The following is a 122,106-nucleotide window of genomic DNA, read 5'->3' on the forward strand; positions in this document are numbered from 1 at the left end:
TCAGTCATATTGAAAATTATATCACATTATTTATCTGATTGTAAAGATTACAAAAAAGGTATAGTTTCGACTATCTATGACTGAATTCTATAGAGTTATGGGGTAAAAACATCAAGAATGGTGACAAAGTTCAGTTTCAGTTTGTACAGGGGTCAAAAGATAGAGTTGCTCCAATTTTGTTCAAAGGTGATGCAAATTATTGGTTGAGTTAATAGGGTTTCAAAAAGGAATAGTTTGTACCATGTATCATGCTTAGTTATCACATTACGGGGTAACATATGACACGTCATAGAATTCAATGGACGTCAACATTATTTGACCTTTACTTTGGTTTTTACCCCATAACATTCAGTCATAGATAGTCCAAACTATACCTTTTTGGAATCTTCATGATCAGAGAAATAATGTGGTATAGTTTTCAATATGATTTGAGCATTTTTATATTTAAACCCCTGTGTAATTCTTCAACTGACCCCTAAGTGGCCGCCTATTGAAAATTCAAGTGGCCCGTTGTTTTTTCAAAAGAACAATGTCTAAGGAGAATTTGTGCTGGATTTGGTGCTTGTATCACCATGTGATTTGATTTTATTTGATTTGGCAATAAAATTACATAAGAATACATAAAAATACTGCCAAGGATAACACAAGAAAGCTTCCAATATGGATGCTTATACATTGTGGTCCTCGGGAAAAAAAGCCATACACAAAAATAAAATACAACAATAGAAAAACTCTACGAAATATGTTATGAAAATACACGAACCAAACAATAATACAGTAAAATAACAATCAATAAAAGTGATAAAAGGGTATTCTTCAGACCAAACAGATAAAAAGACTTAAGAAGAGGACGTTAATAATATAAAAAGATTCTTTGACTAGAATTTACAATACTAGTTAATAAGAACTGCTTAACTCGATGTTTAAACACATGCCTAGAAGCAGTTTCAGTTATTTGCTGCACTTATGGAAACCAATACGGTATCAGCAGCCCAAGCGGATATGTATCTATCCCATTCTATTCCATTCCAATAGGTGGCGATAATGTACCAAATCGTTTTTGAGAGAGTTTTGTTTTTTGCTAGTCAGCTTACGAACAAGAGGTCGCTAATCTCATATCACTACTGGAGTTAGACGCAGTTATTCAGCCGGTAGACAGCCGTCTTTGCTTATAAATATCAATTTTAACGCTGTTGAGTTATATTTCCTCTTGTAGCTCGAGGGGTTACGTTAATTTAATTTGACGAGGCGTTAAACAGCCTCATTTTATTTCCTACACCGTGGAGTTAACGTTAACAATTGCTAGGTCGCATTAGCTAACGCTTCTGCTGCGTATCACTTGAAGGTAAGCTGTCTTTATGATTAAATAACTTGAGGTATTTATTGGTCATTTTCGACAGTCGTGTTTTGCTACTGATTGCATTGGCCACAGCCTTAATCACGAGAGGTTGCTTGATGTCTAAACAGTAAGCGAAAACATCCCGTTAATCGTTGGTGTCAAGTGCTAGTCAGGCGAACGGTAAACGAGCCGCATACAGTCATTGCTGCGCTTCATTGTTAGAAAACAGAAATGACTCGTTATTTTGACATTCCTGTTTTGTCAGTGCGAGGTGCAAGCAGCTGCGGGCTGAACTTTCCTTTCTAGCCCACGGCCGTGTAGCAAACGTGATCATATGTTACGAATGATGAATTCAACAAGTTGACAGAATTTTTTTTTTCGGTGAATTGAGAACTGTTTGTGTTGATACGCTATTGCTGGAGGAAAATTAGACAACAACTAACATCTGTTTTGATGGATTTAATTGCCTCTCGGAAGACAATAGAAAGGAAAGTACTGAATTTTGTGTAGCGAAGACTGTCATCTTTTAATTACAGGGCAGTTGCATCCTGCAAATAGCGATAGAAGCACCAAATTCGTCACATTACCCTTTTGAGAAACCAATTTTCAAATGGCAGGCAAGTAGGGGTCAGTTGAACAATTACACAGGGGTAAAAATTAAAATATGCTCCAATCGTATTGAAAACGGTACCACGTTATTTGTCTGATCACAAAGATTCCAATAAGGTGTAGTTTGGACTATATGTGACTGAATGCTACTGATTTATGGGGTAACATCTGCAAAAATGGTGACAGGTCAATTTCAGTTTGTACAGGGGTCAAAAATTAAAGTTGCTGTAATTTTGGTAAAAAGTGATGCGAATTTGTAGTTAAGTTAATATGGTTTTAAAAAGGAATAGTTTGCTCCATGAGTCATGCTTAATTATCACGTTACGGGGTAACATGTCATAGAATACAATGGATGTCGACATTGTTTGGTCTTTACTCTACAGACGCATACACAGTCAAAACCATTACGTTTATTAATCCTTTTAGCTCAATCAATAATTTGCAGCATCATTTACCAAAATTGGAGCACCTTTAACTTTTGACCCCGTACAAACTAAACTTGACCTTTGCCACAATTGTTGATGTTTTTGCCCCATAACTCCATAACATTCAGTCATAGATTGTCCAAACTATACCTTTTTGGAATATTTATGATCAGACAAATAAAGTGCTACAGTTTTCAATGTTGTAGCATGTTCACTGTTTCAAGTACAAGTGGAGGCCATTTTCTGGCGACTTCAGCCTTCAATCTTCTCTAAATGTACAACTTAACAGACATAAGAAAATCTCCAACACCAAGTTCTTATGATGGAATGTTATTTATTGTACTATACATAACAGTGTATACTTTAAATATACCAAATAGCTCTGAAATTAACTTAGACCATGATATTTTTTACCTTTTTACATACCATGTTTCCAAAATATTGGACAATCAGGTACTCACAATAACACCAAAATCAAGAGCTCACAACATTTACATTCAATTCTATTCAAGTTTATTTATATAGCACCTTTTAAAAGCAACTGCAGTTGACCAAAGTACTTCACAATAGCAGCATTACAACTGTAAAATATTTACAAGAGGAAAGGAATAACATTCTAAAAATACAGTACAAAATAGCAAACCAAAGCATACACCACTTAGCTAGTGTTGAAAGCCAGGGAGTAGTGAGTTTTCAGTCTAGACATAAACTGTCCTACAGACTCTGAGGACCTGGCAGACCAAGGAAGACTGTTCCAGAGTCGGGGCATTGCCACAGAGAAGGCTTTCCCACCTCTGGATTTAAGCCTGGCTTTAGTGACACCGAGGAGGAGCTGGCCAGCTGACCTCGGAGCTCTAGATGGAGTGTACGGCTGCAAGAGCTCACTCAGATATGTTGGACCTATACAGTGGAAGCACTTAAAAACAATCAGCAGAACTTTATATTTACCCCGAAAACCAACAGGGAGCCAGTGTAAGGTGCAGAGCACAGGGATGTGCTCATGCCTCTTTGTTTTAATCAAAAGATGGGCTGCAGCATTTTGTACACTCTGCAGGCGCTGCAGGGAGCCCTGGTCCAGCCCAACATACAGAGCATTACAGTAATCCAAATATGACATTGCAGATGCATGGATAACTCTTTCAAAATAAGCTTGAGTAAGATAAGATTTAATGTTGGAAAGAGTCCTCAGCTGAAAGAAGCTGGCCCTGATGACAGAGGTGATGTGCTTATCAAATTTGAACAATGGGTCAACCATCACCCCTAGGTGGACAGAGGACCAATAACACTGTCTTGTCATTGTAAGGGCTTACTTTGCCCAAACACTAAGATCTCAGTTTTGTTTTTGTTAAGGTTCAGAAAGTTAGCTCTCATCCAGACATGTACATCATCCAGACAGTCCTGTAGTGTTTTTACAGCAGCCTGGGTGTAACAGGAAGTTACAGGTAGGTAAATCTGAATGTCCATTGATACATGTACGTTGATATCATAGATTTGGTTAAAGAATGCTCAGGCAGTAATGTCAATTCTTCTTTTATTCATCTTGGCCCAGCTGTTGTAAGTGGACTCAAAGCTGAATGTTCCTGCCTCATCTCCTTCAATAGAAATCATAATGGACCACAATGGAAATAAATGTTTTCACTTTTTTTTTGCCTTCCATGTATTTTTATTGTATTTTCAATTATATTATGTACTTATATTGAACTTGCGTAATAAAATCAATCAGTCAATCAAGGAGGTTGTCGAGGGCAAGATGTGCTTGTCATGGCAACAGCAGCACCATTTTTGCATTGATGAATGTGTGTGTTTCACACATGCTTTCACATGTGTGGGGATTTAGCAAATTTCAACAGAAATGGAGAGTTTTCATTTGTAAAATGAGCTACTTGTACCCGGGTAATTTTGTTGGTGAGGAGTTGGCAAATGGCATATCATAACTGTAGCTAAACCCTGGCCAGACACTGGTGAAGTGTACTGATGTTTCCAGAAGCCTTTAATTATTTTTACCTTTCAGTATTATTTGAACATAATTTACTTTTCTGTTGGTTCTTCAGAAACACCGTAAGAACTAAAAAGAGAGAAAATGCATAAAAATAACTACCAACACAAAAAACAACATAATTTACAAACATCCATTCGGCTGCATTAAACCTTTGCCTAAGTCACATGTAGCCCTTAATAACCACGTCTGCTAAAGCTAGGAAGGCTAACATGACTAAAACTTGGAGAGGCTAATTTCAGCTTAACCTTTACCTTCACATATTTAAACACATTCCTGCAGTAATATCACCAAAACACATCTAGATTGATGTAGAATAATTTAAACCAAAAGATACCTTGTTCCCATTCTAGCCAGGTGCTTAATTTCCACAACAGAAGCCTTACACGTAACAAAACCACCATTAAACTTTACTTTGTTCCGTGAAGATGTCAAGTTGCAGTTAGATGCACAAAGGCCCCTATCACTGGAAGTACTTCAAAATAAAAACATCAAACAATGAACTGCCTTTAACACAGTGAAAACAAAGAAGTGTTTTTATGTAAAAAACAGACCTTCATAGGAGTCATTTACGAGGTCTGTCCAAAAAGTATCGTACCTTTTAATTTTTTTCAAAAACTATATGGATTTGAATCACGTGTGATTATATCAGCCAAGCTTGAACCTTCGTGCGCATGCGTGAGTTTTTCCACGCCTGTCGGTTGTGTCATTCGCCTGTGGGCAGGCTTTGAGTGAGCACTGGTCCACCCCTCCCGTCGGATTTCTTTTGTCTGAGAACTTGCTGAGAGACTGCCGCTTTGCTCCATGAAATTTTTTTCAGAAACTGTTAGAGACAGGCAGTTGGAAACCATTCGATAGATTCAGTTGGATATTGGTGAAGTTTCTGTCGGCGTCACGCGGATTATGGACTGTTAAAACCTTTTTAAAGACGGCCCACAGCGGCGGAGGGCGTGCGGCGCGCCGAGCGGCCATTCGACAGGCTAGATCGACCAGATCATTTCTAAACTGAATGCTGTGTTGATCCAGGACATCATGTGACTACCACAGAAATGGCAACAGAGCTGGACATAGCACTTTTGTGGCACATTCCACTGTTACAGGAGATTTTGTAATGAAAGACGTGCGGAGGATTTCGCGCGTCGGCACGAAGTAACTCAGGACGCGCAGCAAAAAAAAACACCTCTGTCTTGGAAGTCTCACAGGACATGTTGGGGCATGTCCAGCTGTTAGACAATTTCTCGGATACTCACTCGACTGAAAGCCATCGAAAGCCGTCTGAATCTTCTGAATGGTTTCCAACACGGAGGTTTTTTTTTTTTTTTTTTTTTTTTTTTTTAAGCCTGCCAGAGGAAAGGGCAAGTGTGGACCTTAGGATGCTTCTCACTGTCCTAATCTGTCTTTCCCACACCCCTCCAACGTGGCTTGAATATGGTGCATTCATGCTAAATTAACATTGCTTCTCAGCCAGAAATTAGTCAGTCTGTCTGCATCAAGTTCCTTTAAAGCCTCTTTAAGCTCATTTCTTGCTCAAATGAAGTTGGTGCCTTGATCAGACTTGATTTGGCAAACAGTTCCACGAATGGCAATGAAACATCGAAGACCATTGATGAGAGAGTCTGTGGACATGTCGGTGAGCATCTCAATATGAATGGCACGTGAGCTAAAGCAGGTGAAAAGAAGGTCGTAACGCTTGTTCTTCTTTCTTCCTTGTTTGGTAACGAATGGACCGAAGCAGTCCATACCACAGAATGTAAAGGGAGGTGAAAGTTCAACACGTTCATGAGGTAGATCAGCCATCCTTTGCTCCTGTGTTGGATTCCTGTGCAGCCTGCAGATGATGCATTGGTGAGTGTATGATGCTACTGCGCGGTTAAGTCCTGGAATCCAATAGCCATTGGACCGGATTTCATTGATGGTTATGCCTTTACCTTGATGCTTCATCCTTTCGTGGAAATGAGTAATCACCATCTTTGTGATGGGATGATTGCTGGGTGCTTGATGCCATCGGGAAGAGAAGAGTGGCACAGTCTTCCTCCCACCCTGAGAACCCCATCTTCATCAAGAAAGGTATCGAAAGAATATTGCTGATTGTGAGATGGTAGTGGAAGTCCTTTGCTCAACAAACTCAGCTCTTCTTGATATACAATTTTCTGTAGATCTTTGATTATGCATTGTTCTGCCCTTTCACGTTCTGCAACAGTGGTGAGGCTGTTTGACTTGTTTTTGCTGACGTGCCTCAGAAGATGTCCCACAGCTCGAGTAGCCTGTGACCAAGATGAGAATTTGGACAGGTGATCAATGAGGCTTGCTTGTTCCTTTGAGCTGCTGTTGAGCACTACAACACTTCTGACCTCTGGATCTCCAACTGATAACTCTGGAACTTCATCTGCTGGAAGTTTGATTTCCTTGCGCCATAAGAATGTGGGTCCAGTCAGCCAGGTGGATGAAAGAAGCTCACTGGACGTCAAGCTTCGAGAAGCATGGTCAGCAGGATTCTCATTGGTGGGGACATATCGCCATTGGTGTGGGGCTGAGCTAAGATGAGTCTTCTGGACATGGTTGGCTACAAAGGTATAAAATCGCCGTGCATCATTACTAAGGCAACCTAAGACCACTTTAGAATCAGTCCAGAAGAACTTCTCAGCAACAAAACATCCAAGCTCCTCTTTGAGCATGCTGCTCATCTTTGCTGAGACAATTGCAGCCATTAATTCCAATCTTGGAATAGTTGTAACTTTAGTGGGTGACACGTGATTTTTCCAATAACTAGGGCGCAGTGAATATCTCCATCTTCATTTTGGAGTCTCAGGTATGAACATTGACCATAACCCTTCAAGCATGCGTCTGAAAAATGATGCAGATCAGACTTTATGATCCTTCCAAATCCAGCAGGCGAGTAAGTGCGGCATATGGTGACATTCTCCAAGTGAGCTAAATCAGTTTTCCACTGCTCCCATTTTGGACAAAGCTCATCTGGTAGAGGGTCATCCCAGTCTGTGCCACGCCTACACATCTCCTGGAGGATGATCTTCCCTTTAAGTAGAACTGGGGCCACAAATCCAAGAGGATCATACTGGGAGGCCATTGTGGACAAAATACCACGGCGTGTCATAGATTGATCCTTAAGACTGACATTTATCCAGAAACGGTCATGTTCTTGGGATCCACTGGATCCCAAGAGCTCTCTCAAGTGGCAGATTGTCAAATGAGAGGTCCATGTTATTTACATTAGTTGCTCGTTCAGAGGGTGGTATGCTCGCCAGGACATTTCTGTCATTTGAGACAAATTTGTGGAGTCAGAGACCACCCATTGCACAGAGTTCACGTGCTTTTTTGGCAAGCTGAATAGCATCTTCAGTACTTTCAACACTTATGATGCCATCATCAACATAAAAGTCCCTCACAATAAATTGTGACCCATTGGGGTACAGGTAACTATTCTCCTTAGCTAGATGCTTAAGTCCATAATTTGCACGTCCCGGAGAAGAGGCTGCGCCAAAAAGATGTACCTTCATACGAAACTCACTAGGCTGAGAGTCGAGCTCTCCTTTCCTCCACCAAAGGAAGTGCAAGTAGTTGCGGTCACCTTCATTCACATGGAACTGATGGAACATTTTTTCAATGTCACACATCAGGGCAACAGGATGCTGTCTAAAGCGGATGAGGACTCCACTCAAGTTGTTCAGCATGTCAGGGCCAGTGAGAAGATGGTCATTTAGGCTAGTTCCTTTGTATCTGGCAGAGCAATCAAACACCACTCGAAGTTTATCTGTGTTTTTTTTTAGGATGATGAACACTGTGATGTGGAATGTACCATCTTTCCCCTTCACTCCCACCATCTTCATCTTGCTCCGCATCTCCTTTTCCAATGCCCTCTTCCATGAATGTTACATACTGCTCCTTGTATTTTTCGTCCCTTTGCAGCTTCCTCTTGAGGTGACTGAGCCGTATCATGGCTGACCCTTTGTTGTCAGGCAAATTGGGTCTGACCTTGAATGGTAGAGGCATTTGATAGTGACTGTGTATATTCTTATGTATGCCCTCATTTAAAATGATATATGAAAATGTGATATCATCTTGGGACACTGTTCTGCTGTCATCGCCGCCATCCTTGAAGTCTTATTCGAGAATGCGAATAGCATCGGCAGGAGTTACTGGAGGGAGTTCTCGAACAGAGGTTCTGTAACACACGTGACCTGTACTCAGTGAGTCATGGCATTGTGATGAGCGACCCACAATGCACCATCCTAAATCTGTCCGTACTGCGTAGGGTTCCTCATCTCCTCCTAGTATGACCTGCTTTGGTGCCATGGCTCTAGCGCAGTTGTAGCCAATGAGAAGACCTGCTTCACAGTCTTTCAGTGGTTGAATGTCATCTGCTATCTCCATAAGATGACTCCATTGCTTTGCAGTCTCACAAGTCAATCAATCAATCAATCAATTTTTTTTATATAGCGCCAAATCACAACAAACAGTTGCCCCAAGGCGCTTTATATTGTAAGGCAAGGCCATACAATAATTATGTAAAACCCCAACGGTCAAAACGACCCCCTGTGAGCAAGCACTTGGCTACAGTGGGAAGGAAAAACTCCCTTTTAACAGGAAGAAACCTCCAGCAGAACCAGGCTCAGGGAGGGGCAGTCTTCTGCTGGGACTGGTTGGGGCTGAGGGAGAGAACCAGGAAAAAGACATGCTGTGGAGGGGAGCAGAGATCGATCACTAATGATTAAATGCAGAGTGGTGCATACAGAGCAAAAAGAGAAAGAAACAGTGCAAAGTAGGGATAAGTAGTCAAAGTAGTCACAAGTAGGGATATGTGCTCGGTTTACAGGAATACAGTCCTTTGTGTAGGCAACCGGAAGATCAGTTAGAAGAGCAGAATTATATCCTCTTACACAAAGCCCGGAAACTCTTTCACTCATGACAGTGCCTTTTCCACTTATGGTTGTCAACTGAAGCTTCACAGGGTATTTATTTGCAGTTAAACTGTTACTAACGTCTTGATCGATGAATGTAGTGTCACTCTGACTATCAAGAAGAGCGTAGACAAGTTGCTCAGCAGCTGGATAATTGTTAGATAATACCCATACTGGCAAAATCATTGATGTATAGGAGGAGCCTTTGCCTGCTATACTGAGTGAAGTTGCAGCAGCATCTTGGTTGATCCCCATTTCCAGGGAAGCCCTCGCCTTCTTATAGTTCTCATCATGGAGAGATGTTGGATGCTTTCCTTTGCAAGTGTCACAGAAATGACAATAACTACAGTCTTTAGCACTATGGCCAGGTTTTAGGCATCCATAACAGAGTTTCTTATCCTTCACATAGTTCTGTCGCTCGATCAGTGCCATCTCTGTAAACTTGGGACACAAATGAAGTTGGTGTCTATTATCTAGACAAAGAATGCATGGAGTCGTCACTTTTCTGGTATCTAAACTTCAGTTATCTTTATTGCTCGTTGTTTGAGTTGTAAGAACACTGGCCTTGCTCCTCTTTGTATCTGTGCAATTTTTGTTCTCGGTGCTAAGACTCTTGGAATGAAGAGCATGAAAGGATGTAATCGGATTGCAAGCAGTTTCTGCTTCAGCTGACATGAATATAGCAGAATTGTTGAGACTCATTTAGGCTTTGTGTGACTTGTCTGTTCAGCGTGAAGCTACCCAATCCGGTAGTTTGTGAACCAACTTCTGATTTTCCTCACAGTCATTTAGTATGTCAAGACCCTTGACGTAAGGCGTGGCGTCTTGATAGGCACTGAGAAAATCTGAGAAGTTCCTGAGACCTTCAGCATCCGATTTAATTTTTGGCCAGTTGGAGAGCTTCTCCCTGAATGCTCTCTGAATGGTGAAGGGCTGGCCAAAGCGACGATTCAGCTTGTTCCAGGCGTCTTGATAGGCAACGTCATCATTTCGGTAAAACGTACCATCTAGAATTTGACGTGCTGAGCCTCCAACATACTTTCTCAGATAAGAGTTTTTCAGATGGATTTATGGCCCTTTGGTCAATGAGTGAGGTAAATGCAGCACGCCATTCAAAGAACCGCATGGGATCACCACTGAAGATAAATGGCTCTGGAGCTGGGAGCCTGTTTAATGCTATCTTGAAGGACCTTAGCAAGAGAGGAAACATCTGCATGAGGTGTCACTACAGGCAACTGGTGGACTACAGCTTCAGGCTCACTTTTGACTTCCTTGTTATCACTGTTAACATAGTCAAAAACTTCACGCTCCATTTCCTTATCATAGACCTTTAACTTGGCGTAAGCTGCCCTTACTTCCTTTTCTGCCTGCAATCGTTCCAACTTTTGCTTTTGCACTTCTAGAGCCTTCCGTTGCTGTTCCTCTAACTCCCGTATTGAATCCTTTTGTCTTTCTTCCTCAAGCAGCATCTGATAATTTGCTTCCCTCTCTGCTAGGTCAGCCGCTGCTTCTGCACGCTTGGCTGCTATCGATGAAGCCATGGAGCGGTGATCAGACCTGCTTTGACTTATGAAAGAAGCTGCAGATCCATAAACTTTGCATGCTCATGATTAAGCAGTTCATGAAGGCGGTGTTTTTCCTCCTCCTCATTAAACTCCCAGATCTATAGTTCGGCTATGAGCAATGCTGATTATTTCCTTGGTCACTGATTCACAAGTATCTGCTTGTCTCCTTATGTCAGTAGAGGGAGTGACAAGGTCTCGAATTTCATAGTACATGTTCATTATATCTTCCATAACCTTTTTAAGGTCTTCAATGAGAGTCCAGAGCTGACTCTCAGGCATGTACGTCTTCACCTGATCTCTTGTTTTGCATACTTGGAGCTTCCATTTGTCATACATAAAAAGCAATCGTTTCTCCCTTTTTGTGGCTTCTTCACATTGGAGTGTACGCATCTTCTCAGTGGGAATACGCACACGTTCGGACCGTCTGGGACCGACAGGTAAATTGATGTCCTTTTGAAGTTTGCCTTGAACATCAGACACCTCTTTTTCCTTTTGTTGGGGCTCACTTTGGAGATCATGACCATCATGCTGGACAGAAGCTGCCCACTCCTCCACACTGCTTGATTTTGACATTATCACAGTCTGTATCAGGCCTGCTGCTTGAACTGCCACAGTCAATCATGCGATGAGGTGCTCAAACAGGTACTGCTTAATGAAACTCCCTGGACAGCACGTGGCAACGCAGCAGTGGGAACAGCACCTTCCACATCATGAAGACTCTCTATCCTGGCCCGTCTAGCTGTCAAATCGATGATGGCCAAGTTCTTACTGTAGCTAAACTGTGGCCAGACACTGATGTTTCCAGATGCCTTTAATTATGTTCACCTTTCAACATTATTTGAACATAATTTACTTTGCTGTTGGTTCTTCAGAAACACCGTAAGAACTAAAAAGAGAAAAAATACATAAAAATAAGTATCAACACAAAAAACATAATTTACAAACATCCATTCGGCTGCATTAAACCTTTGCCTAAGTCGCGTGTAGCCCTTAATAACCACGTCTGCTAAAGCTAGGAAGGCTAACATGACTAAAGCTTGGAGAGGCTAATTTCAGCTTAACTATTTAAACACATTCCTGCAGTAATATCACCAAAACACATCTAGATTGATGTAGAAGAATTTAAACCAAAAGATACCTTATTCTAGCCAGGTGCTTAATTTCCACAACAGAAGCCTTACACGTAACAAAACCACCATTAAACTTTACTTTGTTCCGTGAAGATGTCAAGTTGCAGTTAGATGTGCAAAGGCCCCTGTCACTGGAAGTCCTTCAAAATAAAAGCATCAAACAATGAACTGCCTTTAACACAGTAAAAACAGTGTTTTTACGTAAAAAAACAGACCTTCATAGGAGTCATTTACAATCACCATCATGTGACTGTTGTTTTCTCATAGTAAGAATGTTTGTATTTGTTATTGAGTTTCTAGGGCATCTGGGCTTCAAACATGCTCCAGCAGACAGCCCGATGCAAACGAACACCTGGGGCCTCATGTACAGACTAGTGTCAATTTCCTACTAAAACATGGCGCTAATTATTTGACAGTCCCTGAGCATCAGTCTCACAGGTGGCTGCACGTCAAGATCAGTGTAATGCATAAAGAAAGGAGGATGCCTCATTTTGGGGGAACTGGTTTTGGCCAGTTGAAGTTTGTCTATGTTACAATGTTTGGAAAGAGGTGTCATTTCATTTAAAGCGGCGATTCACGTTGAAGTTATTGATTCCAGAGTGATATAGCTTTCCAACTTCGGCAGAGAGCCACAGCATATCCCACAACACACACGAAGCGGAGAATAATAATATTATTATTATTATTATTATTATTATTATTATTTTCCTTTACACGATGGACAGTAACTTCAGATTGATGAAACGCCGAACTGGTCTAGTCCATGCCAAAGAACTGCATTGTGCGCTGCCCCACAAAAAAAGGCACATTAATGATGAATGAATAAAAGCTGTCCGGTGTGAAATGGTGAATGATTTCTCTCTTCAGCTTACAACAGTAGAAAAGTCTCGTTTAGCAGCTTTAATTGCTAGGAGGTGATGGTCTTGTGGTTAGCGTTGGGCTTGAGACCAGAAGCTCTTCTGTTCAAAACCCAGCCTGACTGGAAAATCACTATGGGCCCTTGGGCAAGGTCCTTAATCCCAAGTTACTCCCGGTGTGTAGTGGGTGCCTTGCATGGCAGCACCCTGATATCGGTGTGTGAGTGTGTTTGTGTGAATGGGTGAATGTGAGGCATAATTGTAAAGAGGCTTTAAGCATCTGATGCAGATGGAAAAGTGCTATATAAATGCAGTCCATTTACCATTTAGTCAGCAGAAAGTTGAGTCACGATTGACATCTTTAAATGGCTTTCACAGAGGTTGAAGAATAAATTGTGCTTCTGAACCTGCTGGACCCAGAAGCAGTGGGTCCACAATCAATGTAAAGAAATTTCCCACTACACACCCTCAAAGAATGTAACGGCCCAATTGCAGCGTAATTTGTAATGTAGGCTAACGTTATAATGCTAGTGAGAACCCTGGGCTTTGACAAAGGTTGATGAAGAAATTGTCAAAAAAAAAAAAAAAAAGTCGCAAGATGACACTACAGTATAATAGTGCTATGATGAGAGTATAACGGTATGGCACCATTATTCCATTGTCTGGGGAGAACCCTGCCCGGTCACCAGGTGCTCACCTTTAAGATCCCAGGCCTGCCCTCCAGGATTATGATTGAATGAATTTACCATGCTGTGATCTGCAGCTAAAATAACTCTTGAAATGTCAGTTTTTAAGGACCTAATTGTATATCTCTGATGATAAAGGATTCTCTTGGCATTAAAATATTTCATTTAGCTGGATTCACACAGGTTTCATAATGGAATAATGATGAATCATTGCCCGTGTGGAAAAACTTTGTCAAACTAATCTGTAATGCCCAGAAGTGGAAAAACATGAACAGATTCAGGTTTGTGAGTCATGGTATGAATGATACTGGTTTATCTTTGAGTACCTTTATAGGAAAATGGTCACTAATATACAGTTGCAGACTTAAATTTACATATACCTTGGCTAAAAATAGTCACGCAATTTAGCCCAACTGCACATACTCCATTTTACCAAACAATGTATGATAAATGTATAATATCTGCTTTATGTCATAAAACACATTGAAAATTAATTAAATATTTATTTCAGTTTTTATTCACTATGCCAGGTTTTCAGTGTCAGTGGTCACACAAAGATGAGTGCCTCTTTTAAACTACAGCGATGATTTAAAAATTGATGGAATGACATTTCAAAGCTTCTGAATTGCTATCTGAAATATTTTGGGTTAATTTGGGAACCTTTGGTTGTATTTAAGCCAGCCAATCTGTAGAGCCACTACCTTCTTGTATTTAAGAGCAGCAGAAAAAGAACACTTCAACCAAGGCTTCCAGAGCACAATTTTGGATCTCCACAAATCAGGTTTCTCTTGAAGAACCATCTTGAAAAGCTTCATGGTACCATGAGCAACTGTGCAGTATCTTATTTTTTAACAAAAATATGAGAAGCTAGGACCACATAGACAGGACCACAGGATCAACAAAAGAATTGATTGTGTTGGATCCATCTGATAAAGAATGTGACATTGTCTATCTTTTTAGAGAGCATTTCGTCACCATGCACTGAAAGGCTGTTTGAGCACGGACAAAGCCATTAGTCCAAGATTGACTCTTTTTTTTTTTTAGGACTGATCTTTGTCCTGGTAATCAACAGTAAAACTTTGTCTAGCTTATGTTAAAAATAGACAGAATTGTCTGAACACACACACACATTATTAATGCACTATTTGATGAAATGAAAAGTGTGCAGTTGCATAACATTTAGTTTAAATGGCTTAGCCAGGGTAAATATTTGTTCACAGTTGTACTTCTGGTACAGTCATCAATTTTGACCTAATCGGTACCACTTAAGGTGACGAAACGACACTGACAATGCCAGGGTGGCAGCTGTAGCCAAGCAGGGGTCAGTGAAGGGTTACACAGAGGTCAAAAATGTTAAAATGCTCCAATCATGTTGAAAACTATACTACATTATTTGTCTGATCATAATTATTCCAAAAAGGTGTAGTTTGGGCTCTGTGTGATTGAATGTTATGGGGTAAAAACAGCAAAAATTGTGACAAAGGTCATTTTCTGTTTGTACAAGTGTCAAAAGTTGCTCCAATTTCAGTAGAAAATGGTGCAAATTATTGGTTGACATAAGGATTAATACATGGAATAGGTTTGACTGTGTTAGATGTTTAGTCTCCAAAGTAAAGGTCAAACAAGGTCGATGTCTATTGGATTCAGTGACATATGTTACTTTTTAACATAAGTAAGCATGACAGATGGTTCAAACTATTTTTTTTAGAAGCCTGTTAACCCAAACAATTTGCATCACTTCTCAACAAAATTGGACCAACTTTAACTTTTGACTGTTCCAGTACAAACTGGAACTGATCACTGTCACCATTTTTGCTGTTTTACCCCTTAACTCCAGAGCATTCCATAATAGTCCAAACTATAGCTTTTTGGAATCGTTATGATCAGATATGTGGTATAGTTTTCAGTATGATTGGAGCATTTTAAAATTTTGACTCTGTGTAACCCTTTATTGAGCCCCTACCTGGTTACAGCTGCCACCCTTATATTGCTGTATTACATTTTTGTGTAGGTCATGGTACACTAAGGCTGGATTCTAAGTGTTGTTTCATTTACCTTAAGTGGTACAGAAAACCTGCTTGGCCCATGGACTATAAAAACAGTTTCATCGGTGATGACACCTGGCTTTAACTTGACCAACCCCTTTCCTTTTGTAATTGCTTTACTTGTTAGTTTAGGTTTGATGAATTGTTTTATTACAAATAATGACCTTTTTGATTTGATTCATTTTGAAGCATAATTCAGTTATTGAATCATTGCTTTTTTAACACTTGGGCATGTAAGTTGCCCAACACATGACTATCTGACATGAAAATAAAACCTTTTCACTCCAATGATTAAGTTGAGATTGTTCTGAACATTTTGATCTGCAAAACCCTTTATATTCTATAATATGCAAGTATCATAAAAGTGTAATTTCTTAAAATATGGTAAAATACCCTTAAGGCTCTAATGGTTAATGCTTAAGTTTAAGAAATTAAATTAGAGCATTTTGTCTTTGACCAAGTTGTGACTAGTGCCCCCCCCCCCTCTGCTGTTGAGTTTTGATGGTGGATTTCAGGATTTGTGCAAGTGTTGGTTATATTTGAATGTTGTGTCTTTCTGGTGTTGAGTGGACCATTTCAATCCTCTGGGCTCTATCAGTGAATTGTTAGCTCTCACTGCATTGCTTTCCACTGATGTCACAGCATTCCTACAAGCACATAAATGAGTTAGTGTTGGAGCAGATGAACATCTTAAATGCTGCAAAAGTGTGTCAAAGGTCATACGTAGAGTACAGCAGTTGTGCACCTATCACAATACCAGTTCCTTCCAGACTGCTGTTCTTCACTAGGCCTTTGAATTGTGTTAAATAATATTAAAGTTAAAAGTGGCCGCTATTTCTTATAAACCTGCTGCAACTCTAGCACACTTAGTTTACACCACTTCTTTATGGGGGGGGGGGGATCAGGAAAACGAAGTGAAAGAATAACATATCAAAGAAGTCGCACATCTGGAAAATATTCTGTTCACTGCCTATGTTTCTCTTCCTTGTATTCAGATAGAACTACCATGAGAACATAGTGTTGGTTCTAAGCAGCAATAAAATTCTCTTCTATATACCTCCCTCACCATTTCTGTATGGGGTGATGTGCTCAATAACAATATCCAGAAACTGTTTAGTGGTTTAATAAAGGTTGGTGTCTGTCATTTCTGCTTGAAAGTTTGAGAACCCCTTGAGCCAAAAAGGTTGAATTTTGGCTGTTGAATTTTTTTAGGACCTCAAAAATTCAGGCTTTTTATATTCAAATTTCAAAAATTATGATCTTCAGACTCGTAGTGAAAAGTAATCTGTATGAGTTTAAAGAAAAATGTAAAAGCCAAAATAATTGTGTAATAAATAAGTGGGCCCTTTAGTATTACAGATATAGACCATCACTTTTACATCCAGTTTTCTTCAGGCAAGTCAGGTGATGGATGCATGAACATTTCCAAGTCCCTGATTATGTCTTAGACTTTATTTACATCAGTTATGAAGAAATACAAACAGTATGGTCCTCTATGGTCAATCTGTGTGGAGCAGACAGTTCTCAAAATGTAAGGGACTGTGCAAGCAGGAGATGAGTGAGGAAAGCCACCAAGACACCCAAACAACCTTGAAGAAATTATTGGTTTCTGTCACTGCGACTGGAGAAATTGTGCACAGTATAAGTTTTTGAATTTTACACTACCACCCATAGCTTCATAGTGGAGTGAAGCAGAGAAGAGTTTGTTTTCAGCAAAACAGATAAGATCTATGCTAGCAAACATGTAAAAGTTCAAGAGGTTCACAAACTTTCAAGCAGCACTGTATATATGTTTTTTTTCTTGAGCATGCAACTATGAAAAATACATGGTTATCCACTTTAGTAGGAAGACTATTGTTACTTTGGTTGGTGGTGTTGTCATGACTTTTTTTTTTTTTAGTATAACCTTCATGGGAATGTTGTACTTGAGTTGGTTCATATTGACAGAATGCAATGGCAGTGATCAAATATGGTTCATAAATTAAACACTTCTTTCTTCTGCAGGTTCTCAGTATGCTTCAGTGAACAAGGCACAGAGTGCTGATATTAATAATGACCACAACGCTTCCACCCAGTAACTCCAGCATGGAGTACTGCTTCTCAGCCCGAATTCGAAGTACAGTTCTCCAGGGTTTGCCGTTTGGAGGGGTGCCTACTGTTCTTGCCCTTGACTTTATGTGCTTTTTGGTGAGTCATTGTACTATTTGTTAGCCATTATTCTCTGAAGCTGAGAAAGCATGCCTGTTTTTAGAGAAGTCCCATTGTCCATCCCAGAATTGGTTTTTGAGGCTGTTTCTGGTGTTGTAGAAAAAAAAAAAACAGTCAGTATTGGCTTTGTATGCCTGATCCATCCCTGTCAGTTCAGGGATATGAAATTTCTGTAGATTTCCACAGTTTGGTGTTCCAAAGGATCACAGTTGATTCCTTCAGGGGTTTGGCATGCATGTGAACCGTGCATTAATTGCAAAGTTTACATTAGTGTGATTTTGTGTCATACGACTTGATTATTAAAGTGATGACTGCGCTAATTTTGATGCAGTTGTGGTAAAAATCACCGTTTGAGTGGAAGAAATGACACAGCTCACGCAGCCTACATATACGCACATGCAGGCAGTGCTGTCTCGTCCTCCACACAGACAATCAGGCTCAAGCACTTCTGAATCCAACCACTTTTTTAAAAATTTTTTTTTTTATGTTTATTCAATTTTCTCTTAATACAACAAATTCAACACAAAACAAAACACACATCTGCTCAGCAACACACCAACAACTGCACATATAGCCATATGCAGACAGCAACATCATCGGTACCAAACAGCACAGCACTGGCCCATGGGATGTTGAGATGGCATCTCAAACCCATCAACCATCAATACATAAAACATTAGACAAGAGCGCGGGACAAAATAGAAGAGACATTTCCCTCAAAATAATCTAAAAGGGGTTTCCATATGAGATAAAATGTCAGTCTTGGCATGGCTCAAAGCTGTCAGAAAAACAAGTGGAATATGCTCCAGAATTAACTTTTTCCACCCAGAAATAGTGGGAAGCTGTGGAGATATCCATTGAAGGAGAATATTTTTCCTGGCGCAATAAGTTAAAATATTATACAATTTACTTTGTGTTTATTTTTGATGCATTTATTAGGTAGACCAAGGAGAAGAGATAAAGGATCAAGTTCCAAATTAATTTTAATAATCTTTTGAATTTCAGTATTAATATCTTTCCAATATTTCAGGATTCTAGGGCACGACCAGAAACAGTGTGTGAGAGTTCCTTCTCGCAATTCACATTTTGGACATAGTGAAGAGGAGCTTGTTTTGAATTTGGACAGCCTGTTCGGGGCCATGTGTGATCTATGCAACACTTTTAACTGAAGAGCCCAATTACGATTACGAATAGTAATTTGTTTGACTGCATTCCAAATAATGCCCCAGTTTTCTTCGGTTATGTCAATCTCTAAATCTCTTCCCCATGTTTGAGCTACGACAGGAGCAGCAGTCTGACAGTCTTAATGTTTTGTAGTACATGCTGTGACACATCTTTTGATCCAAAGAACAGCCTTTCTACATCTGAAACCCTAGTGTCCCTCAAAAGAGAGGTGCCTTTTTTTAATAAAGTCCCTTATTTGGAAGAATCTAAAAAGGTTGTTCCTCCCGATATTAAACTCCTCCATAACTTGTGTGAAGGACATAAGTGTTCCTTCTTTGAATAAACAACCAAGGGTAGAGATTCCCGCAGATTCCCAGTCCCTGAAACCCAGATCCATCATGCCAGGAGGAAAGTCTGGGTTATTAACAATAGGTGAAAACGATGATGTAATTCCAGCTCTCCCTTCAACATATCATACGGCTCTCCGTGCCCGCACTGTATTTATAATAACTGGGTTATTGCAGTATTTAGTAACTGTTTTCATACTTCTTAAAAAGAGTAAGCTTTTAAGTGGGCATTCACACAGGGAGGCCTCCACATCTAACCAAATGGCTGAAGAGCTCCTACAGATCCACTCTCGTGCATACATTAGGAGAGAACTCAATTGATACTTTTTCAAATCTGGGAGATCCAAACCTCCGCTGTGGGTAGGGAGCTGCAGAGTAGACATTTTAATGAGCGCCCTTCTTTTGCTCCATATAAATGAACTAAACCACCCTTTTATTTTTTGGATTAATTTGTGTGAAAATAAAACAGGGATCATTCTCATCGGATAGAGTAAGCGAGGAAGAATATTCATTTTAAGAAGGGAAATCCTACCAATCCATGATATAGAGGCATCGCCTCAGACTTTGAGAAATTAATTTTATAACCAGAAAATAAACTAAAATTGTTAATGGTTATGACCCTGTGAAATAATAAAACATCGTCTGCATATAACAAAATTTTGTGAACTGCATTTTTAACTAAAATGCCACACACTGCATAATCACATCTAACTGCTTCAGCCAAGGGTTCGATGGTGAGGGTAAACAGAAGGGGCGAAAGGGGACAGCCTTGTCTGTTGCCCCTCCCCACCAAAAATGTTTTGGATCTGAGTCTGTTTGTAATAACTGCTGCTCTGGGATCCTGATACAAAACTTCAATCCATTTGATAAATTTAGGACCTAGCCCAAACTTCTGCAGAGAATAAAATAAATATGACCACTCAACACGGTCGAACGCCTTCTCCGCATCAAGGGAGACTACCATGCCATCAACTACACGTTGCTGACACAATTGGACTACATTAAGAAGACGCCTAACATTATTACCCGAGTTGCGACACTTTATAAAACCGGTTTGATCATTCTTTATTAACTGAGGTAAGACACCTTCGAGACGTACCGAGAGAATTTTAGACAATATTTTAAGATCTACATTAAGTAATGAAATAGGCCTATAAGAGCCACAATTTTCTGGAGCTTTGCCCTTTTTGAGAATTAAGGATATATTTGCTTCCCTAAGAGAAGGGAGGAGGACACCTGCCCCAAACGAGTCATTGAGCATTTCCATATATGGTTTGGTTAATAAATCCTTGAATTCTTTATAAAATTCGGATGTTAAACCATCTGTACCCGGTGCCTTCCCACTCCGAAGGGACTTAATAGCTCTGTGTATCTCCAACTCTGAAATACCTGCATTTAGTATTGTTTTTTGTCTTTTGAAACAGTGGGAAGATTAATTTTAGAAAAGAAAGCTTCCATCTTAGATTGGGAATTTTCGCATTGCTCAGACTTGTATAAGTTGCTATAAAATTCAGAAAATGTTGCATTAATGACCCCAGGGTCAGTGGAGTAGGAGCCATTCCTATCAGTGATAGAGGCTATTGTTCGGGAAGCAATTCGGGATTTAGTAAGGTACGCAAGGTATCCTCCTGGTTTATCTCCATGTTCAAATAATTTTTGTTTGGCAAATTTTATTTTATCTGTTGCATTTTGGGTTAATAAAGTATTGAGTGAACATCGAATGGCATTAAGTTCCTTCAATTTAGATGGTGTGGGTCTTTTAATATACTCTTTTTCCCCAAAACTAAGTCTTCTTTCTAAAATGTTTTGCTGCTCTGATTTTACGATTCTTACTAGCCGTGTAAGACAGAATCAGTCCCCTACTGTAGGCTTTAATAGTCTCCCAGAGAAGAGGACTACTAGCCGTGGGTGAATTAATAGTTAGAAAGTGCTTAAATTCTGTTGAAAAATATTCCACGAACTTAGAATCTTTCAAAATAGTAGGATTCATTTTCCAGTAGTTGGAAGTTTTGTCTGCATTTTTGGGGGCAAAATTCAGATAAACAGCTGCATGATCAGATATAACTATATGTCCAATTGTGCAAGAAATCACTTGCTTTAAGATAGTTTTAGGAAGAAAGAAGTAATCTATACGTGTGTGGCATTTATGTGGGTTAGAATAAAAGGTGTACTCCTTTCCAGCAGGGTGGAGTCTCCTCCACACATCCACAAAACCTACTTCTTCCAGGTTTGATACTTGTTTTGCTTGTTTTGGGATAGAGGGAGAGCCAACGGGGAGCCGGTCAGTCAACGGATTCATAAGACAGTTAAAATCACCAGCAATAATGGTGTTCTCAATTGGAAAACCTGAAAGTTTTGTGACGATTTCAGTCAGAAATGTAATAGGGTGGCCAGGTGGGAGATGAACATTAAGTATAGCAAATTCTTCACCATGTATAACTGCTTTAATTAGTACATATCTTCCATTGGAATCTTTATGGCATTCTAAGAGCTTAAAGGGCAGAGAATTTCTAATAAGGATCACAACCCCTCGACTATTACTTGTAAATGAAGAAAAGAAAACCTAATCAAAACCACACATTTGCAGCTTTAAATGCTCTGTCATTTAAGTGCGTTTCTTGTAATAACGCTATGTCAACCCTTTCCTTCTTTAAAGATAGAAGAACTTTCTTTTTTAATTGGTGAATGACTCCCCTTAATATTCCAAGTACAGAATTTAAAGGTGTTTACAGCCATGACCATACATTCATATACTTATGCTCCAGTGTCGATGATGAGTCTGAATAATAGTGTGCTGAGCTAAAACCATAACAAAAAAACGTTTGCAGGAAACAGCACTGCATAACTAAATGAACATGAACAAAAACAAAAACTTTAGCTTTCCAGATCAGCTTTTCCCAACTAACATTCTATTCATCGCCACTGTGCACCACTATACAGGATGAGCAAATAGAGAGAGCTAATTATATATAATAAGTATACTCACGTCTCTTTAGTCCAAAACAGTAGCTAAAAATATAAAAAGAAAAAAAAAAACCCTACGTCTGTGGTATACAATCCAACTCAAATCAGTTTGTCCCATTGAAGCAAATCTCGGGGTCTTTTCAGACTGTCCACAAACGCTAGTGCCTTTTCCGGAGAGTCAAAAACTGTAATTGACCCTTCATGAGTGACTCTGTCTCGCAGGATAGAGAAGAGAGCATTGGATTTCCGCATCACGCAGCCTCCGCTTCACAGCATCATATCTCCTCCGTTTCCGCGTTGTCAGCCGAGAAATCTTGGAAGAACATGATCCTGGCGACTTTATACGTCTGGTCGGTGGTGCCGCTCCTCCGTGATGCCTCCAGCACTCGTTGTTTGTCTCTGAAGTTATGGAACCGTATGAGCACGGGTCTCGTGGGCTGACGCGTTGATTCGGTCTCGGCCCGCTGTGCCAGTGTACTATGTGCTCGTTCAATCTTTATGCACCCGCCTTTAGCCTCGATTTGCAGGAACTCTGGCAGCCATTTCTCAAAAAAGTGCACAGCGTGTGATCCTTCTGAAGATTCAGGCAGCCCGATCACACGAACATTTTTCCTCCTGCCTCTATCCTCAAAATTGTCAATGCGCTGTGTTATGGAGAGGACCTTGTTCTCCAGAGTTTGGATGCGAGCCGTGGCTTGCTCCAGCTCGTCTTCCTGGGCTGCGATTCTGTCCTCCGCTTCAGTAGTGCGTTTACTCAGCTCCTTGATTTCCCCGGATTGGGTCTTAAACATTTCAGATAGCGCGTCTATTTTTTGGGTGACGACAGCTGTTACACTCAACAAAAATATAAACGCAACACTTTTGGTTTTGCTCCCATTTTGTATGAGATGAACTCAAAGATCTAAAACTTTTTCCACATACACAATATCACCATTTCCCTCAAATATTGTTCACAAACCAGTCTAAATCTGTGATAGTGAGCACTTCTCCTTTGCTGAGATAATCCATCCCACCTCACAGGTGTGTCATATCAAGATGCTGATTAGACACCATGATTAGTGCACAGGTGTGCCTTAGACTTCCCACAATAAAAGGCCACTCTGAAAGGTGCAGTTTTGTTTTATTGGGGGGGGGGGATACCAGTCAGTATCTGGTGTGACCACCATTTGCCTCATGCAGTGCAACACATCTCCTTCGCATAGAGTTGATCAGGTTGTCAATTGTGGCCTGTGGAATGTTGGTCCACTCCTCTTCAATGGCTGTGCAAAGTTGCTGGATATTGGCAGGAACTGGTACACGCTGTCGTATACGCCGGTCCAGAGCATCCCAAACATGCTCAATGGGTGACATGTCCGGTGAGTATGCCGGCCATGCAAGAACTGGGACATTTTCAGCTTCCAAGAATTGTGTACAGATCCTTGCAACATGGGGCCGTGCATTATCCTGCTGCAACATGTGATGTTCTTGGATGTATGGCACAACAATGGGCCTCAGGATCTCGTCACGGTATCTCTGTGCATTCAAAATGCCATCAATAAAATGCACCTGTGTTCTTCGTCCATAACAGATACCTGCCCATACCATAACCCCACCGCCACCATGGGCCACTCAATCCACAACATTGACATCAGAAAACCGCTCACCCACACGGTGCCACACACGCTGTCTGCCATCTGCCCTGAACAGTGTGAACCAGGATTCATCCATGAAGAGAACACCTCTCCAACGTGCCAAACGCCAGCGAATGTGAGCATTTGCCCACTCAAGTCGGTTATGACGACGAACTGGAGTCAGGTCGAGACCCCGATGAGGATGACAAGCATGCAGATGAGCTTCCCTGAGGTGGTTTCTGACAGTTTGTGCAGAAATTCTTTGGTTATGCAAACCGATTGTTCAGCAGCTGTCCGAGTGGCTGGTCTCAGATGATCTTGGAGGTGAACATGCTGGATGTGGAGGTCCTGGGCTGGTGTGGTTACACGTGGTCTGCAGTTGTGAGGCTGGTTGGATGTACTGCCAAATTCTCTGAAACGCCTTTGGAGACGGCTTATGGTAGAGAAATGAACATTCAATACACGAGCAGCGGCTCTGGTTGACATTCCTGCTGTCAGCATGCCAACTGAACGCTCCCTCAAATCTTGTGACATCTGTGGCATTGTGCTGTGATAAAACTGCACCTTTCAGAGTGGCCTTTTATTGTGGGCAGTCTAAGGCACACCTGTGCACTAATCATGGTGTCTAATCAGCATCTTGATATGGCACACCTGTGAGGTGAGATGGATTATCTCAGCAAAGGACATGTGTTCACTATCACAGATTGACTGGTTTGTGAACAATATTTGAGGGAAATGGTGATATTGTGTATGTGGAAAAAGTTTTAGATCTTTGAGTTCATCTCATACAAAATGGGAGAAAACCAAAAGTGTTGCATTTATATTTTTGTTGAGTGTATGTTGTTAGTAACTTCTTCAATAACTTGACGAAGGGCAGGGTCAAGCGTGCCGACCGGGCCAGCCTCAGCTGGTGGCTCTGAAGTTGACTCTGTGTTAGCATCCATGCTAATGGTAGCCACCGTGGTAGCAGCTGTCTCGGCTTCAGTTGTTTTCACATTTTTCTTGGCGCTTTTAGGCGGCATCGTGCTGGGTCGATTAAAAAAAAAAATATCCCTCAATACTCATAGTATCAAGGAAAATCAGAGAGCACCGGGGGAAGCATCAGGTTATGCTCAAATAAAAGAAATGTGGTGCGCAGTGAAGCGATACTGACCACTCCTTATGCCGCCATCTTGGAAAGTCAGAATCCAACCACTTTAATTACTAACATTTCTTCAGCATACCTTGTAACACCCAAAGCAGCAAAAGTTGGGATGTATGGAAAATGGGGGGGGGCTGCAGCAATTCTTATTTTTGACATCTATTTCAAAGTATACAGTAAGACTGTATGAACCAATGATATTTCTTATTTTGTGTGGTCAACTTAATTTCATTTGTTAATATACATCTATTGCTGCATTTCAGGCCTGTGACACATTCCAAAACAAAGTTGGGATGATGGCAATTTAGGACTAATGATGAGTCTTTGAGGTTCAAAGATGGGCAGCGGATCTCAAGTTTGTCAACAAATGCATGATAGAAATATTATATAAAACAATGTTTCTCAAATAAAGATTGTAACCATGCCCACTTTTCTATTTGTCACTTTAAACATCATCTGACTCGATGGAGCTGAAATTTGGTGTGCTTGTTCCTACCCATTAGGACACCAAAGTTTATTTGAGGTGTTATGATCTGATTTCAAATATGGCCACCATGGTGGTCATCTTGACAATCACATATACAGTCATTTGGCTGCCATTTGTGCACCATTTAAGCTGAAATGTGCTTCATGGGTAACAATCAGCAAGCCCAAAAATGAAATCTGATGGTTTTTGTGAATTTTTAGCACTATTTTTGATTTATGTGCCAACAAAAATGTCTTTGAAAGAACGATTTCTCCATAACTGTATTTTCTAAGAATGTAGGACTTTTGATTTATAAATATACATGCATTTCTGATATCCACAGAAGAACGGCTTTCATTTAATATGTTACATGCGAGGTCTATTAGAAAAGTATCCGAACTTATTATTTTTTCAAAAACCATATGGATTTGAATCACGTGTAATTACATCAGACATGCTTGAACCCTCGTGGGCATGCAAGAGTTTTTTCACGCCTGTCGGTTACGTCATTCGCCTGTGGGCAGTCTTTGAGTGAGGAGTCGCCCACCCTCTCGTCGATTTTTTTTTTTTTTTTTTTTTTTTTTTTTTTTTTTTCATTGTTTAGGAATGGCTCAGACTGCTGCTTTGTTTGATCAAAATGTTTTCAAAACTGTAAGGCACAACTGAGTGGACACCATTCGATAAATTCAGCTGGTTTTCGGTAAAAATTTTAACGGCTGAGAGATTTTGGTCTGGTAGTGTCGCTTTAAGGACGGCCCACGGTGCCTGACGGCGATCTGCGCTTCGAGGCAGCAGCGTCTCGCTGTTTCAAGTTGAAAACTTCTACATTTCAGGCCTTGTTGACCCAGTAAGTCATCAGAGAACTGAGAACTTTCAGAAGAAGTCGGCATGAGGAGTTTATTCGGACATTCCATTGTTAACGGACATTTTGTAATGAAAGAACGTGCGGGCAGAGTCGCATGTCGGGCCGGACCCGACCGCGGGGGATCGCGACAGGAAAAACACCTCCGTTGGAAACCTTAACGGGCAAGTTGGAACATGCCCAAGCTGTTAAACAATTTCTCAGTTACTCACTTCAACTCACTTGTTGAAAGCCATCAAAAGCCGCCTGAATTTTACAAATGGTTTTCAACACGGAGGTGTTTTTCCTGTCGCGGCGCACACAGATTCACCGAGTCGTCACGGAAACGACTCGGCGAATTTGCGCGCACGTCTTTCATTAAAAAATGTCCTTAAACAGTGGAATGTCCGCATAAAGTCCTCATGCCGGCCTCTTCTGAATATTCTCTGTTCTCTCACGATGTCCTGGGTGAATTAAGCCTTAAATTAGGATGTTTTCAGGTCGAAACAGGCCGACGACCGCGCCTGGAAGAGCTGCGCGACGTCCCGCTCCATGGGAAGTCCTTACACCGACAGAAACACCCCATAATCTCTCATCAGCCGTTAAACTTTTCACCGAAAACCAGCTAAATTTCTCGAATAGTGTCCACTCGGATATTCCTCACAGGTCCAGAAAAAATTTTGATAAAGCAACGCGCGCCGTCTCGAGCAGCATGTGAAACAAAGGAATTCAGCCGAGAGGGCTGGACCACATCTCACTCAAGGCCTGCCCACAGGGAAATGACGTCACCGACACGCGTGAAAAAACTCACGCATGCGCACGAGGGTTCAAGCATGATTGGTGTAATCACACGTCATTCAAATCCATATAGTTTTAAAAAAAGTGTCGGTTTCTTATCTAATAGACCTCGTATGTGTACTGTAATTTTGATTTTGGAGTCCTCGGCCAAGATCCATATCGGTCGGGCACTAGTTCATACCTTCTGCAATGACTTATGTCATTGAATACAGGAATTTTTTTTTCCAACTTAGCTTTAAATGGATCAAATGTTTTAACAGTTGCTGTTTATTCTGTATCCTCTAGGGGCTGCTGTTAATTTTCTCTGTCTTACGAAAGGTAGCATGGGACTATGGGCGTCTAGCACTGGTGACTGATGCAGACAGGTAATCTACACTCTCACTTCTTACCCCTGAATTCCACCGGGCACAGGTGTATGACATGTCTGTGATGCAGTTTTATTCCATTCTCCCCATGGATTAATACCCCATTGGGAGCATTTCAGAAGTTGAACATTTTGCCAGCCAGATTTTGTTTACATTCTCATTTGGCCCTTTGGCCTTGGGGGTCAAAGTTAAATGCGTGTGTGTGTGTGTGAGCGTGTGCATGCGCATCTTACAACCCCAATTCCAATGAAGTTGGGACGTTGTGTAAAATATAAATTAGAGTACACTGATTTGCAAATCCTCTTCAACCTATAGTATTCAATTGAATACACCACAAAGACAAGATATTTAATGTTCAAACTGATAAACTTTATTGTTTTTGTGCAAATATTTGCTCATTTTGAAATGGATGCCTGCAACACGTTTCAACAAAGCTGGGACAGTGGTATGTTTACCACTGTGTTACATCACCTTTCCTTCTGACAACACTCAATAAGCGTTTGGGAACTGAGGACACTAATTGTTGAAGCTTTCTTGGTGGAATTCTTTCCCATTCTTGCTTGATGTACAAATTCAGTTTGTTCAACAGTCCGGGGTCTCCGTTGTGTTTTGCGCTTCATAATGCACCCCACATTTTCAGTGGGCGACAGGTCTGGACTGCAGACAGGCCAGTCTAGTACCCGCACTCTTTTACTATGAAGCCACGCTGTTGTAATACGTGCAGAATGTGGCTTGGCATTGTCTTGCTGAAATAAGCAGGGACGTCCCTCAAAAAGACGTTGCTTGGATGGCAGCGAGTGTTGCTCAAAAACCTGGATGTACCTTTCAGCATTGATGGTGTCATCACAGATGTGTACGTTGTCCATGCCATGGGCACAAACACACCCCCATACCATCATAGATGCTGGCTTTTGAACTTTGTGTTGTTAACAATCTGGATGGTGTTATTCCTCTTTTGTCTGGAGGACACAACATCCATAGTTTCCAAAAACAGTTTGAAATGTGGACTCATCAGACAACGGCACACTTTTCCACTTTGCATCTGTACATTTCAAATGAGCTCGGGCCCAGAGAAGGCGGCAGCATTTCTGGATGTTGCTGATGTATGGCTTTCGCTTTGCATGGTAGAGTTTTATTTGCACTTGTAGATATAGTGACGAACTGTGTTAACTGACAATGGTTTTCTGAAGTGTTCCTGAGCCCATGTGGTAAGGTCCTCTACACAGTGATGTCGGTTTATAATGCAGTGCCGCCTGAGGGATCGAAGGTTACGGGCATTCATTGTTGGTTTTCGGCCTTGCCGGTTACATGTAGAAAGTTTTCCAGATTCTCTGAATCTTCTGCTTTATATTATGGACTATAGATGATGGATCCCTAAATTCCTTACAATGGAACATTGAGAAACATTGTTAAACTGTTGGACTAATTTTTTTTTTTTCATGCACTTGTTCACAAAGTGGTGATCCTCGCCCATCCATCTTTGCTTGTGATCGGCTGAGCCTTTTGAGGATGCTACTTTTATACCCAATCATGACACTCACAATTAGTGCCCTCAGTTCCCAAACACTTATTGAGTGTTGTTAGAAGGAAAGGTGATGTAACATAGTGGTAAACATACCACTGTCCCAGCTTCTTTGAAACATGTTGCAGGCATCCATTTCAAAATGAGCAATGTATTCTGTGTTTATTTACATTTCACACAATGTCCCAACTTCATTGGAATTGGGGTTGTAGTTGTTTGGTGTTATGTTTTACTTTGTAGCACTGTAGTTGAAAGACAAACTTGATGGCCTGCTTATTTGTAGGAGAACACTTGAATTTGTGCCTGTTCAATCTGCGTCTTCCATCAAAAATGCACATAGTACATATTTTTTTAGCAGACAAGTGCTTCTGGGATGCTTCTAAATCAAGCTGTGACAAATATGGTGAACTCCTGTGTTCTGTCTAGACTGACTCTAGACAGAACACTCAGCAGCCCGCATTGCATTCTAGTTATCATGCACCTGCCCTGGTGGAATTCAGTCAACAATTGGATTATTTAACTGCAGAGTGACCTGTATTTAAACAGGTAGAAACTTTTTTTTAAGCTTCCCTGAGAGCCAGAGTTTTCAGTTTTAATATAAATGCTGTACAGTATGTTTTCCGGTTAGTTTTGTTTTCTTGGCCCTCGTCGGATTTAGTCTGTGGGCTGATGTCATGATGTTCGTATATGTAAAATCGTTTGGACACATCTGAGACACCACAGTGGATATTAAGTCTAACGTTTTCCCATCCTGATTTGAGACTGAAGGATAGACGTTATGTGCTGCCGCTCGTCCACACAGCAGCAAATGAGAGGCGTTGTTACAGATTTTACTATGAACTCGGTGTTGTATTAAAACTACAACACAAATGGATGGAAATATTCTGCTGCAGGGGGACTATTTAAAGTTCATCAGGAATAAATTCAAATCGGACTGGTTCAAGCAAAAAGGACCAAAATGGCAACCTGACTTTTTTTTTTTTTATCATAGTTTACACAGAAAAGCTAACACTCCCAGTAAGTTTTTGATTTTTATAGAGACATGCAGTCCTTCTTCTTTATGAGCTCCAGGTGACACAGCAAAATTGAATGTTCCTAAAGTTGTACTCTGCTTATGGTAGCAGACATTACAAGGGAAGTACTTGAAATAGTACATCACAGTCAGCAGTTTCCTTTTTAATAGCAGTCTGACATTTGTCACACTCTGACATCTCATACATTGTCACTTTAAGAATGAAAAGGCCACTGCTGTTTGAAATAAGAATTGGACACGTCTGGACACTCCCAAGCCATTGCCTGCTAGCTGTCTTGGACCATAGGCCCCTGCTATTCTATGATATGTTGCCAGATAATTTAGGATAATTTGAAACTCAGGGCTACACACCCTTTAATGAGAACAGCTGGAGAAAGGCACAAGAGATATGTATCAAAGTATTGTTTGCTGTATGTGTTTTTAAACATTTTGACAGACGACAGTAGAGGACAGATGTACTTGGGGAGGGAGGGGGCTCAGATAAATCTCTTTGACGGGAAACTCAAGAAACTACACGATTCATTAGTTACAACCCCCTGCTTTGTGTAAGTTTGTAGCTTTACTATTTATGCAGCTGCAGTTGAGCAGACTAAAGGGGTTACAGCATGGCAGGTGGGTGACACTGTGATAAAGTTGGCTATTTTAGTAACAGGAATTGGAAATTCTTGTGGAATTCAAGTACTGAGCCTAGCTTCCATTTATTTAATAAAATAATGCCTTAGCAAGAAGATGCATTGGTTTCCAACCTGGGATCTGGGCCCCTTGAGAGGGTAGGGTGGCTCACAGTGAGTGCTTGAGGTTTTTTCTGCTCCAAGTTTGTCAAAATTAGAAGTGCACCTTCAATAAATTCATAACACGCTTTCTCCACAAAAATGGTTATTAGACCCAGTGTTGCACAAAAGAGGTGCCTAACAGAGCTGTTTTTTTTTTATTATTTGTTAGCTTAATTGTTTTCCAACAGTTGTCCAGCATTTACCACCATGTATATTCTATAAAGCTTGTTGTAATAATTTTTCAACCCCCCCAACCCCCAAGGCATTGTTCTTTTGGGGTAGTTATTTAGTTAATAGTTAATTATTATATTTATTTATTTGTAAATGTCCCACATAGGGCTGCCACAAATGACTATTTTGATAGTCGACTAGTCAACGATTATTTTTGCGATTAGTCGACTAGTCGGATCATATGTAATTTCCTAAATTAAGGCCTGTGGCATTTTCGGGGGATGAAAACATGAACATTTCCAAATCAGTGACTATTTCTTAGACTTCAATTACAGCAAACATTCAGAAATACAAACAGTGTGATACTTTATAGTAAATCTGTGTCAGGTAGGCAGTTCTCAAAAACTACATGTCCATGCTGGAAGGAGACAAGTGAGGGAAGCCACCAAGACACAACTCTGGAAGAATGTTTCTATTCTGTGAAACGGATTAGAAACGGAAACGGAATAGTGCAACATGTTTATTTTCATCTTCATTTTACATATAGTCCCAACTTTTTCTGATTTGTGGTTGTTTCTGTTGCATTTCTGAAATTACAGAACTGCTATAAAGAAAAGTGTGAACATTTTATTGTTTTAAAACTTTGTGGAGCAAATGCAAACACCAAACTCTTATAAAGAAGGAAAAAATACACAGACGTGCATATATAGATATAAACAGAACAGAACAATGCAGGCTGATTTGGCTCCCCATATTTTTTGTAGAAATAAACCAGAATAAAATAAGAGGTAGCTGCATCTTACAATAACTTTAAAAAAAATAACAAAAATCAGCAGCTTGTATTTTTATTCTGACTCCGGTTCATTTAGTGTAATGAAGTCATTTTTAAAAGTCATTTTTCTTTCTCCTCATCGGTCACGTTTTGTGTTTGAACACTACATTAAGCTTAAGATTGAATAAATACATACCTTTGGAAAATAACAGCTGCTAAAGTTCAGCGTTCTCACCTGCATTTTGTGATCTGTGCCTCGGAACATCAGCTTCTCCACATCAGGGTTTTATTTTTAACTTGTGTATGCGTAATTTTTGCTCAGTTAATTTATATATTCTCATTTTTTAAAGATGTTTTAAGGATATTTGACCGTTTATTTCATCTCATGATCTCATAAATTCAGTATACGACGCGCACATGGTGTGAACAGGACTGTCCCATCAGAACTGCGCGGGTAGAGAAAGTGGAAAGAGAAGTAAAGGCAGCTCCATGGTTTGGTTTTGTTTTTTTTTGTTTTTTAACATGTTCTCTTGGGTTAAAATCCTCTCTCTCTGCTCCGCACTCGCTGTCTCAAGTGCACTGATGGTTCCCTTGCTCACAGTCTGGAGCCAGTTGACTCCGCGCGCGCACACACACACACGTCGACAGCTCTGTTGGTAAACTGCGCATTTTAAACGGCTTTGAACAAGACAGCCACTGTTTTAATTAGCTGTCTTTCCCAAAATTTGAACGTCCAAATGACGGCAGGACGGTTCGCTGCCTAAAACTATGAATTGAGAGAAAAACAAAGACCTAAATAAAATAAACGACTTGTAGACTAATAAATTAGCTGTCGACGGTTCCAATAGTCGACGTAGTCGTGACTAGTCAACTAGTTGTGGCAGCTCTAGTCCCACAGTTTGAGTCCATGGACACCAAATTTGTGACATATATGCACCTCTTGAGGGTCTTCATTGAATTTTATATGAGTGACTAAAACGATTAATTCAGGTTTTGAGTATATTTCTTATTGTTACATGGGAAACAAGGTACCAGTAGATTCAGTAGATTCTCACAAATCCAACAAGACCAAACATTCATGATATGCACACTCTTAAGGCTATGAAATTGGGCTATTAGTAAAAAAAAAAGTAGAGAAGGGGGTGTTGAACGATAATAGTAGCATCTGCTGTTGACACTACACATCAAACCTATTATGTTCAAACTGCTTTTTTAGTAATCCTGTGAATCACTAAACTAGTATTTAGTTGTATAACCACAGTTTTTCATGATTTCTTCACATCTGTGAGGCATTAATTTTGTTGTTTGGAACCAAGATTTTGCTCATTTACTAGTGTGCTTGGGGTCATTGTCTTGTTGAAACACCCATTTCAAGGGCATGTCCTCTTCAGCATAAGGCAACATGACCTCTTCAAGTATTTTGACATATCCAAAGTGATCCATGATACCTGGTATGCGATATATAGGCCCAACACCATAGTAGGAGAAACATGCCCATATCATGATGCTTGTACCACCATGCTTCACTGTCTTCGCTGTGAACTGTGGCTTGAATTCAGAGTTTGGGGGTCGTCTCACAAACTGTCTGCGGCCCTTGGACCCAAAAAGAACAATTTTACTCTCATCAGTCCACAAAATATTCCTTCATTTCTCTTTAGGCAAGTTGATGTGTTCTTTGGCAAATTGTAACCTCTTCTGCACGTCTTTTATTTAACAGAGGGACTTTGCGTGGTATTCTTGCAAATAAATTGGCTTCACACAGGCGTCTTCTAACTGTCACAGCACTTACAGGTAACGCCAGACTGTCTTTGATCATCCTGGAGCTGATCAATGGGTGAGCCTTTGCCATTCTGGTTATTCTTCTATCCATTTTGATGGTTGTTTTCCGTTTTCTTCCACGCGTCTTTTTTTTTTTTTTTGTCCATTTTAAAGCATTGGATATCATTGTAGATGAACAGCCTATAATATTTTGCACTTGCTTAAGTTTTCCCCTCTCCAGTCAACTTTTTAATCAAACTACGCTGTTCTTCTGAACGATGTCTTGAACGTCCCATTTTCCTCAGGCTTTCAAAGAGAAAAGCTTGTTCGTCAGGTGCTGGCTTCATCCTTAAATAGGGGCCACCTGATTCACACCTGTTTGTTCTACAAAATTGACAAACTCACTGACTGAATGCCACACTTCTATTATTGTGAACACCCCCTTTTCTACTTTTTTTTTACTAATAGCCCAATTTCATAGCCTTAAGAGTGTGCATACATGAATACTTGTTGTTGTTGGATTTGTGAGAATCTACTGGTACCTTGTTTCCCATGTAACAATAGTAAATATACTCACAACTTGGGTTAATCTTTTTAGTCACATAGCACTACTATTATTCTGAACACTACTGTGCTTTCATAGGTCACAGCAAAAAAAATAAAATAAGAATGGGGCGGGGGGGGGGGGGGTGTCACACAGTACTTGCAATAACTTTCCACAGGCTGAGTGCAGAGGCGCCAAATTTGCAACTCTTATGCATCATATGGAGGTCTTGTTCTTGGAGGAGACATCAACATGCCAGCAGACGACCATTCTGTTACTGCACTTTGTGATAAGCATCACCTCTAGCAGGGTATCACCACGCCAACTCACCATCATGGCAACTTCCTCAACCCTATTTGCCTTGCTGCTCCCCCATATGCAAAGACATCTTTCCTGTGTCTTACACAGTCCACTTTCTCACATGGGTCAGCACCCAATAACACAGGTAAAGTACAGGGCCCGTCCACAAGGAGATGAGTTTAGGTGTATCCGCAAAAGTTTTGTATTGTATTGCCGTTTCGTGCAAATGGAATCGTCATTTTCGGATCTTGAAAATGCTGTATTTTGAAAACTGGTCCTAGAGTAGATCAATCTCAAAACACCGCCTTTGCATTTTTGTGTGAAATAATGTCATAGCCCCACCTGTCTAACCTCAGTCTCAACCCTGGCTGCAAGATGTCACATAACTACAACAATGGCGAAGTATGGATGTGTTTGTGCTACAGAAGCTATTGAGCTTATTGGGACTACTACAGCAAAACCTTCTGCATCTCTTCTACTACAACAAGCGGAAAATGGTCGTGGTCAACAACATATGCTACATGCTCTTAGATGCACCGTGACGGACAACCAGGAAAAAACTTTGGCTGAGACCTGATAGAACCAGCAGTTGGTGGGACAACCTTGTCAGTGGCATTGTCATGGACTGAATAGAGGGAGACCTTCCTCATATGCAGAGCCTCTCTCGTTGCTCTGCTCACTCTACGTCATCTTCTCTATTTTTTGTGGGAGCATTACGGCATCATATACAGGCCTGGCATATATACTGTAGTTAGTGTTTTCAGTGGTATAGTGTGTACACAGATATTTCTTGAAATGGTGCTTTGTTTACAGAACATTTTTTGAAAATGATAAAGAGAGACTTTATAGGGAAAGTTCCATTTAGGCGTGGACAAGGCAATAATGTGCAGTGTTCATTATCATGATGAACTATCGAAACTTGGTCATTCAGTCACATATCCATTGTGGCTATCCATAGGATGTATATGTAGACCTTGTGAAGGAGATCTCAATCACTGAGTGGCAGGAGACAGTCTTTCACACAATATCCAATGTTTTGGATAAAATCGGAGCAATTTGAGACCATTTCTGAAATAAAATTTGGGGGGCACCAGCAGCCACTTTGAGCCACTATCAGCAATAGTAGTCAGGAGGAGGAGTTCACTCTGATGCTGGAACAGAAGTGCAAGGGCTCCATGGGAGAACTGTAAATGATGCAGAATAACTGACTTATGTATGAATGGTTTATGACTTTTATTGTGGTGGTTTGGTAAAGTTATGTTAAGTAATTGTGCTGTAAAAATCCAGAGAAGTAATATTTGGCACATGTGTAAATTTTACCTCACACCCTGACTTTTGCATGTTGTTAGCAGCTTGTTGTTAATAAAAAATGTGTCCAAGAGGGAGACATTTTTTTCAGGGTTTTCAGTCACCACCTACTGTTGTGTATGTGACATATAAAAGTGGAGTCCTCATAAGATGAACCCATAATTTTCAGATGTATTTCCATAAAAACAAAAATACTGTTTGAGCCAAAACTGTACATTGTGTAGCTGTTTAGCCTGTGACAGGGTTTTTGTTTTAAATCAATACTGCAAAGATTAAGAGTTCCCCTTTAATATATAATGAATAATTTTCTTAGTCCTTATTTCCTTTTTGTATTGTCTGTGCGTGTGGATGTGTTTTGCCTCCAAGGGGTGCAACGTTGTCTTGCTGCAGAAATTTAGTTTGTTTTTGCTTTTCTCTTTACCAGAAGAAGGTTTCAGCTGTACAGTCGCCTGGATAACGAAGACTAGTATGTAATCTCACTATTTTGTTGTCTCGCTGCCCTTTTATTCTTTTCCTTTCCTTAGTGTAGTTAATCTAACCTCTAACTCTTGTATGTTTTGCCTAGGCTGTGGGTTTCGGCGTGTTTTTTATTTTTTATTTTTTTTTATTTGGTGGTTTGTTTCTTCTTCCTCCAGGCATTTTCCAGTACCAGGAGTCTAATTAGTGTCCCTCTTGTACATCTGCTGTTGAGTGTCTGTCCTTTCTCATTGTTCTAATCAGATCTGTGTGCTAATCTGTGTTGACCTCTTTACGAAGCATGGACTTCTTCTGTGTGAGTGTACCGCATGAGCTGCACAGGCGAGATGCTTACAGGGAGAGGTAATGCTTCCCTGTTCTATGGTAGTCTGTCAAAGAGCCATAATAATGTTCACCTTCAGTATAGACCTGAAACGAGCTGTTTTGACTTCATCAGTGTGGGAGGGGTGATCTGACGGTCAGTTATAACTGCAGGCTCTCCTCAGTCCTTTCAAGATCCCTATTGAGTTTTTGATGGTGAAAGTGTGAACCACTAAATGTTTTTTGGAGTTCCAGCAGTGCCTTTGTCAGCTTCAGACATTTCAGTGAACTATAACTACACAATGTGTGATGTCTTTTGGGCAGAAAAATCAAAATTGCTTTATGTATAAGGCACTGATACTTTTTTTTAAACTATTTATTTAAATTTTTTTTCCACATTTTCTCATAGCAGAATATGTGGCAATGTTGGGCAGGGGTCTTGTTTGGGCTTTTGTTACTATGCTTTAGTTTCCTCACTTTTTTCCTAGACCTTCCTTCCTTTATCACAAACTTTCCTCTGATGGTGATGTGGTCAACCTGTGTTACATAGGTCCGTTACTTGTAGCGTTGCATGGAATGTGACTACAGAGATTGTTCCTGTGGTCGGCCGGTTTACCGACCGAAATTCTGTGTTCAGCCCACACAGGATTTACAGAGATAAATCTTTTCAGTCCATTTCAGGGCATTTGTGTCTTTGTGTGCAGATATGCTTTTCTGTTTGCAACATGAGTGATGATCCCTGTGTGCAGAGACACTAATAGTTAACATTCACTTTAGGAATATGGTGATACTGGAGTTCATTGACATTTTTGAAAATTTAATGGGGTTTTTTTCTGCTTACAGTATGACGCCTGAGACACCTCAGCGCCTCGCGTCAGTTTCCAGCTCAGTTGACATTGAACAGAGAGACACAGTAAGTGTGGTAATCTTCTTATGCAAAATGATCATTTCTTGTAGGACAGTGGTTCCCAAACTGTTTTCCTTTTCTCCCTACTCTACTTGCATTCCTGTAGTTCACGAGGATAGAGTATAAAATATTTAGATTCAGTGACTTTTTTTCATTGTGAAAACTGCTATATATATATATATATATATATATATATATATATATATATATATATATATATATATATAAAATAAATAAATAAATTCAGTCAGTTCTCTATTCCCTTCTGTTTTAGGGATTCTGCTCCTGGATAACTGCTATCTTCCGTATCAAGTGAGACATCACAGTTTGTGTGCCAGAATGTTGCCTTCAAATTATTGCTTCAAATCTACTTAAGCTCTGTCCAGCTTCAACATGGAATAATAAATGAGAATTATTTAATAACTCATTGTTTCACATCGTTTTGAGGGGTTAACTTTGTTGACCTGTTGTCCTTGTAGGGACGACGAAATAAAGGAGAAGTGTGGTGACGATGCCGTGCATTACTTGTCCTTCCAACGCCATATCATTGGCTTACTAGTAGTTGTGGCTGTGCTTTCTGTGGGCATTATCCTACCTGTTAACTTCTCTGGAAACCGGTTTGGTGAGCTTTATTGTCATGTCATACTTGAAAATGTCGTCAACTTTGTGATTTACTTGTGCTACTTAGGTTAAGTGGCACTTTGTGATCATTTTGGGAGTGGATTTTTATTTATTCATTTAAATTCATCCTGGATTTCTGTTTCCTTTCTTAAATTCCTTTTGTTTGTTTGTTTGTTCTGACTAAAAGTGGCTGAACAAAAATGTGTGAAAGATCAGCACTAGAGTGTGCTTTGTAACTTGTACAAGCATGTGCACACATTTACTGCACAGTGTACAATAAGGGCCTTGTCCTTTAAAAAAAAAATAGACAGGCTACATGATTCTGAATAAAATGCAGGCATGAGAATTTAAAAGGATTTTTCCGTAAAATAGGGATTTTTACGATGGGTCATTCTCATGCCTGTAAAATGAGAATCTTGGATTTTTATGTATTTTTTTTAAGATGAAATTGAAAGTCTACACAACAAGAGCATCTTCTTTCATTTCAACTCCATTGTGGTGGTGTACAGAGGCAAAATTACAGAAATTTTCACTGTCTGAATGCTTTTATCTGACTGTCACTTAACAAGACCATACCTGCAGGGGTGGTGGCCAAGTGATTAATGCACTTGGTTTCGGTGCGGCGGGTTCCCGGTTCAAATCCCACCCCCGCCATATTTCTCCGTGTAATGTGGAGTTGCGCCAGGAAGGGCATCTGGGATAAAACTTGTGCCAATTCAATATGCAGATCCACCTCTGATTTGCTGTGGTGACCTCTGCTGCAAACAAGGGAGCAGCTGAAGGGACTTACTTTACAAGTCCATATTTAACTGCAATTGCAATATTTCTCAGAATAATTACAAAATGTTTTTTCATGAAATCCTGCAACCCTAATGGCAACCTTCAATGGAGGACTGAGGCTATGTCATTTGTTTCCAAATGGCAACCCCCCATCTGCTTTAAACATTTTAGTTGTGTTTCCTTAATATTTCAAGATAATGCTAACATTTATTTATTTAACATTCATAGTTTATAATATGAAACATCTGATACTCCCGTTTTTTTTTTTTGTTTTGTTTTTTGGCCAGTGAAGGAAGTAACGGTGGGCCACCATTTCCCCTGCATAGATATGCACTTTTTAAGTGCCCTTCTAGGTGTTAATTTGAAATTACTGAATAGTTTTTCTAACTGTTCTAACAGTTTGCCAAGCCCCGGTTCACTAATGTTGTTGCTGCTGCTGTTGTTGTTGTAGTACAGTGTGATTTTTTTAAAGTCTGTCGTCCAAAGATGTCATCTTGTTAATTTTGTGTTTGCACAGAAAATGATGCCTACAGTTTTGGGCGAACAACGCTTGCAAATTTAGATGTCAAGTGAGTCACTTTATGCAGTCATATTATTTCATCTCTACTTTGATACATTAATTGGAGTCTTTCACTTTTTTTTTATGCTGTTGCCAACCTTTTGTGGGTTTTCAGGAATACACTACTGTGGCTGCACACAATCTTTGCATTCCTCTACCTGTTACTGACTGTGTACAGCATGAGACGGCACACCTCCAAAATGCACTACAAAGAGGATGACCTGGTGGGTGGCATGGTGTCAGTCAGCAAATTGTCATTTTATTCATCTGCACTCACCTCTATATGTTTTGGTAATTTCTTGCCTTAACGTCTATACAGGTAAACCGCACTTTATTTATCAGTGGAATCTCCAAGTATGCAGAGGGCAAAGACATAAAGCAACACTTTGAGTAAGAAGTTTTCTTCTTTTTTTTTTTTTTTTTTTTTTTTTTTTTTTTTTTACACTGATGTATTTTACTGTCTATGTCATAAGACTAGAAAAATTGAATAACTCTGCAAAGAGACAATTGTGAGAGAAGCTACCTAGATGAAACTCGAGGAGTTATACTTCTGTGGCTGATTAGAGAAAGCGCATCATGCAACTTTGGTCTGTTGCGCCATCAATCACAGCTTCACAGTGGAGTTGTGAAGGAAAGGATTTTTTTGGGGGGGGTCCTCTCTCGGCATCCGTCCGTCTCGAGAGACGATGGTGTAGACCCTAGTTGGTTCGTCTGCACTTTCTGGCGTGGCTGTGAAGTCCGATCCTTGAATGGCAGTCTCTGCCGCACCTGGCGCAGGCGAAGTGAGTGGGTTTCTAGGGCTTGTGTTGGCGCTCTTTCCGCTTTGCTCTCTTGTTGATGGCGACTGATTTCCGTGTTGCTTCCGAGGCTTTTGTGCCCTGTTTGATAGAAAGACGCCAAGCGGGTGGTTGTCTGCACAGCTCTCCCACGTCTGGACATCGATGTTGCAGTTTTTCATGTCTCTCTTGCAGATGTCCTTGTAGCGCAGTTTTTCATCAAAGTTCTCATTCGTGGGGGGTACAAAAAGGGATTATATGTAATCTGTGTCTGAAATTACATGGTATCTCTTTAAGAAAGTTCTTTTGGCTGTAGATACATCTGTGAGGTATGGATGAATTAGCTATCCCCCTGAGTTGTTGTCAACCAAACCCCAGGGCAGTTCATAGTGCAGTGCAATGGCACATGCTTGCAGAGGTGACCTGATGGTCATTAGTTGTTAAACTCCAACATTAAATCCGAAAAGATTAGGATGTTATTGGGGGGGACATGCAGTGATTCTTAACATTTACTATGACATTGCACACAGTATGAACCAAAGATATTTCATGTTTTGTGTGGTTAACTCCATTGACACCAGATCAAATTACTTGTACAACCCCAATTCCAGTGAAGTTGGGACGCTGTGCAAAATGTAAATAAAAATAGAATACAATGATTTGCAAATCCTCTTCAACCTATATTCAATTGAATACACCACAAAGACAAGATATTTAATGTTCAAACTGATAGATTTTGTTTTTTATGCAAATATGACCTGATGGTCATTAGTTGTTAAACTCCAACATTAAATCCGAAAAGATTAGGATGTTATTGGGGGGGACATGCAGTGATTCTTAACATTTACTATGACATTGCACACAGTATGAACCAAAGATATTTCATGTTTTGTGTGGTTAACTCCATTGACACCAGATCAAATTACTTGTACAACCCCAATTCCAGTGAAGTTGGGACGCTGTGCAAAATGTAAATAAAAATAGAATACAATGATTTGCAAATCCTCTTCAACCTATATTCAATTGAATACACCACAAAGACAAGATATTTAATGTTCAAACTGATAGATTTTGTTTTTTATGCAAATATTTGCTAATTTTGAAATGGATGCCTACAACACGTTTCAAAAAAAGCGGGGACAGTGGTATGTTTACCACTGTGTTACATCACCTTTCCTTCTAACAACACTCAATAAGCGTTTGGGAACTGAGAACACAAAATGTTGAAGCTTTGTAGGTGGAATTCTTTCCCATTCTTGCTTGATGTACGACTTCAGTTGTTCAACAGTCCGGGGTCTCTGTTGTCGTATTTTGCGCTTCATAATGCAGCACACATTTTCAATGGGTGACAGGTCTGGACTGCAGACAGGCCAGTCTAGTACCTGGACTCTTTTACTATAAAGCCACGCTGTTGTACCACGTGCAGAATGTGGCTTGGCATTGTCTTGCTGAAATCAGCAGGGACATCCCTGAAAAAGACGTTGCTTGGATGGCAGCATGTGTTGCTCCAAAACCTGGATGTACCTTTCAGCATTGATGGTGCCATCACAGATGTGTAAGTTACCCATGCCATGAGCACTAATACCACCATACCATCACAGATGCTGGCTTTTGAACTTTGCACTGGTAACAATCTGGATGGTCTTTTTCCTCTTTTGTCTAGAGGACGCGACATCCATGATTTCCAAAAACAATTTGAAATGTGGACTCATCAGACCACAGCACACTTGTCCACTTTGCGTTTGTCCATTTCAAATGAGCTCAGGCCCAGAGAAGGCGGTGGCGTTTATGGATGTTGTTGATGTATGGCTTTCGCTTTGCATGGTAGAGTTTTAGCTTGCACTTGTAGCTGTAGCGATGAACTGTGTTAACTGACAATGGTTTTCTGAAGTGTTCCTGAGCCCACGTGGTAAGATCCTTTACACAATGTCAGTGTTTAATCCAGTGCCGCCAGAGGGATCAAAGTTCACGGGCATTCAGTGTTGGTTTTCGGCCTGCCACTTAATGTAGAAAGTTCTCCAGATTCTCTGAATTTTCTGATTACATTATTGACTGTAGATGATGGACTCCCTAAATTCCTTGCAATTGAACATTGAGAAACATTGTTCTTAAACTGTTGGACTATTTTTTTTTTTTTTTTTTAATATGCAGTTGTTCACAAAGTGGTGATCCTCGCCCCATCTTTGCTTGTAAACGACTGAGGCTTTTGGGATGCTCCTTTTATACCCAATCATGAGTGTCCTCAGTTCCCAAACACTTGACTGTTGTTAGAAGGAAAGGTGATGTAACACAGTGGTAAACATACCAATGTTCCAGCTTTTTTTGAAATGTGTTACAGGCATCCATTTTAAAATGAGCAAATATTTGCACAAAAACAATAAAGTTTATCAGTTTGATCATTCAATATCTTGTCTTTGTGGTGTATTCAATTGAATATAGGTTGAAGTGGATTTGCAAATCATTGTATTCTGTTTTTATTTACATTTCAGACAACATCCCAACTTCATTGGAATTGGGGTTGTATGTGAGAACTTACCTGGCAATAAATTTGATTCTGATTCATTTGTTTGTACACATTTTATGCCTTCTACACAACAGAATGTTGGGACATTTACCACTTTGTAATGTTGCCATTCCTTGTCACAGCACTTAAGATGTTTTGGCACTGAGGATACCAAGCAATGAAGTCTTCTTAACTTAAGGGTTGCAACAGTATGGGGTCATTGTCATTGAATTCCTTTATTGTTACTGTACACAGTTAAAGAAGATTCAGTGTGCAGCTTCTCTATATAATAATCACCCTATACAATGAGAAAAATATAATATTAAAAAACAAGTACAATGCACATATAGTGCGAATGTTCATTAAAAACGGCTGAGGTCTGTTGCAATGGGGTGTTTTAATGTGAGTACAAAAAGTTATGCCAGGGCCACTTGATGGACTGGTAAAGTCCATTTATGGCTCTTGGCATAAAACTGTCTCTGAGCCTTTAGGTCCGTGCATGAAATGCTCTGTAGAGTCTGCCAGACGGGAGAAATTCAGATAGACTGTGGCTTGGGTGTATGGAGTCTACGCAAGATCTGGTAGCTTTCCTGAGGCAGTGTGTGCTGTAAATATCCTCCAAGACTGGGAGCTGCTTGTATTTTTCATCTCAAAATTCTCCTTCCAGTCTCCATGGGTAATGGTCAGGACTGCAGGCCAGTCAAAGTCTAGTAACTATATCATCGTCATCGTCTACAGAATCTCCATATAACTCTGTATTGTAGTGCTTATCAAAGCTTTCCCAAAGTAATGCCTTACCCATGTGGTTATATCAGCTATTGATAAATGGCAGTTTTTGATGCAATGCTGTCTGAGCGATCAGAGATCATGGATGCCAAGATTAGTCTTGCCCTTTATGCACTGAAATTCTTCCATGTTCCTTGAATCATTAAAGGTATGCACTGTAGAGGGAGAAATATGCAAACCCCTTCCAATCTTTCTTTGAGGAGCACTGTTATTAAACATTTGAATACATTTCTCACACATTTATTGACAAAATGGAGATTCTCTTCCCAGCTTTGCTCCCCAAATACCCAACCATTTGTGGTTACTGCTTTTGTACCAAATTGTGATTATGACCACCTGTTGACATAACCTCTTTGAAATAACATAATTTTATTTAAAAAAAATTTTTTATCTTATTACTAGTCCTAATGTGCCCTGTCCCTGTTTTTTTTTTTTGTTTGTTTGTTTTTTGGGGTGGGGTGGGGGGGTGTCGTTCAGTGTGTTGCAGGCCTGAAATGTAAGAAATTTGGGTGTACATTCCCAAATGAATTGAAATTGACCCCATCCATCCATCCATACCATGCTTATTCCAATAAGGGTCGCGGGGGACTGGAGTCAATCCCAGCACTCATGGGGCGCGATGTGGGGTACACCCTGGACAAGACACCAGTCTATCACAGGGCAACAGATGGACAACAAAAAACACACACATAGGGGCATTTGAGGGCATTCATGCACACCTACAGCCAATTTTAAGCTTCCAATTCACCTCACCTGCATGTCTTTGGATGTGGAAGGAAGCCAGAGCACTCAGAGAACCCACGCAAACGTGGGGAGCACATGCAAACTCCACACAGAAAGACCCCAGGTAGGAATCAAACCCACAACCTTCTTGCTGTGAAGCAACAGTGCTAACCACTAAGCCACCTTCCTATCGAAATTCACCAAATAACACAGGAAATATCTTTGGCTCATACTGTCTGCAATGAAATAATCAAAATAAATGTACGAATCACTGCAGGTTTTATTTTCATTTTCCATCCATCCCAGATTTTTCTGATTTGAGGTTATAAATTGTATTTCCATACGTAACCAATGTGCAACAATTAGTCATCCATTTTTATCAGTCAGTGTTTGAGTTCAGAAGTGTTTGCATTTCAGTAACTGATTTATGCAGTATTAATTTAAAAATAAAATGTTTTAGAAATTGATTTTCAAGTGCATATCAGAAAACCTAATTACCAAATATCCATCCAGTTTTATCCATTCTTGACAGAGTCTCAGGACAGCTGCCACTAAACAGCACTGCTGAATCATCAGGCAGAGAGCAGCCACAGTCAGCTGACTTGTTTAGCAGGAATTTCCAGCACTGACTGAATCATTCAAAACTTGGTATTTTGGTTTTTGTTTCTGTGTTGATGTCATGCTGCGTCCCTTGTCTAGTTGTAGAGATCCTTGGGATGAGTGCCCACAAACATGTTTTCCCTGTTTTAGTGTGTGTGAAATGGTACAGATAGTACTTATTTCATCTTATATGGTCTTGTGTAACTGTTGGCAATCTTATGTAGTGAATTATCAGTCACTTGATTTGGGGCTTATTGGTATTTGCAATAGATCACTGCTGAACCACTCAAAAGTGGAAATGAGCTATTTTTAAGCAGTATTTATGACTGTTAGTAACCTTGTAGCATGTTGTTTTTAAATACATATGTTCTTTCAAATCAGATGAAAGGTCATATTTACAGCTTCTGATTGTCATTGGATTTTAAGCATTTTTTTGTGGTTGTTGAGCATAATTGAGGAACATCACACATCAGGAAAAGCAGAGTATAATTTGGTATCCTGTTAGTTCCGACTTCATATGAGGCTACCCAGCAGTGGGGAATAAGTTTCATTACACTAGAAGTCTTTCAGAAAGCGCTGTAACTAGGTTTAAGGATATGATTCCTTCTTTATGTTCTCTAATGCCATATACCAGTGTAGAGTAGCTACCTAAACTCTGTAAGTGAGATAGAGTATCTCGTCAATAGTTTTACATCCTCATTGAAGACAACTTTGGATGCTGTAGCTCCTCTAAAAAAGAGAGCTTTAAATCAGAAGTGCCTGACTCCGTGGTATAACTCACAAACTCGTAGCTTAAAGCAGATAACCCGTAAGTTGGAGAGGAAATGGCGTCTCACTAATTTAGAAGATCTTCACTTAGCCTGGAAAAAGAGTCTGTTGCTCTATAAAAAAGCCCTCCGTAAAGCTAGGACATCTTTCTACTCATCACTAATTGAAGAAAATAAGAACAACCCCAGGTTTCTTTTCAGCACTGTAGCCAGCCTGACAAAGAGTCAGAGCTCTATTGAGCTGAGTATTCCATTAACTTTAACTAGTAATGACTTCATGACTTTCTTTGCTAACAAAATTTGAACTATTAGAGAAAAAATTACTCATAACCATCCCAAAGACGTATCGTTATCTTTGGCTGCTTTCAGTGATGCCGGTATTTGGTTAGACTCTTTCTCTCCGATTGTTCTGAGTTATTTTCATTAGTTCCTTCATCCAAACCATCAACATGTTTATTAGACCCCATTCCTGCCAGGCTGCTCAAGGAAGCCCTACCATTATTTAATGCTTCGATCTTAAATATGATCAATCTATCTTTGTTAGTTGGCTATGTACCACAGGCTTTTAAGGTGGCAGTAATTAAACCATTACTTAAAAAGCCATCACTTGACCCAGCTATCTTAGCTAATTATAGGCCAATCTCCAACCTTCCTTTTCTCTCAAAAATTCTTGAAAGGGTAGTTGTAAAACAGCTAACTGATCATCTGCAGAGGAATGGTCTATTTGAAGAGTTTCAGTCAGGTTTTAGAATTCATCATAGTACAGAAACAGCATTAGTGAAGGTTACAAATGATCTTCTTATGGCCTCGGACAGTGGACTCATCTCTGTGCTTGTTCTGTTAGACCTCAGTGCTGCTTTTGATACTGTTGACCATAAAATTTTATTACAGAGATTAGAGCATGCCATAGGTATTAAAGGCACTGCGCTGCGGTGGTTTGAATCATATTTGTCTAATAGATTACAAATTGTTCATGTAAATGGGGAATCTTCTTCACAGACTAAAGTTAATTATGGAGTTCCACAAGGTTCTGTGCTAGGACCAATTTTATTCACTTTATACATGCTTCCCTTAGGCAGTATTATTAGACGGTATTGCTTAAATTTTCATTGTTACGCAGATGATACCCAGCTTTATCTATCCATGAAGCCAGAGGACACACACCAATTAGCTAAACTGCAGGATTGTCTTACAAAGACATGGATGACCTCTAATTTCCTGCTTTTAAACTCAGATAAAACTGAAGTTATTGTACTTGGCCCCACAAATCTTAGAAACATGGTGTCTAACCAGATCCTTACTGTGGATGGCATTACCCTGACCTCTAGTAATACTGTGAGAAATCTTGGAGTCATTTTTAATCAGGATATGTCATTCAAAGCGCATATTAAACAAATATGTAGGACTGCTTTTTTGCATTTACGCAATATCTCTAAAATCAGAAAGGTCTTGTCTCAGAGTGATGCTGAAAAACTAATTCATGCATTTATTTCCTCTAGGCTGGACTATTGTAATTCATTATTATCAGGTTGTCCTAAAAGTTCCCTAAAAAGCCTTCAGTTAATTCAAAATGCTGCAGCTAGAGTACTGACGGGGACTAGGAGAGAGCATATCTCACCCATATTGGCCTCTCTTCATTGGCTTCCTGTTAATTCTAGAATAGAATTTAAAATTCTTCTTCTTACTTATAAGGTTTTGAATAATCAGGTCCCATCTTATCTTAGGGACCTCGCAGTACCATATCACCCCAATAGAGCGCTTCGCTCTCAGACTGCAGGCTTACTTGTAGTTCCTAGGGTTTGTAAGAGTAGAATGGGAGGCAGAGCCTTCAGCTTTCAGGCTCCTCTCCTGTGGAACCAGCTCCCAATTCAGATCAGGGAGACAGACACCTTTTCTACTTTTAAGATTAGGCTTAAAACTTTCCTTTTTGCTAAAGCTTATAGTTAGGGCTGGATCAGGTGACCCTGAACCATCCCTTAGTTATGCTGCTATAGACGTAGACTGCTGGGGGTTCCCATGATGCACTGTTTCTTTCTCTTTTTGCTCTGTATGCACCACTCTGCATTTAATCATTAGTGATCGATCTCTGCTCCCCTCCACAGCATGTCTTTTTCCTGGTTCTCTCCCTCAGCCCCAACCAGTCCCAGCAGAAGACTGCCCCTCCCTGAGCCTGGTTCTGCTGGAGGTTTCTTCCTGTTAAAAGGGAGTTTTTCCTTCCCACTGTAGCCAAGTGCTTGCTCACAGGGGGTCGTTTTGACCGTTGGGGTTTTACATAATTATTGTATGGCCTTGCCTTACAATATAAAGCACCTTGGGGCAACTGTTTGTTGTGATTTGGCGCTATATAAAAAAATTGATTTGATTGACATTTGTTGACTTGATTTTGACAAACTGTCTTTCTTGCTTTCGTTGTTCATAGTTTTCTCTGACTTACTGTTGTAAGATAAGACACAAGTTGATGTGATGTTTCTGTTTTCTTATTGTATTGGTTCTCATACTCTCAGCAGTCTCGTCCCCTCCTACTTAATACTTTACTTCTTACTTAATTTCTTTACTGGATTTTAATTGCTTTCCCTCAGCTGAATGCTTTGGCTCAGAGGAGTCTACAGTTTTTCTTTATCCTTGTAAAACATTTGTCCACTTAATACAGAGATAAGTTTTCCTTTTTGATTTCTTTAGGGCAGGGTTGGTGGTTAAGTGTGCTTGTTTCCATAAGGTTCTCGGTTCAAGTCCACCCCTACCTGTTCTCCATGTAATATGGAGTCACATCTGGAAGGGCATTCGGTGTAAAATCTATGCCGATCCACATCTAATCTGCTATAGCAACCCAGTTTGAAACAAGGGAGAACCCAAAGCACTTATTTGTACTTTGTTGTTTCCTTAAATCATCCCCTTCATGCATAGTTACTCTATTTGAGGATGACCTCCTCTTACCAGATTTGCTATATAAAGAAGTTTCTTCATGACTCATTGTATTGTAACGTAAAAGGCTACATAAACCTTGCAAAAAATTCTAGACCTTTTATCAGCACATTTCACTGAAATAATGAGGTTTTAATACAAATGTCTGTGAAATAGCACAGCAGTTAATTACTTTTAGCCCCTTGAAAAATGTGGCAACATCCATAATTAAAATTTAAAGATTCAGCTAGATGTGCCCTTAACTGTAAACCATGAAAAAGTAAATTCTAAAAATAAATTTGAGTTTTTAAATTTAAAAGGTATGGAATTACAGTTGATTTTATTTTGCTTCATCCAAATGATAAAAGGTATACAATAACTGTCTTTATTTCAATTGTTTTGTCATCGCAGTTATTAATTACAAATACATATTGTAAAAACCAACACTCTAGTCACTGAATATTTTAAAAGGAAGGATTGTGTTCACTTCCTGTTGTATTGTAATCTTTTGCTATAGAATATCCCATAATGCCCTGCGCAGGCAGTAGCCTAGTGCGGCAGACTCTCTCTTTTAAAGCAGAATCTATGGAGAATAATAAAGAAAATATTAAAAATAATCCAAGTAAATCACCAAATGTATTATCTGACAAAGACTTGTAAGGTGACTTTTATTGCCTCATGGCAGCAGTTGGAGTGAAATGTTTATTGCAAGGAAAGACTGTAACGATCTACAGATTTCTCAGCAATGAGCAGCACCAAAACAAAGCAATCCACAGGAATGAGGAAGATGGGATACCTTGGATTCCCAAAAGCCATTCAAGGATCTGCAGTGAACACTTTGTCAGTAGTATATTTTTAAAATTAGTTTTCTCTTCTGTTTTTATTCTGTGAGTCTTACTATTAACAAATATTCTGATAGGGAATGTGCCTGTTACGATCCAGAATAGTAAACTATTCAAATCGTGTATCATGATGGTTAAAAAACTAAAAATGACATTTGACTAACCTATTAACTGAAAATGTCATGTTATTTCTTTGTTCTCCTCCCTAGGGCAATCTCCAAGACACACAAGAAAAAGGCAGCCTTTGAAACTGTTTACTGTCTGCCACTGTTCCAATACTTTATTGTAAAATAGGTGTAAATAGACTTTCAGGCCTATGTTTAATTTTTTCCGAGTTGTCTTTGCATGATCACATTCAGACCTCAAGCCAGCATTTATTTTAGTAACACGTGACGTTGCCAGGATATATTTTGCATTCCATCTCCAGCGTGGCAGCAGCCTTAAAGTTTCAGTTGCATTTCTCTACAGTTTCAATTATGACCCTCAGATGAGAAAATAACTGCTGAAATGAAGCAAATGAGAACACATTAGGTCATTATGATTGCCACCTCTGTGTGAAAGAATTTGATAAAAGTGTAGAAATTATTAATATACATAAATGCAGATAAATAAGAGTAAGGTTAACAAGTTAGTGTTTGTACTGAAACACCACCACACAAGGCATTTTGTCCAGAGAATTGTGACGGAGCCAAAGCCTCTGAGAAATGGATGGATCTGCACTCATGCATTTAATGTTTTCACCATATCCAAAGTAAGGTTATTCCTTACCCACGTGAAGTGCCTTGGAGCAACTTTGCTGTGATTTGGCACTATATAAATAAATTAATTTGAACTGAACAAACAATTGGCATTGTCTCATAGATGCCATCAGCTTCTGTGTAAGGTGCTGACATTCACACTGGGAACATTTTTGAGTTTAGTGTTTTCAAAGACTATTTGCACCACTGACCCTTTGGTTAATGAACAGCCACTCTGCTTTTATTTCATAGGCAGGCATATGAAAACTGTTCTGTGCGGGAAGCACGAATCTGTTATGATGTGGCTCGGCTGATGTATCTTCATACGGAAAGGTAATAAATGTGTTAAAGGATTGTTTGCAGGTTGTTTTTTTTAATTTTTTTATGAATGTCCAAATGGTTCCCAGCTCCTGAACCTCTTGAGTATGATGTGGCTGATATTTTGTTTGCAGGAAGAAGGCAGAGCGTAGCAAGAGATTCTTCATTGACCTACATGACAAAGAGCACATTACCACCATGGTAAACCCAAAGCCATGTGGTCACCTTTGCTGCTGCATCATCAAAGGCTGTGAACAGGTCAGACACCTTATTTTTGGAGCTTCCCATCAAGACAAAACTGTTTACTTGGAAGTCTCTTATTTACACATGCAGAGATGGTATTCACGACCACCACAACTATTATATTGTTGCAATCATATTGATAATATAAGTCACAACGGAGTATACGTATGTTGCATCATGGAGAGGGAATGAAACACTTGTCATCATGCTTGAAACATAATTCAAAAGATTTCAAGAAAAAAACATTTTGTAACAATCTGGAAAGACTATTCAGTCACACAGCAGCTGACAGAACACCAGCTAAATATCTTTTAATACTGCTTCTTGTTTCCAGTGTAATTGAAATGCACTGAATTATTATTGTGTATGTGTGTCACTACACTTCTATTTTTTGACAGGCATATGTTGTAGGTCCTCCCAGACTAGTTAAAAACAAACAAAACATTTGTAGTCAAACTATGGTGCCCTTCTGCAAAGCTTTCTAATAACTGTTTTGCTCGCTATTTGGGAAAAGGGTTCATTCCTCCATCTTGCTGTAGCCCACAGTAGACTTCGCTGAAGATTGTCGTTTCAGTAGCCCAGTGCATCAGTAAACATTAGTCCTCCAACCGGGACCTGTACAAGGAATGATGTCGAACTCCATTTCCGCATGCACAAGTTTTGGCCATGGCGACACCACCACAACCATCTATTTGTGACAGGTCCCGGGGATAGTCTTGTTGTTTTAGTGAGTCTTCGACACTGTCCTGATAGTATAGGATGCTGCGCTGTCATGGAATTTTTACAAGTTTGACAGCTTTTGTTCTACAGTGTGCCTGGTCTTCCCATCTTGAAGGCAGTCCTGGATATTCATGTCAAGTCATGCAGCAACACGATGCAGGGCTCATAATTGAGTCTTACAAGTGTTGATAGTCTCGATGGTATCTTGCTAAATTATGGCAGTTCCTGGTTCAGTTATGACTCACTTCTCTGTTGTAATAAGGTCATGACCTCGTTGCAGAGAAGGTTTGTGAATTGTCAGAATGTGATCAGGATTCACCATGACAACTTTGATCTGGTGGATTCATGGGAACTTGTTAAAATCTTGTATGTGGGAATGGTTCTTTAGGAAAGCCTCCATGATTATTACTTAACCTCAGTCGCAGATCCAGTTGCATCTGATCAGAATCATCCATTTTTTAAAATTGTTCGATATTGGATAAATTAAACCCGAGATGCTACCTGTTATAAAACTGCATATTCCAGAAACGTGATGCTAGTGAACCGAACAGCTTGCTGCTGCTTCTTGACAGAGCCACGGTGCATGTTTTTAAAGCAATTTAACACTCTGCTTTAATTATGCATCAAGCCTGTTTTAGATCATCAGCAGTGCATGTTGGCTTTGCAGCATAGTGACAGCAAGCAGCATTCAGAGCTGCCACAGTGAAAGTTTCAAAACATATATTTCACATTGCTTCAAATGCGCACACATTCTGTCTCCCAATTCTACAACTTGCAGATGGATTTCTGAAGGCGACATGCTTTTCTGAGATGTATAGCTGTATGTCGATTGTAGCTTGCTAAATTTTGGAGGATCCTTAAATAGAGCTGGAATTAATTTGTATCAAAGAAATGGTTATTTAAAGAGTATCACTTGCATTGTGAGGAAATTTTAACTTTTCTGTGAAGCAATATCACTTTTTATGTAATGTCTAAACTTGAGCATAACTGGGTCTGTTTGGTGTTCTAGCTTTAAAATCAGGCCAGTTAGGATAAGGGAAGCCAAAAATATGAAAATGATTGTGGCTCTTGTGGTTAGTAATCTTATCAAGCAAACATGTCAGTTGTGATCCAGTTTTGGTTAAAGGTAAAGAAAAGGTGAAAATAGACAATAGAAAATACAAATACAGAGCACATTAAACAGTACAACTAAATTGAGGGGATCAGGGTGAGAAAATAGTCATCAAAAAGCCCTCCAGAATGCATCCCTGGAGGGGATGATTGCAAAAGGATTTTGATTAAAAGATAGACTGCTTATGGTTTGGGCATGAAAATTATTTATTTTTGCTTTAATCATTGAAAATGGCATAAAACAAGTAGCAAAAAACTCCATAACAGAACTACTCTGCCAGGTATGGAGACAAGACTTAAAATAAGGCTCCTGCGCATGGAAGCGCATGAATGAAAGTAATGGCAGTATATTTTAGACTGTTGTTCTGTACAAGGATGCTGGTCCTGTGCGTGTGAAAGGATGTATATTTTTATGGATCCAACACTGTTAGACTTGTAGAAGGTATAATGAGTGTGTTACCATCCAGACCCTTTGAAGGCAGAGAACAGAGTTGACCATCCGGATAGCCTGAAGGGTGAGTCTGTTACCCAATCTGATGAAGTAGGTATGAAGGCTCCAGTATCGCCTCCCACTGGCAGAAGCCTGAAGAGCTGTATGTGGGATGGGAGAACTGGAGCCACTCACAGTATTAGTAGGTTTACAAGTGAGATGTTCTCAATGTCCAGGAGGTAGGGGAAATGTAGCACCAATGATCTTTCTAGCCATGTCCACTACGTGCTGCAGGGTCTTGCACTTGGACAGTGTAGTTCACAAACCATATCCTTATGCAGCTGGTCAGAATGCTCTCTGATGCATTGGTCAAAGGAGCACATAATGGCTGTAGGATTGTGCATAACATGCGATTTATGTATTTATCCTTTGTCTTTCTAAGTTTTGGGTGAAATTTGAATATACCACTGCTAAAAACCTACCTCACTGATCCTTAATAGATTTCCATGCCCCATACAGGAAGAGGCAGTGAGCTATTATACTAAACTGGAAGCTAAACTAAAAGAAGAATACAAGGCAGAGAGGGAGAAGATTGGCAAGAAACCCTTAGGAATGTCCTTTGTCACCTTCCAGAATGAATCCATGACTGCTGTGTAAGTACACCTTCATGCACTAAAATTTGTGGTTTTGTACATGATTTTTTTTTTTTAGTTATTGTTGTCTAAGTAAAAAGATGTGAGATTTGTGGCAACTGTGTTTGGTTTGATATTTTTCTTTTCAGAATTTTGAAGGACTTTAATGCATGCAAGTTTCAGGGATGTCACTGTCGTCGGGAGCCAAAGCGATCTCAGTTGAGCTCCAGACTTCACACATCCAACTGGACTGTCAGCTATGCCCCTGATCCACAAAATGTCTACTGGTAAGCCCATATTTAAGTAATGTAAGATGTTATTAAACCAGTATAAAGCTTCGGTTCAAAGTTTGGCTGTAGTTAAAGATAATAATTCATTAAATTACTGTACCAGTTACAGAAAGCAAGTGCAATAGTTTGGGTGGAATAACAATACTTCATACTCATATAATGTAGGGTTCTGTACAGATAGAGATTTGTACATAGCAGACTGAAGAATAATTAAACTTCTGTCTAGTAGGAGCAGATATTCTTATGCAAGCAGTCAACACAGTTTTTGACCTTGAGTATCGGTTTACTGGCCATCTGTGTCCATGACTACAGGTCATCTCTCTATGTCTAATACAGTCTAACACAGCTATGAAACCTTACTTCCACAGGGAGCATCTGTCGCTGGGAGGAGTCTCATGGTGGGCCCGCTGCTTGGTCATCAATTGTGTTCTTTTCATCTTGCTCTTCTTCCTCACCACACCAGCTATAATCATCTCTACTATGGACAAGTTTAATGTGACCAAACCAGTCGAGTACCTAAATGTAAGCGCCATGCTCCTATTACAGCTACATTGCATGATTTTTTTTTTTTTTTTTTTTTTTTTTTAGGCATCTGTTAACAGATTAAACCTTGCAGACAGGCAGCATGAGGGACATGTCCCAGAAGCATACCAGACGTCTGTTGCATCGTGTGACATGCTTAACTCTAGTGAATAGACATGGCAGCTATTTTTTTCTAAAGTGTGCAGCTAAGACCCTGTTCAGATTGGAGTTTGCAATCTAGCTCAAGTGGGATTTGATGGAATTTGAAAAACAGAAAACATCAGATGGGCATGAATTGCTGACCAACAGCATTGGAAACACAAATGTGTGGACCCGTTTGACTTTTTATATACAGTGAGGCAAATACGTATTTGATCCATCGTCAGTTTTGCCACCTACAAAGAATGGAGAGGCCTGTCATTTTTATCGTAGGTACATTCAACTGTTAGACAGAATCAAAAAAAATAAATAAATCAGAAAATCATATTGCATGATTTTTTTTTTTAATAATTAACTTGCATTTTATTGCATGAAATAAGTATTTTATCACCTATCAGCCAGCAAGAATTCTGGCTCTGCACTTTACCTGTATTAATTGCACGTGTTTGAACTTGTTACCTGTGTAAGAGACACCTATTCACACACTCAGTCAGTCACACTCCAACCTATCCACCATGACCAAGACCAAAGAGCTGTCTAAGGACACCAGGGAAAAAATTGTAGACCTGCACAAGGTTAGGGCCCTGTCCCACTGGGGAGAGGATTAATTGCGCATGAATTATAACCCCTGGCAAAAATTATGGAATCACCGGCCTCAGAGGACGTTCATTCAGTTGTTTAATTTTGTAGAAAAAAAAAGCAGATCACAGACATGACACAAAACTGAAGTCATTTCAAATGGCAACTTTCTGGCTTTAAGAAACACTATAAGAAATCAGGAAAAAAATTGTGGCAGTCAGTAACGGTTACTTTTTTAGAGCAAGCAGAGGGGAAAAAAATAAGGACTCACTCAATTCTGAGATATAAATTATGGGATCACCCTGTAAATTTTCATCCCCCAAACTAACACTTGCATCAAATCAGATCTGCTCGTTAGTCTGCATCTAAAAAGGAATGATCACACCTTGGAGAGCTGTTGCACCAAGTGGACTGACATGAATCATGGCTCCAACACGAGAGATGTCAATTGAAACAAAGGAGAGGATTATCAAACTCTTAAAAGAGGGTAAATCATCACGCAGTGTTGCAAAAGATGTTGGTTGTTCAGTCAGCTGTGTCTAAACCCTGGACCAAATACAAACATGGGAAGGTTGTTAAAGGCAAACATACTGGTAGACCAAGGAAGACATCAAAGCGTCAAGACAGAAAACGTAAAGCAATATGTCTCAAAAATCAAAAATGCACAACAAAACAAATGAGGAACGAATGGGAGGAAACTGGAGTCAACGTCTGTGACCGAACTGTAAGAAACTGCCTAAAGGAAATGGGATTTACATACAGAAAAGCTAAACGAAAGCCATCATTAACACCTAAACAGAAAAAAACAAGGTTACATTGGGCTAAGGAAAAGCAATCGTGGACTGTGGATGACTGGATGAAAGTCATATTCAGTGATGAATCTCGAATCTGCATTGGGCAAGGTGATGATGCTGGAACTTTTGTTTGATGCCGTTCCAATGAGATTTATAAAGATGACTGCCTGAAGAGAACATGTAAATTTCCACAGTCATTGATGATATGGGGCTGCATGTCAGGTAAAGGCACTGGGGAGATGGCTGTCATTACATCATCAATAAATGCACAAGTTCACGTTGATATTTTGGACACTTTTCTTATCCCATCAATTGAAAGGATGTTTGGGGATGATATCATTTTTCAAGATGATAATGCATCTTGCCATAGAGCAAAAACTGTGAAAACATTCCTTGCAAAAAGACACATAGGGTCAATGTCATGGCCTGCAAATAGTTCGGATCTTAATCCAATTGAAAATCTTTGGTGGAAGTTGAAGAAAATGGTCCATGACAAGGCTCCAACCTGCAAAGCTGATCTGGCAACAGCAATCAGAGAAAGTTGGAGCCAGATTGATGAAGAGTACTGTTTGTCACTCATTATGTTCATGCCTCAGAGACTGCAAGCTGTTATAAAAGCCAGAGGTGGTGCAACAAAATACTAGTGATGTGTTGGAGCGTTCTTTTGTTTTTCATGATTCCATAATTTTTTCCTCAGAATTGAGTGATTCCATATTTTTTTCCCTCTGCTTGGTCTAAAAAAGTAACTGTTACTGACTCAGAAGATTTCCGGAGTCTGAACGCACGGAAGTACACACGGAGGAAGACGTTGCATCAGAATTTTGGCTCTCTGTTGGAACTGTTTACACAGAGACTGCTACCTGCTGCTTTGGACTTTGAACTAACAGTCTTTTTTACTTTTTTTTTTTTTTTTTTTTTTTTTTTTTTTTTTTTTTTTTTTTTACTTTTTCACTGTGCTCCAACGCCTAAAGAAGACCTCTAACGGTCGAAACATCGCGATGGAGCACTTTCATCAGCTAACTTTCATCAGCGTTGGCAAGCTAACTAGCTTGCTAACGCTTTCGTTTTTATTTTATTTTTTTAGCACCGTTGTCGTGCGTTCGCTGTTGCCGTGCGTTACCTGTGCTGCTTCATGGCCTGTCTGGTGCCTTAACTAAAGCACTCCTTCTGCTGAATCACCTCTAGATTATTTACACATTATTCACTTTGCGTGTTTTTAGGAATCCGCTAGGTTGCGTAGCTACTAGCTCTTAGCCGATTTAGCATGGTGGCTTCTCCTGTCTCTCCGGTCCTTTTCTGCTCTGGGTGTGAAATGTTTAGTTATTCCTCGGCCTCCTTTAGCAGTAACGGTACTTGTAATAAGTGCAGCTTGTTCGTAGCTTTGGAGGCCAGGCTGGGTGAATTGGAGACTCGGCTCCGCACCGTGGAAAATTCTACAGCTAGCCAGGCCCCTGTAGTCTGTGCGGACCAAGGTAGCTTGGCCGCTGTTGGTTCCCCCCTGGCAGATCCCGGGCAGTCGGGAAAGCAGGCTGACTGGGTGACTGTGAGGAGGAAGCGTAGCCCTAAACAGAAGCCCCGTGTACACCGTCAACCCGTTCACATCTCTAACCGTTTTTCCCCACTCGACGATACACTCGCCGAGGATCAAACTCTGGTTATTGGCGACTCTGTTTTGAGAAATGTAAAGTTAGCGACACCAGCAACCATTGTCAATTGTCTTCCAGGGGCCAGAGCAGGCGACATTGAAGGAAATTTGAAATTGCTGGCTAAGGCTAAGCGTAAATTTGGTAAGATTGTAATCCACGTCGGCAGTAATGACACTCGGTTACGCCAATCGGAGGTCACTAAAATTAACATTAAATCGGTGTGTAACTTTGCAAAAACAATGTCGGACTCTGTTGTTTTCTCTGGGCCCCTCCCCAATCGGACCGGGAGTGACATGTTTAGCCGCATGTTCTCCTTGAATTGCTGGCTGTCTGAGTGGTGTCCAAAAAATGAGGTGGGCTTCATAGATAATTGGCAAAGCTTCTGGGGGAAACCTGGTCTTGTTAGGAGAGACGGCATCCATCCCACTTTGGATGGAGCAGCTCTCATTTCTAGAAATCTGGCCAATTTTCTTGGATCCTCCAAACTGTGACTGTCCAGCGTTGGGACCAGGAGGCAGAGCTGTGGTCTTATACACCTCTCTGCAGCTTCTCTCCCCCTGCCATCTCCTCATTACCCCATCCCCGTAGAGACGGTGTCTGCTCCCAGACCACCAATAACCAGCAAAAATCTATTTAAGCATAAAAATTCAAAAAGAAAAAATAATATAGCACCTTCAACTGCACCACAGACTAAAACAGTTAAATGTGGTCTATTAAACATTAGGTCTCTCTCTTCTAAGTCCCTGTTGGTAAATGATATAATAATTGATCAACGTATTGATTTATTCTGCCTAACAGAAACCTGGTTACAGCAGGATGAATATGTTAGTTTAAATGAGTCAACACCCCCGAGTCACACTAACTGTCAGAATGCTCGTAGCACGGGCCGGGGCGGAGGATTAGCAGCAATCTTCCATTCCAGCTTATTAATTAATCAAAAACCTAGACAGAGCTTTAATTCATTTGAAAGCTTGTCTCTTAGTCTTGTCCATCCAAATTGGAAGTCCCAAAAACCAGTTTTATTTGTTATTATCTATCGTCCATCTGGTCGTTACTGTGAGTTTCTCTGTGAATTTTCAGACCTTTTGTCTGACTTAGTGCTTAGCTCAGATAAGATAATTATAGTGGGCGATTTTAACATCCACACAGATGCTGAGAATGACAGCCTCAACACTGCATTTAATCTATTATTAGACTCTATTGGCTTTGCTCAAAAAGTAAATGAGTCCACCTACCACTTTAATCATATCTTAGATCTTGTTCTGACTTATGGTATGGAAATAGAAGACTTAACAGTATTCCCTGAAAACTCCCTTCTGTCTGATCATTTTTTAATAACATTTTCATTTACCCTGATGGACTACCCAGCAGTGGGGAATAAGTTTCATTACACTAGAAGTCTTTCAGAAAGCGCTGTAACTAGGTTTATAAGGTATAACTCACAAACTCGTAGCTTAAAGCAGATAACCCGTAAGTTGGAGAGGAAATGGCGTCTCACTAATTTAGAAGATCTTCACTTAGCCTGGAAAAAGAGTTTGTTGCTCTATAAAAAAGCCCTCCGTAAAGCTAGGACATCTTTTTACTCATCACTAATTGAAGAAAATAAGAACAACCCCAGGTTTCTTTTCAGCACTGTAGCCAGGCTGACAAAGAGTCAGAGCTCTATTGAGCTGAGTATTCCATTAACTTTAACTAGTAATGACTTCATGACTTTCTTTGCTAACAAAATTTTGACTATTAGAGAAAAAATTACTCATAACCATCCCAAAGATGTATCGTTATCTTTGGCTGCTTTTAGTGATGCCGGTATTTGGTTAGACTCTTTCTCTCCGATTGTTCTGAGTTATTTTCATTAGTTACTTCATCCAAACCATCAACATGTTTATTAGACCCCATTCCTGCCAGGCTGCTCAAGGAAGTCCTACCATTATTTAATGCTTCAATCTTAAATATGATCAATCTATCTTTGTTAGTTGGCTATGTACCACAGGCTTTTAAGGTGGCAGTAATTAAACCATTACTTAAAAAGCCATCACTTGACCCAGCTATCTTAGCTAATTATAGGCCAATCTCCAACCTTCCTTTTCTCTCAAAGATTCTTGAGAGGGTAGTTGTAAAACAGCTAACTGATCACCTGCAGAGGAATGGTCTATTTGAAGAGTTTCAGTCAGGTTTTACAATTCATCATAGTACAGAAACAGCATTAGTGAAGGTTACAAATGATCTTCTTATGGCTTTGGACAGTGGACTTATCTCTGTGCTTGTTCTGTTGGACCTCAGTGCTGCTTTTGATACTGTTGACCATAAAATTTTATTACAGAGATTAGAGCATGTCATAGGTATTAAAGGCACTGCGCTGCGGTGGTTTGAATCATATTTGTCTAATAGATTACAGTTTGTTCATGTAAATGGGGAATCTTCTTCACAGACTAAAGTTAATTATGGAGTTCCACAAGGTTCTGTGCTAGGACCAATTTTATTCACTTTATACATGCTTCCCTTAGGCAGTATTATTAGATGGTATTGCTTAAATTTTCATTGTTACGCAGATGATACCCAGCTTTATCTATCTATAAGCCAGAGGACACACACCAATTAGCTAAACTGCAGGATTGTCTTACAGACATAAAGACATGGATGACCTCTAATTTCCTGCTTTTAAACTCAGATAAAACTGAAGTTATTGTACTTGGCCCCACAAATCTTAGAAGCATGGTGTCTAACCAGATCTCTACTCTGGATGGCATTTCCCTGACCTCTAGTAATACTGTGAGAAATCTTGGAGTCATTTTTGATCAGGATATGTCATTCAAAGCGCATATTAAACAACTATGTAGGACTGCCTTTTTGCATTTACGCAATATCTCTAAAATCAGAAAGGTCTTGTCTCAGAGTGATGCTGAAAAACTAATTCATGCATTTATTTCCTCTAGGCTGGACTATTGTAATTCATTATTATCAGGTTGTCCTAAAAGTTCCCTAAAAAGCCTTCAGTTAATTCAAAATGCTGCAGCTAGAGTACTGACGGGGACTAGCAGGAGAGAGCATATCTCACCCGTGTTGGCCTCTCTTCATTGGCTTCCTGTTAATTCTAGAATAGAATTTAAAATTCTTCTTCTTACTTATAAGGTTTTGAATAATCAGGTCCCATCTTATCTTAGGGACCTCGTAGTACCATATTACCCCATTAGAGCGCTTCGCTCTCAGACTGCAGGCTTACTTGTAGTTCCTAGGGTTTGTAAGAGTAGAATGGGAGGCAGAGCCTTCAGCTTTCAGGCTCCTCTCCTGTGGAACCAGCTCCCAATTCAGATCAGGGAGACAGATACCCTCTCTACTTTTAAGATTAGGCTTAAAACTTGCCTTTTCGCTAAGGCTTATAGTTAGGGCTGGATCAGGTGACCCTGGACCATCCCTTGGTTATGCTGCTTTAGACGTAGACTGTGGGGGGGGTTCCCATGATGCACTGTTTCTTTCTCTTTTTGCTCTGTATGCATCACTCTGCATTTAATCATTAGTGATCGATCTCTGCCCCCCTCCACAGCATGTCTTTTTCCTGGTTCTTTCCCTCAGCCCCAACCAGTCTCAGCAGAAGACTGCCCCTCCCTGAGCCTGGTTCTGCTGGAGGTTTCTTCCTGTTAAAAGGGAGTTTTTCCTTCCCACTGTAGGCAAGTGCTTGCTCATAGGGGGTCGTTTTGACCGTTGCGGTTTTTCATAATTATTGTATGGCCTTGCCTTACAATATAAAGCGCCTTGGGGCAACTGTTTGTTGTGATTTGGCGCTATATAAAAAAAAAAGTTGATTGATTGATTGACTGACTGCCACAATTTTTTTCCTGATTTCTTAGTGTTTCTTAAAGCCAGAAAGTTGCCATTTGAAATTACTTTAGTTTTGTGTCATGTCTGTGATCTGCTTTTTTTCTACAAAATTAAACAACTGAATGAACATCCTCCGAGGCCGGTGATTCCATAATTTTTGCCAGGGGTTGTAGTACACAAATTGCGGGCATTCGTTGTCGTCCGCAACAAAAATGGCCAAAAATGACAAATGTCCCAATATGAATTATGCATATATTAATAGTATATAGCGAATATATGATGAACAATCACAGTTATATAACGCATGTAGAGAGGAAACTGATCCGACACATTGAGATTATCACAGCAGTATTACGGGAGTATTATGAATGCTTTGCGCACGTATTGCACGTGCACGGCATCTGCATTGTGGTCATAAAATAAGCGCACTTGGGCCGTCGGCATCACTATTCACACCAACAATACAGCCTCTGGAGCATTTGCTGGAGTTGGACTAGTTGATCAGAGTGTTGTCATGCGAGGGTTAACTGTTCATGAGTTTGGGGAGCGGGAGGGGGGAAGCCGCTCGGGGTGTGAGATGGTGGTTTTTATTTTATTTATTTATTTATTTATTGAGTGTGTCACAGAAAACAGACTTGAGGGTGAGTTGTGGCTAAACAGCAACTCTTCCTTTTGTTGGTGTTAAATAAAAGTCCTGGATTGCAGCAGCTATGTCTTTGTGGATTTACACAGCCGGACCGGCTCTGACTGGCAGGTATGTCGCTTTCTGCCACATATAGTACTTTGGGTTTACGTGACGTGTTTGTTATGCATTCACAGATTGTCCGCAAAGCAGATGTAATAAAAATGCTTTATTTGTGGCCAGTCTGTATGCATTCGCTACAACATATTTTAGTTTGTGATGTGGACATAATGGGCATGATATATGTTTTACACACTGTCCCGGTCCGCCTCCAAGCCGCAAATCCCCGTCAGTTGCGGATATCAGCAGTTAACGGCAGATATACAGCGCATAGAGTGAGTATGTATTGTGTATGAATTGAGTATGTATTGAGTATGTAAGGCGGATATTATCCGCATCCAGATTTTTGAGCTACTCAAAAATCCTGACTGCGGACATGAGTGCCTCTGCGGATGATCACGGGCATGTTCGGATGACGGCCGACTCATACAGGCCTGTTACATGGATATTGCGGATGTTTGGCGAATATGGGCCAATTTTGTGCGCAATCCATACGCAAATCCTCCTAAACGCCAGTGGGACAGGGCCCTTAGGATGGACTACAGGACAACAGGCAAGGAGCTTGGTGAGAAGACAACTACTGTTGGAGCAATTATTAAGAAATGGAAGAAACATAAGATGACTGTCAATCTTCCTCGGTCTTGGGCTCCATGCAAGATCTCACCTTGTGGGGTAAGGATGATTCTGAGAAAGCCCAGAACTACACAGGAGGACCTTGTCAATGACCTGAAGAGAGCTGGGACCACAGTCACAAAGATCACATTAGTAACACATGATGCTGTCATGGTTTAAAATCCTGCAGGGCAGCAAGGTCCCACTACTCAAGCCAGCACATGTCCAGGCCTGTTTGAAGTTTGCCAGTGACCATCTGGATGACCAGAGGAGGCATGGGAGAAGGTCATGTGGTCAGGTGAGACCAGAATAGAGCTTTTTAGTATCAACTCCACTCACTGTATTTGGAGGATGAGAACAACCAGAAGAACACCGTTCCAACTGTGAAGCATGGGAGTGGAAACATCATTTTTGGGGGTGCTTTTCTGCAAAGGAGACAGGACGACTGCACCGTGTTGAAGGGAGGATGGATGGATGGGGTCATGTATGGTGAGATTCTGGCAAACAACCTCCTTCCCTCAGTAAGAGCATTGAAGATGGGTCGTGGCTGGGTCTTCCAGCATGACAATGACCCCAAACACACAGCCAGGGCAACTAAGAAGGAGCTCTGTAAGAAGCACTTCAAGGTCCTGGAGTGGCCGAGCCAGTCTCCAGACCTGAACTCAATATAAAATCTTTGGAGGGAGCTGAAACTCGAAACTGAACAATCTGGAGAAGATCTGGATGGAGGAGTGGACCAAAATCCCTGCTGCAGTGTGCAAACTTGGTCAAGAACTACAGGAAACGTCTGACCTCTGTAACTGCAAACAAGGCATCTGTACCAAATATTAAGTTCTGTTTTTCTATTGTATCAAATACTTACTTCATGCAATAAAATGCGAATTATTTCAAAATCATACAATATGACTTTCTGTTTTTTTTTTAAACATTCTGTCTCTCACAGTTGAGGTGTACCTACAATAAAAAAAATTATAGACCTCTCCATTCTTTGTAGGTGGCAAAATCCACAGTGGCACAAATACTTATTTGCCTTTGCATGTGTAAAATATCTTTAATTTTTGTGCGTTGTTAGAGTGGACCTTTTGTTGTTGGAGTTTCTTTTATTTCCTGTATTGATTCCTCTATTGTCATTGCTGTTAATGAATTCATGATTTTTCTGTAGACAACCAGATAATGTCAGTCAGGCAGACATTGTGATTACAAATGCAATTAATTGTGCAGCCCACCTTTGAACCCAGGAACATCTCTAGTGTGTGTATAGTAAACAGCTGCAACTGCTGAGTTAATTATCTTCTGTAAATATAACCAACTCCATTTGTGGAAAAATGGTTTAATGGCAAAAAAGTAACTGGACATTTGGCTGCTTAGCTTATTATTAGCTGTGTTTTATTCTGTCTTTTCGTTAACAAGTAATCATATCAAAGTTTTTGTTTGTTTTTTTGTCATTTTTTTCTTTTCCAACCACATGTTGAATTTGAAAGTGGAATCTGAGTAAATTAATTTAATTATCTTATAATGCGCGAAATCACAGCAAAAGCCGTCTCAAGGTGCCTTACATAAAACAAGTCAACATAAAATTGAATAAATAATTAAAAATGAATAAAAAAAATTCAAATACATAAATCAATCAATCAACTTTTTTTTTATATAGCGCCAAATCACAACAAACAGTTGCCCCAAGGCGCTTTATATTGTAAGGCAAGGCTATACAATAATTATGAAAAACCCCAACGGTCAAAACGACCCCCTATGAGCAAGCACTTGGCTACAGTGGGAAGGAAAAACTCCCTTTTAACAGGAAGAAACCTCCAGCAGAACCAGGCTCAGGGAGGGGCAGTCTTCTGCTGAGACTGGTTGGGGCTGAGGGAAAGAACCAGGAAAAAGACATGTTGTGGAGGGGGGCAGAGATCGATCACTAATGATTAAATGCAGAGTGATGCATACAGAGCAAAAAGAGAAAGAAACAGTGCATCATGGGAACCCCCCCACAGTCTACGTCTAAAGCAGCATAACCAAGGGATGGTCCAGGGTCACCTGATCCAGCCCTAACTATAAGCCTTAGGCGAAAAGGAAAGTTTTAAGCCTAATCTTAAAAGTAGAGAGGGTATCTGTCTCCCTGATCTGAATTGGGAGCTGGTTCCACAGGAGAGGAGCCTGAAAGCTGAAGGCTCTGCCTCCCATTCTACTCTTACAAACCCTAGGAACTACAAGTAAGCCTGCAGTCTGAGAGCGAAGCGCTCTAATGGGGTAATATGGTACTACGAGGTCCCTAAGATAAGATGGGACCTGATTATTCAAAACCTTATAAGTAAGAAGAAGAATTTTAAATTCTATTCTAGAATTAACAGGAAGCCAATGAAGAGAGGCCAACACGGCCTCTGCTAGTCCTCCTGCTAGTCCCCGTCAGTACTCTAGCTGCAGCATTTTGAATTAACTGAAGGCTTTTTAGGGAACTTTTAGGACAACCTGATAATAATGAATTACAATAGTCCAGCCTAGAGGAAATAAATGCATGAATTAGTTTTTCAGCATCACTCTGAGACAAGACCTTTCTGATTTTAGAGATATCGCGTAAATGCAAAAAGGCAGTCCTACATATTTGTTTAATATGCGCTTTGAATGACATATCCTGATCAAAAATGACTCCAAGATTTCTCACAGTATTACTAGAGGTCAGGGAAATGCCATCCAGAGTAAAGATCTTGTTAGACACCATGCTTCTAAGATTTGTGGGGCCAAGTACAATAACTTCAGTTTTATCTGAGTTTAAAAGCAGAAAATTAGAGGTCATCCATGTCTTTATGTCTGTAAGACAATCCTGCAGTTTAGCTAATTGGTGTGTATCCTCTGGCTTCATGGATAGATAAAGCTGGGTATCATCTGCGTAACAATGAAAATTTAAGCAATACCGTCTAATAATACTGCCTAAGGGAAGCATGTATAAAGTGAATAAAATTGGTCCTAGCACAGAACCTTGTGGAACTCCATAATTAACTTTAGTCTGTGAAGAAGATTCCCCATTTACATGAACAAACTGTAATCTATTAGACAAATATGATTCAAACCACCGCAGCGCAGTGCCTTTAATACCTATGACATGCTCTAATCTCTGTAATAAAATTTTATGGTCAACAGTATCAAAAGCAGCACTGAGGTCCAACAGAACAAGCACAGAGAGAAGTCCACTGTCCGACGCCATAACAAGATCATTTGTAACCTTCATCTAATGCTGTTTCTGTACTATGATGAATTCTAAAACCTGACTGAAACTCTTCAAATAGACCATTCCTCTGCAGGTGATCAGTTAGCTGTTTTACAACTACCCTCTCAAGAATCTTTGAGAGAAAAGGAAGGTTGGAGATTGGCCTATAATTAGCTAAGATAGCTGGGTCAAGTGATGGCTTTTTAAGTAATGGTTTAATTACTGCCACCTTAAAAGCCTGTGGTACATAGCCAACTAACAACGATAGATTGATCATATTTAAGATTGAAGCATTAAATAATGGTAGGACTTCCTTGAGCAGCCTGGCAGGAATGGGGTCTAATAAACATGTTGATGGTTTGGATGAAGTAACTAATGAAAATAACTCAGACAGAACAATCGGAGAGAAAGAGTCTAACCAAATACCGGCATCACTGAAAGCAGCCAAAGATAACGATACATCTTTGGGATGGTTATGAGTAATTTTTTCTCTAATAGTCAAAATTTTGTTAGCAAAGAAAGTCATGAAGTCATTACTAGTTAAAGTTAATGGAATACTCAGCTCAATAGAGCTCTGACTGTCAGCCTGGCTACAGTGCTGAAAAGAAACCTGGGGTTGTTCTTATTTTCTTCAATTAGTGATGAGTAGATAGATGTCCTAGCTTTACGGAGGGCTTTTTTATAGAGCAACAAACTCTTTTTCCAGGCTAAGTGAAGATCTTCTAAATTAGTGAGACGCCATTTCCTCTCCAACTTACGGGTTATCTGCTTTAAGCTACGAGTTTGTGAGTTATACCACGGAGTCAGACACTTCTGATTTAAAGCTCTCTTTTTCAGAGGAGCTACAGCATCCATAGTTGTCTTCAATGAGGATGTAAAACTATTGACGAGATACTCTAACTCCCTTACAGAGTTTAGGTAGCTACTCTGCTCTGTGTTGGTATATGACATTAGAGAACATAAAGAAGGAATCATATCCTTAAACCTAGTTACAGCGCTTTCTGAAAGACTTCTAGTGTAATGAAACTTATTCCCCACTGCAGGGTAGTCCATCAGGGTAAATGTAAATGTTATTAAAAAATGATCAGACAGAAGGGAGTTTTCAGGGAATACTGTTAAGTCTTCTATTTCCATACCATAAGTCAGAACAAGATCTAAGATATGATTAAAGTGGTGGGTGGACTCATTTACTTTTTGAGCAAAGCCAATAGAGTCTAATAATAGATTAAATGCAGTGTTGAGGCTGTCATTCTCAGCATCTGTGTGGATGTTAAAATCGCCCACTATAATTATCTTATCTGAGCTAAGCACTAAGTCAGACAAAAGGTCTGAAAATTCACAGAGAAACTCACAGTAACGACCAGGTGGACGATAGATAATAACAAATAAAACTGGTTTTTGGGACTTCCAATTTGGATGGACAAGACTAAGAGACAAGTTTTCAAATGAATTAAAGCTCTGTCTAGGTTTTTGATTAATTAATAAGCTGGAATGGAAGATTGCTGCTAATCCTCCACCCCGGCCCGTGCTACGAGCATTCTGACAGTTAGTGTGACTCGGGGGTGTTGACTCATTTAAACTAACATATTCATCCTGCTGTAACCAGGTTTCTGTTAGGCAGAATAAATCAATATGTTGATCAATTATATAATTTACCAACAGGGACTTAGAAGAGAGAGACCTAATGTTTAATAGACCACATTTAACTGTTTTAGTCTGGTGCAGTTGAAGGTGCTATATTATTTTTTCTTTTTGAATTTTTATGCTTAAATAGATTTTTGCTGGTTATTGGTGGTCTGGGAGCAGGCACCGTCTCTACGGGGATGGGGTAATGAGGGGATGGCAGGGGGAGAGAAGCTGCAGAGAGGTGTATAAGACCACAGCTCTGCCTCCTGGTCCCAACGCTGGACAGTCACAGTTTGGAGGATCCAAGAAAATTGGCCAGATTTCTAGAAATGAGAGCTGCTCCATCCAAAGTAGGATGGATGCCGTCTCTCCTAACAAGACCAGGTTTTCCCCAGAAGCTTTGCCAATTATCTATGAAGCCCACCTCATTTTTTGGACACCACTCAGACAACCAGCAATTCAAGGAGAACATGCAGCTAAACATGTCACTCCCGGTCTGATTGGGGAGGGGCCCAGAGAAAACAACAGAGTCCGACATTGTTTTTGCAAAGTTACACACCGATTTAATGTTAATTTTAGTGACCTCCGATTGGCGTAACCGAGTGTCATTACTGCCGACGTGAATTACAATCTTACCAAATTTACGCTTAGCCTTAGCCAGCAATTTCAAATGTCCTTCAATGTCGCCTGCTCTGGCCCCTGGAAGACAATTGACAATGGTTGCTAGTGTCGCTAACTTCACATTTCTCAAAACAGAGTCGCCAATAACCAGAGTTTGATCCTCGGCGAGTGTATCGTCGAGTGGGAAAAAACGGTTAGAGATGTGAACGGGTTGACGGTGTACACGGGGCTTCTGTTTAGGGCTACGCTTCCTCCTCACAGTCACCCAGTCAGCCTGCTTTCCCGACTGCCCGGGATCTGCCAGGGGGGAACTAACGGCGGCTAAGCTACCTTGGTCCGCACCGACTACAGGGGCCTGGCTAGCTGTAGAATTTTCCACGGTGCGGAGCCGAGTCTCCAATTCGCCCAGCCTGGCCTCCAAAGCTACGAATAAGCTGCACTTATTACAAGTACCGTTACTGCTAAAGGAGGCCGAGAAATAACTAAACATTTCACACCCAGAGCAGAAAAGTACGGGAGAGAATAAAACAGAAGTAAAAGAACAAAACAAATAAAAATAAAAACTATCCATAAGAAAGAGAATAAAAATAGGTTTTGAACCTTGACTTAAAAATGTCCACGGACTCAGACTGCCTCACGGTCGCAGGAAGACTGTTCCACAGGGTGTGTGCATGATACGAAAAGGCTCTTTGACCTGGTGACTTCTTCTTCACCCTGGGAACACGGACATCCTGCGGCCGCAAAGCCCGGGCCGGCACGTAGAGTTCCATCAGATCAGCCAGATAAGATGGCGCCAATCCATGAACAACCTTATAAGTCAATAGCAAAACCTTAAAATCTGCTCTCACAGAGACAGGGAGTAGTGCAAAGATACCAAAATGTGTGTAATATGTTCAAACCTTCTGCTACGTGTAAGAAGTCTGGTGGCAGTGTTCTGAACCTGCTGAAGACCCCTAATGCTGGACTGTGGTAACCCTGAAAATAGAACATTACAATAATCTAGTCTAGAAGAAACAAAAGCATGAATCAGGGTCTCAGCATCAGCCATGGACAGGATGGGGCGGATCCTCGCTATATTTCTCAGATGGAAAAAAGCAGTCCTAGTAACATCCCTGATGTGGAGGTCAAAAGACAAAGTGGGATCAAAAATTACCCCAAGGTTCCTCATTTTGTCCGTATGATGTATGACACACGAACCCAGGCTGAGCGCCAGCTGGTCAAACTGATGCTGATGTCTTGCTGGACCAAGAACCATCATTTCAGTCTTATCAAAGTTCAAAAGTAGGAAGTAACTAGACATCCAACTTCTCACTGATAGAAGACAGTCCTCCAGGGATTTTATGGGAGTGAGATTTCCCGCAGTTATCGGCATGTACAACTGAGTATCATCAGCATAACAATGAAAGGCAATCCCAAAACTCTGCAGTATACGCCCAAGGGGTGCCACATACAAGGAGAAAAGCAAGGGGCCTAAAACAGATCCCTGTGGAACCCCAAATCTCATGTCGGCAAGGTCAGAGGTAGTGCCATTATACAAGACACATTGAGAACAACTGGACAGATATGATGTCAACCAGGCAAGGGCACTTCCAGTAATCCCAAAAAAATTCTCCAACCTATTGAGCAAAATATGATGATCCACAGTATCAAACGCAGCACTAGATCTAACAACACCAAAACCGTAGTGGTGTCTCAGTCCATTGCTCGCAGAAGATCATTCACTACTTTAGTGAGCGCTGTCTCTGTGGAGTGATATTTCCTAAAAGCAGACTGCAGCGGCTCAAAAAGATCAGTCTCAGTAAGGTGGTCTACAAGCTGCCGTGAAACCACCTTTTCTAAAATTTTGGAACAGAATTATAGATTTGATATCGGCCTGTAATTTTTCACTACACTAGGGTCAAGATTAGATTTCTTAAGTAATGGTCTAAATGACTTCCAAAGAAAAAAAAGAAAATACATTACATTTAAAAAAAAATCAAAACAAATCCATCAGTCACATCTTGTACTTTCTTACAGAAGAAGGAAAGCACAGGTGAACTCAGGACCCCAAAGGTCTGATGTACACAGATAATCTGTGTATTTGGGCGACCATTTTTTTTTTTTTTTTTGCTGTGGTGAAGATAATCCTATATTTGCTTTATCAGAAATGTCTATCGAGAAAAGGCTTCACTAGAGGAACTGTAGACGGTTGATTACAAGACGTATTATGGTACAAAGCTAAGATGGGCATATTAGATTTAGCCAAAAATACATTTTGACCACAAGGAGGCCAATATGAACAATGACATCAAAGTGTAAAAGCAACTGAAAGCATTTTAAGGCAAAGAAATTGATTGTTGTGCAGTCCAAGTCAGTCATCTGACCTGATTCCATGTGAGTATGCATTTCACTTGCATGATTTTAACAAGAAGTGAATACTCCCTGGTAGTGTATTAACTGCAGAGAGCTCCACCTTCTGGGCATGTCTGTGAGTACTGTTGAATTTGAGGCAGTTATTTACTGCAGAATATTAGATGCTCCATTGTGATTGTCCTGGATGAAGATTCAGGGCCAGGCTTTCAGTGACTGTACGTGACCATCAAAAGTGTATCTGTGTGAGGTGAAAGTGTTGAAGTTGCAGAGAGATTCATTTATCTCAGCATTGGCATTCATGTCTGACTCCTTGGCCTTTGAAGTTAGGAGACATTTGGGGAAAAAGATTAAGGAGCAGTGAGATCCCTGGACAGACGTGTCTGGTGATGCAGATAGCTTTTCAGAAGAATTAAGGTCCAAATCATAGGGCTCTAGCATTTCTTGTCTTACTGCATGGTTGTAAGACTTTAATGCTAACCAGCCAGCTAGATGTCTTTGGTGCTAGGTCTCTTCAGAGAATCCTTGGATACCACTGGAATAACTTTATTCTCAAACTGTGACTTTGGGGAGACTCAGATGAAGACATTGCTTGTGTTGCGACCAAGCATCAGCTGCGATATTTTGGCCATGTGGCATTTTTTTTCTGTAGGCGTTATCTAGCATGCATTTGCCTTAGTGTTGAGGGCCCCAGCAGCTGGAGGTGGCCAAAAGGATACCTCCATGTCACCTGGCTACAGATTGGTTACTTTTGAGAAGTGGAGATAGACAGGTTGTCTCACTGCCTGGTGTCCCAGGCAGTGAGACAACCTGTCTATCTCCGGGGCTGTTTTGTGGTGTGCTGATGTGACATCATTGCATGCTCCCTTACCCGATTTATAATGTCCTGTAATTCAAACACTCTACATATTTTTTGAGTAAATACTTTGAAAATAAAACTGATGGAGCTTGTATTCTGTTTTTTTCTCCTTTTGTATACTGCAGAATCCAGCTAAAATAAAAATGACATTTCCAGTTACTACATTTTGTGATTTCTTAGCAGAATCTCGTCAGTTTGCAAGTCCCAAGTCAAATCTCAAGTCAGCTTGCAAACAGTTGGTGGTCATTATGACTTGGGACTTGCTGATTCATGACTTGAGAATGACTTGATGGTGACTTCATTCCACCTCGGTTTCTTACTGGGTATTTTAAAAAGACAATGGTTGTCCCATTGTAGCGCATATGTTTTTAACATGCGTTTCTTTCTGTCTTCCAGACACCAATTATCACCCAGTTTTTCCCCACTCTTCTGCTGTGGTCTTTCTCTGCTCTGCTTCCCACCATTGTGTACTACTCAGCCTTCTTTGAAGCCCACTGGACCCGGTATGGTTTGCACTCAGCAGTGAAGAGTTGAACTCCTTCTTTGAAGCCTTCTTTCCCTTTTCCTTTTTGAGGGGGTAATGTTTGTGTCATTCTGTTTGAGAATGTTTGTCCTTCTGGCGATCCCTGTAGGTCTGGAGAAAACAGGACTACAATGCATAAATGCTACACTTTCTTAATCTTCATGGTTCTGTTGCTGCCCTCCCTCGGACTTACCAGGTATAGAAGACTTTTTTTTAACACAAGATACTATGAAATGATGCTTCACAGAAAAATGCCTTCATTTGTTTCATTATTTTGAAATATTGTTTTGTGTCCTTGTAGTTTGGATGTCTTCTTTCGCTGGCTTTTTGATAGACGCTTTTTGCAAGATGCTACTGTGAGATTTGAGTAAGTAACCATGTTTACCCATTCAATTTCCCTTCAGAAACTATTGAACAGGTGGTTGTACTTGGAAATTTAAATGTTGAAGTAATTGCAGCTTTTCCTTTAGCTGGATGTTTATGTTCAGATCTGTCATTATCTGCCCCAAACACGGTCAAGTCAGTTTAATTATATAATGCCAAATCACAACATAAGTGGTCCCAAGGCACCCCACAAGGGACGTATAACTCTTATTACATGATAGACTTACAGTTGTGTTCAAAATAATGGCAGTGTTTAAAAAGTGAGTAAAGCTCAAAATCCTTATAATAGCTTTCCTTTCCATAATGAAATCAAAACATGAAAAAGGATAAATTTGTTATTACTGTACAGGAAGTGAAGAAAAAGGCTTATTACACTCAACAAAAATATAAATGCAACACTTCTGGTTTTGCTCCCATTTTGTATGAGATGAACTCAAAGATCTAAAACTTTTTCCACATACACAATATCACCATTTCCCTCAAATATTGTTCACAAACCAGTCGAAATCTGTGATAGTGAGCACTTCTCTTTTGCTGAGATAATCCATCCCACCTCACAGGTGTGCCATATCAAGATGCTGATTAGACACCATGATTAGTGCACAGGTGTGCCTTAGACTGCCCACAATAAAAGGCCACTCTAAAAGGTGCAGTTTTGTTTTATTGGGGGGGGTATACCAGTTAGTATCTGGTGTGACCACCATTTGCCTCATGCAGTGCAACACATCTCCTTCGCATAGAGTTGAAGAGAACACCTCTCCAACGTGCCAAACGCCAGCGAATGTGAGCATTTGCCCACTCAAGTCGGTTACGACAACGAACTGGAGTCAGGTCGAGACCCCGATGAGGATGACGAGCATGCAGATGAGCTTCCCTGAGACTGTTTCTGACAGTTTGTGCAGAAATTCTTTGGTTATGCAAACCGATTGTTTCAGCAGCTGTCCGAGTGGCTGGTCTCAGACGATCTTGGAGGTGAACATGCTGGATGTGGAGGTCCTGGGCTGGTGTGGTTACACGTGGTCTGCGGTTGTGAGGCTGGTTGGATGTACTGCCAAATTCTCTGAAACGCCTTTGAGACGGCTTATGGTAGAGAAATGAACATTCAATACACGAGCAACAGCTCTGGTTGACATTCCTGCTGTCAGCATGCCAAGTGCACGCTCCCTCAAATCTTGCGACATCTGTGGCATTGTGCTGTGTGATAAAACTGCACCTTTCAGAGTGGCCTTTTATTGTGGGCAGTCTAAGGCACACCTGTGCACTAATCATGGTGTCTAATCAGCATCTTGATATGGCACACCTGTGATGTGGGATGGATTATCTCAGCAAAGAAGTGCTCACTATCACAGATTTAGACTGGTTTGTGAACAATATTTGAGGGAAATGGTGATATTGTGTATGTGGAAAAAGTTTTAGATCTTTGAGTTCATCTCATACAAAATGGGAGCAAAACCAAAAGTGTTGCGTTTATATTTTTGTTGAGTATAGAATGTTAAAAAAACTATAGCAGTATCTGCATTTTTCTTTACGAATGCAAATATTTACTATATAAGTGGGGGAAAATGCTTGAAGGTTTAGCTTTCCTGTGAATCACTGAGCTAATATTTAGTTGTATTATCACTGTTTCTGAGAACTGCTTCACATCTATGTTCCATTGAGTCAGCCAACTTCTGGCATCTGTGAACAGGTATTCCAGCCCAGAATAATTGGACTACATTTCACAATTCTTCTGCATTTCTTGGTTTTGCCTCAGCATTTTTGATGTCACCTCACAAATTATCTATTGGGATTAAAGTCCCTGGATTGGGCTGGCCGCTCCATAACGATCTTGTTGGTCTGAAACCAAGATGGTGCTCACTTACTGGTGTGTTTGGGGTTGTTGTCTTGTTGAAACACTTATTTCAAGGGCATTTCCTCTTTGGCATAATTCAACCTGACTACTTCAAGTATTTTGATGTATTCAAACTGATCCATTATCACTGGTATGTGATTTTAAAAATGGCAGACACCACATTGTGAGAAATATCCCCATAGTATGATGCTTGCTGCACAATGCTTCACTGTCTTCACAGTCTGAGGCTTGAATTCAGTTTTTGAGGGTCATCTGTAACCCCTAGACCCAAAAAGAACAATCTTGCTTTCATCAGTCCACAAAATGTTGCACCATTTCTGTTTAGGCCAGTCAATGTGTTCTTTGGCAAATTGTAACCTCTTCAGTATGTCATTTTTTTCCAAAAATGGGACTTTGTGGGGGCTTTTTATCCATAGCTTGGCTTCACATAGGTGTCTTCTAATTGTTACAGTACTCACAGGTAAGTTTAGACCTTCTTTGATCACCCTGGAGCTGACCATTGGTGGAGTCTTTGCCATTTTGGCACTTCTTTAGTCCATTGGAACAGTGGTTTTCCATTTTCTTCCATTTTTTTTAGGTTTTGGTTGCAATTTTAAAGCATTTCAGATCATTTAAGCTGAGCAGCCTATCTTTTTCGGCACTTTGTTTTTTTTCCCCCTCCAGTCAACTTTTTAATCAAAGTACGCTGTTCTGAACAATGTCTGGAATGACCCATTTAAATTCAGATTTTCAGAGAGAAATGCACAACAACCAGCGCATGTACATCATTTGCTGCCTTCATCCTTAAATAGGGGCCACCTGTATAGGTGTAGTAATGGTCACTGGAAAAAAAATGCAGATACTGCTATTTTTTTGAACAGCCTAATAGTCCTTTTGCTTCACTTTCTGTAAACCAATAACAAATTTGAAAAATGTTTCTTCATGTTTACATATGGAATAGAATGTGCAGTGTTCCCAAATGTATTTGCATGTACGGAAATAAAAGCTGTTTTAAGGATTTTAAGCTTTACTCACTTTAAAAAAAAAACAAAAAAAAACACTATTTTGAATGCAGCTAGTTGTATTTATGCAGTAACATTTGTTTTACTGCCATATTTCATTTAAGCATTGTGAAAACTGTGAAGCTCTACTGAATCTACTGGTACCTTGTTTCCCATGTAACAATAAGAAATATACTCAAAACCTGGGTTAATTTTTTTTTAGTCATAGCACTACTATTATTCTGAACACTACTGTACATATTGGTTAACCCATTTCATAGAAATCTGACATGACATGCACCCAGATTTTTATTTAGGTTAATAGGATTGCTAATATAGAATGTCTCACCTCTGTTCCTTTAAGATAAACTTCCAACAGGATTGTCTTGTCTAGTTGTAGAGTGTGTCTGAGCGTCACTGTTAATTGGTCTCATTTCTTTGGCCTCTAGGTGTGTTTTCCTTCCTGACAATGGGGCTTTCTTTGTGAATTATGTCATTGCCTCTGCATTCATTGGTAATGCCATGGACCTGCTCAGGATTCCTGGTCTACTTATGTACATGATTCGCCTTTCCATGGCTCGATCTGCAGCTGAGCGAAGGAACGTCAAGAGGGTTAGTTTGTCCCTTGTTTGCCTACTTGAAATAATTTCTGGTTCTTTGAAGTATGTTGGTCCAACCTTGTCCATGAACGTGTGGTAAAACTAAATATGGATAGATAAAATGCCACATACAGGAATAATCAGCCACATGCAAAGTGAAAATTTTAATAATAATAAAAACAAAAATAAATCCGTCATTGCTCTGTAATTGCATTTAAAATTCGCAATTGAAAATTTGTCTGATATTTTTATAATTTCACCAAATTAACATAAAATTAAAACAGGGAAGTATATTTAAAATATTAATAATTTGAGTACTGTGTCCAAAACAGTATAAAATATCTTAAGGCTCCCACCTTTTGAATACACAAGGTGCATCAATTTATGGTGCTTTGTGTTTGTTGGGGTCTTCATTAACTGTTGTTTTTTGGGGGGGGGAGAGAGATCAGCCAAAAATGTAATAAAGACAAATAACTTTGCTCTCTATTTTTAAAAAGAACTTCAAAACAATCAAAACAAGGAACTTTTGCCTGTGGGCCTGAATGAGAACAAGATGTACAGTATTTAAATAATATTTTAAAATAAAATACTTGTTATATTAAATTGCAGTGTGAACTGTATTGGTGAATAACAATTACCTTTGTTGACAAAGGAATTATAGCAAATAAATAAAACAAAGCAGTTATTTGTTTACAACATCAAATTCTTTTTCAAAACATGAGGATGTCCACATTGTCTAATGAGATTATATAGCCCTTTCAGCAGGAACACCACTTGCCAAAAGTTGGGGAAAGTCTTTGTTACCCGGAGCTCAGTGGACTCCCAGCCACTTAGTCTCGGCTTCGCTCAGTATGTGATCTCAGCAAGCTCAGTGCACACGCTCAGCCTTCAGTTGCTGATATTTTGGAGTGATTGTTTCCATGCTTGGACCCTAGCTTGCGTTGAGCACAACCAGGCTGACTCAAGCAGCACATGAGGTAGCAGAGACTCTGCTTTGTCCATATTCCATTCACATGAAAATGCAAATGCTTTTTCCCTGCTCACTTTGATTTGAGTACAACTCTGCACTGAGATGTATACAGTTATTTTAAAAACATGCCACCGTGAGAATATAAATCTGTATCTCACATTATTATATAAGCTTTGCAGTTGCTCTGCAGTTCATATGCATGCATGACTCTGGGGGAAGGTCCACACACATCAGCTATGATCCATTACACCATAAGTATAAATCCAGAGTTTAGGCTGTTTGGAGTCACATTTTGTGTTAACCTGTGAAATTGTGTCTCGTAGCACCAAGCCTATGAGTTCCAATTTGGAGCAGCTTATGCCTGGATGATGTGTGTTTTCACTGTGGTTATGACCTACAGTATCATCTGCCCAATCATCGTTCCATTTGGTGAGTGCAGTTATTTAGTGCTGTATGAAGAGTAAAGCTCCAGAGTTGCAGCTGTGTCACATTAAGGTGGTGCGATCCTCCAAGAGCTTAAGCATAAACACTCAGAGCACAGGGAGGCTATCATGGTTTTAATGGGATTAGTTTCACTGACTGTTTTTCCTTTCCTGTGTAGGACTGATGTACATGCTGCTGAAACACTTGGCAGACAGGTACAACATGTACTATGCCTACCTACCATCTAAACTGGACAAGAAGATTCATTCTGGGGCTGTGAACCAAGTGGTTGCTGCCCCCATACTCTGTCTCTTTTGGCTACTTTTTTTCTCCATTGTTCGCTCAGGTAAGATGAGAGCTCCGTCTACAGGCCGATGTTGTCTTACCACTTTTTAATTTATTGACTGCTTTGGCGCTTTGAGCGTCTGATGCAGATGGAAAAGCGCTATATAAATGCTGCCTATTTATATAAATGCAGTCCATTTATTTACATTTAAAGTACAACCATTTGGTACATAGGTGTTCCTCTACTTTTCTTCCCTTAGGATTTACATCTGGAACATCCATGTTCACGTTAGTTACTTTGATCATGACGGTCATTATCTGCCTCTCTCATGTCTGCTTTGGTCATTTCAAATATCTCAGCGCCCACAATTATAAGGTACTAGTCATTGTGTTTGAATATAATTAATTCTTTTGGCCAGTATTGCATTCAGCTGATTGTTTTAACTGCACTTTTGTCCCAGATTGACACAGATATAGATTTATTGGAGAAGGCTCGTCCAGATGGCACACCTGTTCCCGCCAAGCCAGCAGTAAGTATATGGTCAAATAATTCATCTTATGTGACCCATTATGCATTCATGGGATGAGGTGGGGTTTTCCCAACATTTCCTTATGCTCCCAAAGTGAGAATTACTTTTGACTAGGCATAATGACAAATCCATTAAGGGTACATTTTTAAATAGGTAATCATACCTATTGCTTATTGACCTACAGTCAAATAACTCATCAAAACATCATGTGTGCATGTCATTAGCTGCTTAAGATGCAAAGAATTCACATTAGGACCTGAATTTTGGTAATACCTAGGTGAGAAATGCAGTAAGAAATCGCTACGGTCTTGATCACTGTCTCGATTCCAAATTAAATTATGTATTTATGAATCTGCCTTCATAATTTGCCAGTCTGTTAGCAAAGACGGTTCAGGTCTTACATATTTGTTTTGTTGTGCTGTGAGGCAAACTATTCCTCGAAAAAGGAGGGGCAAGAAATGTTTTTAAAAGTCTGTAGGCAGAATTGTCATGTAGTGGTAGATAGCGACACACTTAATCTGGGTATTCACAAGTGTTGTCGTGCGCAAGATTGAAGATGGATTCTGCATATTCTGGCCAACATTTTCTCAGTTCATTTTTGTGTTTTTTTTTTTTTTTATACAGTTCTAGAACTACTCAGCTCCACTGGACCCTGTTTTTGTACCAAGCACATTGTTTTCCTTTTAAATTGAGTACTTCACAGTACTTCCTTAACATGAGCTGGGTCGTCATGGCACTGCTGCAAAAAAATTTCCGTGACATCTTTTTGTACACAACACAAACAATAGAGGACATCGAGGGATAAGTAACACTAAACGTTTGTTTCAAACATCCTCCATCATCGTCTCCACCAAGCCATGGCCGAGTTGAGGCTACAATCCCACCCTGTTGCTCGCCAGTTGATGTCCGTAAATAGTGTTCACCTGGTTGAACCATTTCCAACTCTTACATTTCGACCCACTCTGACTGTCATCCTTAATAGTCTGTAATCACTCTTAACCTTTTTTAACTTTTACCTACATTGTTGGAATGTGGGTACCTAGTGGTGATCATGAGTGACCAGCAACTGGGAGACCTCCTGATACACCTTCTCCTTTCGGGACACTCTGTCCAACTCTCTTTGGTGGCTCAGGACAGGATCCAAACTCAGGAATGTCTGCACCTCGTCAGTGGGCCATGGTGTGGTTTTGCACACAGCAGACATGTAAAACTCCCTTGAAATGAATGGGGGGGGGGAAGCAAATTGTCACAGTATTGCTGTGGCCAGTATTTAAAAATGGCGGGTTTGATTCTTGTGTCAGACGTTGTGCTCATGACTCTTCCAGTGACAACACTTTCTGACCAATAAGTGGCCAACAGTCTGTTGATGTCACAGTTTGGTTATCAGCTCAGCGTGCTTAGAGCAGATACCAAAGAAAAAAGCACCAGGTACTAATAATGCAAAAGCAAAAAAAAAAAAAAGAGTAGAGCCAAGTAGCGTAGTGCTCTAACTATATAATGCAAAAGTCCTGTTTGTTTCGCTCGGATATGTCCTGCTTCTCTATGTGCTGGGTGGGAGAAGTAGGGAAGCTGTCATGTTACTTTCATTCAAAGTGACTGGGTTAAGAATTTCTCTGGTGATTTGCACTTATTAATTGAATATTGTTTTGTGACAGTGAACACCATGAATGTACATGTAAGAAAAAATTGAATTTTAAACAGCACTGTTACTGAAAATCTGTATCCATTTTAAAAGTAAGCCAAATTGTACAATGTAATGGAACAGTCAGACAATAAATAAATAGAAACAGGTAATCTGACATTAAAAATTCATTGAAACCAATCTGTTCTGCTGTTGATGGTGACCAGAGCTGTGAGTTGAAAGCTTCCCACCCCTCAACTCCTGTACTGTGAACTGACAATAAGTTCTGAATATGGGTCTCAGACTTTGCTGCTTCATTTTCTCCCTTCCAACAGATGTACGTTGCTCAGGTACTTCAGGATCAAGGTTCAGAGGAAACTGGTTCAGGCAGCGGTGAGGACGACGGCCAAGGATCTTCACAGGACGAGGAAATAATCAGTGTGGAAAATGGCTTGAATGAGTCCGGTGAAGAAAGACTCATTGAAAATGAAATACGGCACTGACACTGCCTTCTGCAGGAAAGATATCCAAAGTTTTAACTTTTGGAGTGCACTGACCATGTATTGAATTAAGAACTGAAGCAACAGTTGTACAAAGCATCTCATCTTCCTTCCAACACCCTGACACTAACACAGGCTCGGAATCTGCAGAGAACTTAATGGAGTGTGGAGAAAGGATGGGCAGAGAAACCCCTCTGCTGCAGCGATGGGCTATAGCACACCACAGGACTGCGAACAGAACTATTCAAGAAAAAAAAACACTAGTGCACAGATAACAGGTTTCGTTTTTGTTTTCGGCCTTCTTGTGTAACTTTGTATTTCCTTAACATTTTGTTGCACTTGAAAAGGGGCAACCTGGCCTTGTGCTTTACAGACGTCAGGTGGCAAGGGTTTCTCCCGTACAATAAGCTTGAGTTTCACTGTGGTACTCTAGGATGGTAGTTGTTGAGTTTTGCCCATAATTGGTTCTCAGTGTCAATGATTGGTGCCACTAAATATTTCATCTGAACAAGTATGTCTTGAGAGAGTTTCCATGCCGGCAGTTAGCTTGCTTTGTGCAAATTTAACAGGCCCAAGTGAGTAGTTCTTATCTCAAATAGGCCTTTAACAATTAAGAAAGGAAATCCACAACTGTTACACACTGTAACACTACTGAATGCTCGGGCGCTGTATACAGTGACAACATTCCAGAATTGGGGAAAATAGCCTGTTTTGGCATCGTATTTATTTATCATTGTGGTGTTGGAACTGCTATCAAGAAAGCTTGATATAGAACATGGTTCACATCTTGGCACACTACGTTTTTATGTTATGGGGCCTGCTGTTGGGTTGCTGCTAACCCTACACTGAGGGAATTCCATAGACGGCCACCGCTGGGTGATTTAGAGCACTGAAACAGTCATCCGCTGGTGTTTCTCGCAGGATGGATTCCGGATGGTTCTCTTAACTGTCTTATTTCATTTGCAGTGTTTTTGTCTTTTTTTTTTTTTTTTAATCTTGTTTCAAATGAGCATTCAGCATTGTTAGCTAGCCATCTGTCTGGGTTTTTTGCAGTGTTAGCCTTACGTAGGGATCATGTAATCACATTTAGGTAGCATGCGTCCGCTGTGCAAAGCTGCAGTTTGTCGTTTTCCAGCTCTCTCTGTCTGTCTGTAGATCATTAAACTCAAAATAACAGCTCTTGCGTTAAGCTTCATAAGTGAGTTTAGCAGTAGATTTGATCCAAATCCATTCATCTTCATTGTCAAATCTTCATGCTACATTATGTGCTCCCAACTGACGGCAAAAACAGAAACGTTAGATTGCTCATTTGATTGTTGAGTAGTGAATTATGCAAACATTACATTTTCAGATTGTCTATAGCTTTATGAAGCCTCTTCCAGATGATCGTGTTTTTATACATGTATATACAGTACAAAGCAAAGACCAACATCAGGTAAATGAATGAGAAATACCTGATTTGCCTCGTTCATATCAAGAAGCTTCTATTCTGGAAGACCAGGAAGGCACAGACGAGGAAAACGCCAACAAACTACACTGTAATCCCATTCATATACACACACACAGACACAGTGGTGCGCCTTCTCAGGATTTAAAGAGCATCTTTGTGTTTTTCATCAGTAAAGACAACAGTAAGTTTGCTTGTAAACGTAGGATTGTTACCACTACTGACTAACTATAGACCAGCCGTGATTGGGCAGTGTTTAAAATGCTGCTGTGAGAGCTGCTGGGGGATTTGTGCACTAATCTTCACTTAATATGATTGACAGAGGTGAATGTGTGCTCATACAGTGTTTCCATAATGTGGTTATGGATTTATTACAGCCCTAATGAGCTTTGTTTGAGAACACCGAAGCTCCTCTGGTCATGAAAAGGTGATTTTTTTTTTTTTTTTTTTTTAAACTTGTCCAAAAAAGAAAAACACTGAATGTATGTTAATTCCAGGAGTTGTGAAAATTTAATGACAGACTCACTAACTACAAAACACTTTTTTTTTTTTTTATGGACAGCAGCAGGAACATGCACTGATTTCACTGAGGAGTTATGGAAATGACTGGATGAACTGAAGCGCTGCAGGTTGACAGCGGTTGTTATTTCATGATTTTTCTATTTTGTTACTCATCCTCTCACTGACTCATTTGAACTCGTGCCCATGAGGTCTGTGGAACTCACTGGAAATAAATGGATTATTTGGGGATGAGTATTTGTGCTCTCTCCGGCTTGGTTTCTCCAAGTTTACGAAGAACTGATGGTTGAATCTAAAAAAAAAAAAAAACTGCACAGTTACAATGTTTTGTGTGCTTTTTGTTTTTATTATTAATACATGTGCTGTTAGGTAGGAGGCATAATAATGACACATCTAAGCATTTGACATCTGATATTCTCATTGTTTCCAAAGGGCGTCTGCAGCCTCTTACTGCTCATTGGACAATAAAGTTTAATCATGTTTGCAACCCCATGCCAGTTTTTCTTTATTAAAGATCCCTGTTAATATTTTTAAATGTGGACTTATCAGTTTAAACCAAAAGCTGACACACTATTGACAGAAAAACAATGTACAATATTAATTTTTTTAAACAATCTTTAAATGCTTTTTTTTGGAATTTTTTGCTGCTTTCTTTATGCTTGATTGAACATTAATTTGGCGTTAATGGGTCATGAATGAAAAATGTTAGTTGGTTTCCTCCTTATTTTTGAAGTCTTTTGTGCTTTATGATCAGCCTAAATTGGTTTGTTGTTTTTGTACTTTAGTTTGGAAAACAAACGTCATAAAGGCTTCTGTTTTGTCCAAACTTAGGCATTCACATCGAGCAGGCTGAAAAACATGTCTATAGGATATTAAATAGGCTAGTCAACGTTGCTTTTTCAAGTAGTGTGGCATAACAGAATTGACCAGATTTTTGACCAGTCTGTTTTAATTCAGTGTCTCCTCAGTTGGACACGTGATGGCATTTCTTGTTTTTGAGCTGTTACATGCACAGGTACAGTCAGTCAGAAGTCATTGAAAAGTTGCTCAATAATTACATTTGTTCTGGTTGCTCGTGAAACATTACATTTTGGACCTGTGGAGTTATCAGATGTGATGTGAGGCCAGATGTTTGGGTCTTCCAGCTGTTGCTGGTGTGGGGCTGCAGTTCTCGGGTTTGACCGCTAGGTGCTGGGGTGAACGTGACGTGGAAACCCGGAATGGTTGGTCTGGCTTCACTTTATTTTTCCTGCAGATGTAGCGTTAAAGTGAGCGCTGAAAAAGACGTGGTCATGGACGGCGGCTTAGCTGTGACATTGATATCGGTTGCCGTGTTTGTGGGTTGTTTCTTTCTCGGGTTCGTCCCGCTTTTATTCAGACTTTCTGAGGTAAGTCTTTTAATTTACTTTAGACTATACCGAGTGTCCCACAAACTAAACGGGAGTTCTAATACTGAAGCCAGCTTTATTTTAGCCATAATGTTTTAATGTCGTTTTTTCATCACATGACCAGGTTGAGAAATCAGACACTTATCAGTGGCGGTTCTGAGGGGGGGAGGGGGCACTGACCCCCCCCCCAACGGACTCAAGAACCTCCAGCACCGTTCAACTGCTCATTGAAGGCAAAGTCCCCTTTAAACATTAAAAAAAAAAGTTTTTGTCAGCACCACTATAATTTCTTTCAGCAGTATTTAAATAAATTATTCAGTCTCATATTGACAATGAAACCAAAATTCACTCGTCTGGAAACAATTTATGATTTTGACCCATGTAGGTTAAAATACAGCAGCAAGAGTGGTTGTCTATACTAAAACACAAAATAGAGCGAAATGGGGACTGCTAATTACAAAATGGGCGTAAAATGTATTTAAATGGAGCAGAATGGGGTGCGAAAACTGGCCCGGACTGACTCCAAATATGAATAAATGAAGTACATAATTTTTTGTTTTGGCATTTTTGAAAAGTGCTCCTTACTCAAAACAGTACATGTACTCGGGTGGAAGTGGCATCTGGTGTTTTACAGATAAAACTTATGCCACTGACCCTTCGCTTTATGTGTCCACTTTAATAAATCGAGGACTCAGTACTGTCCTCCTGCTGTCTGGGGACATGATGTTGCAATACTTATAATGCGGGACATGCCATATAGCGTGGGAGCGTGAGATTGATAGATGGATCGGTGCAGCATCTGCAGTGATGCGGTCGCTGTATTGGACCGTCGTGAAGAGAGAGCTGAGTAGGGGGGCAAAGCTCTCGATTTACCGATCGATCCTCACCTATGGTCATGAGATTTGGCTCATGACCAAAAGAACGAGATCGCGAGTCTCCGCAGGGTGGCTGGGTGCTCCCTTAGAGATAGGGTGAGGAGCTCGGTCACTCGGGAGGAGCTCGGAGTCGAGCCGCTGCTCCTCCACGTTGAAAGCTGTCAGTTGAGGTGGCTCGGGTATCTTTTCCGGATGCCCCCTGGACGCCTCGCTGGAGAGGTGTTCCAGGCACGTCCCAGTGGGAGGAGGCCCCGGGGAAGACCCAGGACACGCTGGAGGGACTACATTTCTCAGCTGGCTTGGGAACGCCTTGGGCTTCCCCCGGAGGAGCTGGGGGAGGTGTGTGTGGATCAGGAGGTCTGGGCGGCTTTGCTTGAGCTGCTGCCCCCGCGACCCCACTCCGGATAAAGCGGAAGAAAATGGATGGATGGATGGACGTGCCATATAATGTGTTCATCAACTGATGCTGCTGGTATTGGCTAACTTGCTTTAGACCTTCAAATGTGACCGAAAGTCAAAAAAAATGACAAAAGAGAAATGAATACCACCCTGAACACTGTAAATAAACATAGGCCACCAGAGATCCACTTGGAAAGAACTATGGATAAAGTCTGTTCATATTTCACACTTATGTTTTGCTGGACATCATTTAAGATGTGTAAATGCCAACTTTAGTTATATTACTTATTTGCTAAATTGAGGTGGCGGTAGAAGAAGCAGTTTATTATAGCTTTATGAGATGAATTTTTCTTAGTTGAAGACTGGAAAAGCCAAGTTCCCACTTTCCATCAAATGCAGTATGCATTTCAAACCTCATGTACAGTAGTGTTCAGAATAATAGTAGTGCTATGTGACTAAAAGATTCATCCAGGTTTTGAGCATATTTCTTATTGTTACATGGGAAACAAGGTACCAGTAGATTCTCACAAATCCAAGACCAAGCATTCATGATATGCACACTCTTAAGGCTATGAAATTGGGCTATTAGTAAAAAAGTAGAAAAGGGGGTGTTCACAATAATAGCATCTGCTGTTGATGCTACAAACTCAAACCTGTTATGTTCAAGCTGCTTTTTTAGCAATGCTGTGAATCACTAAACTAGTATTTAGTTGTATAACCACAGTTTTTCATGATTTCTTCACATCTGCGAGGCATGGAGTCATCCAACTTGTGGCACCTTTCAGCTGTTATTCCACTCCAAGATTCTTTAACAACATTCCACAATTCATTCACATTTCTTGGTTTTGCTTCAGAAGCAGCATTTTTGATGTCACCCCACAAGTTCTCAATTGGATTTAGGTCCGGGGATTGGGCAGGCCACTCCAAAACATTAATTTTGTTGGTTTAGAACTAAGATTTTGCTTGTTTACTAGTGTGCTTGGGGTCATTGTCTTGTTGAAACACCCATTTCAAGGGCATGTCCTCTTCAGCATAAAGCAACATGACCTCTTCAAGTATTTTGACATATCCAAACTGATCCATGATACCTGGTATGCGATATATAGGCCCAACACCATAGTAGGAGAAACATGCCCATATCATGATGCTTGCACCACCATGCTTCACTGTCTTCACTGTGAACTGTGTCTTGAATTCAGAGTTTGGGGGTCATCTCACAAACTGTCTGCGACCCTTGGACCCAAAAAGAACAATTTTACACTCATCAGTCCACAAAATATTCCTCCATTTCGCTTTAGGCCAGTTGATGTGTTCTTTGGCAAATTGTAATCTCTTTTGCACGTCTTTTATTTAACAGAGGGACTTTGCGGGGGATTCTTGCAAATAAATTAGCTTCACACAGCCGTCTTCTAACTGTCACAGCACTTACAGGTAACTCCACACTGTCTTTGATCATCCTGGAGCTGATCAATGGGTGAGCCTTTGCCATTCTGGTTATTCTTCTATCCATTTTGATGGTTGTTTTCCTTTTTCTTCCATGCGTCTTTTTTTTTTTTTTGGTCCATTTTAAAGCATTGGAGATCATTGTAGATGAACAGCCTATAATTGTTTGCCCCTGCGTATAAGTTTTCCCCTCTCCAATAAACTTTTTAATCAAACTACGCTGTTCTTCTGAACAGTGTCTTGAACGTCACATTTTCCTCAGGCTTTCAAAGAGAAAAGCATGTTCAACAGGTGCTGGCTTCATCCTTACATAGGGGACACCTGATTCACACCTGTTTGTTCCACAAAATTGACGAACTCACTGACTGAATGCCGCACTACTATTATTGTGAACACCCCCTTTTCTACTTTTTTTTTTATTAATAGCCCAATTTCATAGCCTTAAGAGTGTGTATATCATGAATGCTTGGTCTTGTTGGATTTGTGAGACTCTACTGAATCTACTGGTACCTTGTTTCCCATGTAACAATAAGAAATATACTCAAAACCTGGATTAATATTTTTAGTCACATAGCACTACTATTATTCTGAACACTACTGTATGTAGGTGCTTCTTCCTGAGCCATCTCACTAAGTTTGCATTGGAATTGTGCCAAAATAACCAATTACCAACAGTCAACTTAGCTGTAATATTGTGATTGTACCACAGAAATGTATTTATCATAAGTTGTTTCTTGTTGGCATATGTGTTGCGAAAATGCATCTTTAAAAACAAGTATGTAATAAACCAACGGGTAATGTGACACGTCAAGATCAGGATGTGTTGTGTCGGGAGCTTTTGGTGCATGCGACTTAATACAAGACTATTATTTGGGTGGGTTTGATCTAATTATGGATCATCGCTTGGACATGATTGGGTTATGTGAACCCTGGCTCAAACCCACAGCTGTTCTTCCTCTGAATGAGGCCTGCCCACCAGGGCACGCATTTGCTCACGTGTCTCGTGGTGCGAAGCAAGGCAGGGGTGTTGCTTTTATTTATAAATCCAGGTTTACCTTCTTGACTGTTGGTCATAAATATAATTCGTTTGAGCATCTGACTCTCCGCTCTGCTCATGATGCTACATACTGTCAGGGTCAGAAGTATGGAAATCAGTCATGCTACGAGTATTTTGTCACCGTTTATGGGCCTCCCGGCCCATATTCTGAATTCTTAGATGAATTTGGTGCATTCATCTCTAGCCTGTCAGCTAGTGCGGACAACATTTTGATTATTGGTGACTTTAACATTCACATAAATGGAACTTGTGGATGCGTTGGGATTCCAGCAATACATTCAGGATTCAACGCACATTTGTGGAAATACTCTTGATTTGGTTCTCACACGTGGCCTTGCTGTCACGAACATTGACATTTTGCCTCTTGCCTCGGTGGTCTCTGACCACTCATTTATTAGGTGTGCATTTATGTTGCCGCATTTAGTGGACTGAAAGCCTTGTCTATCTCTGCGGCGATGCATTAATCCCTCAACTATGACTGAACTTGAAGCCAGACTGCCTGAAATTTTGGCTTCAGGGTTGGAGAATATTCAGTCAGTGGATAGTCTTGTGGATGGCTTGAATTCAGCGCTCAAGGCTACACTGGATAAGGTTGCGCCTCCTCTTTTAAGGCCACGCCCTCCCAAGGCACATTCGCCTTGGTTCAGTGGTTACTTGCGTGACCTTAGGCAGAAGGCTCGAGGTTTGGAACGGAAATGGCGTAGTTCTAAATTAGAGGTGTTCCACCTTGCATGGCATGATGCTGTCTTAGATTATAAGCAGGCACTGCTGGCTAAAAAGCGTGCCTATTACTCTGATTTGATCAATAAAAACAAACATAACTCAAAGTTTTTGTTTGAAACTGTAGCATTTCTCATTCATGGACAGCCACCTGTTATTCACTCTCCCTTTTCAGCACAGGACTTCTTGGACTATTTCGAGAAGAAGCAGGCTTTGGTCCAACCGCTGCATACTGCTATGGAGGTGGATGTGCCCACTGAGGTGTTACCCAGATTTACAGATTTTGATGGTCTCTCGCTAGGCGCGCTGATGAAGCTCATGACGTCTACTAAAAGCACAACCTGTTTACTTGACCCTATACCAACAAAACTGTTTAAGGACCTGTGGCCCATTCTTGGACCAATTGTGCTGGAAATTATAAATCTCTCATTAACTTCTGGATCTGTTCCTAAATGTTTCAAGTCTGCAGTGATTAAACCATTACTTAAGAAATCCAATCTTGACCCTAGTGTATTGAAGAATTATAGACCGATATCAAATCTATCATTTTGTTCTAAAATCCTGGAAAAAGTGGTTTCGCGACAGCTCGTGGACTAATAATAATCTTTTTGAGCCACTGCAGTCTGCTTTTAGAAAATATCACTCCACAGAGACAGCACTTACTAAAGTAGTGAATGACCTTTTGCGAGCAATGGACTCAGATACCACTACAGTCTTAGTGCTGCTGGATCTTACTGCTGCGTTTGATACTGTGGATCATCATATTTTACTCAATAGGCTGGAGAATCACTTTGGGATTACTGGAACTGCTCTCGCATGGTTGACGTCATACCTGTCCAGTTCTTACTGTATATTGTGTAATGGCACCTCCTCTGATCGTAGGAACATGAAGTTTGGGGTTCCGCAGGATCCGTTTTAGGCCCCCTGCTTTTTTCCCTTTATGTAGCACCCCCTATACTGCGGCACTTTGGGATTCCCTTTCATTGCTATGCTGATGACACTCAATTGTACATGCCAATAACTGCTGGTAATCTCATTCACATAAAATCTTTGGAAGATTGCCTTGCATCAGTAAGAAGTTGGATGTCTAGTAACTTCCTACTTTTAAATTCTGATAAGACTGAAGTTATGGTTCTTGGTCCATCGAGGTATCGGCATCAATTTGATAAGCTAGCACTTAGCTTAGGTTCGTGTGTTATACATCATACGGATAAAGTGAGGAACCTTGGAGTAATTTTTGATCCTACGTTGTCCTTTGATCTCCACATTAGAGACATTATGAGGACTGCTTTCTTCCATTTGCGAAACATAGCGAAGATTCGTCCCATCCTGTCTATGGCTGATGCTGAGACTTTGATTCATGCATTTCTCTTCTAGACTGGACTATTGTAATGCTCTATTTTCTGGCTTACCGCAGTCCAGGATTAGGGGACTTCAACTGGTTCAAAATGCTGCTACTATAAATAAAATTTACTTACTTACTTACTATGCTTCACTGTAGGGATGGTGCCTGGTTTTCTCCAAACATGACTGGCATCCACACCAAAGAGTTCAATCTTTGTCTTGTCAGAGAAATTTGTTTCTCATGGTCCGAGAGTCCTTCAGGTGCTTTTTGGCGAACTCCAGGTGGGCTTCCATGTGTCTTTTACTAAGGAGTGGCTTCCATTTGGACACTATACAGGCCTGATTGGTGGATTGCTGTAGAGATGGTTTTCCTTCTGGAAAGTTCTCCTCTCTCCACAGAGGAATGCTGGAGCTCTGACAGAGTGACCATCGGGTTCTTGGTCACCTCTCTGACTAAGGCCCTTCTCCCCCGATCGCTCAGTTTAGACGGGCGGCCAGCTCTAGGAAGAGTCCTGATGGATCAAAACTTTTTCCATTTACAGATGATGGAGGCCACTGTGCTCATTGGGACCTTCAAAGCAGCAGAAATGTTTCTGTACCCTTCCCCAGATTTGTGCTTTGAGACAATCCTGTCTCAGAGGTCCACAGACAATTCCTTTGACTTCATGTTTGGTTTGTGCTCTGACATGCACTGTCAACTGTGGGACCTTATATGTAGACAGGTGTGTGTCTTTCCAAATCATGTCCAATCAACTGAATTTACCCCAGGTGGACTCCAAATAAGCTCTAGAAACATCTCAAGGATGATCAGTGGAAACAGGGTGCACCTGAGCTCAATTATGAGCTTTATGGCAAAAGCTGTGAATACTTATGTACATGTGGTGTTTTTTTTGTTTGTTTGTTTTGAATAAATTTAAAAAATCTGGGGAAAAAAATATTTTTCACATGTCATTATGGGGCAATATGCATAGAATTTTCAGGGGAAAAATGAATTTCATACATTTTAGAATAAGGCTGTAACATAACAAAATGTGGAAAAAGTGAAGAGCTGTGTATACTTTCCGGATGCACCGTGTTTATTTTAAGTTGTCTTAAATTTAGGTTTCTTTTACAATAATACCCCATAAATGAATTAAAAGTAAGTCCAATATAGGACTTCTGGTGCTTATTCTGGGATTCCAGTGTGCCAAGTTTTCAACTCCTGCTGGATGGGACGCTGGTCTAACAGGTTACTTCCCCATTCAACACCGTATCCATTTACGGTCAAGTCTGGGGCGTAAGGACAAAACACATACTAGTACCTGCTGTACACATATTTACCTGCTGTATAAAGTAAAAAAAAAAATTGTAGATAGGATGTTAGTAGATGCAGTAATTGTGTTTGTATTTGGAGAATGGTATAACTGGTCTGACCGTGACCGACTGCAGTGATGCTGCAGGATAGAACATTGTGTTACCAGCTGACCTGTTGATTTTTAGAAACGGCTGCAGTTTGTGACCATCCTGGGAGCAGGACTCCTGTGTGGGACGGCACTGGCTATCATCATTCCTGAGGGCATGGACTTACTGGAAAATTCATGGAGAGGTGAGCAGGGTTTGCTTTACCCAGAGCCCAAACAATAAATTCTCATCATTTGCCTCATCATCTTCCAAATCCACACCTGTTTTTGAGTAACAGTGGAGATGAAAGCCTTCTAAATGTATGCAGGGTTTTTGTTTTTCTTGCTTTTTTTGTGATGTGATCAAAAGCTTTTGGCCGTCCTTCATGTCTCTGCAGCATCAAGCTGCTCAGCTGTTCCCGCTGCTTTGAACACCAGTGAGAAGGATCCAGCCCCCACAGAGAGACGCCCTCCTCCACGCTTTTTCATTGGGTTGGCCTTAAGTATCGGGTTCACCTTCATGTTTATTGTGGATCAGATTGGAAATTACTGCTCCGTGCACGGCAAGTCTGCTTCACTTTTGATTAGAACTAGGTCACAGTACATGCATACATGAGGACATTAAGGGCTACAGCGATCTGACATTTGACCCCAGTGAACTTGGCCTTCACCCAAATGATTGACCTCTGACTGAGCTTGACAGGGAAATTCTGGAGTTGGTGTGCACCACATTTGTCTTAAATTGGATTGAAAATTTTGTTTTATTTAAAGGAAAATTTGTTCTCAACCTTCATTGACACACCAAGTTTGATTAAAAAAAAAATCATGAGAAGCAACCGTGAGGAGCAGACCAACAGACAGACAGACATGACCTTTGACCCCAAAGACCTCAACTTTTTCCTAAATGAACCCTTTAAGGGCAAAACTGGGAGACGGGGAACAGCCGGCAAAGGTTTGTCAAAATATTGTATCATGTCAGATCAGTGCAGGTTTGCCTCTCTTTTTTTTTGATGGTCTCTACGATGTGTGTGTCATCTCAATTGCAGACCTGCAGACTCGTTTGCCAAACAGTGTCAGCTTCACTGCCACTCTCGGCCTGGTTATTCATGCTGCAGGTATTACACAACACTCAGCCTGTGCAACATCAAGCCGTCTTACTGTCGTCGTTTCTCTTGTTTGCTGAAGGTGCAACATTGGTTTCACTGTGTATTCCGCCTCACAAGTTTTAAGACTTTACAACTACTGGAATCATTCACTTCCTCATGTGACCAACCATGTGATGCGTCACTCATTCATTTTATTTATTTGTTTTTGTGTAAGTGTTGGTATAGTGTTAATGTTGCTGTGAGTGGTAACCTGGTGTTTGTTTTGCGGGCAGCTGATGGATTTGCTCTGGGTGCTGCTGTGGCCACATCTCAAGTCACCGTGCAACTCGTAGTGTTTTTCGCTGTGATTCTACACAAGGTGAGATGCCTGTGGAGCACATTACTAAATGAAAGGCATCAGAGGGGGGCAGCTATGCATACCCCACATGCACACATACAATCAGGTCCGGAAGTATTCGGACAGTATCTTTTTTTTGGGGGGGGGGGGGGGGGTGGTAAATTTTGTTTCTGTACACCAATGAAGATGAAATGAAACAGTCAAGACATCCTTTTATAGTGTAGCATTTTAGTTTTAATTAAAGTCCTTGGAATTATGGCCAATTGAAAACACGACCTCCATTTTCAAAGTGCATAAATAATTGGACAGTTATTCTGAATGCAAATCATCACTTTCACAGTCAGGGGATGGATACATGAACATTTCCAAGTCACTGCTTATGTGCTTATGTCTACACTTCATTTATAGTAATCATTACAAGATGCAAACCACACAATATTATACAAATAATGAATGTTTATGAGTTCAGTGGTATGAATATTTCATGAGGTGAAAGCTGGAACATACCATTCAACGAGGCGAAGTGAGGCGTTTGGCCCGAAAGAAAGGAAAAACATTATTTGTTTTATATAACGGTGAAAATAGATCCTTGTCATTTCATATGTTGTTAATTTATAAACAGAAAAGGGACTTACATTTTGGTGTGCATCACTGGTGCTTAACAGTCCAGTAGTGTGAGTGTGCGGTGGTCAGCGTGCAATAAGCACATTTTATATAGCACCAAAATTGCACGCTAAAAAGAACTATTGCACGGTCAATGACACACAATGGAAAATGGTACGAATAATCCATGTCACATGACATACAAGCCACCAATCAAATGACAAGGATCCACTCAGCCGTCATATAATGTATGATAAATCTGTCTGGAGTAGGCAGTTCTCAAACCTGAGAGACTGCAAGACCATTGAGGGGAACCACCATGACAACTCTGGAGTTACAGGCTTCTACCATGTAAAACAAATGATTGTCTGATGGATATCATCTTTGGAGTACCTTTTTGGGGGTCTGTTGTAGGGCAGGTGGCTCTCTGGGATCAGAGCTGGAGTACCAATATATAGATTGGGATTCAGTTCTCAGTATGTGCTTCAGGTTACCTATCTGTGTCCTTGGACAAGACACTTAATCTGTACTGTCCCAGTCCACTCAGTTTAAATATGTGCCGCTCTCATCTGGGGACATAAGGACTGTCATCCCTTCCAGGGTGAGTGGTAAAGTCTCATCGCTTCATGCTACGGAATATAAAGATAAGCACCTGCCCATAGCCCTATTAGTTACGCCAATTCATTCATTCATTTTCTATACCTGCTTACTCCACTTAAGCTTCACGAGGGAGGTCGGAGCCTGTCGCAGTGGACATAGGGTGAGAGACGGGGTACACCCTGGACAGGACGCCAGTCTAACGCAGGGTTACATATAGACAAATAAGCACAACCTCACCTATGGCCAATTTTAGAGTTTCCTATTCACCTAACCTGCATTTCTTTCAGACATGGGGTCAGATACATTGCATTGTATTTAAATACAAATACTTTAGATTTTCGAACTACAAATTAAATACTTTGTACTTTTTCAAATACAAATACTTTAGATTTTGAGTATTTTAAGTACAAATACTTTCTGTGAACTCTAAACAACAAATCAACACAAAAACTGATAAGCCGGTGACAATTTATTGTGAAAATAGCATGACCAAATATTATTGATAAGTAAAGGATTGAATGTTTTATCATAAATTCACTACATATTATAATATCACAGGCAGTAATCAAACTATCACAATCGATATTCAACACGGTGTCACAGAGATTCCCAAGTTTGAAAAGTATTTGAAAAAGTATTTGTAAAAGTATTTGGAAATACTTGGGATCGGCGATGTATTTGAAATACAAATACTTTGAATTCAAAATCAGAAAATACAAATAGTCCGAAAAATGTATTTAAGTATTTTCAAATACAAATACTTTTGTATTTGGCCCCATGTCTTTGGATGTGGGAGGAAGCCAGAGCAAACAGAGGGAACTCATGCAAACAAGGTGTCACGTATTGAGATGACCCCTGTACCAGATTTGTATATTCACAATGCATGAAAAACTGGGAGTTTGTTTTGCACTGAGTTTACCCTTTCTGTGTGTGGAAAAGACTGAGCTGGTCTCAACCTATGGATAAAAAAATAACCCACCTGTAAACCTGGTTTTGGTCCACACACACAAAGGATAAACTCGGTGCAGAACAAACTACTCGTTTTTCTTGCACTGCACAGATAGCAAGTAATCTCAGTCTGTGACAATGGGGAGTACATGCAAACTCCACACACATAGGCCAAGGGGGGAAGCGATCCAGGACCTTCTTGCTGTGAGGCAATGGTGATAACCACTAAGCCACCGTGCTTCCCTGCTCATGGTGAGATCCTGAAAAATGTTTGACCTTTGATTGATCTGCTTCAAAGGTTAGTCATCTGAGACACTAATACAAGGAAAATTCTTACCTAGTTTGGTGAAAATCTGCTAATCCCTTTCTGAGTTATTTTGTGCGGTGCCAAATACTGTTGGTGTGCAGGTTAATAAAAGACTATAAAATTTAAGTCATCTTTCTTGTCTTCTAGGCTCCTGCAGCTTTTGGGTTGGTCTCCTTTCTGCTGCATGCAGGCCTTGACAAAAAGCATATACAGGGACATTTGCTGGTCTTTTCAGCAGCAGCACCAATATTTGCCATTACCACTTACTTTATATTGCATGCGGTAAGCCACTTTTTTACTTTTATTTCAAAAAGTCATGTAACAGCCCTGTGGGGATAGTTCCTGTTTGTAATTTGGTATTATATTTTTGATTTGGGAATGTGCTTGTGTTTGCAGTCTGGGAGTACATGTCAGGACCGTCTCAGTGCTACAGGTATAGGGATGCTTTTCTCCGCTGGGACTTTCCTCTATGTGGCCACAGTGCACGTGCTCCCTGAGATCAGCAGCAACAAGACACACCAGCTGCCCCCTGATCTTGAGGAAATCAATGGAGGGAATGCACACCAGCACCAGAAGCACCTGGGTCTACTGGAAAGCCTCACTCTGATCATGGGGGTCGGGATTCCGGTGTTGTTGGCTCTCGGGCTGAATGATGACTGACACTTTGTGGGAGTTAAGTGCCATTCCCTGGTCACAGTGCCAGTATAACTGAAAAGAAAACGCTGAGTGCCTGTCTCCTTTAGAATGTACAGTGGATAAGTACTTTAGTGTTGGCCATGGGTGCAAAGTACAGTGAAAATTGCTCAGTTAGTGACAGACGTATTAAACTTGGCATAAGAATTCTCTAAAGCATATTGACAATTTTCAGGGGTGGAGCCATTGCATTTCCAAGGTTCATTAGCAAATGGTTGCTAAGAAATGTATTTACCTTGACCAAATCAAACGACCCCCAAAACCTGAATTCAAGCCATAGTACACTGTGAAGACTAAGACATGGTGGAGCAAGCATCATGATATGGGGATGTTTCGCATACTATAGTGTCTGGCCTATTTATCGCATACCAGGGATCATGGATCAGTTTGAATACATCAAAATACTTGAAGGGGTGATATTGCCTTATGCTAAAGAGGAAATGCCCTTGAAATGGGTGTTTCAACAAGACAGTGACCACCCTGGTCAGCATGCCACTCTCATTGTAGTGACATCTCTGCTATTTTGGCATTGTGGGATAGCTCGCCCACAGACTGAGCTCGCCGCACTACTTTTGGCTGACCCAGTTTCCGGTTGTTTACAAAATGGCGCTGAATTTGCCGACATGAGAAGATACTGCTGGATGAGTGTGAGTGTTGACTTTCAATCATTTAGGCGTAAAAACATACGAGATACACAAGTTCACAGGAATATATCACAATTATCTGGGAACTACTTTTTACACAGGAATTTATCAAGCACGTGGGTCGCGGGAGCGTACTAACACATAATATCCAGAAACTGGGCAGTTGTTTGGCCAAAACGAGTGTCCACTTTTAGCTTGTCATAAACTAAGCTAGTGGCGCACGTGAGAGTATGGACGGTGACCCCAAACACACCAGCAAGTGAGCAGCATTTTGGTTCCAGACCATCAAGATTAAGGTTATGGAGTGGCCAGCCCAATCCAGGGACCTTAATCCAATAGACAATTTGTGGGGTAACATCAAAAATGCTGTTTCTGAGGCAAAACCAGGAAATGCATAAGAATTGTGGAATGTAGTCCAATCGTCCTGGACTGGAATGCCTGTTCACAGCTGCTAGAAATTGGTTGACTCCATGTAACAGATGTGAAGCATTTCAATATCAATTTCCAATTTATTTAGTTTATATTGTGCCAAATCACAGCAAAGCTGCCTCAAGGTGCTTCACACAAGTAAGGTCTAACCTTACCAACCCCTACTCTTTACAGGCACGACTCTGAAACATGTTACTAAGACACAAGATGTGAAATGCTTTTGTGAAAATGTATTTTGCGAAAAAGTCCTTACAGTGTCAAAGCCTCTGGGATGTGAACATATAGGCTATACAGTTTTTTTTTTGTTTGTTTTACATGTTAAAAACTGGCAGACAGTCTGTTATGTATTTAGCTGTGGGATTGTTGTTGACAGATGACATTTGTCCAAAAGCACCCTAAAAAACAGGTTTTCTACTGACGACTTTGAGTTTAAGTTGTTTTGTACTTTTAATACTTTAAATAAAAGTGTATAGTTATTATAATGGTGTGTGTGTGCGCACGATTGCTGACTGACAAATCTGCGAGTTTCCATTTCAGCCCAATGACTTCAGGAGGTGACCTCAGGGACCAAGGCTGTGAGCTGAGGGAGCAACTTGCTGCAGTAATAATCAGGAATGAAAACCTTTGCACATAGTTACTTGTTTCTGCAAAATAAAAGGCTGGAAACCCTTCAATAGGAAGAGTTGAAATTTTTTTTTTAAAACTACATTTCCCAGTTTTATTCTTACATTCTCACTTGTGTCAGGGGCAAATTTTATTTTGAATTCTTATTCCACTGGATAGAAATGGTAAAAGATGCACCACAACACATAAAACTTGCATATCAAATTCATCCTAGAGTTTCCAACATGAAAGTATGATTTGAAGGGGATTTTATGTGCAATTTGCAAAATGCTAGTGCATATTTACCATAATTCCTTTTGCATGTGAAGGCAGCATTTGTTCCATATGTCACAGAAGTGCAAAATAAGCTGTTTTCTCACAGCTGTGTACTACATGCACACACAAAGAATTGTGGGAGTTTGAGGATATTTGACATATAATGTAGATGGTGGATTAAAACCATCAGTTTTGCATAATATGACTTTATTAAATTAAAATGGGAGACAACTCATGTTCACAATCAAACTGTAATCAACTCTTGCCTCATCTGAGTACTACCTCCCTCAAAATTTAATTGAAATCCACAAACTGACTCCTAGGCTTTTGGAAAAGTCTAGTAGTCCAGTCAAAATAGGGTTTGACCCGGACAAAATATATAAATATATGCAATAGAATTTATTTCATGTATTTCTTTTAGTGCCTCATATCAACATACTAAAAGTTCATGAAAATCTGAGTGGTGGAAAGGCGCCTAATTTGCATATTTCAAAATGGCCACTAAGTACATCTACAACCCCTGGCAAAAATGATGGAATCACCGGCCTCGGAGGATGTTCATTCAGTTGTTTAATTTTGTAGAAAAAAAGCAGATCACAGACATGACACAAAACTAAACTCATTTCAAATGGCAACTTTCTGGCTTTAAGAAATACTATAAGAAATCAAGAAAAAAAGATTGTGGCAGTCAGTAACGGTTACTTTTTTAGACCAAGCAGAGGGAAAAAATATGGAATCAATTCTGAGGAAAAAATGATGGAATCATGAAAAACAAGAACGCTCCAACACATCACTAGTATCTTGTTGCACCTCTGGCTTTTATAACAGCTTGCAGTCTCTGAGGCATGGACTTGAGTGACAAACAGTACTCTTCATAAATCTGGCTCCAACTTTCTCTGATTGCTGTTGCCAGATCAGCTTTGCAGGTTGGAGCCTTTTCATGGATCATTTTCTTCAACTTCCACCAAAGATTTTCAATTGGATTAAGATCCGGACTATTTGCAGGCCATGACATTGACCCTATGTGTCTTTTTGCAAGGAATGTTTTCACAGTTTTTGCTCTATGGCAAGATGCATTATCATCTTGAAAAATGATTTCATCGTCCCCAAACATCCTTTCAATTGATGGGATAAGAAAAGTGTCCAAAATATCAACGTAAACTTGTGCATTTATTAATGATGTAATGACAGCCATCTCCCCAGTGCCTTTACCTGACATGCAGCCCCATATCATCAATGACTGTGGAAATGTACATGTTCTCTTCAGGCAGTCATCTTTATAAATCTCATTGGAACAGCACCAAAAAAAAGTTCCAGCATCATCACCTTGCCCAATGCAGATTCGAGATTCATCACTGAATATGACTTTCATCCAGTCATCCACAGTCCACGATTGCTTTTCCTTAGCCCATTGTAACCTTGTTTTTTTCTGTTTAGGTGTTAATGATGGCTTTCCTTTCGCTTTTCTGTATGTAAATCCAATTTCCTTTAGGCGGTTTCTTACAGTTCGGTCACAGACGTTGACTCCAGTTTCTTCCCATTCGTTCCTCATTTGTGTTGTTGTGTCTACCAGTATGTTTGCCTTTAACAACAAACGTTTGTATTTGGTCCAGAGTTTAGACACAGCTGACTGTGAACAACCAACATCTTTTGCAACATTGCGTGATGATTTACCCTCTTTTAAGAGTTTGATAATCCTCTCCTTTGTTTCAACTGACATCGCTCGTGTTGGAGCCATGATTCATGTCAGTCCACTTGGTGCAACAACTCTCCAAGGTGGGATCACTCCTTTTTAGATGCAGACTAACGGGCAGATCTGATTTGATGCAGGTGTTAGTTTTGGGGATGAAAATTTACAGGGTGATTCCATAATTTATTCCTCAGAATTGAGTGAGTCCATATTTTTTTTTCCCTCTGCTTGGTCTAAAAAAGTAACCGTTACTGACTGCCACAATTTTTTTTCTTGATTTCTTATAGTGTTTCTTAAAGCCAGAAAGTTGCCATTTGAAATGACTTTAGTTTTGTGTCATGTCTGTGATCTGCTTTTTTTCTACAAAATTAAACAACTGAATGAACATCCTCTGAGGCCGGTGATGCCATAATTTTTGCCAGGGGTTGTATTTGGTCCCCAAACTTTACTTCTAGGCCACATAGAAACATGATCTTGGTGTCTATACCTATATTTTCAGGTATGGGGAATCCAATGGTGATGATTAAAATTCCTTCCAAATGGCAGCCATCTTGGATTTTCAATATGGCTGCCATTTTTACTATTATTATATACCAGTTTTCCTTATGATCAAACTTCATAGTGGACCACATAATGACATGATCTTACACTCATGCCAATAAGTTAAGCATATTTTCGTGGGGTAAAATAATGCCCCTGTTTGAGAGTTTGTGGCATGTTCTACTTCAAAATATTGACCAAATTCAAAACTACACATGGTTACTTCTGTTGATAAACTTGTCTGAAAGTACATAATATTTACTATCCTACTAGCACAACATAGCCACATTGGATTTTTAGAATTTTTTTATCACAAAATTATCAGTTAACTTTCAAAGAAAAATATATAATATACACTGCAATATTATTAGTTGAAACTAGCATGTAACATGTATTGTATTATGTTCTTATACTGGTATTGGTTTGCAAAAAATAATAACAAATAAAATGATCTGTTATACATGTATTAGTGTCCCTGGTTTCACCAGTTCTAGTCATCAATAGCAAGATCTGGAGTTTGTCCATTACTGCAGCTCACTCCCTTACACATGCCACAAGCCAGGGTGCACTCTATGCCATACTTTCAGCAGCTACACATAGTGCCAGTGCAGTCCCCATTGCACTTGCACCTAACCACATCCAGCAGTTCTTCAGGAGCAGGGGCCATGTCAGTCATTTTTGGCATAAACTGTCCATCAACCTTTTGCCATCCCCAATTCTGAGCTTGAATGCTGGTGCTTCCTTTCCATTCCTGAACCTGATGATATACCCTAAAGCTGTGATACTTCAAAGCAGAGGCAGGTGGTGGAAGACTTTGTGGGTGCACAAACACGCTGCTGGTAGCCACTTTCTGATAGAATCGTTCTTGTCCAAGATCATTTATACTGGTATCTCTTTCCTTCCCACCATACAGTTTCACCATAGCCCTTTCACCTGCAGAGCATACCTCATCATGTGTAGATGTGTCTGAAGCAAATACATCTGCTAGCTCTTTGAACTCTTTATCATCATTCATGACCTTAAGGACAGAGCCTTTGCCTAGTCCAAACACTCCAGAGGTTGTATCAGAACCAAGAATGGCATGGCAAAACAGTAAGGCATTGCAAGTGTCCAGACCAATTTTCTGTTGCAGACGTTTGATATTCCACACACGCAAACCTTTCTTAGTTGGTTTCTTATCTGATCGGAAGTATACATTGTGAGACTGAGGCTTGCAGTGATAGCACAATAGTACCAGTAGATCTGTGTCTTCCCCAATAACTGTTACATTGTGTTCAGTTCAAAGAGTGACTGCTGTTTGCACAATCAACAGATCTGCATCATTATCAGCATAGTGCACATCACATCCTCTGTCTTGAAGCTGTTTCCCTATCAACTCAATCATCCTCTGTTTGTTGTTGGGATTTGCTAGGAAGTGATCTTTTCTTGAATTGCAAACCATTCCAGAGATGAAATGCACCTCTGGTGCTGTGTGTCTGTTGTAACGTCTTTCATAAAATATTTTGTTTTTGGTCAGGGCATCTCAAGATAAGTGATGATGTGATGAGGGTAGGTGTGGGGTCATGGGTGGCCTGACATATTATTAGACCTCATTAGTATTATTTAGACATGAAAATATATTTTTATTTATCCATACTCCGTGTGTTAACCTTGTGAGAAGAGGCAAAAACTTTTCATGGCCTAAGAAGTGTTAGTTATACCAATACATTAGGGATTTTACTATTTGTGCAACACAGCACTACTATTTGAACAACAATAAATCTAATAAATTTTAGCATCTGCATTTGGTCCCATAACTTTACCTTGAATATAGCAAATCAGTTTTTCTACATACCTAAAAACTCAGACTTTAACATCAGGATTATGTCTCTATCTGGCCTAAAATGAGGTTAAATGGAAAAAAAAAGGCTATTCTGGCAGCCATTTCAAAAATCCAAGATGGCTGCCATCAAGAATGCATTTTGGTTATCACCATTGGATTCCCTATACCTCAAAATATGGGTATAGACACCAATATCATGTTTCTATGTGGCCTAAAAGTAAAGTTAGAGGACCAAATAGGGGTTCTTGCGGCCATTTTGAAATATGCAAATTAGGCACATTTCCACCACTCTGATTTTTATGAACTTTTAGTATGTCAACAAGGACATATTCCTAGGTATGTTACAACAGAAATAATTTCTATTGCAATTTTGTCCGGGTCCAGCCCCAAAATGGCTTAGATTGACTGGACTATAGGAAGGTACACTGAAATGGACCAAGTGCATAAACAGACAACATGGCACCTTAAAACAAATGTTATCATGTAACTCATCTAATTGAAAGGACATACTGTATAGTGATGACAAACTCCATCTTTATTGAACTTTGATACATTAGATCAATTCAAAAAGCAACTTTGCGTTATCTGTGGACTATGCCATAGATAAAGTATGTCTGCCACCTGCCAGGTGCTTACTGCATGATGGATTAGGAGCAGGTGTGGTTATCAGTGAGGAGACGGTTTCTGCAGAGAAATGGACTTGTGAAACTAACTACTATTTTCTGATTGTTTCACAACAATGGGACAGCCCAGTTTCATTTGAACCCCTGCATGATATGGGATTTGACCACCTCCGGGGATGGCCTGCATAAACACAGCATCACTTCTAACAGAAAAATGGTTTGTTTTGTTTTCGGGTGCAATCACCGAAGCAGTGGTGAAAAGTGCAGGGTTTTTTGTTCCCAGTGGAGAAGGGAAGACAAGGCAAATGGGAGAGGTTAGCCTACACACCTTGACAGAGTACCTGTGTTCTCTCGCCTGCACAACCGCCTCAAAACGTTTGAGCTCCAGGTCACAAACAAACTGCAGCATGTCTGCTTTCCACTGCATCTTCACCTTGTCTTTGCATTTTTACTTTGTATGTGTGTAATTTGCCCAAAAACTCAAGAGAAAGTGCCATTTTTCTGATGGGGACATACGAGGGCTGACCTCACAAGCAGAATTATTGAGTCATATTTTAACCCTTTAGCCAGGGGAGTAGCACCTAATTCTGGGCCCTAGGTACTAGCCATATTGAAGACCCCCCCCCCCCCCCCCCCCCACCACACACACACACACACACACACACACTGTTATATAATTTTTTTATTAACGCAAACACCAAATTTCTAATGCGTATTCAAACCAGGTCTAAATCACGTATACCTTAGATCACACCTGGGAGTTAGGACCCTTATTAAAGTTGGGGGAGCAATATTGACTTGGGGGGTCTGAGGGATCAAATTGCACCATTTTCTATAAAAAATAGTGCAATTTGGTGCATTTCTGCCTATTAAAATGCACAGGAATGCACCAAATTGCACCGTTTTTCTAGAAAATGGTGCAATTTGGTCCCCCAGACCCCCCAACTCAATATAGCTAGCTTTCAAGCTCACCTGTCTTTTCAAAGAATTTGGTTAGTAGCTGCTTTCCCTCATTTAGTTTTCTTTCCCTGTCCTTTTTGCTCTTCTTTTTGAAATCCGGACTTTGACTTTTTAGGAAAGACATTTTATTTCTGCCTAAACACTAGGGCTGCAACTAACGATTATTTTAGTCATCAATTCATAGGTTGATTATTTTTTCGATTAATCTTTTTTTTTAACTTACATGTGAGTTTTGCCATTTTTAAGTGAGTTATTATTAAAAGGCCTTTATCAGTATCACACAACATCAACGTTTGAGCTTGTAACAAAGCTATGTTATATTCTCATCAAAAACATAGTGTTTTATTTTGCACATATACATCACCAACACACCACAAAGAGATTTCTATCAGGTTTCACCCGATTATGAGCATTTTTAGATGCCTACAATATCTATCTCAACGACTGACAACATATTACAGCAAGCGTCCACAAAACTATTTTAAAGGCCTGACTAAAGTGTAACATGTGATCTTTAAAAACACATTTTCATGAAAAAAGACACAAATGGGCAGTTAACTGCATTTTATTTTTTCTTGTGTAAAAACACAGATGTGGTTTGACCGAAACAAATTGTCATTAAACTTAAATAAAACAGGGATGAAGTGGAGGTTTAAGCGTCACTAGATGTTCACAGGAAACAATTACTTATTTCTATATTTAATTATTTATGTTCACTGTTAGTTGAATTTATCTTTTCTGTTGTGTTTAATCAGGTTCTTTTGTTTCTTTCTCTAAAATTGTATTGTAGCATTACTGGTTATTTATTACTATTACTGTTGTTGCTATTATTACTAATATATAAATAAAAAATAAATTAAAAAATATTACAATTTGTAATACATTTGACTCTTTTATGACAACAAATGCTGCGCCATGAATTATTATACAGAAAACAAATGCACATAAATGTGCTGACAGCTGCAACACCTTAATGCTAACTTTAACACTGAAAACGCCATAGACATGCTAACGCGTTAGCATCGGTCCCATTTTTAAGTTGTAAAAGAACAGGTCAGATTAACATAAAAAGGTAAATATTACTCACAGACATATGCTCTTTGGGGTTTTAGCAGGGAAAATTAAGATAAAGCGAAATAAAACAATGAATCAACAAAATAGCAGATCGAAGCACTGCTTCAATCTGTGAATCACTGCTTCGATTGGTTCAAGGTTCAAAGCAAAGCCGCGCTGCAGAAACGGTTGATTTATATGGAAGAAACGAAACATTTGCAGTAAAACAAAGTTATTTAACAACTAATCGATGACTAAATTAGTTGACAACTATTTTAATAATCGATTAGTTGTTTCAGCTCAACTAAACACCTCCTCTTTCTGTCAGATCCCGTTTGGGATGTGTGTGTGTGTGTGTGTGTGTGTGTGTGTGTGTGTGTGTGGGGCGGGGGGGGGGCAGTGCCACCAGTGCGCTCGGACTAAACCATTGTACAACTGTGCAGGGGTGGGAAGGGCTCTCAGAGATCTTTCAATATTATTGTTAGAGCAGAATTATCTTTCACAACATTTATACATTCATTCTAATTATATTGTTTTACAACATGAATTGTATGGACATTAATAACATCACTAAAATGTATTTAATGCCAGTTTTTTGTGGGCCCCCCCCCATGCTCTGGACCCTGGGTACATAGTACCCTTTACCCCCCCAGTCCAACGCCCCTGCCTTTAGCGCCCACCCTCAAACAAGACTATGGTGCCTAATTGCATTCTACAGTCAAACCTTCACATAACACTGCAGAAAGGATTTTGTATGAAGGTAACTGAAAGTGTATATCATCTAATATGATCAGCCAATCTGATATATTGGTTGGGCTCTAAGAGAAACACGTCTTCCTTCACACTCTGACTCTGTCCTGTGGTTCTGAAGTTGTGTAACTTAAATATAATGTCAAAAGGTCTGGCTGCTTGTTTTCAGTTGTATTCATGGTGATCACATAACCTCTGCCCTCCTCAACTGTTTGCTGAAGATAAAGAAATCCTGTTTACATGATGAAAGTGTGGAGGAGGAGACAGGAGAAAGCCACTGTGGAGGTTTGGAGGTCAATTACATATTGTTTTCACAGTTTGATTTGGCTCACTGATGCCTCCAGAGCCATTTGTTCAAAGGTTCGACACCGTGTCTGCTGTCTCACTTTGTCCCTCATGTGGAAGGAGGCCCGTGCCTGCCTGTGCGCCTCCTCTTGTATCTGCTCTTTCTGTCTCTGGAGCCTCTTCATCCTCCACTTCTTTAGGGCAACTTGGCCCTCTCTGGTCTCCGCTGCAGCCTCCTCTTCCCTCTGGATGCTCTCCCTCATCCTCTGGTGGCACAGCCTCCTGTTATTATTGCTCTGGTGTGTTTTCTCAGCTCTGCTCCTCCATTGGGCCGTGGCGTGCTTGCAGGCTCTCTCCGAGCGACTCTGGCTCAGCTGGACCAGGAGCTGCTTGTGTGTGAGCCGCTGGTGACTTTGCAGCTCAGCCATCTTCTGCGCTTTCTCAATCCGTGCCTCCTCCCGGGACGCTCGCTCCTGCAGCTCCCTCAGCCGGGCTTCCACTGCCTCGGCACGTTTCTCGCAGGAACGCCTCATCTTGTTCTCAAGTGTGCTCCGCACACGGGCCTGCTCTGCTTCCATCTGCTCCTCTAGGTGCCGTTTGAGGAGGCTGTGATGTAGCAGCTCCTTGTGGTTTTTCAGCTGCAGCTTCTTTTTCACCTCCTCCTCCAGCAGCACTTTGCTCCTCACAGCTTTCCCCTCCCTCTCCAGTGCCATCTGCCTCTCCTTCTCTCGTATCCTTTTCTCCACCTCCACTTTGTCTCTCAGGAGCTTCTCCTGCTTGCGTTTGTGTGCCTTCGCCTCAGCGTGTGCAGCTTTTATGGTTTCTGTGCGCTGCGCCTCCATCTCCTCCCTCAGCCGCCTCCAGCGACCTTCTTGGAGCAGCACCTCCTGCGCTCGCAAAGTTGCCAGCTCCTTCTCCAGATGCTTCCTCAGCATCTTACGAGCCTCCACCTCCTCATGCCAGCGCTGCAAGCTCTGCAGCAGCTTCTTCCTCCTGGTTTTCTCTGCCTGAGCCCGCTGGGCCTGCTCCTGCTTCCAGGCCTCCTGTCGCTCCTCTTCTTTCTGATGGCAGAGCTTCAGACGCTCCTGCTCCTCCTGGTGCTTCAGCAGCATGAGAGCTGCGATCTTTTGGTCCGTCTCCGAGACTGTGACACTCATTTCTTTTCTGATGCTCTCAGTGATCCTCCTCACTTTGGCCTCCACATCTGCTGACTGCTTGAGGAATCTTGGACCAAAGCTGCACACTGAGCTCCTCCTCTCTGGATCTCTGCCACCTGCAGCACAGCAGGATGACCTGCTCCCACATTTACCTTTAGAGCACAGATTTGCATATGGGACGGGGTCACGGGCGTCACTTTGTGACAGTTTGGGGTTCTTCTTTAGCTCAGGCAGCATTTCCAGCCGTGACCCGGTTTTCCTGCCTGGCCTCTGTGCAGCAATCTGGATTATCCGCTCTTCCTCCTCTTTGCCCGTCTTTAAACTCTTGCTCCTCTCCTTTTCGTAGGATTCGTGCATAACTCTGACCGCCTCGCACGGCACCCGATGACGGCGTTCAGCAATCAGCTCGTTGAGCGATTTGATGAGGAGCTGCACGGGTTTGACATCGCGCGATTCCTGCGAGCGACGACACAGGAAGACCAGGCGGCTGTTCTCTGCTTCAGCCGGGTCAAAGCTCTGCAGATCCAAACCAAGAGGAGCTGCCTGTCTCACGCCCCCCATGGTTAAATGTAATAAATAACCGAAATAACGGCTTGGTCGCCTGAGCGCAAAGTCACATCACGCAAGTGCGCGTGTTTTCATACTAACGTTACCGTGAGGCTGCTGACGGATTAACTGGACATAATCAGTAATCCGACGCACTACGCGCGATATAAAAAAAGTCAAACACAGAAGATAAAAAAAATAAAAATAAAAAAAGAATGAATTAATAATAAAAATTCAAATGAGTTAAATATTTACGGTCATTCTGTATTACATGTTTAATTTTCGCACTGACATGTATAATTTGAAAGTGAGGACATCTCACTTTAAAACTTGTACAACTCCTGCTCGTTTTAAAAAATGCATTTAGCAAATAAATAAATAATCTTACAAACGTTTGACGCACGGAGTGGTTTTTCTTCATCATTTAATCTTGTGCCACTGTATTAAAAAGCTTTAGCTCAAATTCCTTTACTCAGTTCATTGTTACAATAAGGTTATTATTATTATTGTTGTTATTATTATTATTGTGTTTGAGTGCTCGTTGTCTACGTCTGTTCGAGTGCGCTCCCTGTAGTCTATTCTCTACTCTCCCCAAACTGCAGTCTGCACTGAGACAGATGGGTACTGCTGCTTCACGCGCGCCACCAGCTTAGTTTATGGCTATGGCAAGCTAAAAGTGGACGCTTTCGTCACATTCTCACGACCACCACTAACTTAGCTTATGGCAAGCTAAAAGTGGACGCTCTCGTTTTGGCCGAACTACTAGCCAGTTTCTGGGTATTCTGTGGAAGTACGCGACGGCGGCCAACGTGCTTGATGAATTCTTGCGCAAAAAGTAGTTCCTAGATAATTGTGATATATTCCTGTGAGATAATGAGTATATCTCATCTAAATCATTCTAAAATTTACCAGTCATACAATTATAAAGATAACAGAAGTTTTAAGAGTGGCCGTAATAAATATTTAAGAAACTTAAACTTTATAAGCACCTTCACCTGTTATTGCTCAAGCACATTGTAAATATTGACACGATGGAGTTTGATGTGGAAGAGTTCAGAAAGATACGATTGGCATGTTTTGATTACCATTTACAGTTGGCGATGAAAGACTTGGGTGTTAACTTCGTGTTAAATTCAGAACAAGAAGCTGCACTGAAAGAGATCTATCTGGGGAACAGCGACACATTGTGTGTTCAAGTACATAAAATTGTAAATACATTAAAACTATATGGATGACACAAGGAAGTGGAAATACTTATTTCCATTGTGGTCCATTTAAAAATCAAATGACAAAATAGAAATGATAATAATAATAATTAATAATAATAGTGTGTATATCATAACAAGAACCTAAACAATGCCATATACATTAAGACAGTAAATTAACAGTAAAAATTAAGTAAATAACATGAAATAAAAGGGCTGAGTTCTTCTAAAAACTGTTGAGGTCTAAGTTCTAAAAATCTCCTGGACTCTCCCGCCATTCCAACTAGAAACTTTGCATAATTTATTACCACCTTTGAAAAATGTCAGCTACCTATTTTATGAACACTTCCCAATCAGAGCCCGTGGATCCCCACGGGCGACACGCTCGTATATATTATCATACTCTGACTTGCAATTTCTCTTAAATTTTTTTTTATTGTTCATTTATTTTTTATTTTTTGAATTTGTGCCTATTCACGACATGCCCACTTTACCTGCTCATTTAACAATTCTATGGTCAAATTGTACATGTACTTTTGTACTTTTACCCAGAAGCAAAACGTATGCGTGTCAGAGACGAAATGTCATGTTCTCTAAATAAGTGACCGTTTTCCCCAACCACATGAAAGAGCGGATATCGATTATTTTAAGATGTTGATGTTGTGCCCTCTACCGGTAAGCACTGTTATCGGCGTTATTGCCAACGTGGTTTTAGTTCTGCAGTAGACAGACTTTCTCGTCACAGAGGTTAGTGGGCGTTTCTACGCGGCACGCGTTCCAGTGTCCCTCCAATCAGTTCTAAGACGCAGGTTTACGCCGCTGATCTGCATATAATACTGGATAGCTCATTGGCCCACAAAAAAGCTCACTCAAACCACTGAAGCAAACTGACGGCCATCTTACCACTCGCAAGTTATGTGGACAGCTTATTAGAACTTCAACAATTTCAAGTAATAACTGAGCTGATTCTCTCATTTCTTTATTTTTGTTCTTCTGATAATGTAAGATTAATCCCTCCTAATCTATGCCTGCCATGATTAGCTATTTAATTTATTTTCTTTCTTTTTTTTTTTACTTTGACACTGTATGTTCAAATAGTCATATCTCACTGGGACAAATACTCAGTTCTAAAAATTATCATTCTTTAATCAAAGTTTATACAAGTTTTGTGGAATCATCAGCAAGCATATATATATATATATATATATATATATATATATATGTGTGTGTGTGTGTGTGTGTGTGTGTGTGTGTTGGTACCTTGGTACCATATCGTGAACAAGAACAAAAGTGGATGGATAACAAAAGTCATGATGGATAATATAGAAATAGTGGATTTAAAAAAAAATCGTTGCACTAAAAGAATAAAACACCACTTAACTAGCTACAGGAGAGTTAGTTTTCCCTGCAATGACAACATTTATTACACACAACTTTATGAGCTTCAGCCTCATATAAGTAATAAAGCTCATAGCAACAACACCTAAAGCTCCAAAACTATGCACAAGTAGACCTAATAAATGTCTAAAAATAGTTCGGCCAACACAAAGCACATGTGACAAAACATGTAGAGTTAATAACCCACTTATTATTATTATCTTTGCATATATGCTGGAATAAGGAATAGAACTCTTCAAATGATTGTTCATTACTTCCCATTTCAATCATACTCACGGGTAAGTCCACAGCGTTTGAACTGGCGATTTGCGCAGTTTATAGTTGCACATGAAGGTATTTTTTTTAAACAAAATTACAACGAATAAAGTTGCACGCCTGGAGCGGGACATGCGAGTGGTAATATGGCGGCCGATTTGCTTCAAAAATATTGGCCGGTTTACGCCCATTTACGCCAACGTTGAGGAACGCCCACTTGCTTTCTGCCCATAGGACGAAGTCAGTTTCGTATTCGAATGGGAAAAAAAAAAAAAAAAATCGCTGCCAAAATGTAACAATTTCAGAGGAAACTATTCTTTTCAACAGAGTAACATTTAGCCACAGAGTAACATTTAGACCTGAATCCACAAGAAATATTAGACTATTTAAATTAATAAATTACTCAATTAATTAAATAAAATTAGCATTACTGTGTAGTTTTAAAACGACCGCTGCAAAATGGCATCTTTTTTACTTTGTTGACTAACATTTCTGATATAAACAAAACTTTACATTTTATAACAGCTTTGAATTAGTGTTTAAACGTTGCACATCAATTGCTACAGTTAAACAAAACAATAAAGCGCGCCCACAGCACATTTAAACAATTACTGCCACTTTAAATACAAATTAAACGTCATTCTCGGTATATTATTATTTAAATAAAAATCCTTGTTTTGAATAATTACTTCTGGTTTAGGGAAGCATCAATACAAACGCAACTTCACCGTAACCAACAGCGACGACGAAAAGCTTCTGGCGCGCTCGATACAGGAACATGATTACATCCGGGTGTTTCTCACCAATCTGCAAGTACGTCGAAGTGTTTAAAAGTAATATCATATGATTTGTCAGTACAAAGAGAAAACTGTAAATGGACGTTTAATGTCAGCCTTTGCCGATCACGAGACTTACAAACTTGCGACTTAATTTGGCGTTTCAGATCACTTGCCAGCACAGACAGTTAGCTAACATCAGCTAGAGTTAGCTCAAATCAAAGATACGTGACTGGTGGCTGAAGCGAAATAGTACCTTTTCGGTTACTTCCGTGTTTGTGTCGATCGCTTCCAGAAGTTGTTATTATCTTGTCATACAGGAATGCTAAGCTCGCGCCCCGTGTTGTTTCGGTGTAACGGATAACTAGTTTGTAACGTTGCATTTAGCTTTAGAAAATATAGTTCTGCTGGTGTCACATTGTTTTTGTTTGTTTCGCTTGCGCTTTTAATGTCATCATGACTTGCTACTTCTCAAGTTAACATTAGCGTTCAGAGGGTAAGTTACAACATCTTGTTATTGTTGATTGTTATTATTTGTTGTTGTTATTTCAACTACCCACCCTCACGGTTCACGCACAACCATATTTTAACCCCGAACCTAGTTTTTGACCTTGAAATTCCTCATTTGCCTCCTGTATTGCTTCGATGCCATGATGTACCTCTGTTTTTCACTATAATGAAAAATTTGTTGTGCAATTACTTTGGTTTGTTATGGCATACTGTACAAAGTGGTGGAATACGGTACCATACACCTTATATTTGTGTTGTAACAGTCCACCACCTGACAGACGATGAAGCGAGTCAGAGACGCTGATGTGGAGGATAGTCCGCGGCAAAATGAGACTGCGGCCAGCAGAAGGAGATCCAGTGAGCCTGCAAACGGGGCCGTGGGTGCAAGTGACATCCAGGATGATGACAACAACCCCAGCCACAGGAGAGAAATCCGGAGCAAGTACAGAGACCTCATCAACTCAGTGCAACGTGAGTGAGGTAGCTGGCAGTGTGCAACAGACAAGTTGTGCGATTACTGACCGGCTGTGATGTGTTTTCCAGAGAACAGAGAGGATATGCTGAATGCCTCCAACAACAGGCTTACAGAGGTTCTGGAGGAGGCCAACAGGCTGTTTAAAGACGGTATGCAGTAGGTGCAAATTCCAAATCAAGGTGTTGAATACATCTCCAATGGGATATTGATACTATCAAAAGGGCATAGAAGAGAAGCTTGAATCTTCGACTGGACTGGGTTGATTGACGCAAGGACGTTTCGCTTCAAATCGCAGAAGCTTCCTCAGCTAAAATTCTTGCTCTGGTAGTCTGACTTCTGTCTTGACTCTTGTGGAGAAGAAAGAACGTCCTCGCGTCAAGCAACCCAGTCCAGTCGAAGATTCAAGCTTCTCTACTATGGAAATCACCTGGACAACTGAGAGCCTACACAGAAATATCAAAAGGGCCCAAAGAAGAGCTCTGTGTTTGATCTCAGGCTTCTGCGGGTTGCCCCTTGATGACTGGCTAAGAGTCTAGAAGGGACAGATCAGACCTATTAGAGCAGTGGATACCAACCCTGGCCCTCAGGGACCCCAAGCCTGTATGATGCATCTCTTCCTTCTCCGCCAACAGCTGTTTATGGCACAGTCACATGATATACAACAATTCCTGAACGAAGGGAAAAAAGTAAAAAAATCACTAATCATCAATAAAAGGTTGACAAATGAGCTTTTGACTTTTCCCATCACCGAATAGCCTGTGAATCAAGAGTGCAAAAGGAATGAAAGAGGAACAAAACAAAACTGAAGCTAACGTTGATCTGCATGCTTTAAAATAAAATGTGCCTGGAGCCACTGCTGGAGCAGCGTGTGTCTGCATCCTGCTCTGCGTTCCAGGACTCGGTGCTGGGACGGAGCTCTGTAGTGCCTGAGTCCTTCCTGGAGAAGCTGGAAGGAGAAGTGCACGATCTGACCATCTGTGGAGATCTGTGCGCACGTCAGTGGATCCACCTGCTCTGGTTGCTCATCCAGAACAACAGAGAGATCATCTCCTTCATCATCAGAATCCTCACTGTCTGGTTCAGACTCTGATGACGCACTGCGCTCTCCGTCTTGCTCCAGTTTAAAAAAAAAAAAAAAACTGAAGCGCTTGCTCAACAATCACAAGACGCCTCAGTTTTACAAAACAAATAATGGCTGCTGTATCACTGTATTATGTTACTAAGCCATATATATTGATTTGTAATAGAAAACTGTCAAAAATGGGAATAAATATAAGTGTAAAGATGATTGAATATATTATCAGAGCAGTAAATTGCTCAGTCCGTGTGAACACCATGCATGACTCCCCATGTGTGGTTATTTTCACCAGGTGCATCGGATCCACAGCGTGAATTCTGCCTTCCAGAACAGTTGTTATATAATCATCTGAATCATCTACCTGTTGCCACATGTACAGAAGGGTGAATTGTCATTCCTACACTCATATTGTTATATTTAATTAAAAAAAATAATAAGCGCACGCAGGAGGCGATGGCTGGTGCTGCTACTGCTGATGCTGTGTCCAAGTACTGTCGGAAATTACACAACTTTCTGGTTGTTTCAAATTCAGCAGTTGCTTGTAGCAGGAGCGTGGTTTTTTATATTATATTTTATTTTTGGTAAAATAATTCATTGTATCCACACAAAAGATTAATTCTGGCCTACGTAAGGTGCCTGAGCCCATGAAGCTGACCCCCCACCCACATAAAAAAAAATCCAAGCAAACAGGCTGAGTTTGTCCTGTAGTTTCCGATGGTACATGAACGCAGTGGCAGCAAGAGCGCTCACAAACCGGCTTCTGCACTGTATGAAAACATTCAGCTGGTCGCATGAAGTCAAACTATACGCTAACATTACAAAAACTAAGCAAACAATAAGAAACTGTCAAGAACAACAGCAAAATGAAGTACGGATGAATTGAGGTTTTCGGCAGCATTTGTTGAAATGTTTCGACAGTTTAAAAATCGTGACTAAGCGCCAGCTGCAGAAACAAAGCTGCCCAAAGGTTAAACAATGCTGACGAAAGTCCAGATTTCTTGATTCGTTTCCCTTCGTCAAGTGACGTGTGACCGGGCCTTTAGGAAAACATACATAGAACATCTTACTGCAACAATCTGAAACATTTTGTTACGATGTTTTGAAGAGTCTACACTTTAATGTTTTCAAAACGCATTTCATAGAATAACCTTTCTAATACCAAAGCAAAACATTTTGGATATGTTTTGTGTTTCCTGGGAACCTATAGGTCATTCTGCCTGACTTACACATCACAGAAAAGGATATGAGGTAGAATCAGAGCAGCAACCTCAACAAGCTGCCTCAATTATGTGTTGATTTTTGTGAGTAAGTAACGCAAGCTCGGATCATCTTTGGTATTTTAACAAACGCTAACGTCTGCACAATGTCAGGACCAACAAAACGGTTCACTTTGTCATCTTGTTCTGTTAAACCTGTTGGTGCCTTAATTTCAAGTTTACATATTTGCATTAATGTAGTTGAAGATTTGGCAGAGACACGCACTCTGAGTGCCCCATTTCTTATGGACTATTGACTCACTGAAATTTATGGCAGAATCTTGTATGTTGGTTGTGATGTTGCAGTGTCACTGAGTTGATCTGATTTGTGTCTGTTCGCAGTTCGCCAGGCGAGGGAAGCAGCGCTTGATGCTCAGCTCCTTGTTGTAGCTACAGACCTGGGAAAGGAGAAAGCCAACCAGCTGTTCAGTGAAGGCATCGCATTTGATACCTCTGCTTTTGCTGAACATCTTGTGAGTTAATGTTTTTTTATGTTTGACAGTATTAGTATACTGCAGTGAAGGCTTCAGTGGGTTTAAATACGCCCATAGTAGTGTAGTGTGCAACAGAAGTGCTGTGTCAATTTAGTAAAAAAATGTATCACCTCTCAACAGGGCTGCAACATACTATTTTTGTTATCGATCAGTCTGTTGATTATTATTTTCTAATTAGTCAATTATCCTTTGGTTAATTTACTGGTAAATCATATCATAATATTCAGTGATATAAAGTGGCAAGAATTAAAAAGTCATGGGGGGAAAATAGGTAAGAAAATCTTGCACACAGCTTTGTCTCTTCCAGAGACACTAAAATATTTTTCAGTAGGCTGTAAGCCTGCAAGTGTTATTTTCCCTGCCAGTTAATTTGTTGATTGTTTTCTGGATTAATCCTTGAATTTGTTTAGTTCATAAAATTGTGAAAATTAAACCATCAAATTGCAAAGCTTAAGATGATGTCCTTAAATGTTTTTGGCCACAACCGAAAGAAATTCAGTTTGTTATCAGAGTGGAGTAAAGAAGCCAGAAAATACTCATGTTTAAGAAGATAAAGTCAGAGATTTTGGACATAAAAAAGACCAAAAACAACTGATCGGTTAAAATATTTGACAATTAATTTACATTGATTAATAATGGGTTAATTGTTGCAGCTGTACCTCAGTAATTGTCTGAGGTGAAAAGTAGAGTAGTTCCTCATGAACAATCAAAAACAAATTACTTGGAGAAAGATGGCTTTGAAAATATTAAAGTTTGAATGTCTCTTGAGTACACCCACCTCACGCAGTCACACGTTCTTTTCATCATTATTAGTCATTATTTATAATTTGAGGCTTGGCATGGGGCAGAATGTTAAACTGTTGAACATTTAAACAGATTTTTGTTATGTGACTTTTATTTTTGATGTCGGTGAGAAGTCGGGCAGCGTAGAATCCTCCTGGTCGTACTGAAATTGCCAAAGGCGTGGTGCAGTGTGTCCTCCTGTGTCCGCTGACTCAGGGAGGGATCTGTCACATCAACAAATATGTGAAGATTTATTTAGCAGGGCTGGGTGGCGCGGTAGTTTAGCAGTTAGCACTGTGACCTTGCAGCAAAAAGGTCATGGGATTGTTTCCCACCTGGGGCCCTTCTTTGTGGAGTTTGCATGTTCTCCCTGTGTTTGCGTGGGTTCCCCTGCAGGTGCTCCGGCTTCCTCCCACATCCAAAGAAATGCAGGTTAGGTGAATGACAAACTTTAAATTGACCGTAGGTGTGTTTGTGAGTATGAATGAGTTTGTTTGTCTATATGTGACTCTGTGATGGACTAGTGTCCTGTTCGCGGTGTACATATGGGGTACACTGAGTCATGCCATTGTTAAACTCGCTTCCAGGGAAATGTTGTGTTAAAAAGTAAGTTCCACATACAGAAAACAGGTGCCACTTATACTCCTGTGTGACCTCGTGTGTGTGTGTTTGTTTTTTTTGCTCTTAAAGAGGCTTTTTTTTTTTTTTTTTTCTATTTTACAGTTGTGCGTTATATACTCCTGAAAATACAGTAACAGGCTGTGAATCTTATTTCTTGGACAGCTGTCTTTCATGGGTCTTAACCGACTAGAAGACGGTGAAGAGGAGCAGCATGACGGCGGTGGAAATGGTTACCTGCCCCAGGACGCCTGGCAGAGAGTGGCCCGGAGAGCAGAGCGCTGCTTCCTGATGGCGCCCTCTTTCCACTACATGTGAGCACTGCATTGGTTTGTGAATGAACAAGTTTTAACAGGTTGACGGCATCACGTTTATCTGAATGCAAAACTAGACTGATGTGTGATAGCGGCTTATCAATGATGTGCCAATAATAGTTTTGCATTTAGGAGAGCAGTGTAACTTATATTTGCTCTTCTGCTTTGATTCTTTGAGTCATTCATTTCCGTGGTACTTTTTTTTTTTTTTGTCAGGAACGGAGCTTTCCACGCAGAGCCTCCTGCTCCAAGGCAACGGATCGAGCGGCAAAGGAAGGCACCGAACAGCGAGGCCAAAAGAATCATGCCCACTCAGGTAGCTGCTGTCACACACGTGTAACGGTGACTCTTCAGCTTGTCATAAGTAATGTGTTCAGATATTGACACAGTTCCCATGCACTTTCACCTCTTTGTCTTTGGAATGTGATTTTCAAATTTGCCTTAAATATGGCAAACGGCCATCACCTCCCAAAATGTCTGCTTTAGTGATTTATTTATTTCAGGATAGGGCTGTTTTTTTTTTTTTTTTTTTTTTGATAATTGATGCTTCACATAGTTATAAGTAAGTTATATATGTAATTAAACAGTGATTTTATCAAATAATGACCAACATCACTGGCTTTATTTGTAGTATCAGAAAGTTTATTCAAATAGAGTTTGTAATTTATTTAAAATTTTCTTTATTTATTTTTTGGACACAGTGAGGTTTAGATACAGTTATGGACATAATTTTAATACTTATGTACATGTAATTTCTTAGTTTTTATTTTTAATAAATTTTGCAAAAAATTCAAAAATGCTTTTTTCATGTTGTCATTATGGGGTGTTGTGAGTAGAATTTTGAGGGAACAAAATTAATTTACTCCATTTTAGAATAAGGCTGTAACATAACAAAATGTCGAAAAAAGTGGTGCGCTGTGAATGCTTTCCAGATGCACCGTAAATCGCAGCTTTTTTCTGTATTATCACCTTGTTAGTTTGGGTTTTTACACACTGTTGTGTACTTTTATTATTGTCATTTCTCTTTAATTGGAGTTTATTTTTAGTGCTTTGATTGTTGAGAAAGTCCTATACAAATAGTTCTTCATCATCTTCTTATTTATTATTAATGAAAACTTGATTTTTAGGTGTATAAGTTGCAACCAAGTATACGTGGCAAAATAAATAAATGAATAAAAAAAATTACCTGTGACTTACGCTCTGGAACGTATTGTAAATGGAATCTGTAGACTAGCAGAAACTTGTTTTTTTTTTGTTTGTTTGTTTGTTTGTTTGTTTGTTTTTTAAACTAAGGTGTATGTAAACATACCTGTAAGTGTATGTTTGAACTGGGAACGTAGTGGGTCCTGCTCTAAGGCTTTTGTGCTTCTTGTCATCATGCTAGCTCAAGAAAATGGAAGAATCCCACCAAGAGGAGACTGAGAAGGAGGTGGAGCGGATACTGAGGTACCTGAAAGACTACCACGAAGATGATGGTGAGTTCAGAGTCAACAACACGGCCATTAATGTGATGTTCGGGTGTTTCCAAACAGGCCTCTATTTCTGTCACAGGAACACCAGTATCATACTTCGAGTTTGTCATTGACCCCAACTCCTTTTCTCGGACAGTAGAGAACATCTTCCACACGTCCTTTCTAATCAGGGTGAGGTTCCAGAATTTTAAAATTAGCTGAAAGTGTGACTGTGTCTCCAGACAACAAACTGCCCACCATAATCCAGCAAAGCAGCCATCACATCTCTCAGGAGAACAGAATTTGCATAATCATTTCTGGCTATGTGTGTTTTTGTGTATCAGGATGGTTTTGCACGAATTTATCTGGATGAAGAGCTGCCCTGTATAGGTGAGAAGATGTGAGATCTTGTGTTATTGCAATGTAAAGAAAATAGTGCACATCATGTTTGTGTGTGCTCAGCTCCTGTAGAGGAGACTGAAGAGGAAGCTGGAGGTCCATGCAGTCGGAAACAGTGCATCATTTCCATCAGCCCCAGAAGCTGGAAGGTGGGTGAGAAGAAATTTATTCCACATATGAGCGTGCAAAATTTAAAGTAACGCCACACTGACTTTTATGGTGACACAAACACCAAAATCTCTCATCAGTTTTCTCTCTCTCTCTCTCTCTCTTTCTCTCTCTCTTTCTTTCTTTCAGGAGCTCATAGATGCCTTTGAGATCAGAGAACCGTTGATTCCACCTCCAAAGACTCAGGATGAGTGACGCACTGCCTCTGTGTTCAGTAAAGCTGAACATTATAAGTCAGATTTTTTTTTTAAAGAACATTTTAGTTAGTCACATATTTGTTAGATAGTCATATGTTGCTGTGTTTTTAAAACTGTTTTATGAGTTTAACTAATAAAAGAGAGAAAAATTAAAAATTTCTTTCTGGCCATGTTTGCTTTTATGCAAAGCTTTTTTAAAAAACAGACATTGTTATGTTTTGTTTTTGATATTAATTCTTGAAATTATTCACTCCTGTGTGATTGTTATGGCTGCTCCCATTTGATCTGGTTGTGAATTATAGAATAGTCTTATCCCCACATGTGAGCATCCCTGAAATCATGATACTTGCTGTTGGGTGGGGGGTATTGGCAGTATGCTGCTTTCTAATCCAATTCCAGTTTTCTGTATCAGTCATTATGGATCTTGTGTATAATCAGGTTATAAGGTATGATTCATGCTCGAAGGTGATTTATTGCTATTTTACTTTAACAACGATATTTCCATGGATGCTGTTGTTGCCGTCACTACTGTAGCGTGATGGTGCTGTTGGCGGCACTGGGTTGTATGTGATAGTTGTTGCTGAGGACTCAATCCGTTGTAGGCAGCGGGGTGTGGAAATTGCGATGAATGGAAGAAGGAGCAACAATTTCCCATTTTGACAACGCCACTGTGTGTCATTTATTTCTATTTTTGTTCACACAACGCACAGACTTTATACAACAGCTTACGATGGTGGCAAACATTCCGAATGATCAATTTGACAAAACTATATCGAACACTGTTCATTTATGTCAGACGCTGCTTTGTAGGCCTTCACATATTCTACTGTACAAAAATCTGTAAGACATTCTTTTTTAGCCTTTCATGTTCTCCATAATCATGAAATCCATTTAAAGCTCAAGTGCATAGTCTTGCTCAGGAAATTGGCTGACTGTCATGGGCTTGTTGGATTACAATAATGTGTTTTTTGTCCAATCACTTTATATAAAATTTATGACAAAAATGTCTGCATTAAATTTGTAGAGTGTCAAAACATTATGTCTAAAATGGAAATCTTTTTTTGTCCCAAATGTTAAAATACCTTTGGTTGTTGTCTGGGATAATGAGGAAAACATGCTTGCTATCAAATTTTTAAATTAGTTTATCTCAATTTTCACCATACAAGTAACAATTGTCAAGTATCTGTACATGTACTTACCTGCACAATATTTATTGTCACTCAGTAAAATATAATACTGCACAATTGGTAATATTTTACAATTGATTATATGGCACATGATACAGTGGAAACTTGTTCTAAAGAAATGTGTTACAATAGGATTTTCTTTCACCAAAACATTAAATCTAGGTTTGCATCTCAGATGTACCTTCTGGAAAATTGTAGCTGAACTTTCAGGTAATCTTTTTTATTAAACCCCCCTCCCCTCTGTACAACTTCATCATGAAGCTGTATAACTGGGGATACAAAATGCAAAATATGCACAATTTCTTCAATCACAGCCACAGAAGCCTGTAACTTCTTCTGGCTTATCTAGGTGTCTTGGTGGCTTTCCTCACTCTTCTCCTTTTTGCACAGTCACTCAGTTTTTGAAAACTGTCTACTCCACACAGATTTACCATAGAGTGTCATACTGTTTGTATTTCTTCATAACTGATGTAAATAAAGTTCAAGACATATTCAGTGACTTGGAAATGTTCATGTATCCATCCCCTGACTTGTCTGAAGAAAACTGGCAAACTGATTATTTACATGTATTATACCAAAGGGGCTGATTACTTATGCAACCCATCATCTTGGCTTTTATATTTTTAATTAATTTATATCAAGTTGTAGAGATTTACTTTCAGTTTGAGTCTAAGGAAGATCATTTTAGAAATTTTTATATTGAGAAGTCTGGTTTACTTTTTGTATTTGAAATGCCATAAACAAATTAAAGTGCATGAAATACCAAAGTGCTGAATATTTTTGGAAGCCACTCTATTTTCCAGCATGGTCTGCTTCACTTTACCCCTACAAAAAATGCAATATGAGATAGCCTTAGATTATCTGCTAATAATAATTTTTCATCAGATACGTGGTACGTGCCCTGTTTCCCCCACCCCACCGCTGCAGATGCAAGAAAAGACCTTGCAATACTTTACAATAGTTTGGTTAATGTAATGTTGGTAATGAAAACATTAACCACAATACATGTGATGTATCATAACAAAACACACGTTTTCATCAACTGCACATCATAAATTCATGACCCAGTCTGCACCTCACTTTCAAATATGAGAGATTGGGGCACTTTTGATTCTGATATAATGTAAAATATACATTAAATGGGGTTTTCAATGTTAAATTTAAATTGCCAAAAAATCTGTAATCCGGACCAGATCTGGATCAGACTTTGTCAGCTGATAAAGGATACTATCCTACACAACACTCTCAAATATGAAAGAAATTCAGTCTTTTTTGATATAGTTATGAATTTTTGAAAATTCATTCAACATTAAAGATTGACATTTTTCCAAGATTTTTCCTGACTTTTACCTTTGACCTTGAAAATTCAATCAGTTCTTGCCTATCAGTATATGAATCCTCTTTAAAAAAATAAAATAAAAATCATAATGGTCGTATATGGAAAATTTTAGGTTACAGGCTGTTCACAAACCAACAAACGGGTGAAAACATAACTTCTGCCCAACTTCGTTGGCGGTGGTAAATACTGGATTGGGGCACCCTTAGTTTTTTTTTTTTTTTTTTTTTAAGACAAGTCAGTACAGGAGATGGATATCTAGTATGCCTTGAGCTTTACATCAGTCATTAAGAAATACAAACTATGATTCTGAGTTATCAAAAAAACTGAATGAGTAGAGCTATATAATATGTCTGTGGGTATAACTTGGGGCGTGGGGGGATGAGTGCCCTCTGGTAAACTGGAACTTGCCTCATCCACTCCCCGCCACAGACACAAAAAATGGTCTGTTCCAATCCACCCTAAAGTAGAACACTGAGGGAAACCACCAAAAAAGTGCAGTGAAAAAAATAATGAAAGCCCCAAAATTCATGAGGCTGTATCAATGCTCCCCCCTCCCCCGTCCATGGTCAATGTCAATGTCAATATCAATTTTATTTATATAGCACATTTACAACAACAGCAGCTACCCAAAGTGCTTCACAGTAAAAACAATATCAAAAACCATACCACAAAAAACAGAGCATTAAAATTCCAAAATATACAAAGACACATAAGACCAGACACACAGCTTAAACTGTATTAAAAGCCAAAGCATAAAAATGAGTCGTAAGAACAGATTTAAAAGACTCTAGAGATGGAGCAGCTCTGATGTGCAAAGGCAAACTGTTCCAAAGTTTAGGCGCAGCCACCGAAAAAGCCCGATCACCTCAAGTTTTTAATCGAGATCTGGGCACATTTAATAAAAGCTGGCTTTCTGACCTCACTGATCTGACCGGAACATAAGGAGTCAAAAGCTCAGCGAGGTATTCGGGAGCCAAACCATTTAAACACTTGAACACAAGCAACAGAATCTTAAAGTCAATCCTAAATGTGACTGGGAGCCAATGGAGCGAGGCTAACACAGGGGTGATGTGCTCTCGCTTCCTCGTCCCTGTGAGCAGTCATGCAGCAGCGTTCTGGACCTGCTGCAGACGCTTTAGAGATGACTGGTCCAGTCCACAGTAGAGTGAGTTACAATAATCTAGACGGGATGTTATAAACAAATGAATAACTCGCTTAAAATCACACGCTGGGAGGTAAGCCTTCAGTTTTCTCAAGATTCTGAGTTGGTGGAAACTGGCCTTTACCACAGAATTAATTTGCTTGTCCATTTTGAAGGAGCTGTCAAAAATGACCCCCAGATTTCTGACAGAATCATGCACACAGGAAGACAAAGGACCAAGCACATCATATGAACCAGATGACCATGCAGGGCCAAAACCAGCTATTTCAGTTTTTTCTCATTGAGAATTAGAAAGTTTTGGGCCAACGAAGTTTTCACTTCCTGCAGACAATTTACCAAATTAGTAAAATAATTTGATGGAAGCTTAAGTGGGAGACAGATTTGCAGGTCATCGGCATAAAAATGAAAGGCCAAGTTGTATTTTCTGAATATGGTGCCAAGTGGCAGCATATACAGTGAAAAAAGGGCGGGACCCAAAACAGAGCCTTGTGGAACACCATAATTTAAGGGTGCTGAGCTGGACTGGTGTGGCCCAAGGTGCACAGAGAAACTACGGTCTCTAAGATAAGATCTGAACCACTCCACTTATCACTGGATGTCATGAGTCAGTCAGTCACTGAGTCACTCAA

At 40.2% G+C, this 122,106-nt stretch overlaps 4 protein-coding genes and 1 long non-coding RNA gene across 7 annotated transcripts; 3 read left to right on the forward strand and 2 right to left on the reverse strand.

The window, feature by feature from the left end:
- The first annotated feature begins 1,075 nt into the window (after positions 1-1,075).
- On the forward strand, positions 1,076-82,323 carry LOC117522886 (CSC1-like protein 2). Of its 2 annotated transcripts, XM_034184304.1 has the most exons (24): positions 1,076-1,345; positions 17,573-17,755; positions 27,393-27,472; positions 36,078-36,119; positions 37,274-37,343; positions 37,612-37,649; positions 37,817-37,959; positions 39,256-39,307; positions 39,413-39,521; positions 39,617-39,687; positions 50,185-50,265; positions 50,385-50,508; positions 53,273-53,406; positions 53,535-53,672; positions 54,044-54,197; positions 71,599-71,705; positions 71,835-71,921; positions 72,027-72,092; positions 75,391-75,553; positions 76,834-76,939; positions 77,112-77,279; positions 77,479-77,594; positions 77,680-77,748; positions 79,705-82,323. In XM_034184304.1, exons 2-24 carry the CDS (start codon positions 17,621-17,623, stop codon positions 79,870-79,872), a joined length of 2,421 nt encoding a protein of 806 aa, XP_034040195.1. In that variant the 5' UTR covers positions 1,076-1,345; positions 17,573-17,620; the 3' UTR covers positions 79,873-82,323. The 2 variants fall into 2 exon arrangements, with proteins under 2 accessions (XP_034040195.1, XP_034040196.1); XM_034184305.1 differs by lacking the exon at positions 36,078-36,119.
- LOC117522888 lies at positions 34,899-49,203 on the reverse strand. Its single transcript, XR_004564361.1, has 3 exons — positions 49,116-49,203; positions 45,735-45,737; positions 34,899-34,911 (listed from the first exon to the last, which is right to left on the reverse strand). It is a non-coding gene; the product is annotated as an uncharacterized LOC117522888 (long non-coding RNA).
- Positions 82,324-83,069: 746 nt separating the features above from the next.
- Positions 83,070-96,589, forward strand: LOC117523914 (zinc transporter ZIP9). The gene is made up of 7 exons (XM_034185537.1): positions 83,070-83,223; positions 90,541-90,646; positions 90,839-91,003; positions 91,487-91,555; positions 91,819-91,904; positions 94,489-94,623; positions 94,738-96,589. Exons 1-7 carry the CDS (start codon positions 83,128-83,130, stop codon positions 94,999-95,001), a joined length of 921 nt encoding a protein of 306 aa, XP_034041428.1. The 5' UTR covers positions 83,070-83,127; the 3' UTR covers positions 95,002-96,589.
- A 7,950-nt stretch (positions 96,590-104,539) lies between these two features.
- Positions 104,540-106,437, reverse strand: LOC117523362 (coiled-coil domain-containing protein 177). Its single transcript, XM_034184860.1, has one exon. It carries the CDS (start codon positions 106,425-106,427, stop codon positions 104,736-104,738), a length of 1,692 nt encoding a protein of 563 aa, XP_034040751.1. The 5' UTR covers positions 106,428-106,437; the 3' UTR covers positions 104,540-104,735.
- Positions 106,438-110,294: 3,857 nt separating this feature from the next.
- On the forward strand, positions 110,295-119,661 carry nsmce4a (NSE4 homolog A, SMC5-SMC6 complex component). 2 transcript variants are annotated; one of them, XM_034185508.1, is made up of 13 exons: positions 110,295-110,542; positions 110,820-111,027; positions 111,100-111,180; positions 113,708-113,838; positions 115,426-115,574; positions 115,791-115,890; positions 116,959-117,049; positions 117,126-117,217; positions 117,370-117,415; positions 117,488-117,573; positions 117,722-117,825; positions 117,856-117,858; positions 119,651-119,661. In XM_034185508.1, exons 2-11 carry the CDS (start codon positions 110,838-110,840, stop codon positions 117,785-117,787), a joined length of 1,032 nt encoding a protein of 343 aa, XP_034041399.1. In that variant the 5' UTR covers positions 110,295-110,542; positions 110,820-110,837; the 3' UTR covers positions 117,788-117,825; positions 117,856-117,858; positions 119,651-119,661. The 2 variants fall into 2 exon arrangements, with proteins under 2 accessions (XP_034041399.1, XP_034041398.1); XM_034185507.1 differs by lacking the exon at positions 119,651-119,661 and having other exon boundaries at positions 117,722-117,897.
- The last annotated feature ends 2,445 nt before the right edge of the window (positions 119,662-122,106 follow it).

This window comes from Thalassophryne amazonica, chromosome 13 (assembly GCF_902500255.1).
Source record: "Thalassophryne amazonica chromosome 13, fThaAma1.1, whole genome shotgun sequence".
Classification (NCBI taxonomy): Eukaryota; Metazoa; Chordata; class Actinopteri; order Batrachoidiformes; family Batrachoididae; genus Thalassophryne; species Thalassophryne amazonica.

Coding starts and splice junctions, on each gene's coding strand:
- LOC117522886 (XM_034184304.1), top strand. CDS start 17,621: ATGACCACAACGCTTCCACCCAGTAACTCCAGCATGGAGTACTGCTTC. Junction 72,093..75,390: donor GATGCTACTGTGAGATTTGA/GTAAGTAACCAT, acceptor TTTGGCCTCTAG/GTGTGTTTTCCTTCCTGACA. Junction 77,595..77,679: donor TCAGCGCCCACAATTATAAG/GTACTAGTCATT, acceptor CTTTTGTCCCAG/ATTGACACAGATATAGATTT.
- LOC117523914 (XM_034185537.1), top strand. CDS start 83,128: ATGGACGGCGGCTTAGCTGTGACATTGATATCGGTTGCCGTGTTTGTG. Junction 90,647..90,838: donor ACTGGAAAATTCATGGAGAG/GTGAGCAGGGTT, acceptor ATGTCTCTGCAG/CATCAAGCTGCTCAGCTGTT. Junction 91,004..91,486: donor AAATTACTGCTCCGTGCACG/GCAAGTCTGCTT, acceptor TCTCAATTGCAG/ACCTGCAGACTCGTTTGCCA.
- LOC117523362 (XM_034184860.1), bottom strand. CDS start 106,427: ATGGGGGGCGTGAGACAGGCAGCTCCTCTTGGTTTGGATCTGCAGAGC.
- nsmce4a (XM_034185508.1), top strand. CDS start 110,838: ATGAAGCGAGTCAGAGACGCTGATGTGGAGGATAGTCCGCGGCAAAAT. Junction 117,050..117,125: donor AGACTACCACGAAGATGATG/GTGAGTTCAGAG, acceptor TTTCTGTCACAG/GAACACCAGTATCATACTTC. Junction 117,416..117,487: donor TGAAGAGCTGCCCTGTATAG/GTGAGAAGATGT, acceptor GTGTGTGCTCAG/CTCCTGTAGAGGAGACTGAA.